Source organism: Leptodactylus fuscus, chromosome 2, assembly GCF_031893055.1.
Source record: "Leptodactylus fuscus isolate aLepFus1 chromosome 2, aLepFus1.hap2, whole genome shotgun sequence".
Lineage (NCBI taxonomy): Eukaryota > Metazoa > Chordata > Amphibia > Anura > Leptodactylidae > Leptodactylus > Leptodactylus fuscus.
In genome coordinates this window covers 230,514,282-230,658,460 of record NC_134266.1, presented here as the reverse complement: position 1 = coordinate 230,658,460, position 144,179 = coordinate 230,514,282, and the positions used below count along the sequence as shown (strand labels likewise).

At 44.4% G+C, this 144,179-nt stretch overlaps 5 protein-coding genes across 5 annotated transcripts; 1 reads left to right on the top strand and 4 right to left on the bottom strand.

Moving 5' to 3' along the window:
- The first annotated feature begins 53,060 nt into the window (after positions 1 to 53,060).
- On the top strand, positions 53,061 to 63,484 carry AAAS (aladin WD repeat nucleoporin). Its single transcript, XM_075265817.1, has 16 exons — positions 53,061 to 53,183; positions 53,726 to 53,853; positions 53,970 to 54,025; positions 54,815 to 54,906; positions 55,175 to 55,221; positions 55,326 to 55,424; positions 57,564 to 57,707; positions 58,373 to 58,493; positions 59,251 to 59,375; positions 59,606 to 59,666; positions 59,795 to 59,885; positions 60,230 to 60,323; positions 60,405 to 60,472; positions 60,753 to 60,834; positions 62,180 to 62,264; positions 62,857 to 63,484. The coding sequence occupies exons 1-16, from the start codon at positions 53,061 to 53,063 to the stop codon at positions 62,998 to 63,000; spliced, it is 1,560 nt and encodes a 519-aa protein (XP_075121918.1). The 3' UTR covers positions 63,001 to 63,484.
- A 3,214-nt stretch (positions 63,485 to 66,698) lies between these two features.
- MYG1 (MYG1 exonuclease) lies at positions 66,699 to 76,539 on the bottom strand. Its single transcript, XM_075265778.1, has 7 exons — positions 76,308 to 76,539; positions 71,819 to 71,931; positions 71,573 to 71,732; positions 70,722 to 70,871; positions 69,568 to 69,690; positions 69,249 to 69,430; positions 66,699 to 66,958 (listed from the first exon to the last, which is right to left on the bottom strand). Exons 1-7 carry the CDS (start codon positions 76,527 to 76,529, stop codon positions 66,799 to 66,801), a joined length of 1,110 nt encoding a protein of 369 aa, XP_075121879.1. The 5' UTR covers positions 76,530 to 76,539; the 3' UTR covers positions 66,699 to 66,798.
- A 5,338-nt stretch (positions 76,540 to 81,877) lies between these two features.
- PFDN5 (prefoldin subunit 5) lies at positions 81,878 to 85,642 on the bottom strand. Its single transcript, XM_075262901.1, has 6 exons — positions 85,531 to 85,642; positions 83,956 to 84,058; positions 83,834 to 83,865; positions 83,346 to 83,420; positions 83,106 to 83,211; positions 81,878 to 82,216 (listed from the first exon to the last, which is right to left on the bottom strand). The coding sequence occupies exons 1-6, from the start codon at positions 85,600 to 85,602 to the stop codon at positions 82,146 to 82,148; spliced, it is 459 nt and encodes a 152-aa protein (XP_075119002.1). The 5' UTR covers positions 85,603 to 85,642; the 3' UTR covers positions 81,878 to 82,145.
- Positions 85,643 to 88,977: 3,335 nt separating this feature from the next.
- On the bottom strand, positions 88,978 to 120,656 carry ESPL1 (extra spindle pole bodies like 1, separase). Its single transcript, XM_075265787.1, has 30 exons — positions 120,576 to 120,656; positions 118,804 to 119,883; positions 116,718 to 116,822; positions 115,994 to 116,114; positions 114,770 to 114,906; positions 113,383 to 113,576; positions 112,933 to 113,175; positions 112,239 to 112,383; positions 111,123 to 111,276; positions 110,585 to 110,724; positions 110,285 to 110,419; positions 109,325 to 109,444; positions 109,037 to 109,208; positions 105,485 to 105,613; positions 105,225 to 105,381; positions 104,038 to 104,147; positions 102,716 to 103,704; positions 102,223 to 102,601; positions 101,024 to 101,194; positions 100,713 to 100,926; positions 100,310 to 100,491; positions 100,107 to 100,234; positions 97,061 to 97,183; positions 95,015 to 95,170; positions 93,870 to 94,040; positions 92,535 to 92,639; positions 92,165 to 92,280; positions 91,204 to 91,287; positions 90,949 to 91,113; positions 88,978 to 89,179 (listed from the first exon to the last, which is right to left on the bottom strand). The coding sequence occupies exons 1-30, from the start codon at positions 120,654 to 120,656 to the stop codon at positions 88,978 to 88,980; spliced, it is 6,408 nt and encodes a 2,135-aa protein (XP_075121888.1).
- A 12,951-nt stretch (positions 120,657 to 133,607) lies between these two features.
- SLC61A1 (solute carrier family 61 member 1) lies at positions 133,608 to 136,698 on the bottom strand. Its single transcript, XM_075265776.1, has 2 exons — positions 136,617 to 136,698; positions 133,608 to 135,225 (listed from the first exon to the last, which is right to left on the bottom strand). Exon 2 carries the CDS (start codon positions 135,188 to 135,190, stop codon positions 133,832 to 133,834), a length of 1,359 nt encoding a protein of 452 aa, XP_075121877.1. The 5' UTR covers positions 135,191 to 135,225; positions 136,617 to 136,698; the 3' UTR covers positions 133,608 to 133,831.
- Positions 136,699 to 144,179: the final 7,481 nt, after the last annotated feature.

Sequence of the window (144,179 nt, the reverse complement as noted above, 5' to 3'; positions counted from 1 at the left end):
CAAGTCTATTTCTGTCCCTGGTTGATATACTGCTCCCCCAGCAGGCCACACCGAAAAAGATGGCTGAAGCAACCACAGAGTTGAAAAAGGCCCTAAGGCCTTTTTAATATTTCTACTTGCAATGAATGGCAATACATAAGCTAAACACTTTATGGGGAATTATCATGTTCATTATATTATGTAAGAATAACTCTTTGTAATATATATACATATGTAGACACTTACCGTATATACTCGAGTATAAGCCGAGTTTTTCAGCCCAGTTTTAGGGCTGAAAAAGTCTGCCTCGGCTTATATTCGGGTCATTACGGTAATACCATAATTACAGACCCAGCATACAGACACGGAGGCGGGTGCCGGGCCGCAGCATCTCCACACTCCTGGCAGAAGTACCGGGGCCTTCTAGCAGAAGTACCGTAAGTACTTCTTTAGTTTGAAATAACAGCATCGCCATGGCGATGCTGCGGGGCCCGGCACCCGCCCCGGTGTCTGGATGCCGGGCTGTAACTACGGTAGCTGCGTAGTCTGTAGCTATAATGGCGACCACTCTGCTCCAGAGCGGTCGCCATTAGAATCGGCACCTCCACTGTAACTCTTACAGTGGTAATGGCGGAGTTACAGTGGAGATGCCCTTAACTGCGGGGAAGCGGCAGGCGCCGCCATTCCCCTGGAGAGAGGAGAGATGTGGCACTGAAGCGCTGAGGGAGATCCCCGGCCGCCGGAGCTGAAGGGGGGATCCCCGGCAGGAGCACGTACCTGAAGGAAGAGCGCAGACCTGAAGACCTCGGCTGTTGGATTTGAAGGGAAACAAAGGCCAGCAGAAGCACTGAGGGGAAATCCAGGCAGCCGAGTCTGCCAGGGATTCCCCTCATCGCTTTTGCAGGTGACCGAACACAGTTCCCCTTCAGCTCCGGCAGCCGTAAATTCCCCTCAGCGTCTCTGTAAAGGCTCCCCGGCTGCAGTGCTTTTCTTTTGCAGGCTGCTCTATGCAGCCTGCAAAAGAAATGACGATTTTTGCAATGTATTGCAATGCATTAGCATTGTAATGCATTGCATTAGTGATCAGACCCCCTGGGGTTCAAGACCCCTAGAGGGTCTAATAAATGCAAAAAAAAAAAAATTAAGTAAAAAAAATAAAGTATAAAAAATTCAAATCACCCCCCCCTTTCCCTAGAACACATATAAAAGTAATGGTGTGAAACACATACACGTTAGGTATCCCTGTGTCCGAAAACAACCGCTCTACCAGTCTATAAAAATATTTTTCCTGTACGGTACACGCCGTAGCTAGAAAAAAAAGTTGTCTAACTGCCCCTTCCCTGAGACTGTTTTTTTTCCCCCCCACTTGGAATTCAGTCTGACTATAGCCAGGCTAAATTTGGGTATCTGCAGTGCTCCTGTTCCGTTGGGAAGGGGTTACTAGGAGCACTGCAGATCCCCTATATTCAGCCAGGCTGAATTCCAAGTGGGGGAAAAAAAAACAATCCTCAAGCTCAGGGAAGGGGCAGACAGACAACCAAAACACCCCCTCCCCTTCCCCAGCAATTACTGCACCCAAAAACTCTGACCATTTTAATTTTTGAAATCTTCCAGTAGCTGCTGCATATTCCCCCCTAGGCTTATACTCGAGTCAATAAGTTTTCCCAGTTTTTTGTGCTAAAATTAGGGGGGTCGCTTATACTCGGGTCGGCTTATACTCGAGTATATACGGTAATCTCCAAATTTGTCTCTAAGATCTAATCTTGGAAACCAACTATCAACACACGATCAATTTTAAGGTTTGATTACATCATGTTCTTACTTAAATCAATGAGAGTTTGGGCCCCTTCACACGTAGTTTACGCTCCGTGTATTCTGTCTACGCGCCGTGTATTCTGTCCATTTTACACGTGTAAAAATATGCGTGTCAAAAAGACATACGCAAAAAGACGCGCGTTATACGAAAAAAACATTGAACTCAATGGCTAACTACATTTTACACGTGTATTTTTACACGTTTAAAATGGACAGAATACACGGAGCGTGGACAGAATACACGGAGCATAAACTCCGTGTGAAGTGGCCCTTTCAGTATTTTATGAGACAGGGATTGTGAGTGAAAGGTTTTGGTTGGAATAGCTGGTCCTTAGTTATAAAGTGCCATTATTCCCAAATCAGGAGTCCCAACAAGACGGACCACACACGGCTTAATTCTGAGTATAAACATACTAATTCTAACCAGAAATCTCCAGCCTTCACTAATATCCTACACTGTGGCCAAAGGCAAGTCCTTTTGAAAGGTGAACATCTGTCAATAACAAGAAAATGACTGTAAAAAGATTAAAATATAGTCTTGATGAATAAATATTGTATATCCATATAATGCTATGAGTGATAATATACTTTACTAGTTTAGCCTCCTGGCAGAGATCTGTAATTCCTGGACAATCCCTTTAATTTCGCAGGGATTGTATTTGTACTAGGGACTAAAGTAGCTAACCAATGAAATGTTATTTGTATAGGTAGATTGTTCTACCTTACCTAGGCACCTTTGACCTGTTCCAGGTTATATTATATACGCGGGTATATTCTGATATATGCTTATCGTCTCTACTGTCTTTGTGTGTGTTGTGTTTTATAATAATTTTGTAGTGTAATTTCCATACAGCATGTTATAGAGCAGGAGATGAGCAGATTGATACATAGTTTTGCTGCAAAAAATTTAGGCCTGGTTCACATCAGCACATGGGTTTCTGTTCAGGGAGTCCATTTAGGGACTACCCCCCACCCCCACCCCCCCCGAATGGAAACCTAAACCACATGATAAATCGGTTACCTAAGGAAACCCGTGGACCCCATAGGCTATAATGGGGTCCATGTAGTTTCCACTCGGCTTCCACACGACAAGTGCAGAGAAAAAAGTGCTGCTTGCAGGACTTTTCTCTCCACATTTTTCATGCAGAGAGGGGAATGGAACGGCCTGAATGTAGATGTGAACCGGGCCTTAGTATAATCCATATTTTACTTACTTATATCTTTTGCTTTTTCTAGATATAGAAACAGTCACCTAGTCACAAGAGGTGGTGCTATCACTAAATAGGGCGACCTCCATGACTAGATGACTGTCCCTAAGCATAGAAATAGCAAAGGTAAAAAAGAGTAAATGACAAGTTATACTAAATATTTCCCCCGAAACTATATATCAATCTGCTCAGCTTCTCCTGCTTTGTAACATCCAGATGACATTTTCCATATGACTGGTTTCCTTTAATAACCCAACAATTCCCCTTCATTACCCCTATACAATCCATACTGTATGGAAATAATCCAACCTGCTTCAGAACATTACAAAGCTAACATGGCTACCTATATCAGAAACAGAATTCTAACATGAATACCTTGAAAATGTCCCAATTGGAATATTGAAATTCCCCAAAATTCTAGAATTTAGTGCAAGTCTACCAATTCCCCTCAGGTGTTTCATTCATTCTCACTGATACAGATGTATAATCCAGCACCTAGCCGTGCTGTCTGCCCTTACAAACATCTGTGAAATAATGGGCCATGCTCTAAGCAAGCACATATGGAATGGTGTAAGGCACAATGCTGCCACTGGACTCTGGAGCAGTGGGATCATGTTTGATGGAGTGACGAATAAGTCTTCTATATCTGGCAGTCTGATGGACATGTCTGGGTTTGGCAAATGCCAGGAGAACATAACCTGCCGGATGGCATTGTGCCAGCTGTAAAGTTTGGTGGAGGAAGGATAATGTTATGGGGTTGTTTTTCATGGGTTGTCCCAGACCCCTTAGTTCCAGTGAAGGGAAATATTAATGTTTCAGCATAGCAAGACATTTTTAGACAATTGCTTGCTGCCAACTTTGTGGGAAGGACCTTTTCTGTTCCAGCATGACTGTGCCCCAGAACACAAAGAACAGTCTATAAAGGCATGGTTGGGTGAGTTTGGTGGGAGCCTCAGTGACCTCACAAATACTCTTTTGGATGAATGAACAAAAATTCCCACAAACGTCCAAATTCTGAAATCTTTTAGAAAGACTTCTCGGAAGAGTGGAAACTGTTTTAGCTGCCAAGAGGGGACCACCTCCATATTATTGTTTGAGTACTTTTGTTCATATAATGATCATCTGAACCTCAACTGTCCAACCAAATTACTCCATTAACATGTATATTTAGCTTATGAGAACATATATGACATTTTAGTGGAGGAAGGAGAGATATGCAATTGTCAAACCCCTCTGGTACCTTGATGGTCTCTTGACATATCTGGAGTATCCTTAGTTGACTCTATGTTGTGCTATTCCTGATAAAAATTTATGAACAATTTGACAACAGAGTGTTACCATGCCCATTGTCAAAGGGGTGTATCCCTACACAGTCTGATATTGTTAATAATTCACTTGCCAATATTTTCTTAGGCTAAGGGCTCGTTCCCATGATGTAACGCGGCGCTCATTCTGACACGTATACATGTGTCAGAGTCAGTGCGTCAAAACAGAATCCCATTGACTTCAATGGGTTCTGTCTTACGCGCGCTACACATTGAAATCAATGGGAGGCTTTTGAACCCATTGATTTCATTGTGTTACGCGCGTTAAACGGAACCCATTGAAGTCAATGGAATTCTGTTTTGAAGCGCTGACTCTGACACGTGCATACATGTCAGAATGAGCGCTGGGTTACATTGTAGGAACGAGCCCTAAGGCTCCACGTATCGGGGTGCAGAGGAAAAGCATTGCGTTTTTTTCCTGCACCGAGTTTCACAGAAAGTCTGAAGAGATTGGCAGCCCTTGAAGGGCCTAGCGAAAAGGGCAGAGACTATGGGGTTTTTGGTTCTGCCCTAGAAAGGGTTAAATCAGACACCGCCATTTGTTATGGTTTATCACCTCACCTTTCCTTCACCCCGATGCCTTCCGGCCTTTTTCGCGCCTTGGACGGAGGGGGAGAGTAGGCGGAGTTAGGGCGTTACTGGGGGCGGTGCCTTGAGTTTAAATAATGGGTACGTGGGCGTGGCCTGTACCTTCAGCCCGTGCATCGGCGAGAGAAACTTCGTTACCTGCGGCATGGCGGTCAACTTGGAGCGTCTACTCCTGGAGAAGCTACGTGACGAGGGCGACGGTTGGCTGGAAGACCTCCTGCGGAAGGCTCGGGTCCGGACATCGGGGGAGCGCAGCGGTCGGCAAGAGACGTCGGGAGCGGAGGAGCAGAGGAGGCCGCGCCGGGAGGCTCGTCCGCCGAGGAGGCTGAGCCCGAGTCCACTGCGTGTAGGTAAGCGCCGTTCGGCTGTGCTGCCTGCGCAGAGTCCTGGGGTTCCGGTGGTTGCGGTGGATGGCTCCTTGTCGACCCGGGCTCCCTCTGTGGCACAGGAGGCTGTGGCGGAGGGGGTTGTGGCGCGCGAAAGGGCCGGAGGTCCAGAGATGCTGATGGACGGAAGTTTGTCTGCGCAGAGTGCGGAGGTCGTGCCCGGGTCTAGTGTTCCTAAGCGAGCCGGTGACACGCTAGGCTTGCCTGGGCGAGCCGGCACGGAAGTTGGGAGTGGGCTGGCTGTGCCGGTCAGCCCTCTCCTGTTTGAAGAGGTGAGACCTCGGTCCCCGTCTGTCCCCCCCAAGGGGCCTGTAGGCGACAGTAGGACCATCGCGGGTACCGCTGCAGGCGCCCTTAGGGATGAAGGTTCCTTCAGGGCTGTTGGGTATGTTGTGGGTGGGGGTGGGGGGGAGATGTTGCCTATCGTCATGTACCAGGATTCTGTACATGTCAGTCCTAACACTGTGTCACGTTCATTGTCTGTTAGTGATGTTTTGCTGCCTCCTTTTTCGGCGGTTTCTGCTCTGGGTGGGGGGCCCCTGTTAGTGCTGTTGTCCGTGACCCCCCGTCTTTTCATGTGTCGTCTCAATGTACAACAGTTGTGCCGTCTGCGGCGGCTTTGAATGCTTTGTCCGGCCACGTTCCTGCCTCTGGCCCTTCTGTTTTGGCAGGTTCTCGGCGAGGAAGGAGTGACGACCGGGGTCGTGGGGACCGTTCTCCTTCGAGAGGTTCACGTCGCGGCAAAGGGGCAGTGGAGTCTCGGAGGCGCTCTGTATCCAGGCATCGTTCTTCGTACAGCCGACGCCAGCGGGGTTCCCATTCCAGGAGGAGTCCTTCTCGTTCTTCTTCACCAAGGCGTCGTCGTGGATCCGGAAGGGAGTCGTCCAGGGCCTCATCCCGTCGCCCCTCTAGATGTTCCAGAGGTTCGTCCTGTCGGCGGGTCAAGTCTCGGTCTCCAGCTGCTTCTCGCGGATCCGTCCCATCATCTTCTCGTCATCCTTCTCCGGGGACGTCGCATGTTCCTACGGAACAGCCCGCTCCGGCGTCATCTGTTTCGGTTCCGGCCCCATTGGAAACAGGGGCTAAGACTGCTGGTGAGTTGCAATCTTGGTCTGCCTTGCAATCTATGTCTTCTTCTGGTGATTTTGCTGATGTGTTGCGGAAGTTGTTGGCTAACACGGAGACTGCTGGGGGACCCCAGGGTTTGCCGACTAGCGCTGTGAATCCTGTCCCTTCGTCTGCGTGTTTGCCTCAGGGTCTTACGTTTAGGGATTCGATCTTTTGCGGTGTGGCCCCCTTGGGGACTCATGTCCGGGCGGACACACGGGAAAAGATCGTAAAAAATGAATACATAGACATTTGGTCCCTCCTCTCACCGGACAGTGTTACGGTGGATAAGGAGCGGACATTTGAGAGGGGCTCCGATCGTAAGCCGAAGGTTGCCAAGACTTTTGGCAACTGGTTGCAGGCGTTCGCGGTCCTCTCTCATATTTTGTGTCAGCATAATCCGGCATCGGGTCCGGATTTGTTTACGTATATGGATACAATCTATAGCGCGCATAAGCTGCACGGAGGTGCAGCTTGGTGGCGCTATGACGAAGAGTTTAGGCGTCGCCTAGCTCTTACTCCAGCCGTCGGTTGGGCCACAAAGGCTACCGACGTGTGGATTCAATTAATTCTCGCGCAGCGTCCGCAACGTCCATTTCCTTCGGGACCCGCGGGTGGGGGTTCGTCCCAAGGGTCGGTTGCACATAGAGCCACAGGTTCTTGCTGGCTCTATAACGAGGGTCACTGTCGATTCTTCTCAGCTTGCAAGTTTCGACATGACTGCTCCATTTGTGGTGGGTCCCATCCAGCGCTTAAGTGTTCCCGTCGTGGCAAGCAGGTATCCAAAGTGGGTACTGCCGGCGGCGGCGAGAACGCCGGTGAAAAAGGGAGTCATGCTGCCTTGGTTAAATCTCTACCCCAGGAAGCGGGAGGCAGGTCTGTTAATTGATGGTTTTGGGGAAGGTTTTTTTATACCGTTCCAAGAGGTTACTTCTTCTTTCCTATGTTCTAACTTGAAGTCTGTTCAGGAACTCCCGTCTGTGGCGTTGGAAAAGGTGATGAAGGAGGTGGAATGTGGCAGGATGGTTGGGCCATTTGATGCCCTTCCTTATGCTAATTTTCGTGTTTCTCCCTTGGGTTTGGTTCCCAAGAAGGAGCCTGGCAAATTCCGCCTTATTCATCATTTGTCTTTTCCTCGTGGTGAATCGGTGAATGACGGTATACCTAAAGGTGATGTGACTGTTTCGTATACGTCTTTTGATAGGGCAGTGGATTTGGTCCGGAGGGCTGGGCCGGGCGCCCTCTTGGCCAAATCGGACATTGAGTCCGCTTTTCGTTTGCTCCCAATCCACCCTGATTGCTTCCACCTCCTCGGATGCAGTTTGGGTGGTAAGTTCTTTGTTGACACGTGTTTACCTATGGGATGTTCGATATCTTGTTATTTGTTCGAGGTTTTTAGTTCCTTTCTCGAGTGGGTAGTGCGTTATGAGACGGGTTATTCGTCTATAATTCACTACTTAGACGATTTTTTGTTTGTTGGTCCACCGGATTCGCCTGTTTGTAGCTATCTCCTCCATTCCTTTAAGGAATTGATGAGGCGTTTTGGTGTTCCGTTGTCAGTTGGAAAAACGGTCGGCCCTCTCACCTCGTTGTCGTTCCTGGGGATTGAGATAGATTCGGTGGAAATGGTCTTCCGTCTGCCCGCGGACAAATTGTCACGTTTGCAGACGGCGGTTCGGGATGCTGCCAGGGCTACGAAAGTTACTCTGCATCAGTTGCAGGTCCTGCTGGGTCTGCTGAATTTTGCTTGTAGGGTAATTCCCATGGGCAGGTCCTTTTGCCGCCGTTTGTCTCTGGCTACTCGGGGTGTGCAGATGCCCCATCATTTTATACGCATCACTGAGCCCCTTCGGGAGGATTTATCTGTGTGGCAGCTTTTTCTTTGTTCCTTTAATGGTTCGGCTATTTGTCTGTCTTCAGAGGTATCTAGTGATGAACTCTGTTTGTTCACAGATGCTGCTGGTGGAGATGGTTTTGCAGCCGTCTTCGGCAACAGTTGGTGTAGGGGCTCTTGGCCTTCGTCCTGGATTGATTCCGGCCTTGTCAGGAATCTGACCTTGCTTGAATTGTTTCCGGTGGTGGTAGCGGTTGAGATTTGGGGGAAACGCTTCAGCAATTGTAAGGTTTGTTTTTGGACGGACAATATGTCCGTCGTGCAATGTGTTAATGGTCAGTCCTCTTCTTCTTCGCAGGTGTTGGCGTTAATTCGTCATTTAGTGTTGCGTTGCCTCCAGGCTAACATTTGGTTTAGGGCTCGTCATGTTCCTGGTTCTAATAACTTGATTGCTGACGCGTTGTCCCGTTCCAATTTTCAGGAATTTCGCTTGCTTCATCCGTCGGCGGAGGAGGTCGGGGTGGAGTGCCCGGATTACTTATGGAGGCTGATAGAGCTTGCTTGATTGGTTTGTTACAGGGTTCAGTTTCTTCTTCGACTTGGAGCAGCCACCGAAAGGCGTGGGAGGAGTGGCTTTCCTTCTCTGGCGGTTTGTTACCCGCAGAGGATGGTCCTCTTCTCTCGGTCACCTTGGATTATCTGAGCCGGCTGCGCCAGAGTGGTGTTTCGGCTGTGATGGCGAAACGGGGTTTGGCTGGCATCGCCTTTATGTTGAAGCTGCATGGTCGGTCGGATGTTACTAAATATTTCGTTGTGAAGCAGATTTTAAAGGGTTGGTCTAAGGAGGTGGTGAGTCGGGACTCTAGACGTCCTGTGTCTCTGCATTTGTTGGAGCGTTTGATGGGGGTTTTGGAAGTGGTTTGTCGTGATCATTATGAATTGTTGTTGTTTAGGGCCGCTTTTTCTCTTGCTTTTTACGGGGCTTTGCGGATTGGTGAGCTCGTGCCAGCGAATGGGAGGACGGTTGGGGGTTTGGCTGCTGCTGATGTGTTGCTTACTGTTGATGCTGTTCGCGTTTGTGTGCGTAGGTCCAAGACAGATCAGTTTGGGAGAGGGACGTGGTTGACTTTGAAGGTGGTGGGTTCGGTGTCTTGTCCCTTTAAGTGTGTGCAAGAGTTTTTGCATGTGCGAGTGGCTGGTGACTGTTTTCTTCTCCATAGGTCTGGCTTGTCTTTGACTAGATTTCAGTTTTCTTCGGTTTTTAAATCTTGTTTGGTGAACTTGGGTTTGAATCCTTCTGAGTTTGGTACCCATTCCTTCAGGATTGGGGCGGCGACTGTCGCTGATGCGTGTGGTTTGGATGGTGATGGTGTGAAGCGTTTGGGGAGGTGGCGTTCTGAGTGTTATCGTTCTTATATTCGTCCTGATTTGTTGACTGATTAAATTGTTTGATTTTTCTTTCTTTTGTATTTTAGGTGACCGCGTGGTTCCAGTCGTTTTGGTCGGGCATTCTTACATTTATTGGGCGCGGCGTCGTGCGGCTGTGCGCCCTGGTGGTCTTTCTTTGGGGTTGTCCGGTGTTGATGTTTTGTGGTCAGGTACGAGGGGTTTGAGGTGGTTGGACGTGCTTCCCAAGGTGTCTTCGATTAGTGGGGCTATTACAGGTGAGGCCATTTTGCTCGTACACGCTGGGGGTAATGACTTAGGTAAGGTCAAGTTGGGGGATTTGATCGCGGTGATTAAGCAGGATTTTTTGCGTTTCTCACAATTTTTTGCAAAGGTTGTTTTGATCTGGTCCGAGGTGGTGCCTCGCCGTTATTGGAGGGGTGCTCGGGACATGGCGGCGCTGGAGAGAGCGCGTAGATTGTTGAATTTGAGGGTTTCTAGGCATGTTAGGTCCCTGGGCGGGGTGGCAGTGCGCCATACAGAACTGGAGGGCGACAATAGCCGTCTGCTCCTCGAGGACGGTGTTCATCTGAATTCTATAGGCCTTGATATTTTCTTGACTGGATTGCAGGAGGGTGTGGAGAAGGCTCTTGTTTTGTTGGGTGGGATTGGTCCCAGGCAAGTGTAGGCTTACATTGCCTGCTCCTGTGGCGGAAGGTCCATGCCCCGCGGCGGGGCGGAGTTTGCCCACACTGTCGCTGTCCAACAGTGGGCAACCTCTGGGAGAGTCGTAATTGAAGAAGGCGGGGCATGAAAGGGGTTTTTTGTTTGTGTATTTTAAGTTTAAATTGTTAAATTATAAATAAATCGCTGTGGCCAATCCCAGCCTTAACCACACATTTGTCTAATTGTCGTTAGTTTATGTGGTGTCTGAGGAGATGTGCTTAAACAACCGGTTAACAATTCCCAATAGTCTGGCAGCCCTTGAAGGGCCTAGCGAAAAGGGCAGAGACTATGGGGTTTTTGGTTCTGCCCTAGAAAGGGTTAAATCAGACACCGCCATTTGTTATGGTTTATCACCTCACCTTTCCTTCACCCCGATGCCTTCCGGCCTTTTTCGCGCCTTGGACGGAGGGGGAGAGTAGGCGGAGTTAGGGCGTTACTGGGGGCGGTGCCTTGAGTTTAAATAATGGGTACGTGGGCGTGGCCTGTACCTTCAGCCCGTGCATCGGCGAGAGAAACTCCCTCCCACCCTACCCATGCGGTTTTTTGGTTTTTATGTGTTGTTATGTTTGTTTTCTTCTGGTTTTTTCTCTCTTTTAGTTGTCACAGCGTGGCGGAAGGTCCATGCCCCGCGGCGGGGCGGAGTTTGCCCACACTGTCGCTGTCCAACAGTGGGCAACCTCTGGGAGAGTCGTAATTGAAGAAGGCGGGGCATGAAAGGGGTTTTTTGTTTGTGTATTTTAAGTTTAAATTGTTAAATTATAAATAAATCGCTGTGGCCAATCCCAGCCTTAACCACACATTTGTCTAATTGTCGTTAGTTTATGTGGTGTCTGAGGAGATGTGCTTAAACAACCGGTTAACAATTCCCAATAGTCTTCCTCTGCAGACTTTCTGCGTCAATTATACCTATAGGGAAACCGCTGGCTTTTCCGTAGGTAGAATTAACATACTGCCATTTTCAAAAACGCAATGATTGTGGAAATTTCAGCATTTCTGCTCTAGATATTTTTCTGCAAAGTGTGGATAAGATTCTGCAAAAATGTTTAAGTTCGAATTAAATTTAAATATGGTTATGTTCTTGGGAAAATTTTTGGAAAAAAATCTAGGAGGAAGAACAGAGTACATGACACAATGGTGTTAAAAAGAGATTCTCCAAAATTGGGAGCACATTTACTTTTAGACCTTATTCACATTACAGTGAAAAATGCCCATGTCATGACTGTTTTTAAAAGAATTAGTGTGAATGGGTGTATTCACGTGTCTGGTTTTTTGACAGACTGTTTTAGATATCAAAAATGCTCTATCTTTGTCTGTTTTGATGGATACAAATGTCAATACTCCCATAGATTTCGGAATCTAGGGCTGCCTTAAAGGGGCTGTCGCATTATAGACACTGATCCACTATCCATAGGATAGATGATAAATGTCCATTTGTCGGGTTCCCCAGTGGTCCAGAGGACAGGGGACCGAAAGTCCCTCTAAGACCTCTTTGAGAATTGAGTGCCAATGTGTTTGTGTGACCAGCGCTAGATTCACTTTGATGGGTCAGCAGGCCTGCCAGAGATTACTGCCGGAAGCATCATCAAAGTGAATAAAATAGATGAAAAATCCTGCATAGAGGACTTTCTCCTCTGCTGGTTTCACTTTTAGGTAAAGGCCCACCGTTACGGAAACGCAGCTTTTTTTGTTGCTGATTTTGTTGCTATTTTTTGAGTGAAAACCAAGAACGGCTACAAAAGAAATGAAGAATATATATGAAGATCTTATACTTCTACCTTTTGCTCAATCCACTTCTTGCTTTGGCTCAAAAAAACACAAAAAAGCTGTGTTTCTGCAACATGGGGCTTCAACCTTAAAGCAGTGGACACCCAATGAATCCCATTATAGTCAATGGGGTCCATTGGGCTTCATGTGTAACCACTATTGCAGCTGATGGACCAGAACAATAAACATAGTGTAAGGAAACTGAAAGAGGGACAAATCACTAGAAGACACTGCTGACTGTCACTTATCTGATGGCAGAACAAAGCCTCAGGCAGGTTGCAATCAGGATGCCCCCATACATACGGTATATTGCTGGGGGATTTTGTTATACCTACTATATGTTTTGCAATACAGAATATTTCTGATACTTTTTGATACTTCTGAACTAAATGTGGCAGATTTATTAAGACTGATGTTTTACATGCCAGTCTTCATATAGGCCAGGAATGGTGCAGGTTACGACTGATTTATAAAGGGGTTCCACCTGTATACATATCACTAGCACTGGGGTTGCTGAGCGGAGATCTATGCCAGTTAGGAACTGGTGCAGATTTCCCTTATAAATCATTGCAGTAAACTGGTATGAGATATAATACATATGTCAGGCCAAGGCGCCCCTATACAATGTGGTGAGTGAAGCACAGAACAGGGGTTGCGGCACATGTTTGGTGCAAATAAGGGTCTTGTGCCAAATGTGCACCATGATATCATCCCTCTATACCAGAAAACTGGAGCAAAGGGATTGATATATTCCCCCCAATGTATATATTGTCACAATACCCTATAGAGTAAGAACTGAGCAACTGACATTGATACAAATGAATGCAGGGAAAAGAAACATATACATAGAAGACTTCCACTCTGTATCCTGCTATGATATATATAATTACAACAGTGTCAGCTATTTTCTGCTTTTTTGGATAAAAGACTTACTATCCATTTCAATTGCTATTTTTTTTAATCAAGGTAACCCCGCAGTATGGGGTCCTTCTCCCATATTCCATGCTGAGCTGTATTTTCACTGCCTGGGTGGCTGGATGCCTCGGCTAACTAACTCACCTTATTCTTGGTTTTGTTCCTGTGCAAACTTGGCCTGCAGACAAGCCGGGAGTCTTTGGCAGGCATCTCCAAGGGCTGTGGTTGTTCTGAAGTTTACCACCACGTGGCGCCATGATCTGTACAGTGCTCGGAGGGACTAGCCAAGCCACCTCCAGATGGAGAATCCGTGATTCTGCTCATTCTGAAATCTATATGTAAACTATGTTCTCAAATCTGTGAATACTGGCATATGGGTTATAGCTTTTCTAGGAAATTTTAGATGACTTTTTCTCATTTTTATGCTACACAGAAGAGACGGATACAGCACATTACACTGCAGAACAGTAAAGCCAGCTAGCTCCCCTGCTGGCCTAATGGACGTCCCACATGATAGGAACATCATCATAAGCCTCCTCCTGTGGCCTCCGGCACAAGAGTCGTGTTAGGGGTGCTGGCCTTGGCTTCATCTGTGCAATGTCCATCCATTGATGTAGACTTGTGATGACGCCCCTGTCCCATGGGACGACAAGCCAAGAGGGGAGCTGGTCGGCCTAATTGTTCTACAGAACAAGTCCACCCAAAAGCCGTCTTACTTGCATCTGGAATCAGCAAGGTTATTTTTCTTCATTAGTCAGAATTGGCCAGCAGAGAGATTACTATCGTCTTTGTCAAACAGCATAACAGATAGCAGTTTGGTTTGCTAAATGCTGATGACAGGTTCCTTTTAAAGCATTGTTGCTATACAATGACAATGACAAACATTTGTAATGCGCTTTTCTTACGAAGATTCAAAGTGCAGTGAGTATTATGGAGTAGAGGACTCAGTGGTTGCCATACAGGCGCTAATCCCCAACACTCACAAGGGTAAGCTGTTTGTATGAGAGCCAATTGACCTATCAGTGTATTTTGGCATATGGGAGGAAACCGAAGTACCTGGAGAAAACCCACGCAAACATGGGGAGAACATACAAACTCCTTACAGATATTGCCCTTACTCGGATTTTAACCTAAGGCAACAGTGCTAACCACTTAATCACTGAGTCACTGTGCTTCCTGTACAATGGACATTCATCCCAACGAATGTCATTTGTATTTAGGAGAGTCTGTCACCAGGACCCAGCATGTCAACCCAGCCGCACAGATAGATAGGTTAGGATCACCTGAATTAAACAAGGTCTTCCCCATGTGAATAGCGCCTCTGTTGCTGAGATTTTGCTGCTTTTGTCAATATGCAGATGAGCTTTTAGGAGCAACAATGGTATTGCCTTGCTTCAACGAGGTATGCAGCAATGTTCTCATTCCTCCAAAGCACTTAAAAATGGCAATATCCTGGGAACATTGGCACCAACTATGTGGGCGTTCACACTACCGTTGGTGTCCGCTCAGCAGTTTCTCGTGGCTATTGTTTGTACAAGATTTTAGCAACGGACACTAGCTGTTCCTTTTGTAATTACCATTCATTTCAATGGGATTTTATCATCTTGTGTCCTTTAGTGTCCGTTTACAACCAAGTATTTTTTTTCAAGTGGACAAAAAAATCCTACATGCAGTAAGTGTCCGTTTTCTTTTTAACATTGAGGTCATTGTGGGCAACGGACATATAACGGACAGTAACTGATAGCCATTAGTTACTGTCCATTTGTGTCCGTTATGATAGGTGTCCTTTTTTTTTTAAACAGACACCTTCTGAGTGGACACCAATGGTAGTGTGAACCCTACCTTACAAGGGGAAAACACTGTTTGTAACTAGCCCATAACCTATCTATCTGCAGGGCTGGGTTGATATTCTGGGATCTAGTCCCAGACTCTCTTTAAGTTGTGAAATAACTGTGAGACATTATTTCATACTATACATACTATACTATAGCCGAATATGTTGGCGCTATATAAATAAAATTTATTATTATTATTATTATTATTTACTTCATTGCAAAGAAAAAGTTAGTTCACACGGCAGAAAACTTTTCCGGCGTGTGGTTTTTTGGCACGGCTAGTGATGCGGTGCAGCGGCATTCCGAATGAATGGGCATAAACTGGAGCGTGTCTTGAGCCGCGGACACCGCGGCTGACTCAGCCACGGGATTCACAGCAAGATAGAGCATCTTGTTTCTTTATTCTGCTAGGTAGCTAGCGGAAAAAACAAAGCGAGCAGCTCCCATTCAAGTGAATGGGAGCCTTTTTTGCAGGTGGATTTTGAGGCGGACTCCTAACCTCCACCAGATAGATAGTTAGATAAATAAATAGATAGATAGATAGGTAGGAGATAGATAGATAGATCAAACAAACAAATAAAAAAATAATCTAATACTCATCTCACCCCAGCCCCCTGTTGTTCTCTCTTGTTTCTGCTCAAAAGCTTCAGGGAGCAGCATGCTGTGATTGTTCCGGCATCTCAGCAGCTCGCTGGGACGCCATATAATGAGCGTGTTATTGGTGTTGAAAATCCACCTGCTCCGGCGTTTCGACAGCTGTCAAGTTGGCCTGTCGCTAAATATGTTCCTCACACTGTGCACGGGATTGTTCCAGCATCTCAGCAGCTCGCTGGGATGCCAAATAATGAGCGTGTTGTTGGCGTTGGTGATCTGCATGCTCCGGCGTTTTGGCAGCTCTCAAGCTGGCCTGTTGCTGAATTCGTTCCTTGGACTGTGCCTGTGATTGTTCCAGCATCTCAGCAGCTGACTGGGAAGCCATATAATGAGTGTGTTGTTGGTGTTGATGATCTGCATGTTCCAGTGTTTTGGCAACTCTCAAGCTGGCTTGCCGCTGAACTTGTTCATGGCACTGTGCCCGTGATTATTGCGGCATCTCAGCAGCTCGCTGGGACACCATGTAATGAGCGTGTTGCTGGCGTTGATTATCCACCTGCTCCAGCGTTTTGGCAGCTTTCAAGTTGGCCTGGCACTGAAGTTGTTCTTCGCAGCGTGCCTGTAATTGTTCCGGCATCTCATCAGCTCACTGGGAAGCCATATAATGAGCGTGTTGTTGGCGTTGATAATCCGCCTGCTCCAGCATTTTGACAGCTCTCAAGTTGGCCTGGCACTGAAGTTGTTCTTCACAGCGTGCCTGTAATTGTTTCAGCATCTCAGCAGCTCACTGGGAAGATATATAATGAGCGTGTTGTTGGCGTTGATAATCCACCTGCTCCAGCATTTTGGAAGCTCTCAAGTTGGCCTGGCACTGAAGTTGTTCTTCGCGACGTGCCTGTAATTGTTCCGGCATCTCAGCAGCTCGCTGCGACGCCATATAATGCATGTGTTGTTGGCGTCAATGATCCCCCTCAGCTCCGCTTGGCTTCCTTCATATCTTTCGTTTGCGACAAATTAGATTTTCTTTTTCCTGGTATGTTTAAAATTGACAAACTTTGTCTGCACTGCCTGGAGCAGATCAGATAATATTCAAATATGTGTACACAAACCACTGACTGAGGGTTAGCGTGTGTTTACACAGAGAGATAACAGCCCTGGCTGAGATAAGGCTGCTGCAGTAGTGTAATATAGTATGTGACCATAAATTCATATCAGTTGCAAAGCCATGTCATTTACCAGGATAAAAAGTAGCCTATATTTTAATCGAGGTTACAATCTATCTATGTGCTGAATTTCATTCAAATCCGTTCAGCGGAGACAAAATCTTTAACCCTTAGATACTATCATCAAGATTTCTCACATAAGTACTATCAAGTTGTCTGTGGGATTCCTCTATTGTCCCCCTTTTTTAATTTAAAAAAAATTCTCTATTTGCGCTTAGACTTCCTACATACATATAGAAACCTTACAATATAATTTGCTTTGGCTTTGCATTCTAAAAAGCAAAAATTTTATAAAAAGTCAATTCTGGCTATGTCATTTAGGCCGAGAAGGACCAGGCTGTATATTCATTATGGTGCAGAGTTCAACAGTTTCTAATCTATAAGTGGAAACACAATAATGAATGAATTAAATGAGTTAATTAGTTATGCAGCAAGTCCATAATCATTAAAAAAAAAAAAAAAAAGTTCCATACTTATTATCATGTGTCTCTGAGGCACCAGCAGGTCGTCATGTCATCATAACTAACAAAGCACTGATGAACAAATCTCTACCAGATCAACTCCACACGCTCTGTTTCTATTGGTTGAAAGGTGTGTGTGTGGAGCTTCTGATCAGATACTAGAATATGGAATTGGAACAAAGATTGGAAGGTGTATGATAGACACCATGATAGTACTTAAGGGTTAATGGAGCCCCTACTTACCTTGTGCCATTTAGAAGAGTGGTATATTTTATGTGGCCAAAACACTTTTAGGGCCCTCTCATGGTCCAGGGCCAGGTATTGACTTCTATTGCTGAATTGCTCATTCTGGGCTTATGAGTCCAGTGGGCGGTCCTAATCTATAGCTACACATCTATGACTTTATATACAGGGAGAGCTCACTAAGTAGCACTGCCTACCGGACCCTTAAGCATAGAAAAAGCAGGAGTTTACAAAACAATGCACAAATTATACTAACTATATATTGATCTGCTCATCTCTGTCTGCTCTATGGTTCCTATAGACCAGGGGTGCCCAATACGTCGATCGCGATCTACTGGTCGATCGCAAAGGACGTATGGGTCGATCGCGGGATGCAGCCAGGGATCCCCGGTGTCTGCTTGTTCACAGTGCAGGCTGAGAGCCGACTCGCCGCTGTCTCACACTCCGCGCCGGCCCCGCCCACAAGCCTGGCCCGGCCCCACAAGTGGCAGATTCCCTTTAAGCACAGGCCTTTTATAGGGTGACATTTGATCATTTCATGTATACCTACGGTAGCTTCCTTTCAGCTAGCGCTGTGTATACTTGGGGCACAGTCAGTCGTTGTCTTATTATTCATATGCCTATAACATCCTTCCAGCTCTCATAGAAACAGTCATCCAAGACCCTTTGGGAAATACAAATCACGATCTGACTGGCTGCAATGTGCCCCTCCTTCACTTTACTTGACACTGGTGTCCATAAATCTCCTTCAGTATTATTTAGTTTTGGCCAGGATACAGCAATAAGGAAATTTGTGGGAAAGTCAGCCATTTAGGAAGTTATGTGTCCACTCACTAACTCTGTTATCCAAAAATATTACATTCCTATTCCTGCTAGTCATACACAAAACCTTGAAGAAGGTCACTTTTACTTGCTGGAGTCATGAGATTATTTGGGGCTTGGTGATCTAATGTTGGCAGCTTCATCTGCTCGCTGGTAAGTGGGATTTAGCCGTTCATTCATAGCGGTCATTTTTTTTTGGCGTTTTCCTTTGTAGTGTGTGGCCTGGTTTAGTAGTTAGATGTGAGTCATGTGTCCAAATCTAGGAGGCTAAAAAGTAATAACCGGGACAGGGATTATTTTGTAGCACTCATAGAGATTGCCACCCTGCTTCTACCACATATGGTAAAGTAGGGTAATAGGCGCGAATCAGTCAATGTCAATTTGGGGGGTTTAGAATTTTTCCGTGAAACATTATTTAAGGTGGTTGTGTAGGATATAGAGATAACTGGAGCAGAAACGTTCATATGAAACCATACTCATCTGTTTAATCCTCTGTCCCTCCAGCACCACCACTTCACTTGTCCCCACTAGTCTGTTTTTAGGCTACGTTCAAATCTGCATTCAGGTTTCCATTTTTCTCCTCATTTTTTAAGTGGATTTGGGGACAACCAACTGACGCTAGGTTCCGACCTGCTTTGGGGTTTCCCTTCTTTGGGTCAAAAAACCCCAAAAACGGAAACCCAATCTGCTAAGAAAACCATTCCCCAAGGGTTTCTATCTGAAAAATGCTTGCAGAATTTTTCTTTTTGCATTTTTCAAGCGGAATGGGGGACGGAATCCCCAAATGGTCATCAAGCGCAGGTGTGACCACAGCCTTGTCTTGCAGTAATGACATCACATTATATTGACATCACTGGTCTTAGTGTTAGATGATAGCATCACCGATATGGCCAGTGTATTATCAACTCCCTTTGATTTTTTTTTTTTTTTTAATGCCCAATAATCCTTTTAAATTTATGGCCTCTTTGGGCAAAACCAGTAGAAAGTATTTCATTTTTCTGCAGAGCCCCCATGAGCATAATGAAACATTACATATGAAATATTACTTGCAGCTATACTCAATAAGGTATCCTTGTAATTTCTAGTTATAGTGGGTCCTCCGCAGCAAAACACACTCCAGCCGCTCTCTCTCCTGGCTCGTAGATGAGAGTCCTAATTCCTTTAAACCAGATAACCCCCTTAAAAATAGTGTAATATTAAGTGATATAAGAAAATCATAAATTATTCAAAAAATATCTCTGGAATATTTTTTAAATGACATGTAAAACTTCCTTGCAGGGAACGAGTTAAGTTCTCCAAAGGCACAAAAATAGCTCTGTGTGGGGAAGCTGGTTTATAAAAATGAATCAGAGACAGAGGCAGAAGAAAATAAAACGAAATCTAAACTGGTTTTGGAAGTCATAGCAGACGCCTCCCTTGGTCAGAATGGAATATGAAACCAGCGATAATGCAACATTAGAGGCTTACCGCAGGAAGGGGAAAAATGTATCTGAAATGTACGGAAATGGCATGACACAAGAAAAGGGGAACGGAGAATTAGAAATGATCTCTAATGGGTGTCCTAATGGGTTCATAGGTAGCAGCAGCAAATGGCTCAAGGTCAAACACATTGACTTAATTTTGGGTTTTACAACGTGATAAGCTTTCCAGGATATTTCCATGTCGGATGCGGTGTTTAAAGAATACGGCCCTCTTCACCCAATCTATCTTGGTAACGTGACCTTAATAAGCTAATATATCACAATATGGAGTACATTAATAAGTGGGAGACAGGCTGGATAGAAAACCATATAGCCAAACAAGACTTTTCCTAAATGTCTCAGTCCAGTGAATATAAGCAGAACTTTCTATTCGTACTACGTCTACAACAGCTGCCATTATGATGTATTTCTGCGGGAGCACCAAAGGGATTGTCATGTTGAATTTTTGCAGTTAGTTCCTTTACAGGTGCATGTAATCCATGTTAACAGGGGCATCACCATATGGTAGACGTCACACCCAGGCCCTGTTTTCCTGAGATACATCAAAGGAAGACATAAGATATAACTCACACATCATACAGATTTTGTACTAGGGCTCAGGTGCTTTAGGCAAAGCTTCCATATCTATAGTTGGTATATCCACTTGGTTCACAGCTCTTTTGACCTGACTGTATATTGATCACATATAGTGTTGGCCAAAAGTATTGGCACCCCTGCAATTCTGTCAGATAATACTCGTTTTCTTCCAGAAAATGATTGCAAGCACAAACTCTTTGGTATTAATATCTTCATTTATTTTGCTTGCAATGAAAAAACACAAAAGAGAATGAAAAAAAAGTCAAATCATTTTACACAAAACTCCAAGAATGGGCCGGACAAAAGTATTGGCCCCCTCAGCCTAATACTTGGTAGCACAACCTTTAGACAAAATAACTGCGAACAACCGCTTCCGGTAACCATCAATGAGTTTCTTACAAGGCTCTGCTGGAATGTTAGACCATTCTTCTTTGGCAGACTGCTCCAGGTCCCTGAGATGTGAAGGGGGCCTTCTCCAAACTGCCACCAAGAGATCTCTCCACAGGCGTTCTATGGGATTCAGGTCTGGACTCATTGCTGGCCACTTTAGAAGTCTCCAGTGCTTTCTCTCAAACCATTTTCTAGTGCTTTTTGAAGTGTGTTTTGGGTCATTGTCCTGCTGGAAGACCCATGACCTCTGAGGGAGACCCAGCTTTCTCACACTGGGCCCTACATTATGCTGAAAAATTTGTTGGTAGTCTTCAGACTTCATAATGCCATGCACACGATCAAGCAGTCCAGTGCCAGAGGCAGCAAAGCAACCCCAAAACATCAGGGAACCTCCGCCATGTTTGACTGTAGGGACCGTGTTCTTTTCTTTGAAGGCCTCTTTTTTTTCCTGTAAACTCTGTTAATGCCTTTTCCCAAAAAGCTCTACTTTTGTCTCATCTGACCAGAGAACATTCTTCCAAAACGTTTTTGGCTTTCTCAGGTAAGTTTTGGCCAACTCCAGCCTGGCTTTTTTATGTCTCTGGGTAAGAAGTGGGGTCTTCCTGGTTATCCTACCATACAGTCCCTTTTCATTCAGACGCCGACTGATAGTACAGGTTGACACTGTTGTACCCACAGACTGCAGGTCAGCTTGAACTTGTTTGGATGTTAGTCGAGGTTCTTTATCCGCCATCCGCACAATCTTGCGTTGAAATCTCTCGTCAATTTTTCTTTTCCGTCCACATCTAGGGAGGTTAGCCACAGTGCCATGGGCTTTAAACTTCTTGATGACAATTCACACGGTAGACACAGGAACATTCAGGTCTTTGTAGATGGACTTGTAGCCTTGAGATTACTCATGCCTCCTCACAATTTTGCTTCTCAAGTCCTCAGACAGTTCTTTGGTCTTCTTTCTTTTCTCCATGCTCAATGTGGTACACACAAGGACACAGGGCAGAGGTTGAGTCAACTTTAATCCATTTCCACTGGCTGCAAGTGTGATTTAGTTATTGCCACCACCTGTTAGGTGCCTCAGGTAAGTAACAGGTGCTGTTAATTACACAAATTAGAAAAGCATTACATGATTTTTTAAACAGTACCAATACTATTGTCCACCCCCTTTTTTATGTTTGTTGTGGAATTATATCCAATTTGGCTTTTTAACAATTCTTTTTGTGGTTTTCCATTGAAGACAAATTAAATGAAGATAATAATACCAAAGAATTTGTGATTGCAATCATTTTCTGGAAGAAAATGAGTATTATCTGACAGAATTGCAGGGGTGCCAATACTTTTGGCCAACACTGTAAGGATTGTGATACCCTTAAAGGATGTGACCATGTAAATCTTCAACCATGCCATAAATACTGTAGAAAGAGAAGAAGATGTTGCCAACTTGGTTATGCATAGTTGGCTGATGTCTCCAATGTGCTGCAACAGTCCTTATTTTTTCAGGAACGGTCCCAGCAAATATACAGTATTTATATATATTTTGGCCCAAAAAGCAGCCCAATTTACTATAATTCCACCAAAGAATTGAGATCCCTATATTACCAACATGAATGTAAGTATGGCATATTGAAAGTTCTTAATTTTAATGATGTTGGAGGGATACTTAAAAGAATACTTCTAATATTATTTTATATTGAAATAGAAATGTACATTTCAGTAAGTATATGTTCACATCATCGCCTCCTTGCCTCTAGATCCGCATGTCTTGCTTGCACCATCTTTCCATTGCTTAGGAGTAATGAAAAGTAGTGTGACCCTTAGCTTGAAGCTCTTGGGCCCCAATGGTAATTCTGTAATGCGGCCCTTATTTACCTTGTGGCATTTAGAATATGGGTATATTTTATGTGGTAGAGGAAACTTTGGGGCCCCAGTGGGTCCAGAGCCTGGTAAGAAATGCTCATGCTACACTCTATAGCTACTCGGCTGGACCCAAGGACAAAGTAACTTCTCATATTTGGTGGTGCTGTTATCGATAGTATTTCTCAGGACTTGTATATACATGAGCAAATTTTGCTGTTATCTGGCTTACAAAGAAAGAGTTGCATGCCATGGTAGTAATCGTAAATGATACATCTGGCCTTGACTTAAGGTCCTATTAGATGGACAGACATTATGGAGAACCCTAGGAATGCTTGTTGCTGATAATTCCCCTGTGTAACAGAGCTGCCGATCAGATGACCAACAAGCCAATGCTCACTGGTCATCTGATGGCATCTTTTAAGCAGGCTAACAGATGCCAATTGTCGGGAGCGCATCGCCCTATGTACTCAGATATGAGCTAGTGATACCCATGTAGTTGAAAAGTGAGGGACAACTGCAGCAGAGATCGCCCCTGTGTAATAAGGCCCCTTCAGTTTCTCGTTGATCGGCACTCGGCCTTAATATATCTGGCTGTCTAATACAGACTTTAAATGGGTTTTCTGGTCCCAAATCGATTTTTCTCACTGGTAACTTTTCCTATTACTTGAATAACAGGGCCTGCACACGTTCCCTGTCCACTCCTACAGCTTTGAGAGCCCAGACACTGCCAGAACAGCTGATCTGTGTGGATTTTGGGTGTCGGACATCCATAGATCACATACTACCCTGTGGGTAGGTCATCAGTATGAGAAATCGATTTGTGGCTGGGCAACCGCTTTAAATACTTTGTTAAACTTAAAAGACAGACTGAAATGACATAGACAGATGGTGGATGGATCGACGGATGGATATGTTGTCATACGGCGACTGCTTGTATATATATATATATATATATATATATATATATATATAATATATATATATATATATATATATATATATATACACAGTGCCTACAAGTAGTATTCAACCCCCTGCAGATTTAGCAGGTTTACACATTCAGAATTAACTTGGCATTGTGACATTTGGACTGTAGATCAGCCTGGAAGTGTGAAATGCACTGCAGCAAAAAAGAATGTTATTTCTTTGTTTAATTTTTTTTAAATTGTGAAAAGTTTATTCAGAGGGTCATTTATTATTCAACCCCTCAAACCACCAGAATTCTGTTTGGTTCCCCTAAAATATTAAGAATTTGTTCAGGCACAAAGAATGAGCTTCACATGTTTGGATTAATTATCTCTTTTTCAAGCCTTTTCTGACTATTTAAGACCCTCCCCAGACTTGTGAACAGCACTCATACATGGTCAACATGGGAAATACAAAGGAGCATTCCAAGGCCATCAGAGACAAGATTGTGGAGGGTCACAAGGCTGGCAAGAGGTACAAAACCCTTTCCAAGGAGTTGGGCCTACCTGTCTCCACTGTTGGGAGCATCATCCGGAAGTGGAAGGCTTATGGAACTACTGTTAGCCTTCCACGGCCTGGACAGCCTTTGAAAGTTTCCGCCCGTGCCGAGGCCAGGCTTGTCCGAAGAGTCAAGGCTAACCCAAGGACAACAAGGAAGGAGCTCCGGGAAGATCTCATGGCAGTGGGGACATTGGTTTCAGTCAATACCATAAGTAACGTACTCCACCGCAATGGTCTCCGTTCCAGACGAGCCCATAAGGTACCTTTACTTTCAAAGCGTCATGTCAAGGCTCGTCTACAGTTTGCTCATGATTACTTGGAGGACTCTGAGACAGACTGGTTCAAGGTTCTCTGGTCTGATGAGACCAAGATCGAGATCTTTGGTGACAACCACACACGTGACGTTTGGAGACTGGATGGCACTGCATACGACCCCAAGAATACCATCCCTACAGTCAAGCATGGTGGTGGCAGCATCATGCTGTGGGGCTGCTTCTCAGCCAAGGGGCCTGGCCATCTGGTCCGCATCCATGGGAAGATGGATAGCACGGCCTACCTGGAGATTTTGGCCAAGAACCTCCGCTCCTCCATCAAGGATCTTAAGATGGGTCGTCATTTCATCTTCCAACAAGACAATGACCCAAAGCACACAGCCAAGAAAACCAAGGCCTGGTTCAAGAGGGAAAAAATCAAGGTGTTGCAGTGGCCTAGTCAGTCTCCTGACCTTAACCCAATTGAAAACTTGTGGAAGGAGCTCAAGATTAAAGTCCACATGAGGCACCCAAAGAACCTAGATAACTTGGAGAAGATCTGCATGGAGGAGTGGGCCAAGGTAACTCCAGAGACCTGTGCCGGCCTGATCAGGTCTTATAAAAGACGATTATTAGCTGTAATTGCAAACAAGGGTTATTCCACAAAATATTAAACCTAGGGGTTGAATAATAATTGACCCACACTTTTATGTTTAAAATGTATTAAAATTTAACTGAGCAACATAACTTTTTGGTTTGTAAGATTTATGCATCTGTTAATAAATCCTGCTCTTGTTTGAAGTTTGAAGGCTCTAACTTATTTGCATCTTATCAAACCTGCTAAATCTGCAGGGGGTTGAATACTACTTGTAGGCACTGTATATATAATTTCTCTTCACACTGTACACTGCTGACTTTAGGCACAACTCATCCAGCTGTTACTTACAGAAGTACTCCGATGACTCTGCTATAGTCGGCCTTATCACTGATTGCGACGATAGGGAATACAGAGACTTAAACCGGGATTTTGTTGAATGGTGCTAGCTGAACCCCCTCAAGATTAATGCTGGGAAGACCAAGGAGATGGTGGTGGACTTTAGTAAACGGAGAGGTGCTCCGACCCCGGTGGAGAGCCAAGGAACATGTATTGAGATAGTCAGGACCTATAAGTACCTGGGCGTGATCCTCAACAATAAACTAGACTGGGCTGATCACCTGGAGGCGCTGCACAGAAAGGGCCACAGCAGGCTCTACCTGCTCAGGAGGCTGAGGGCCTTCAGAGTCCAGGGGACACTTCTTAGGGCCTTCTTCAGCTCTGTGGTTGCTTCAGCCATCTTTTTCGGTGTGGCCTGCTGAGGGAGCAGTATATCAACCAGGGACAGAAATAGACTTGACAGGCTGATCAGAAGGCCCAGCTCTGTCCTGGGGAGCCCCCTGGACCCAATGCAGGTGGTGGGTGACAGAAGGATACTGTCTGTGGTGACCTCCATGTGGGAGAATAAATCCCACCCCATGTATGAGACCCTGATGGGACTTGGCAGCACTGTAAGTGACCGACTGCTTCACCCCAAGTGTGAGAAGGAGCGCTATCGCAAGTCCTTCCTTCCAACCGTGATCAGGCTGTATAATCTACATCAGACCAAGCGAAGATCACTCCAGAAAGAGAACTAATGATTATGACGATGACTATGAAGTCTTCCTTCTTTCTCTTCTGTTTTTCCTTAGCTGCTATGGACTCCTAGTATATCTTCTCTTCTCAGCATATGTGTGCCTACGTCTGTAATATATTACTGTGTATTATCCTGTATCTGTATTACTATGCTGCTGTAACATGCTGAAATTTCCCCAATGTGGGACTATTAAAGGATTATGTTATCATATATATATATTGCCTACTTCATTTTCTTATATTTTTAGATGCTGTTCACACTTGGGGTATAGGATGATCTTGGGGTTTCCAGTAAATATTTGGCATATTTGACAACAAGAACAAGTGATTATGAAGATAATCTTGTTTCCCTTAGTCCTAACAGCGGCACAATGTGGGGGTATTTCTGCCCCTGTGTGCTGGTAGGACAGGCGGATTTTTAATTAGCCAATCAAAAGCGTGGCTGGCCCTATAAGAGGGCACAAGAACCTCCCCTCTGCGTGTCAATACAAAAGTACCTCCATATTTATACACAGTTTTATACATAAGATATGATTCCCAGGGTGGGAAATCTTGTGCCGCTGTTAGGACTAAGGGAAACAAGATTATCTTCATAATCACTTGTTCCCTGTCGTCCGTACCAGCGGCACAATGTGGGGATATAGCAAGTAGGCCCAAAGATGGGCGGGATTATTCCATGACAGAGCTCAAAATGGTTTGGGCAAAGGCAGAGGAATCGGACACCCGGTCCCTCAGGCGGTAATGCCGAATGAACGTGGACTCAGATGCCCAGGAGGCAGCTGCACAAATCTGATCCAAGGACAACGCACTCCTCTCAGCCTGAGAGGTGGACACTGCCCTGGTCGAGTGGGCATGAAGAAAAGATGGGACCGGACGCCCTTGGGCGGTATAGGCGACTTTTATGGTATCGGAGACCCAGCGGGATATCGTGGCCTTGGCGGCCTTGGCGCCTTTATTCTTCCCCGTATAACTGATTAACAGGTTTTCGGCCTGCCTGAAAGGGCGAGTACGCTGCAGATAAATTTGCAGACATCTGATAACATCCAGCCTGTGCCATCTTTCCTCTTCAGCTGAAGAGGGGAAGGGAAAAAATGCTGGAAGAGAAATAGTTTGGTTCCTATTTGCAGCGGATGGAATCTTGGGACGAAATCCAGGGAGGAACCTAAGCTGCACATGGTCCGGAAAAAATATAGTATATGGCTCCTCGGCAGACAAGGCTTGTAGCTCACTAACTCTTTTGGCAGTTGTAACTGCCAATAGTAGAGCCATTTTGCCAGTCAGTAACTTAAGTGAGACTTCTTCCAGGGGTTCGAATGGTTGGTCGCAAAGAGCGTTCAGGACCGGAATCAGGTCCCATTGGTGGACAGGGGTGTTCACCACCGGTCTCAGCCTAGTTGCCCCTTTAATAAAGGTGCTCACTAAAGGATCCTGAGACAAACGCCTCCCCAGATAGGCGGACAGGGCCGCTACGTGTACTTTGAGTGTGGCCGCAGCCAGACCTCTGTCTAGTCCGTCTTGAAGGAAGTCCAGGATCGCCTCAGTCGGGGGACCAGTGGAGTCCACTTGATGCTGCAGACACCAGGCATTAAAGATGTTACTAATTCGACGGTAATTCCTGTTAGTCGAATCCGCTCTGGCGCTGGATAGGGTCTTCAAGACGGCTTGTGACAGTCCTCTATTCCTCAATAGGGACTGGTCAACCTCCAGGCTGTCAGGTTGAGTCTCCTCAGATCCTGGCATCTCAGCTCTCCTTGGGTTACCAGATCTGGGAGAGGGGGAAGCCTCCAATATATGCCCTGACTCATTAGTATGAGCTGAGCAAACCAAGCCCTTTTTGGCCAGAACGGGATTATGGCTATTCCCGAGGCTTGGTCCTGTCTTATTTTGATCAATACCTTCGGTATGATTGGAATTGGAGGGAATATGTAAAACAGCCTGAACCTCCATGGGATGGACAGGGCATCCACTGCCAAGGGATTGTCCTCCTGGTATAGGGAGCAGAAGGTCCCTACCTTGGCATTGAGTCGGGTAGCCATTAGATTGACCTCCGGGAGACCCCATCTCTGGACGATCTGTTGAAAAACGTCTGGATTGAGAGACCATTCTCCTGATACGGTAATACCCCGACTCAGATGATCCGCTACTATGTTCAGGGAGCCCTTTATGTGAACAGCGGATAACTGGGCTAGGTTCTTCTCTGCCCAGGCAAATATAAGATTCGTCTCTCTCAGTAAGGTTGGTGACCTGGTGCCCCCTTGTTTGTTTATGTAAACTACCACCGTCATGTTGTCTGACCTGATCTTGACAGACTTGCCTCTCAACTCCGGGGCAAAGTGCACTAGGGCCAAGTACACAGCTCTGAGTTCCTTGAGATTGGAAGATCCCAGCTCCGGACATCTCCATCGTCCTTGTACAGTCCTGTCCTGGCAATGGGCTCCCCATCCCCACTGGGATGCATCTGTTGTCAACAGGGTCCACAATGTTGGGACCGTGGACCTTCCGTCTTTCAGGTGTATCCACCATCTGAGGGAAAGACGGGTAGCGGGAGAAAGGCAGATCTTCTTGTGCAGTCCCCGTGGAGACCTGTTCCAGGTTGTCAACACTTCCATCTGCAGGGGACGCAAATGCCATAAAGCCCAAGGGACTGCTCTGGCCGAGGATGACATTAGGCCGAGGACCCTCATGGCGGTGCGGATAGTTACCCGCCGGGTGTGTAATAGAAACCGTGCACCGGCCTGGATCCTTTCTTTCCTTGGGCTGGAGAGGAAGATCTGCATCGTTTCTGAATCCACTATGAACCCGAGGAACTTCCTCCGTGTGGAAGGAACGATTTCGGACTTCTCCCAGTTGATGATCCATCCTAACTCTTGTAGGAAACTGATGGCAAGGTTGAGCTGCTGGAGGAGAGCAGCAGGAGACTGAGCTTTCAGAAGCCAGTCGTCTAGGTAAGGAACGATGAAGAGGCCCTGTAGTCTGAGGGCCGCAGCAACCGGAGCGATCACCTTGGTAAATACCAGGGGGGCGGATGTGATGCCGAACGGCAGAGCTGTGAATTGAAAGTGCTCCCTGTGGCCGGCCATAGAAACGGCAATCCTGAGAAATTTCCTGTGGGAGTGAGCAATAGGGACATGAAGGTAGGCGTCCTTCAGGTCGAGGGTAACCATCACGTCTCCTGGCTGGAGAAAAGCAGACACGGAATCCACGGTTTCCATACGGAATGACCTCTTCTTGATAAAGCGATTGAGATACCTCAGGTCTATTATCATTCTCCAGCCCCCGGTGACTTTGGGGACCAGAAAGACGGGGGAGTAAACTCCCAGACCGAGATCTGAGGCTGGGACCTTCTCCAGGGCGCCTTTGATGACATACTCGGCGACCAAGGCCTCTAAACTGGCCTGTTGGGAAGGTGGAAGGGTTCTGGTGACAACAAACCGATCTGGAGGTGGAAGGTGGAATTTGATAAGATAACCGTGCTGTATAATTCTTAGCACCCATGGATCTTGAATATGGGTGACCCAAGCTCTGAAAAAAACTGAAAGACGTCCTCCCACAGGAAGGGGGGCCACAGGGAGCTGCCCCGCGTCAAAATTCCGGCTTCCTCTTGGTGTCCTCCCTGGAAGCACCACGTCCGGAACCTCTAGGACGATATCTGGGACGCCTTTGCTGGGTTGGGCGTCTATAATTAGAGGCGGAACCTCTGCCTCTAGAGGGGGCACGTCTGCCCCTGGCAGCTTGAGGTAAGGACTTCCCCTTACCTTCAGCTAATCCCTCTATGATAGTATCCAAGCCCTGCCCAAATACTCTTCCTGGCTCAAAAGGGAGCGCGCAAAGAGCAGCCTTGGATGCAAAGTCTGCACGCCAAGGCTTTAGCCACAGGGGTCTGCGGGCCGCAGTGGACAACGCCATCGACTTGGCTGAAATTCTCAACTGATGGCGAGAGGATTCTGCCAAAAAATCTGCGGCCCTATGAATATTCTTCATGGAAGCCAAGATGTCATCCCTGTCCACACCGGAATCAATATCCCGCTCCAAGGTGGCTAGGCGGTTACGAAGAAAATCGCCCACAGTGGTAGAGGCTATGGCTACTGAGGCTTGGGCAGAGGAAGCAGAATAAACCTTCTTTAGGGTGGCGTCAGCCCTGCGATCCAAAGGATCCTGAAGATTTGATCCATCTTCAAGGGGCACCAGGGTTCTACGAGACAACTTCGCCACGGCTAGATCCACCTTCGGGGGAGGCCCCCAGGAATCCCACTGAGTTGAATCCATAGGGAACAGGTGCTTAAAGATCCTGGATAATGAATGTCCTTTTTCTGGCTGCTTCCACTGCTGCACCATGAGGTCGGTCAGCGTGGCGTCCGCATGGAAGGCAATATGTCCCCCAGAGGCAGACGTGGAGGCTTCCCCGTCAACATCTCGGCCCACTGTAGACCGGATGGACTTCAGCAGCCTGCCTGTTTGTTCATAGTGGAACACAGGTCTGCTGGAAACTACAGAGTCGTCCTCGGAGGAAACATCCTCTGCCACCCGTAGATGTTCCAGGGGAGGGAGGGACGAGGAACGATGCTCTGTGCATGGTCTCTTGGCGAGCTGAGACAAGGTAGACTGTATGCCTTTGAGGGAATCATCCTGCAAAAATAAAGAGAGAGTACAAGCAAGGGAATTATCCTTACCCAAGCGATGCCCAACTCACCATCTCCTTGACCCAGGCCATCATATCTCTAGGAGAAGGCTCCTCAGGTGGGGGGCCTCTGCAACCACGACAACGGGCCCACTCCTAGCCTAAAAATAATAGGCGGGTTATAGGGCCGGTAGTACCCCAAAGGGATAACCTCTTAAGCCGCTACCTACCATCAGGGAGCGGTGTGTCACAGTCAAAACAGGAAAGGTGTTTCCTTTTGGCAGTAGATTTCCTCCTATAATCCCCAGGGGGGGTAGTAGAGGAAGACATATCCTACAGAGAGACCATAGACCATGCAAAATTGTCACCAACATATTCTACCAAATATCAAAAGAAGGGGTAGATCTTACCGTGTCCTAGCCGGACAGCAAGGTGACAAGAAACTGAAGGTTTGGTTTGGAGGCAAAAGGAGACTTGAAGCAACAACCTCTGATGCACAGCCTTCCGCCTTAGAAAGGAGAAGGTAACTAATAACCGGCCGGCCTGACCTTTAACCCGGCCGGCCGGAAATGGGAGGGGCCATAATCACATGTACCCTCCAGGAAGAAAAAAAGGTTACCCCCCCTCTCTTCATACAGCCCCAGCAGGGGGGCCTACCCCCTCAATTCCTGGCCCGGACGTGCGTGCAGGCTAGATTCTGCAATAAGCAGAAAGCCGGAGTAAACATCCTTCGCCGGCGCCAGGAGCTTCAATGGCGCCGCTATACTTCCGGGCACAACCGGAAGTGTGCGCCCGGCAAATGCGGACGCAGGAAACTCTCCGCCGGGAACCTAGTTCCGGCAGAGCACGTCCGCGAGCGACAGCGAGAGAGCCCCGCGGCAGAGTGCCGGCCAACTCACCAGCACGAGATGTGCTGACAGGTGAGCCAGAGGGAGAAGGAGGGGAGGGAGGGAGGGAGGGAGGTAGGAGGGAAGGAAAGGAGCCACGCAGGCTAAAAAAAAAAAAAACTTTTTTTCCCCAGACAGGGGAAGGAACCTTCAATCAAGAAGGTCAGAAACTGAAAAAAGAAGAATTATGCTCCAAAGGTAGGTAACCCATAGAGCCTAAAATAAGAGGACACAAGTCCTCCCCACCTGTCCTTGACCACACAGGACAGAAAAAAACACGCAGAGGGGAGGTTCTTGTGCCCTCTTATAGGGCCAGCCACGCTTTTGATTGGCTAATTAAAAATCCGCCTGTCCTACCAGCACACAGGGGCAGAAATACCCCCACATTGTGCCGCTGGTACGGACGACAGGGAACAGCATATTCTATACTATTTTTTTGCCATTAAAAATAACAGCCCTTGATGGAGTCCATTACAGTCAGAGAGGACTACATAGGGAACTATAGTAAATAGAAACCATATTGGACAGAACTTTACACCCACATTGTGCCCTATGACAGCTGATCCATTACCCTGACCTTGTCGCGATACTGGGGCTTCCCTCTAAGTATGGGATATGAGTTTTATTCTACTTCATGCATTACAAAGGTAACAAAGCAACCAACCACATGTATACCTTTGATGCACTGACCAGGACTCTATCAATCTATATGGCGGAATCTCTATCTAAACCTGTATACAGCATCACTTAGGCAACAGAGTTTATACCTTCATCTACATTTGTTTTATTGTGAGGCCTTTCAACATGAAAGCAACATGAAGTCTGTAAAAGGACATTTACATAAAGGGCCTCAGGCTGCTCAAACTGTAGTCACATTCCTTGTGCTATAGATACAAGTGCAAACAATCGCTATGTAGATGGGAGATAAGGCCTAGTACTAACAGAAACGGTGATACAACAAGACCTACTAGAAGAGCGTATGTGCTGGTGGCTCCTGAGAATTCATGGAGTTTGGAGTACTGAAGCTCAGCCCCAATTTACAGTGGACAAAGCTGCCTCCTGGCTCTGTCCACTATATAGTTCTGGCACATGTTGGTCCCTGGTTGTTGGGGTGCCACCAATCTGATATATATGGCCTATCCTAAGAATGGATTATCAATATAAAATTCTGAATGAATAGCACACTGACCTTTTCATTTCTATGGCCCCATGAACATGATTTTCACAGGTCTGTGAGCCTGGACTGGTTCCTATTCCTGTCCATTTAGTACTTTGGGCTCATCCATTCAAGTGTATGGGTTTATGGTAAGCAAGGGAGTCACATGGATGCCATCCATATGCCACCCATTCTGTTACCAATGGACCCATCCCTGTACATTGTTGAGTGCATTACCTGCTGTGACCTACAAGGTGTATCCATGCAGAAGTGACGTGTATAGTATGTAGTTGACAGGTGAGAATCAGTGAAATGAAGAGTGAATTGTTGTGTCATCTGTGATAAGAAAAACAACCTGAACATGTCCGGACCGCATGAAGGAGAAAGTCTCTTATATGGTGGAAGACAAAGGGCTGAAGCGACAATCTGTGTGGCTCTCTTGAAGAGCTTGTGTGTATTTTGGTAGCTCCAGAAGCTGTGGGAGCCCCCCTTCTTACCCCGGGGGCACGCCTCCTCTCACTCTCTTTCCTCCCAACAAGGGTTTTGTGGCTGGTCCTTCTGTCGCCAGTTAATTAAATTGTTTCCTCTGTGGTGAAGTAGCACATCCAGTGGACACGTTCTGTATATACAGCCCCGCTCTGCCAAGTATTCTAGGACACATGCCTAGGAAACCATGGGCAAACTGGCAATCTCTGAGCATTCTTACCCTATAGATACAGACAAACATATATACACACAACAAGTGATAATCCAATAATGTATCTACAGTACATAACTGTGCATGCTGGATCATTGCTGGACTTTACGTAGCACAGATACACAACATGTCTGAGAATATGCTCAAGATCCAGAAAATGTCAGACTATACACGGGTCAACCAGAACCTGGAGTGAGCAGGAGGAGTCCATTACACAACACTCACATGATGGGAACCCTGGCGCTTTGCTAATGTTGTAGTAATATGCTGAATGCTGTTCTATCCAAGGCAGTCATTTTCCTGTATGTAGTTACATTCTTACAGTACTATTTATGAGAAAGAGGAAAATCTAAAAGAGTGAGATTATTTAGAAATTCTCTATACGGATGGAATTTATTTCATCTGGCGTTTGCTTTTGTTTTTGGGATATGGCACCGTTTAACTGTTATCAGTTTATTGGGAGGATGGGGGTGAAACAAACACATCAACGTGCCATTTTTTTCTATTAACTGCATTCACTATGTGGTGCAAAGAACATAAACAACATTATGCTGAGGGTTGTCACTCAGTAGCAGCGATGGTGCCGACCATACCAGTCAGAGACAGGGACACATAACTGTAGCCCTGAAACTGTAGCAAACAGGTTTATTTAAAAAACAATAAAAATGCAAAAATAATAAATCTTTACAACAGGCACAAAAAGAGCAAAATAAAATACATCCTTAACTTCAGGCAAAAGAATGTCAAACAAAATCCTGCTCGTCTGAGCACTAACTAAACAAGAAGAGAGAGCACAATACAGTCTCAGCAGACTCACAGTGTCAGGACAGACCCAGGCACCTCCTCTCACTCCCATACTCTGTCCTGAGACTCTGCAGCCTTTTATGGCCAAGTAATGAGTCAAGGACCTACAGCGGTGCAGAGATCTATTTAAGATCCGGCCTGGACCACACATAAATTAGAAATCTGGGGGAAATATACTGGTACTCCAGCACTCTGCCTGTCACCTTGTCACATAAGATATATATATATATACACTCACCGGCCACTTTATTAGGTACACCATGCTAGTAACGGGTTGGACCCCCTTTTGCCTTCAGAACTGCCTCAATTCTTCGTGGCATAGATTCAACAAGGTGCTGGAAGTAGAGATGAGCGAACAGTGTTCTATCGAACACATGTTCGATCGGATATCAGGGTGTTCGCCATGTTCGAATCGAATCGAACACCACGTGGTAAAGTGCGCCAAAATTCGATTCCCCTCCCACCTTCCCTGGCGCCTTTTTTGCACCAATAACAGCGCAGGGGAGGTGGGACAGGAACTACGACACTGGGGGCATTGAAAAAAATTGGAAAAAGTCATTGGCTGCCGAAATCAGGTGACCTCCATTTTAGACGAATAGTGGATTTCAAATCCGGGTCATATGAGAATGTGAACTTTGTGACTATGAGACAGGGATAGCTGTACAGGCAGGGATAGCTAGGGATAACCTTTATTTAGGGGGGAATGTTATTAAAAATAACTTTTTGGGGCTCTATCGGGTGTGTAATTGTGATTTTTGTGAGATAAACTTTTTCCCATAGGGATGCATTGGCCAGCGCTGATTGGCCGAATTCCGTACTCTGGCCAATCAGTGCTGGCCAATGCATTCTATTAGCTTGATGAAGCAGAGTGTGCACAAGGGTTCAAGCGCACCCTCGGCTCTGATGTAGCAGAGCCGAGGCTGCACAAGGGTTCAAGCGCACCCTCGGCTCTGATGTAGGAGAGCCGAGGGTGCACTTGAACCCTTGTGCACCCTCAGCTCTGCTACATCAGAGCCGAGGGTGCGCTTGAACCCTTGTGCACACTCTGCTTCATCAAGCTAATAGAATGCATTGGCCAGCGCTGATTGGCCAATGTATTCTATTAGCCTGATGAAGTAGAGCTGAATGTGTGTGCTAAGCACACACATTCAGCTCTACTTCATCGGGCTAATAGAATGCATTGGCCAGCGCTGATTGGCCAGAGTACGGAACTCGACCAATCAGCGCTGGCTCTGCTGGAGGAGGCGGAGTCTAAGATCGCTCCACACCAGTCTCCATTCAGGTCCGACCTTAGACTCCGCCTCCTCCAGCAGAGCCAGCGCTGATTGGCCGAATTCCGTACTCTGGCCAATCAGCACTGGCTAATGCATTGTATTGGCTTGATGAAGCAGTGCTGAATGTGTGTGCTTAGCACACACATTCAGCTCTACTTCATCGGGCTAATAGAATGCATTGGCCAGCGCTGATTGGCCGAATTCCGTACTCTGGCCAATCAACACTGGCTAATGCATTGTATTGGCTTGATGAAGCAGTGCTGAATGTGTGTGCTTAGCACACACATTCAGCTCTACTTCATCGGGCTAATAGAATGCATTGGCCAATCAGCGCTGGCCAATGCATTCTATTAGCGTGAACTGAGTTTGCACAGGGGTTCTAGTGCACCCTCGGCTCTGCTACATCAGATTGCTACATCTGATGTAGCAGTGCCGAGTGTGCATCAGATGTGTAGTTGAGCAAAACTGACTCAGCACTGCTAAGTCTGCATTCGCATAGGAATGCATTGGCCAGCCTTCGGCCAATCAGCGCTGGCTCTGCCGGAGGAGGCGGAGTCTAAGGTCGGACCTGAATGGAGACTGGTGTGGAGCTATCTTAGACTCCGCCTCCTCCAGCAGAGCCAGCGCTGATTGGTCGAGTTCCGTACTCTGGCCAATCAGCACTGGCCAATGCATTTCTATGGGGAAAAGTTAGCTTGCGAAAATCGCAAACTGACAGGGATTTCCATGAAATAAAGTGACTTTTATGCCCCCAGACATGCTTCCCCTGCTGTCCCAGTGTCATTCCAGGGTGTTGGTATCATTTCCTGGGGTGTCATAGTGGACTTGGTGACCCTCCAGACACGAATTTGGGTTTCCCCCTTAACGAGTTTATGTTCCCCATAGACTATAATGGGGTTCGAAACCCATTCGAACACTCGAACAGTGAGCGGCTGTTCGAATCGAATTTCGAACCTCGAACATTTTAGTGTTCGCTCATCTCTAGCTGGAAGCATTCCTCAGAGATTTTGGTCCATATTGACATGATGGCATCACACAGTTGCCGCAGATTTGTCGGCTGCACATCCATGATGCGAATCTCCCGTTCCACCACATCCCAAAGATGCTCTATTGGATTGAGATCTGGTGACTGTGGAGGCCATTGGAGTACAGTGAACTCATTGTCATGTTCAAGAAACCAGTCTGAGATGATTCCAGCTTTATGACATGGCGCATTATCCTGCTGAAAGTAGCCATCAGATGTTGGGTACATTGTGGTCATAAAGGGATGGACATGGTCAGCAACAATACTCAGGTAGGCTTTGGCATTGCAACGATGCTCAATTGGTACCAAGGGGCCCTAAGAGTGCCAAGAAAATATTCCCCACACCATGACACCACCACCACCAGCCTGAACCGTTGATACAAGGCAGGATGGATCCATGCTTTCATGTTGTTGACGCCAAATTCTGACCCTACCATACGAATGTCGCAGCAGAAATCGAGACTCATCAGACCAGGCAACGTTTTTCCAATCTTCAATTGTCCAATTTCGATGAGCTTGTGCAAATTGTAGCCTCAGTTTCCTGTTCTTAGCTGAAAGGAGTGGCACCCAGTGTGGTCTTCTGCTGCTGTAGCCCATCTGCCTCAAAGTTCGACGTACTGTGCGTTCAGAGATACTCTTCTGGCTACCTTGGTTGTAACGGGTGGCTATTTGAGTCACTGTTGCCTTTCTATCAGCTCGAACCAGTCTGGCCATTCTCCTCTGACCTCTGGCATCAACAACGCATTTCTGCCCACAGAACTGCCGCTCACTGGATGTTTTTTCTTTTTCGGACCATTCTCTGTAAACCCTAGAGATGGTTGTGCGTGAAAATCCCAGTAGATCAGCAGTTTCTGAAATACTCAGACCAGCCCTTCTGGCACCAACAACCATGCCACGTTCAAAGGCACTCAAATCACCTTTCTTCCCCATACTGATGCTCGGTTTGAACTGCAGGAGATTGTCTTGACCATGTCTACATGCCTAAATGCACTGAGTTGCCACCATGTGATTGGCTGATTAGAAATTAAGTGTTAACGAGCAGTTGGACAGGTGTACCTAATAAAGTGGCCGGTGAGTGTATATATATATATATATATATATATATATATATATATATATATATACACTGTATATATATTTATCTGTGTTTCCATAATAAAGGAACTTATAATTTTGAAAATAATCTTTTTGTGTCACTTTATTCATTGACCCAAAATATATTTACTTTTCCATATTTGTGTCAATCTGGACTTCATACAAGGCTAATAAGGCTGGATGAATTAAAAACAACGTTTACGCTTTTTTATATTTACAGTACTCAGCGTTTGGGATAAATATGGCACTCATTTTATTGTGTGGGACATTAAAGATGTGGCAATGGCAATTTGTCATTTTTATTTTTTTTTATGGAACTAAAAGACAGTGTGACCTATAAAAGGTGATATTTTTTTCTTAGATCTTTTTGTTTATTGTGAAAACTTTTTTTTTTTTTTTTGAAAGTCCCAATGGGGACTTAAACATACAATCTGATCATACTTATTAATACACTTTGATAATGCCATTTACGGATAATGGATATGTGGCACACTATTAAAGCAGGGCCTATTAGGCATCTATACAAAGTAAGACCTGGAGGTCATTATTGGGTCCTTAGCGACCGCTCGGCATATTATGATGGGTAATGAGCTGAGAGGGAGTCACCTCCCACCCTTTAACCACTTAGATATCATGCTAAGCATTGATAGCAGCATCTCAGCAGTTAAAGGGGTTGTCCCATCACAAGGATCCTATCTATACTGCTTGTTAATGTGGATGTAAGACTTTTCCTAAATACATTGCTTCAGCAAAACTGCTTTGTTTGTCCATTATCTTACTTTATTCAATTCATTGTTGACAAAGCCCTTGACTCATCTGCTCAAAAGTCACGTGATGTATATGCTGCTCTCAGGGGGGAGGGAGGAGGGGCTAAGTGCAGGGAGCGAGCCTGTGTATCTAGCTATTCCTGTGTCTACACCACGTGACCTAGGTCCTGATCTCAGATAGGGGAGAGGAGCTGCTTTCATTTCTGAACTGTCTTCTGTTCTCCGAGTTATCAGGCTAGCTAACTCATTTGTGTTCATTATGGCAGAGACAGGCAGTCTCTGTATGTAACACAAAATGGAGTTGCTGCTGCCTGTACTTCATAGTCTAATATGGGTGGGCGGAGCTACACACAAATTTGGGGGCGGGGCGAAACGGCAGGTTGCATGTGAAACCCCACCCACCAAATGATGCAAGAAAACAGGAAGAAAGAAGATTTTACAGCAGTGAAGACTGCTGAGTATGCAATGTGGGAATACCCCTTTAAGAAGGAACTTTCCTATCCTCTAAACTATAGAATGCTGTATACCATTAGAAAGCTTCTGCTCCTCTGAATCAATGCACTCTGAAGAGGGGGTTCTCAACTACCCAGTGATGATGCTTGGCAGTAAAAGCATCCCACCTGACAATACAGTGATAACAGTACCCGAAACTGATGCAACTGACATATTAGTGATGAGACTCAAAAGACACATAATTGGATTCTGCGAAGCAGCAACTTTATAATGGTCCAGTTAGCAGGAGATTAACCAATGTCTTCTCCGCTGCAACCATAGTAGTTACGCCCCTGTGTCACTGGGAAATTATCATAACAATATGTGAATGATCATAATAATTCTTTAGTGTAAATTGAAGAAATTATCAACAAACTTTCAGAAGATCAGTAGATGTTCTTGATTCTTTTCTGGAGGTATTGCCTAACTAGAATGAATACACAACTGAATTCTTAGAAAAAGTACAAACACATCAGAATCCGTAGAGTGGAATCTATAACACGATGCAACAGAACTGGAGTTGGTGGAGGTGGTGAAAGGACCCAGAGGATGATTTCCAAGACTAAACCATGGTGGAAAACCAAAAACACCTGGTTGATCCATCAATGTCTAGTCATCAGCCACCTAAAAAGTCCAACTCCATTATGGAGTCATATCTTCACAAGGTAATTGGAAACTAAAGCCATGCTTTAAAGACTGCCTGAACCCAGCATTTTAATATTGTGCAAGATGTTATAGTTAATTTTCCATTTTTAGGAAACTCTAGTGGATATTTCCATTTTCCAGTAATACTACTTGTACTTCGGAAAGTGTAGGAGGATCAAGTGACTGTGGTCTTGATCTTCAGGTCATGGCTGGAAGATGGGAAGACTCAATGAGTAGATATGAAAAAATATGGATGTCTTCCCAGCATTTGTATCCATTATCAGTAACCTTCAAAGACATAATGGGGACTATAAAGTTATTATTGTGGCCAAACGTCAATATAAGTAAATTCCCATCACCGTCATTAAAAAAGTAATCCCAACCATAGAACACAAACATAAGAAACATAAGTAGATATGAAAATAAACTAACCACAGTAAAACTATAAAGATTTCTGACAAAGCATAGTGGGGGAGTAACATGAAATGTAAACACAGGGCAAAAGTCATCTATAAAGTCAGACCACAATACAACTCACAAAAGAAAAAGTCATATCCTGTGGTAGAAGAAGTAAGAAAAGTGGTCATGATGGCCATTAAAAGTGCTACAGAGGGCCCCTTCCTTGAGTTACAAGTTTGTTTGATAACTGTCATGGTAGGCTCTGTATAGTTGAGAACAGGCATATAACTAAAAGCTTAGGCCTAGTTCACACGGTGTTGGTGACAGTGTATTTTGGTCCTGATTTTGACGTGGGAAGCCGCATCAGAATAGGACCAAAATGCGCCTGCTGTGACTGTCGCGGCTTCCCACTCCGGAAGGCTCCCTAAGGCCCACCTTCTGCACCTCCTCGAGTTACACTCCATGTTGAGAACATGGCTATGGGTCAACAACTATATTAAGCCCAAAGCAAATTTTGGATAGTTTAGTTTACAGACTATATTATTTGTACTCTTCCCATTTAGGATATTTTAGAAGATGAGAGCAGAAAAGTCAACTCTATTATTAGGACTAATGGCCACTCCATTTGGCTCTATGTATTCTTGTCAAGTTGTCTATTAAACCCCCCTCTATTATCTAGAGTGGTTATGCAAAATCTATATTATCCAGCCCGTTGCCTTGTGGTGTCAATGTCCTGCCGTAGATGTTTTTATTTTTGCGCTAAATAAAGGATATTCTACTTTGGTGAGTGCCGCCCTCAATTTTTACTTGCAGGGAATTATTACACAGCCCAATATTCAGGGCCATTATCAGCACTCCTAGGAACACTTGTCTAATAGATCTGCCGATCAGTTGCCTAAATGACACCTGAAATGAATGTATGAATGCCTGAATGCATGAAGAGGCACATTCTTCCACGACACCACAGATATGGAGACCGGTGTTAATATGCTGTTCTTCACAAGTCAACCTCATTGAGTCTACCACCTCTCCCAAGTGTATTCAACTGTCATCACTGTGTTACAGAGCACATCACAGTGATAAGCAATATACCGTATATACTCGAGTATAAGCCGAATTTTTCAGCACAGTTTTTGTCATCTATGTTATCAATGTATAGAATCTCCCATAAAATAGTGCAAGAAAAAATTAATTAAAAAAAATAAAAGTTCTAAATCCCTCCTTTCCCTAGAATACATACAAAAGTAGAAAATTACTGTGAAATACATACACATTAGGTATCCCTGTGTCTGAAAGTGCCCAGTCTACTGAATATAGGGTATCTGCAGTGCTCCTGTTCCGTCGGGATGGGGTAAATAGGAGCACTGCAGATACCCTACATTCAGCCAGACTGAATTCCAAGTGGGGAAAAAAAAACAGTCCTCAAGCTCAGGGAAGGGGCAGACAGACAACCAAAACACCCCCTCCCCTTTCCCAGAACCTAGCAACTACTGCACCCAAAAACTCCAACCATTTTAATTTTTGAAATTTTCCAGTAGCTGCTGCATTCCCCCCCCCCCTAGGCTTATACTCGAGTCAATAAGTTTTCCCAGTGTTTTGTGGTAAAATTAGGGGCCTCGGCTTATATTCGGGTCAGCTTATACTCGAGTATATACGGTACCTTTATTATGTATGTTACTTTTGTAGATTTGGAGAAAAACAACATTAAATTCTTATGCAAATTAAGCAGTTGGTGCACTGGAGGTGGGCCTTCAGCTCCTTAGAGCACTGCTCTTGCTGCTCAGACTCCTACCATCTTATTCCTGCACCACCCTGTGCAGTGAGAGTTGACACCAGCAATCCTACTTGAGCATTGCTCCCAGTGCATAAGTTATTTTTTTTCCAAATCTACAAAAGTGCTCAACGATCTTTTCTAGAGTTCCGCTGAAGCCACTGATTGGCCTTAACAGTCACGTGAACGCTGAGGACAATCAGCGAAGGGCATGCAATGTCAAGACCTGTGACATAACGCGTTTATTCCAGAGGCCTGCTGAGGCTTTATCGGAACTCAGGAAGAGACTGCCAGAGCAAAAGATCCAGGATGCGCTGGGAGGACACTGCAGCATCAGGGACAGTTGAGTATGTTTTTTTTTTTTTTTTTAATTTTGCAGTCCCTGGCTAATTTAAAAGTTATATTTTGCCTGGACAATCCCTTTAAATATTGCACAGTGATGTCTCAGTGTCATAACAATATCAACAATGATAGCAGAAAACAGAAATAATACGTGATGTCATAGCATAATGCGATGTAAGGGATGTGTCCTTAGTCTAACTTTATTCTCTTTTCATTCTTTTGAGTTTTGACCCTGGCAGTAGGGTGCATGCATGCGTGAACATATTGCAAACTGATGCTCTACTGTTGTGGAACTACAGCTCCCAGCATGGTCTGCCAGCAATGTTTAGCCACATAATGCACTGTATGATGACAGCCCTTCTAAAGTGACTGTTCATGGTCTATATTCAGTGGACGCCGCATACAGTAGTATTTGTCAGAAGAGCTCCTAAAATGTGTACTTCAGGGACCTCTAGTGTTCTCTTTTGAATGTACCACCCTTACTTTCTTATGGACATCTGCCATGTAAGATCAATTACAAAAAAAAAAAATGAAAACCTAATATTCTTATCCAGATTTTCAGAATAAATTTAATCCTGCAAATTAATTTTCTGTTCTACTTGTTTCACATAGGGAGACAATATCACTCAAGTATCCTACCCCAAGAGGGTGCTGTATATACAAAATGGCAGGAAAGAAACACAATGGCCCAGATTTACTAATAAACAGCGTAAACTTACACTAGGTTCACACCTGTGCTCAGGTTTCCATGCTTTGGGTCTGCATGAGGACCAGAAAAACGGAAACCCAGTCGCTTATCCTCTTCCGGACCGTCCATAGACTACAGTATATACACTGCTCAAAAAAATAAAGGGAACACTCAATTAACACATCCTAGATCTGAATGAATGAAATATTCTCATTGAATACTTTGTTCTGTACAAAGCTGAATGTGATGACAACAAAATCACACAAAAATCATCAATGGAAATCAAATTTATTAAGCAACGGAGGTCTGGATTTGGAGTCACCCCCAAAATTAAAGTGGAAAAACACACTACAGGCTGATCCAACTTTGATTTAATGTCCTTAAAACATGTCAAAAGGAGGCTCAGTAGTGTGTGTGGCCTCCGCAGCCACCCCGACATCCTGTCGCAGCATTCCGCTCCAGATTAGGCGCAAATGAATGGGCCTAATTGGGAGGGAGTCTCACGCCGCGGATGCCGCAGCGATCCCAGCCAAAGGCTAAGCCATACCCACCAGTATGGCACATATGCTTGATAAATCTATCTAATGGAAATAATATATCTCTAAATATCACAAATACCAGAATAATAGCACAAATGGCGTAATACATTATCCCACGTATATATCTTGTATGTAGCTGTAGAGAAGGGAGCCGCTGACAAACAGTCATTCAATAGAGAAGGCAAAGACAATTTTCTTGCCATCACTGCCTTCCCCAGCACTATGCATACAGACATGTAAACAGCCTTGATGCTTGACCAAGCACCCACTGGAAATGATGGCTGTTTCTGTATAGGTATAATTGCAGCAGAAAGTCTGCAGAGGAAAACTCGGTGGTCTGTCTGTAAAAAGCGCTGCAGGAAAAACGTCCATTTCTACAGTGGCTGAGCTTAGTGTCACTGGGGGTCATGTATCCTGCCTCTATGGGATATCTGCCTCTAGTATGGGGAGGTCATTTCTAGGTGACTCATAGAAATTACCCTAAAAGTAGAAGAATTCTGCAGCCATAAGACCTTCTATCACTCACATGTTTCTCCTCCACCACCTTTCAAACCAGCATCTTGGTCTCCTAAAAAATACAGAAAGAAAAAACACACAATAAGATGTGATGAGACCGGGATCATCAGCCGCTCTACAGTATGAACCACTGTGCAGGGGCGCACCTCTAATGAGGCGAAGTGAGGCGGCCGTCTTAGGCGGCACTATCCGGAGGGGCAGCATGAAGGAGCACTGCTCTACGTGCGTCCTGTCAGGTCACATCGCTCTGCAAGTAAAGTCACCTGACGTGACGCATACAGCCTAGGCTGCCCTCCTACTCCTAGGCTGTCCTGGGCCCACTGACTTTGTGAGCCACCATTAATATATGCTGTTTCTTTAACTAGATCAGAGTTTTAAACTAAAAGCACACAGGAAAAGCCTTTAAAAAGACTTTTCATCTCTTACCTTTATCTTGAAGGTCCCAACCGCTGTTTTTGAATTTTTCTTCATTCTTCATTGTGCTCAGAGAGCACAGCGGGTGTTCTCCCTGTGCTCTCTGAGCACAGCGTGGTCATCCATTCCAGCGCCGCCTTTCTTCAGCTCCATCGGCCATTCTCCTATTCCTACAGGAGACCACCACAAAATAGCCGACAAAACAGCCAACTGCACATGTCAGTCGGCCATTTTGTGGTGGTCTTCTGTTTGGACCTTGATCTGTGGCTCTTCCTTCTCCTCTTCCTTTTCCTCCCTATTGGAGACATAACAGAGAACCTGTCAGACATCGGTCTAATGGTGGAAATATAGTACTGTATGCATGCAGTGAGCTCCCCCTAGTGGTGGCTGAATATATAGCATGTATTCAATAAGCTATATACTGTTTACATATGTACAATTTAAGGGTCAGTTCACACGTGAACTGCCCGCGCGGGTTTTGACACCGAGAGAGACGCGGTGAGCCGTGTCTCTCTCTTGTCAAAACCCACCTGCCGCGACCATCGCGGTCGCGGCTTTCCCCTCCGCTGTCGGCTCAAATGAATGAGCCGACATAGGAGGGAGCTGCTGGGGGCGGCTGGGGGCGGCTGAGCCCGCGCGGCTTCCGCCTGAAGAAAGGGCATATCGTTTCTTTTCTCCGCTAGTGGCAGCCCGCCGCTAGCGGAAAAAAAAAGCCCGGTGGTCTACATAGACCACCATTGTAAAGGGGCGGATTTTGACATCAGATTTCGCTTCAAAATCCGCCCCTTTGCCTATGTGTGAACTAGCCCTTAGAAATCCTTCCATAACAAAAACCCCTCCTCCATGCCATAAACTTATATACCGTATATTTCGGACTATAAGACGCACTTTTTTTCCCCAAAATTTTTGGGGAAAAGAAGGGTGCGTCTTATAGTCTGAAGGTGGCGCCTGGCATCCGCTGTAATAGAGAGACGGAAGCCGGCAAGTGATAGACGCCATTACAGGTGCCGGGGCCTGAGACATCGCTGCGCTCCTCTGCCCTGCAGGGCAGGGCTTCATGCAGGGCAAAGGATCGTAGCGATGTCTCAGGCCCCGGCGTCTATCCCTCCTCTCTAGTACAGCGGATGCCGGGTCAGTATCAGCGGCCCCTTTTCCCCCGGGGCCGGTCCCCACCGGCCCCGTACCTGTAGAGTTGCAGGCCGGCTCCTGCGCGGCGATATCGCAGGAGCCGACCTGTTCGGGTGACAGCCGGGAGCCTAATGAGGCTCCCCGGCCTGTCACGGCTATATTAGTATTGCGGCTGGTCTCTATGACCAGCCGTAATACTAATAGACAGAATGTCCAATAGACGGCAATACAGTTGTATTGCCGTCTATGGGACTTGCGATCAAGTGACCGCAGGTTCAAGCCCCCGGGGGGGGGAATAAAATAGTAAAAAAAAAAAAAAGCTTTAAAAATATGAAATAAATAAAAGTTCTAAATCACCTCCTGTTTTTTTTTTCAATACAAGGTGATCTAAGCAATAGATATCCCCCAAAATGGTATAACTAAAAATTACAGCTGGCCCCGCAAAAAAAACGCTCTATGCGTCCCCGTACAGCTGCAGGGTCACCTGTCAATGTGGCCTTGCAGCTGTTGCAAAACTACAACTCCCATATATTAAATATTTTACCAGTTTTTGCTTCAAAATTTTTTTTCCCTATTTTCCTCCTCTAAAACCTAGGTGCGTCTTATAGTCCGAAAAATACGGTAAGTGTGTCTAGGTTTGATTTTCAGGATACTTTTGGAAAATACCACCCTGTGTTGCAATAAAACAATTTATTTCAAGTTAGCATCATTAATAACAAGTCTCCCTCACATCTATACGTGAACCTACAGGATCCTCCACTCTAATGGAAAAAAAAGCTTAAAGAGATATACTAAGTCCTAAAAATAACACCTACTGCCCCTCAATATCTGGTCTGTCCATGTGTTTAGTTTACATCACAAGCAGGATTCATGTGTCGTTACAATGTACTTCTTCTCATACAGTAAAGATGGTAGTTGTTCACTCAGTGTAAAGTAATGGCCCCCAGAACTACCCCACCTCTCAGTACATAGAGGACCCTAAGGGTGCATTCACACTACGTTTCCTGAAGCTTATTCTAAACGTAAAACACGTTCAGAATCAGCGGCGTATAAAGCAGCTCCATTCATTTCTATGGGAGCCGGCATACGAGCGCTCCCCATAGAAATGAATGGGCTGCTTCTTTCACTGCGAGCAGTCCCATTGAAGTGAATGGGAAGTGCCCGCGTGTACGGCAAGCTCTGCTCATGCCGAGCCGTACATGTGGGCACTTCCCATTCACTTCAATGGAACTGCTCGCAGTGAAAGAAGCAGCCTATTCATTTCTATGGAGAGCGCTCGCATGCCGGCTCCCATAGAAATGAATGGAGCCAGGGTCGGACTGGCCCGCCGGAGCACCGGGGAATCCCCCGGTGGGCCCCAGGCCCCGACTATATATTGCTGCACGTTTTAAGAAAAAACCTTGGCAGGAGAAGCACTGGTCAGGGGCCCGATCGGGATGTCAGGGGCTGGTTCGGGCCCCTGTCAAGTGCATTTGCATTGATAAACTGAGCGCTGCTAGTGGGTGGCAGGGGCTGGATCAGTAAGCTCGGGGCCCCAGGCTGCTGGCAGCGCTGTAATGAATAAAGAAGCACGGCTGCTGCAGTTTCCCAGGGCCCCGACACTTACACAGCGGGGCCTCCTGCCAATGCAATCTGAGGAAGCGATCTCTCTGCAAGCCGGGACTTTCCCCCCTCCCCCTCCTCTTCAGAGTGAGTCATCGCTTACATCGGCCCGTGTGGGGACAGAGGAGTCTGCTGCTGCTGCTGCTTCACAAATGTGAGTATATTTTTTTCTTTTTTTTTTTGGTAAAATGTAATATTTAATATGTATATGTGTACATTTGTTTAACCCTTAAGTGCTATCATGGTGTCTATCATACACCACTATCACACACACATCATTATGATAGACACCATGATAGTACTTAAGGGTTAAAGCATGTGTCTTGTATACTGTGTGAGGACTGTATGTTTGTATACAGGTATGTGTGTGTATATACAGTATGCTATAATAATGTGTGAGTGTATGTATATATGTTAGTATATATGGTATATGAATGTATATAAATGTGTATATGCTATATATATATATATATATATATATATATATATATATATATAGATATAGATAGATATATGTGTGTATGTGTGTGAGTATATATGAATGTATATGTGTGTGTGTGAGTGAGTATATATGAATGTATATGTATGAGTGTGTAGGTAAATGTTGCAGTTTTTGGAAATCGCAGCACTTATACCTACGGAAACACCTACAGTGTCCCTATAGGTAGAATGGAAGCAGAAAGTCCACAGAGGAAACCTCTGTGGAGTTTCTGCAAAAAGCGCTGCAGGAAAACTGACTTGTTGCCGCCGGGGGTTTTCCCACAGCGCTTTTTTGCTGTGGGACGCTGTGCTAGGTCTTATCCTTATAGTATAATGTACAGTATATTGAGATGTTAAGGAGGAGCTCTTACCACCTGGGGTACATGCGGTTTTATATACCGCTAGAAAGCTGACAGTGCGCTGAATTCAGTGCAGCTTTCCCATTCTGTGCCCCCGGTGAAGAGCTATATGTCCCGGTACCGTAGCTCTTCAATGTCAGAAGGGCGTTTCTCACAGTCAGTCAGGAACGTCCTTCTTCCCAGCAGCGCCTATTGTGCTGTACTATGAGATCGGGGAGGAACGCCCCCTCCCCTCCTGATAATGTTCGTCCATAGACGTGTACTGGGGGGAGGTAGCATTCCTCACCGCTCAACGTCATCACTAGGCGGTAAGCAAAGCCCCCTCACACAGTACAACGCAATAGACGCTACTGTGAGGAAGGGCGTTACTGATTGACTGTCCCTTCTGACAGTGAAGAGCTGCGGTACCGGCACCGATATCTCTTCACCCGGGGCACAGAACGTGAAAGCTGCACTGAATTCAGCGCACTGTCGGCTTTCTAGCAGTGTATTAAACCGCATGTGCCCCAAATGGTGAAAGGTCCTCTTTAAGGATTGGTGCAACAGAGAGACGCAGTGTTTTTCATTGAGCTTTTGTCCCCAGCGCCCCGTTATCCTCCTGCCTGTGTCTGTTCAGTCTCATGGCCTTATTTCTGGAAATCCTGTATCTAATTGGTTTCAGTGGTCCCATGAGGTTCAGGACTCCCAGCAAGGAGGCGCCGGCACGAGACTGAATGGACACTGGCGGCAGACAATGGAGCAATGGGGACAGGTGAAGGCACTTTTTATTTTTTTATTTTACACCTCCCGCCAGGCAAATGGGTTGATCCAATTCCTGGACAAATCTTTAAAGGATTTATTCAACTTTATAATATTGATGGTCTGTCCTTAGGATAGGCCATCAATATTACATCTGTGATGATACAACAGCCAGGACCTCTGCAGATCAGCTATTCCAGGACAGCGCGGCTATAGGTAATGGTAACATTTCTAGGAGCCGCGCTGTTCACTTTACATACAGAGTGTAGCAGTAGGTTTAGGTAGTAAGCTGTTGTACATTGTATGGCAGATGAGCAGCATGGCTCCCGAGATGGTATTACCTTTAGCTGCCCTGTCTCGGTATCGCTGGTCTGCAGGGTCCTGGTGGTGGGCCCCTAGAAACAATTCCACTGGTGGGCCCTAGACACCCCAGTCCGACCCTGAATGGAGCTGCTTTATACGCCACTGATTCTGAACGTGTTTTACGTTCAGAATAAGCTTCAGGAAACGTAGTGTGAATGCACCCTAATACTGTAGCCCAGGAGTATTCGGGTGTGTCCCAGGATAGATACCCGAAGGCTGACTTGGCCCAGAGAATGTTGAGTCTGAATCTGGTGGAGAAAGAGACATGAAGAAGTCATGCGTTTTGTTTTTTTTAATAGGTCGTTACTGCTGGAGTTACTCCAGCAGGCAACGGGCCCTATTTACTTGCCGATCCTGGCTGGGCCGGGATCGCTAAGTGACACCACAGGCCCCGCAAAGACTATCATTATACTCGGGGGTCTTTGCAGACCCCCGAGTATAATGATCGGAGGCCTGGGAGAGGTAAGAAACATAAAAAACACTGTTACTTACCTCTCCACGATCTGGGCAGGCCTCAGCTCAGGCCTAGTTGTTTGACGTCTCTGACGTCCCATGACCCCGGCCTGCATCCCAGATCATATGACGTCCGACTCCATTGAAGAAGGCCGACAGCAGATGCCGACAGCATAGGAGGCGGGGACAGGTAAGAAACAGTAGTTTTTTATGTTTTTATTCCCCCGGGTCTCCGATTATTATACTCTGGGGTCTGAAAAGACGCACCCAGGAATGAATGAAAGCAGCCGGCGCGCAGGGGGTTAAGCGTGGTATTCGAAACTGCCGTTTCTAATACTATTCGCTCATCTCTAAGAACTACAAATCCGATATATTATATCAGAGGAGATTAATTATGATATATATCTTTAGAATTATTTTTTTGGTAGGTACTCCTTACATCAACTCCATTCTAGCTGTCTCACTACAGGACTGACTAGAATGGAGTTGCTGCAGGTAGGTTCATGGTCTCGGTGTATTCTGTAGTTGCTATTGGTAGGTTCATGGTCTCGGAGTATTCTGTAATTACTATAGGTAGGTTCATGGTCTTGGTGTATTCTGTAGAAGTGGGTCAATATATGGTCTATGGCTAACAATAAGCTCCGCCTACAGCAATATTAATAAAACAAACAGGACATTTAAAAAATATATATTTTATTGAAATAAAAAATCATGTCAAGCTTGTGATTAACCCATTCTTGGGTAATCAGTAATTCAATCACTTAGATGGAATCACTGAATGCAGGAGGTCTGGGGAGTCAGTGGCGAATGCTGCATACCATTTCTCCCCAGGCACACTGGGTGCACTGCGGTGGGCACGTTATATTAATGACTATGGGGGGAGCACACAGACAGCCGGCTATACAAATAAAGTACAGCAGTCCTAATGTTCCTTAGGGCTGCACCTGCTGTACAGAGACAGTATAGTGACCCTAACATTTGTTAGCCCTGGTTCACATCTGCGTTCGGTATTCCGTCTAGGAAGTCCGCTTGGGGACCCCCCGAATGGAATAGTGAACGCATTAAAAAGCAGTGAGCAATGAAAGCACACGGACCTCATAGACTATAATGGGGTCCGTGTGTTTTCCACGCGGTATCCGCACAAATCACGTGGAGAGAAAAGTACTGTACACAGCACTTTTCTCTCTGCATGTTTTGTGTGGACACCACACGGAAAACACATGGACCCCATTATAGTTTATGGGGTCCGTGTGGTTTCTTAGCTAACTGTTTTTTAATGCGTTCGTTGTTCTGTTCGGGGGGTCCCCAAGCGGACTTCCTAAATGGAATACCGAACGCAGATGTGAACCAGGCCTTAGAGTTGCCAACTCATGCACTAGAAAGGGTTAATTAGTCATAACTTGATCACAACTAAACCTAAGTGCAGGGGTTAGTCAGGGGCAGCCCCCTCAGCCCAACACATAGGCGGCAACAACCCAGGGGCCCACTTACATTAAGGTAGTACCCCAGGGAGCCGCACACCACACAGCAGCACCCCTCAGACCCCCCCACCACATGCACACAGGTAGAAGTATCCAAGGGACCACCACCAGCACCCCCTCAAACACACAGGTAGCAACCCAGGGATCCCCAACATGGACAAATGGCAGCGCCCTGGGACCACCTCCAAAACCCCCTCCCACACAGTATATAGTCCAAAACACCATGCAGCCCTATGTAAACACATCACTCCCTTCCCTCAACCTCCTCCAACATGCAGTCCTATGTAAAACAATCCTATAACAGCCCTTCCATCATACAGTCCCACACTACAGTCCTCACTGCTTTCATTCCCAATGTACACGAGCTCTGCTACACACAGCACCGAGCTGTCACACAGAGACCCCGCCCTCCTCGGCGAGGCTCCGCCCCTTCCTGTGACATCTTCCCTACTAGCAGTAACTCCTTTCTAGACACGACCGATTCGTCAGCCTGGCGGCGCGGGGATTCTGAACGGTAAAGGCTAAATATACTATACTCGGTAAGGACCAGGGCGAGCTCAGGTCATGTGACCGGGAGGGCGTGGCTGTGCTTGTAAAAATATGCTTCTGTATGGAGAAAAGTTGTGTCACTGCAGTGGAGGAACATGGAGAGATATGGAGTGCAGGGTTTATTATGTGGGGGAGAGATGTGGGGTGCAGGGTGTACTGTGTAGAGGAGAGAGATATGGAGTGCAGGGTGTACTGTGTAGAGGAGAGAGATGTGGAGTGCAGGGTGTACTGTGTAGAGGAGAGAGATGTGGGGTGCAGGGTGTACTGTGTGTAGAGGAGAGAGATGTGGGGTGCAGGGTGTACTGTGTAGAGGAGAGAGATGTGGGGTGCAGGGTGTACTGTGTGTAGAGGAGAGAGATGTGGGGTGCAGGGTGTACTGTGTGTGGGGAGAGAGATGTGGGGTGCAGGGTGTACTGTGTGTGGGGAGAGAGATGTGGGGTGCAGGGTGTACTGTGTAGAGGAGAGAGATGTGGGGTGCAGGGTGTACTGTGTAGAGGAGAGAGATGTGGGGTGCAGGGTGTACTGTGTGTGGGGAGAGAGATGTGGGGTGCAGGGTGTACTGTGTGTGGGGAGAGAGATGTGGGGTGCAGGGTGTACTGTGTGTGGGGAGAGAGATGTGGGGTGCAGGGTGTACTGTGTGTGGGGAGAGAGATGTGGGGTGCAGGGTGTACTGTGTGTGGGGAGAGAGATGTGGGGTGCAGGGTGTACTGTGTGTGGGGAGAGAGATGTGGGGTGCAGGGTGTACTGTGTGTGGGGAGAGAGATGTGGGGTGCAGGGTGTACTGTGTGTGGGGAGAGAGATGTGGGGTGCAGGGTGTACTGTGTGTGGGGAGAGAGATGTGGGGTGCAGGGTGTACTGTGTGTGGGGAGAGAGATGTGGGGTGCAGGGTGTACTGTGTGTGGGGAGAGAGATGTGGGGTGCAGGGTGTACTGTGTGTGGGGAGAGAGATGTGGGGTGCAGGGTGTACTGTGTGTGGGGAGAGAGATGTGGGGTGCAGGGTGTACTGTGTGTGGGGAGAGAGATGTGGGGTGCAGGGTGTACTGTGTGTGGGGAGAGAGATGTGGGGTGCAGGGTGTACTGTGTGTGGGGAGAGAGATGTGGGGTGCAGGGTGTACTGTGTGTGGGGAGAGAGATGTGGGGTGCAGGGTGTACTGTGTGTGGGGAGAGAGATGTGGGGTGCAGGGTGTACTGTGTGTGGGGAGAGAGATGTGGGGTGCAGGGTGTACTGTGTGTGGGGAGAGAGATGTGGGGTGCAGGGTGTACTGTGTGTGGGGAGAGAGATGTGGGGTGCAGGGTGTACTGTGTGTGGGGAGAGAGATGTGGGGTGCAGGGTGTACTGTGTGTGGGGAGAGAGATGTGGGGTGCAGGGTGTACTGTGTGTGGGGAGAGAGATGTGGGGTGCAGGGTGTACTGTGTAGAGGAGAGAGATGTGGGGTACATGGGGCAGGATTTAGGGGATGGCAAGCTGTGGTTCAGGCTCGGTGAATTTGGTAAGCTGTGGGGCTGAGCTGTAGCGGATACCATAGGGGATACCTTTGTGAGATGTATTACTAGAGCGTCTGGAGGTGTACGAGAGGATCATGTAGAATAGAGGAATCTTCTATATCTGTGTTAGGTTTGCATGAAAGACACAAAGACAGAGGCTAAGACCCCATGTAACAGGCTTCAGCAAAAAAGAATTGCGGCTGAAATGCATTGCAGTTTTTCCCGCAGTGCTTTTCACAGAAAGTCTGCAGAGTTTTCCTCTGTGGTCTTTCTGCTTCAATAATACCTATAGGGAAGCTGTGCAGTGTGCCCTGCTTATTCTCTGAGGAGAGCTCTGCTCATCACTGTCTGAACTCTATACTTTATCATGTGTTTCCTTCTCTCACACACAGATCTAGATGTGCTCCTTGGACCTGTTCCCTCCACCTCTGCCTCGTGGCGATGTCACGCTGTATGAGTATAACAATACAATGATGCCCTGGCAGGGTGATGAAAGCCCTCCTCCGGCCTTTCACACTGCGGTAAGATATCTGGTCGAATTTCACTAGTACAGATTAAAGGGATCCTATCATTCAAACACAATTTTTTCTTGGTACCACGTCGGAATAGCCTTTAGAAAGGCTATTCGTCTCCTACCTTTCCTTGTCTTCTCCGTGCCGCCATTCACCTACAATCCCAGTTTCTCTCGGTATGTAAATGAGCTCTCTTGCAGCACTGGGGGCGGTCCCCAGCGCTCTAACAGCACTGGAGGTGTCCCCAATGCTGCCAGAGAGCTCTCCAGCGCCGCCTCCATCTTCTTCTGCAACGAGGTCTTCACTGCGTCTTCTTCCGGCGGTGTCTTCTTATTTCTAGGCCTAGGGCAAGCAGACTGTGCATGCCCACGGCCACAAGAAAAATGGCCGCTTCCACAGTATTGTAAGCAGCCATTTTCTCATGGCCAGCGAGAAAATTGCTCAGAATATTATGAGAAAACATTTTACATACATGATAAACTTGCACAGGAATTGTAAGCTTGCAGTTTGCTTTCATTCTGCCAACCAACCTGGTCTTTATCTCCTTGCAGATGGTTAACGTTCCTGAACTTATAATACCTCTGGACGCCTTGAAGGCTCCTGGACGAATGGAGCTGAGCAGTAAAGCAGCATTTATACATCACAAGGAGACAGTGTGGAAACGCTGCTTAAATGCATGGTGTGTTCCTTCTCATTCTTTTTCTTGTGCCAGCCTATAGTATATATTGTTACATGTGAATAATACTCATACAGTGGTCAATGTAGATGGACTAGAACCTCTGTTTTTCTCCCTAGGCATCAAATGGGACTTGCTGGACTTCTGGAGGAAATATCAAACTCTGAAGAAGAGGGTAATGCCTGTCTGCCAAGTGCTAAAACTATTATAAAGTGTACATGATACTCAGTGGCGTAACTAGGAATGTTGGGGCCTCATGGCGAATTTTCAACATGCTCCCCCGAATGACGCCCGCCGAAGACCCCGACCAACCCCCCCCCCCTTGCATTCCTGCGCTCTCTATTATGCCCCATAGTGGCCCCTGCACACACTATTATGCCCCATAGTGGCCCCTGTACATAGTATTATGCCCCATAGTGGCCCCTGTACATAGTATTATGACCCATAGTGGCCCCTGTATACAGTATTATGCCCCATGGTGGTCCCTGCACACAGTACTATGCCACATAGTGACCCCTACACACAGTATTATGAACCACTGTGGCCCTGGTCATGTGACGTCAGGGAGAGTCACAGAAGCCTGCCCGGAGAGGTAAGTAATACGATTTTTTATGTTTCCTTACCTCTCCTGGGCCTCTGATCATTATACTCGGGGGTCTGAAAAGACCCCGAGTATAATAATGACGTTTGTGGGCCCCGTGGTGTCACTTAATGATCCTAGCCCCTGCCAGGATCGGTAAGTAAATAGGGCCCGTTACCAGCTGGAGTAACTCCGGCTGGTGACAGCCTATTAAGAAAAGAAAAAGGCGGTAGCGGCTGTCGCTGGGCCCCTAATATCCCAGGCCCTGTGGTAGCTGCTACCCCCACAGTTACACCACTGCTGATACTATTGATAAAATAGATACAGTTGTTTAACATTCTGGCCAGCAGATATTATCTCATTTGTGATCCTTTTTCCTTACAGTACCCCCATTACTATGTCACGTGTCGCGCTGTTCTCTTGCTGCATGTCGATGGGTTTCTTCTTTCCATGGGTCACTTTTTCCGCACCTTTTAGTAAGTTTTATATGTTATATATATATATATGTGAATGAGTGTATGGGCTAGCAGGGAATATTGGTGCAAAGTGTATCAGCCTTTTGCAATACAAGGGGTTTTAACAGCTCAAGAACAGAGGGCAGTGCAGTTGTCTCTGCCATAAACAATATTATATAGCGTAAATGCCTGATTTTCATCCAGTCCTAAAAATGGGGGTCTCTGTAAGATGTAGAAACAGTCAAGTGCGCTCTCATTAGTGCTGATATTAGTAAGTTTGTGCCCACAGATGAAGAGCGAGGACCTCACTGCGGAGTTCTCTCAGGCTTGTGACTGGTGAGTAGCTGCTAGTTCTCTTACAGTCTATTAATGCCTACTAGTGGGCCACGCCATGAAGTGGGATATTTAAGCTGCTTTTCTCTTTTGTGTTACTCTACCAGGACTGGCTGTTCTCTCCGTGCTTTTGCTTGGCACCCTCACACAAGCAAATTTGCCCTGGCACTTGTAGATGACTCCATCCGAATATATACCACAGGAAGGTAAAAATCATGTTGGCAGTGTGAGCATTTTTCTTTGAAGAACAGAATGTGACTGCGGAGACTTAAAGGCATGCGGGTAGATAGCTTTTTAACCCTCTCCCCTTCCAATACTATGTTCACACTAGCATTCGGGTTTCCGTTCTTCAGGTCTGCTTAAAAAGTAGATACCTGCGGAAACCCATAGACCCCATAGAACATACATTTGAAGGACTTTTCTCCCTGCCTACTTTTAGTGAAATGGGTTACGGAGTCCCCGAACTCTACTGTGAACCTAGTGTAAGCAGTTTCCTGACCATCTTCTGTTTCTAAGCATCTGCTGAATTGCTTGTAGTTTATAATCCTCCTTGGCCTTCTGTAAAGAGTCTCCCTGATCACCAACTACTTGAGGGGCTTGTGCCTGTACACTACCAGTATAAACAAGCAGACATAACGTGTAAAGTATAAGGGAAGGACAATGTAGCAGCCTGACCTACTAGACTACCTCAGACTCCCATTAGATATTGCAGGTATCAGTGTCAATAAAATTGAGGGGTTACACAAGATTTGGAGACCTGTCTTTAAAGAGGACTTTCACCATCTCCACCAATTCAAGGTCTTACCCTCTGTTAGTAGGCTCCACTGATTCCAGCGCAGTTGGAATTTCTCTCTAGTCTCCACCGTTCCTGAGCAATTAGTTTTGGTATCTGATGTGCTATTTAAGCTCTGTAGTGTCAGGCAGGGGGTACAAGTCAGAGCTCAGAATTGCACCCCATGTCTGCTCCTACATGACACTGCCGTCCTGACAGTACAGAGACTAAATACTGTAGCATATCAGGCACTAAAACAAAAGGTATTGATTGCTTGGGAACGGTGGGGACTAGAGAGAAAATTCTAACTGTGCCAGGAGCAGTGGCTATTAAATGATGTAAAGAGCTGGAATTGTTGGAGGTGGTTAATAGTCCTCTTTCCAATACGAAGCACAGCCCAGAGAATCTACAGTATTGTGTTTGGTATTCAATTCAAGTGGCTGCTATGATCTCTTAAAAAAGCTGATCTGTGGGTGTCCCTAGTGTTGGTTTCTCTCCCCATAAGAGTTTGATCTATTGTTCTAGATCAGGGGTGCTCACACTTTTTCAGCATGTGAGCTACTTTATTATCTGACCAAGGGGTAAGATCTACTACCCACTTCTTGTGGGCGGAGCTGGGGCGGGCCTGTCGGCGGGGTCGGGCAGAGCGTGAGAGCAGGAGACTAGCCCCGCCTGCAAGTGTCCGGAGATGACTCTCAGCCTGCACTGTGAACAAGCCGCACCCCGGCTCCATCCATCCCTAAGAGCGGGGATCGTGTCATCCCCCGGAGCTGCTGCTGCCCGGCCTGCAAGTGTCCGGAGTGCTTGTTCACAGCGCAGGCTGAGAATCATCTCTGGACACTTGCAGGCGGGGCCTGCAGACACCAGGGAACCACTGGTTGCAACCCGCGATTGACCCATACGTCCTACGCGATCGACATATTGGGCACCCCTGTTCTAGATAATTCTACTTCCTTCCATCCTTACCTGCACTGGTCTGGCTATCACCCTTGTTGCTCTGTTTGTATACAGAGTGGCTGCAGCGGTGACAACATGTTGACCATCTCTCTGCAGCTAAACACCGCTCTTAGCATATTGAGACATCCTCTTTAGCAGGGTATTCTGGGCATACAAGTTACCCCAGGGTCCACAGGATAAGGGAGTAACTTACTGATTGGTGGGGACTGATCATGAGAAGTGGGGGGTTGAAAATATGCATCCCTCTCTATTCATATCAGCACAACTGCTGGAGATAAATGAAATACAGTGCTTGTCTACCTGATCCCATGGCATGGGATTTCCGACCACAGCTAAATGCCCATGTTCTCATGAATGATGGAAGTTCTAGCAATAAGACCCCACTACTCTATTCTATGGATAGGGTGTAACCTGTTGTGATTGGAATACCCCTTTAAGCTGGAGTCACAAATCATAGCTGTGCCCTGAAAAGGAACCATTACTGCTGAAAATAAATGACAGAGAAAATAAGCAAGAATATAAATCGGATGTACATTTTCTATTTTTGTGAAGATGGTGGTAATGTGTCATTTACTCCATGCAAGTATAATAATTTATATTACTCCTCCTGTTCTAGCCCCACGATACCCACATTAAAACACCGTCTGCAGAAGGATGTGGCAAGCATGGCATGGAAGCCTTTGTGTGCATCTATCTTGGCTGTGGCATGTCAGAGCTGTGTCCTGGTCTGGCACATTGACCCCACATCTCTGTCCACAAGGTAATACATGTTACTACACTGACAAATGTTTCATCTGTATGATCAGTTGATATTATTGAGTAGGTGTAGTCATCCACACATTTCCTCTGCACTGACCACTAGGGGAGAATTGTGGTATTACATTGCATCCAAAGTGACATATTAATAGGATTTTCCAGGACTTCCATATTGATGGGTCATCCGTATGTGATCTGTGGGGGTCTGACAACAGGGACCCCCACAGATCACCTATTTGAAGAGGATATGGCAGTTGAGAGCGCTGGGGCTCCTTCACTGCACTGATGATGTCACAATTATCAGTGACCTGGTATACTAGTGGCTCAGTCCCATTGAGATAAATGGGGCTAAGCTACAATATCAGATACCGCCCCTACGTCATGTATGATGTTGTGCTTTTGGTATTTGGTAAAGAGGCTGCAGTTCTCACCTAAAAGACTACAGTCTCTTTATCCAGCCGAAGATCCCCCTACTAATCCCATATTAATGAGCTATCCCAAGCATAGGTAAGTCCCAGAAAACCCCTTTAAGATTAGCTGATTTAAAAGCACCAATGCAACATTAGAATTATGAAGATGGAGACATGGTTGCTGTGTTACATAAATGATTTATGATCTCTGTAAAGTCTTTTTCCCATTATTGGTTGTTTTTATGTTGGATATTGACAGACCTTCATCAGGCTGCGCTCAAATCCTTACACATCCTGGTCACAGTCCAGTCACTAGTGTTGCTTGGTCTCCTAAAGGTGGAGTTCTGCTCTCTGCATCCCCTGTGGACACTGCCATGTTGGTGAGTAATTCTGGTAATGGACAGGCTCATTTTACTATCCTGAAGACTTGTGTGTAAGTAATGCTATATGTGAACAGAGAGTACTGAGCTACTTCAGCTTAAAGAGGTTTTCATGAATAAATGAAAAACTCCATAGGGACTGAGGGCGGTGTAAAATAAAAAAAAAAAAAAAAAAAAAAGTGATACCTACCCCCGATCCTCCATTCTTGCAAAGTGTTCCCCATTCCTTCCAATGCATGGACTGCTTGGGCCAGAAGTGCAGAGGCTCAGGTGATACTGCAGCCAGTCACTGGTCTTAATGGTTATATGTTGGGTGATACCGGTGACATCACTGCTGATATGTCATCAGTATCCATCATGTGACCGCTGAGGACAGTAATTGACCACAGTGGTAACCTGAACCTAGCTAAGTAAGTGTCATTGCTGGATGGAATGGGGGATGAGAGTGATCCCAAAATAGAGTAGGTGGGTATCATTTTTTTTATTTTACACCATACTTAGTCCCTACAGAGTTTTTAGCCAGGAAAACCCCCTTGAATGAAGCATGAAGTATGCTCAACATCTATGGGAATGACAGAATATGGGCTCTCCATGGACACTGAATGGAATAAGACTGCGCAAGCGGGATCACTGCTCCAGTCAGATTTCTCCTTTCTGTGTCCACTCTAGTGCTGAATCTACTCCTGTTCTCTCATCTTTGTGGTGTGTACCAATATTAATGATATTTTAGAATTATTATATTATTTTATGTGTTCAGGTGTGGGATGTGTCTACAGAGAGCTGTGTACCACTACAGAGAGTAGGTGGGGGCGGTGTCACTTTCCTGTCTTGGTCTCCAGATGGCAGCAAGGTGCTGTCTGCCACTCCATCTGCTGTGTTCAGGTAACCTTGCAATACCATAGAGCAGGGATAGGGAACCTATCAGCTGCTGTGAAACTACAACTCCCAGCATGCTCCATTCACTTCCAGGGGAGTTCCAAGAACAGCAGAGCAAGTATGCATGCTGGGAGTTGTAGTTTTGCAACAGCTGGAGAGCCGTACGTTCCCTACCCCTGCCATAGAGTGATGTGCCCATTGAATGTTGTCATTATTACAATGTTGGTATCTTCTAGGGTATGGGAGACACACATGTGGACTTGTGAGCGCTGGCCAACACTCAACGGCCGTTGTCAGGTTTGTTTGAAGGACCTCCATTTCTATCTATTGTCATCATGTCTAGTTTGCCATGCCTGATAAATAAAAAAAATAAATATATATAATTTATTTATTTATTCATTTATTTATTATATTCTACCACTCAGACTGGATGTTGGAGCCCAGATGGCAGTCGTCTACTGTTTGCTGTGAAGGGAGAGTCTGTGATATACAGCCTAACATTCTCTGTATTAGACGGTAAATGCCTAATATAATAACTGTATCTGTAATGTATCTGCTTTACCATTCTTAATAGGGTTTACCAGTTACAACTGATTTTGGCCTTGTATAGCTGCTACATACAGGGTAGCTTTCTCTGTTAAGTATTATATGTGGGTATAGAAGAGAACCTCATAGGCGCAGTCACCTTGGCTGTATGATGGCAATCGCAGACCCTCTTACTCGAGTTAGGTGTGGGTTACGGCGGTGGCCATGCCATAATTGTCTGAGATCAGAAATCCCTTTTCGTGGTGTTCTTATTATTAGATTTTATAATTCAGTGACCTGTTTAGTTGTTAATTCTCATGTCCCATACTAAATAGGAGAGACACAAGTTTCTGTTGGTGGAAGTGAACGTGCAACGCCAGTGGCTGACGTGTCTGAAGTCATCTTTGAGAGAGAAGAGGGGGAAGTCAGGTGTGTAAGAAGGACAAAAGACTTGTGTAACATGTATATTACAAAATATATGTTGTTTTATGACATCATTATATATTGTAGAGTTGGAGGAGAAATACAATCTATGGCCTGGGACCCGAGTGGAGAGAGGCTGGCCGTGCTGCTTAGAGGTGGGATTCCTTGATTTATAGTCTAGTACTTGGTCCTCATTCACACTCATTTTGCAATATCGCCCTGATTATTACAGATGCAGATTCTTTGGTTTTGTCTGTATTGTTATTTCAGCCATATCTTTCCATCTTGGTCCGCCACATATTCATGTCCATGACCCATATGAAAGGTTTTATTTACTGTGGGTAGGACACTAATAAAGAGAGGAATAGCTTATGCTTTGTACTGAAATAACTGTAATATGACAATAAGATGGCGTTCTTGTATTCCTCTTTTTAGAGAACCCAAATGATGCGACGAGTGAAGCAGTAATTGCCGTCTACCGCACTAAGAACAACCCAAAGTTTGAGCTCCTTCCTTGGTAACTCCTAAATATATATTATTTTATATTAACATGTCTTTTGTGTAAAGTATCAGGTCTGAGTATATAAAAGGAACTACACTTAACCCCTTCCCGACATCCATCATATATGTACAGCGGATGTCGGGACTTTAAAGCAAGGAGTACACATCCTCATGTGTTGTGCAGCAAATATTTCAATGTTTCCCTATGGTGTTGCATTGTGACAAGTGACTGCAGTGCGACAGTTGCAAGTAATCGAAACCATGGTCACACAAGTCATACACAACTTTTTTTTTTTTTTTTGTCTACCATGGATTTCTATGAAAGTTGCTTGCGAGTCAGCCACATGTGACACGTCTGCAACTTGACTGTATTATTACAGCAAAGTCGGGATGAACACTGCACCCGTTCAGGAGCTGAGCTCCATAGCCATAGTATCTAAGTATTGCCAGGAGGTCTGCAGAATATAGAGCTGAATGGTCACTTCAGATAGCTGTAGCTTCAGTTTTATGTATAAACTGATTTTTATTAAAGATTTTTGAAATGCGTAAAATACAAACACAAATCAACAAACCGAGCAATGAGGAAGGCTCACGGGCATACAAAAAGAATACGGCCAAGGGGGGAGACCCCTTAGCCAGAACAGCAGAGCAGCATATACACATTGCCTAGGCAAAATGAACAAGGAAACCGGTCAGGTTAAACTGACGTCAGACAACTAATACAGAGTGGGGAGGGGGGGGGGAGAGGCTCAAACCTGAAGAAATCAGGAGAGTCCTCCGCAACCAAGGCTTCCATCCTCCGGATAAAATATCTTCAGTTTTATATCACCTAGAAAATGCTTCTAGTATCACATGAAAGCTGAGATTCACAGCGTTCACATGCTGCCATGAATTGCTACATATAAAGCTCAGATTTCTAATTCTGTTTTTAACTACTGATATCTCAGCATTTTTGGAGGTTGTATAGAGCTGGAGGTACAGTCATTTGAAGTTACCATCCCCCTTTGGCAAATCCTACAGCTCTACATACTGGTGATACAAATGTATATGGATTTTCACTGGTAACAGCTCAGTCAGAATGTTGGAGGCGGTTTTCTATTAAAAAGAAGTTCTATAGGTTGGTTAAGTATATTACACAAATGTTCTCCAAACAACCCCTGACGCAAAACTTTGTCTTGCTTGTAGAGCAGCATTTGAGTCGTTGAGTGTTTTTTTTTTTTTCCTAAAATACTATCGCCCACTGCTGTATCTGGATATAGATTTCAAAGGTTTCTTTTTGTGCCAACTATCTTACCCAGGGGATGGCAATGCCATGAGCTTATATTGATTTATCTTACTACTTACATGTGTTTTTTTTCTAGTGGCTTCATTCCAAGCAGAGTGGGAGAAGATCCACAGCTCATGCAGTTTCACCCATGTTTCCAGAAGGGGGCATTACTTTCCGTGGTAAAGTATTTGTTTTTCTTACCATATATTGAGTGTAAGGCTATATTCACCTGACGGTGATGCCAGTCCACTGTGACAAAAAGTGCTAACTTGATGTAAACCTCACAATACTAATCTGACTTGTGATACTGTACTAATACAACGAGGGAATCCAAATTCCTTCTCCTGAGAACTCTTCCATCTATTCCCTGTCTACAAGAAAAGAGTCGAACTGTGTATAGTGTCAGGAACTTCACATTTGGGGTATTTGTTACTCCACACTATGCACCCATAGCACAGGTGGGATTGTGAGAAATAGTTTTCTGCAATATTCTGCATGCATCCTTTAAAATATTGCCTTTAGGCCCCTGGTACCTTGCTATACTATAGTGAACTACATTGCATACTATATTATGCAGGTATACTTTTCTATAAGCATTGTTTCTAGAATAAAATGAACTACCTCATGTAGGTAATGTACAGTATCATAAGGACAACCCATACAGCCTTGTACTACTGTACTATGTGCTGTACTGGATTGTGCTGTTGTATACTACTATACATTGTCCATGCTTGTTTGCTAAAATCGTTCCAATTTGGTTTTCTTCCATAGCTCTGGAGTTCTGGCCGCCTCTCCCATGTTCCTTTTTACTTTGTGAATGCACAGTTTCCTCGCTTCATGCCCAAGACTGGCAGCATTGTATCTGGAGACACTAGTAATACTACCGCCATACGGTCACTCTTCTCAGAGACATAAACCGGACATAATGGGTTGTTCATGTGAACTACTTCCTATTAAAACCATTCATCTTTACACTACTCTGGTTCTAATAGACAGTAATATTATCCAGATCTTGCATATACATGAAGTGGTATATAAATACTTACTTCACATACAATCCAGAATAAGAGGAGATGCTGTTTCTTTAGGGGACTGGTGAGTGGATTGGATTTCTTGATTCTAATGCTCTTTTCTCATACATACATACATACATACATACATACATACATACATACATACAGTGGAAATGCACTTATTCAGTAGCAACCTTGTAATATACAAACTTGCAGCTTGGATATCTGCACATGGCGGCTGCTTTTCCAAGACATGGAAGATCATTCATCCCTGTTCTGACATCTTCAGGATGATGCCACATATACAGATTGCTCTTATGTGATTCCATGATAAATCCTTCTATTTACTTGAAGTACTGCTTGTATTTTCTCCATGATTAAAATCCTTTGTGGTACTTTTTGTTAGTGTTTTACTTCTCATGTGTATTCTCAGATTGAATTACAGTGCGATACACTTTATTATGGAAAGGGGATTTTTTTTTATTTATGCCACTAAACTGCTGTAACAGCGATATATAGGCTCTGGAGAGATCTTGCTGGACAGTCTTTTGTGTGCCACCAATAGTACAGCTTACCCTACATCTATTCTGCCTCATAGGTAAATAATGAATTGCATTTCTTGGTCAGGGCTGTGCCAACGCCGCTCCCTTTAACATGCCGTATGCCTCCATTGACAGTCTGGCCCAGATATCAGCCTCACATTTTGTCTGCCCACGTGCAGATCTCATGATCTCTGTCCAGTGAGATCTCCTACACTTGCTGGTATTGTAACCTATGTCTCACAGATTACGTTTGCTGTAGATGATGAATACATTGGACAAGTTTCCAGTATCCTAAAAAAAAAAAAAAAAAACCTTTGCACCTAGTTCATATAAGAATAAAATGATGATTTTTGTTACAATTGAGCTGTAAAGCAGGAACGAAAGACATCATTGGAAAGTGTAGAAAGTTGTTTTACAAGGTACTGTCATCAGTTTATTAGCAATTTTCCTACTGACAGACTCCCTTTCACTATACAATCTTCTACCATGTCTCCTCATAAGTTGTGTGTAGAGCAGTGTATTCCTGAACCCCTAGCTAGAACGACAGTATCTTGTAATATACACTCACCGGCCACTTTATTAGGTACACCATGCTAGTAACGGGTTGGACCCCCTTTTGCCTTCAGAACTGCCTCAATTCTTCGTGGCATAGATTCAACAAGGTGCTGGAAGCATTCCTCAGAGATTTTGGTCCATATTGACATGATGGCATCACACAGTTGCCGCAGATTTGTCGGCTGCACATCCATGATGCGAATCTCCCGTTCCACCACATCCCAAAGATGCTCTATTGGATTGAGATCTGGTGACTGTGGAGGCCATTGGAGTACAGTGAACTCATTGTCATGTTCAAGAAACCAGTCTGAGATGATTCCAGCTTTATGACATGGCGCATTATCCTGCTGAAAGTAGCCATCAGATGTTGGGTACATTGTGGTCATAAAGGGATGGACATGGTCAGCAACAATACTCAGGTAGGCTTTGGCGTTGCAACAATGCTCAATTGGTACCAAGGGGCCCAAAGAGTGCCAAGAAAATATTCCCCACACCACCACCACCAGCCTGAACCGTTGATACAAGGCAGGATGGATCCATGCTTTCATGTTGTTGACGCCAAATTCTGACCCTACCATCCAAATGTCGCAGCAGAAATCGAGACTCATCAGACCAGGCAACGTTTTTCCAATCTTCAATTGTCCAATTTCGATGAGCTTGTGCAAATTGTAGCCTCAGTTTCCTGTTCTTAGCTGAAAGGAGTGGCACCCGGTGTGGTCTTCTGCTGCTGTAGCCCATCTGCCTCAAAGTTTGACGTACTGTGCGTTCAGAGATGCTCTTCTGGCTACCTTGGTTGTAACGGGTGGCTATTTGAGTCACTGTTGCCTTTCTATCAGCTCGAACCAGTCTGGCCATTCTCCTCTGACCTCTGGCATCAACAACGCATTTCCGCCCACAGAACTGCCGCTCACTGGATGTTTTTTCTTTTTCGGACCATTCTCTGTAAACCCTAGAGATGGTTGTGCGTGAAAATCCCAGTAGATCAGCAGTTTCTGAAATACTCAGACCAGCCCTTCTGGCACCAACAACCATGCCACGTTCAAAGGCACTCAAATCACCTTTCTTCCCCATACTGATGCTCGGTTTGAACTGCAGGAGATTGTCTTGACCATGTCTACATGCCTAAATGCACTGAGTTGCCGCCATGTGATTGGCTGATTAGAAATTAAGTGTTAACGAGCAGTTGGACAGGTGTACCTAATAAAGTGGCTGGTGAGTGTAGTTGCCAGCATGTTGGCCATCCCGACTCCTGCAACTATTGGTAAATACTTGATGGCATAAAATACCTCAAATACAGCAACCAATGAAGCATTGCAAATATATTATATATATATTTTTTGTATGGTCAAACTTTTAGCTGTTGTACAAACGGGTGCAGGATTAATATCCTCAGGTTTCATTCATCTAATACATTGTATTTGGACAAATAATACTAGGACACATTTGGCAAACACCTTATTACGAAGCTATGCCTATGCTTTACTTAAGAGAGCCCTTCATTTTGACAATCTGGTCAATATTCTGCTGGCTCACCTTGTGCGTATCCCCAGATGTTGTGATGTCTAGCACTCAGTCTTACGTAACTTTGCTTATCAGGTTACAGCTACAAATCTAGCAACCTTCTGCATGTAACAGCACATATGTTGAGTTAGGCCTCAGGTACACAACCAAGTGTGCAGGCCAAGGCGATTTTTTTTTTTTTTTAAATGGAAGGCAATTGGATGTTATAAGTATGATTTCAAGAGGGGGATAGGACCTGCTCTAGATTTGGAAAAAGGCACCAGAGCCCTGTTCAGCCGGCACCCTCAGTTGTGTGCATATAGCCTTTAGCCACATTCACATGACCAACTTTCACCTGTGAAAAACTCAGTCTGTGTGATCACTGGATTTACCAGCCTGAACATCATGGTGGGAGAGGAGATTTCTAGCAGCATAGATAAGTATTATGCTAGGAGTCCCTCTGCTGCTTTCACAGGTAAAACTTGGTTGGACTCGAGCTGTTGTCCCATATTCACACAATTAGGAGAAAGCTGAAACAGATGTGAAGGGATGGGGAGTGTTCATTGCAGGGAGACCAGGGCACTGAACATAAAGCAAGCTCCATGTTCATGACGAGATCTATAATCTGGTTTTCATGGTCATACTTACATGGCTCTACCTGTCACCTATATAGATCCATTTACAGAGGCCATAAGATAGTGATGCAATGTATATTACAAGGTTCAAGTGCAAGATCATTAACTAAATATATAAATCTTTACATTGTCTTATTGTTCTTGAACTCTTGGGATGACAGTGGTTGCGTGGCGTGTGTGAGCAAGTGACATCCTCCCATGTGGTTGCAACATAATGTGGCATTAATGGATGGTAAGATAAGTGACAAATCATCACAGTAATGGCTAGTCCATTACTTGGCAGCATCAGTGTGTGCCTCAAGTTGTGCACGTGTGTCATAAGTATACACAGATGGGTGGCAATAAATAACTGGTACTACAGACAGACATTGAATACAAAAATATTTACTGATGTCACATGGTATAAATACAAGTTGTCAGATTCTCCGTTCTGCACTTTGCCATAGCCTTAGATCCAAAGTAATAGCTCTAGGACGTCAGTGCTTTCCGTGCCATTTCCAGAGCTCCTCCCTGTGTCTCGTTTCCACCAATGAAGCCACTGGCATGAACGAAGATACAACCAGGAATGCCACTGACTGAGGAGAGGTCATCTGCCCGAAGCCCACGCCAGTCCTCTGGTAGAGAAAGCCTAGACACAAGAATATGAAAGGTATTAATATCAATTATTCTGACCAGAAAAAAAAATAATCATCTCTAGCAGGCACTAGTTAGAGGGCTAAACACTGATGGCTATCCATACATGAAGATCTGACCCCCATAGATCAGCTGAACGATGAAGTTACTGATCTCCAATGAGTGCAGCATACACTACATAGATCTGATAATCCACATCAGTGGCTGTTCTCTACTGGACGGGATGGGTCCACAGTGAGTAAGAGCAAGGAGATGGGAAATGTAGTTTGTCCACAGATTCAATGCATGTAAATAACAGTGATACAAGGAGTCTCAAGTAAAATAAAGCCAACTAAAGTCTGCACAAGGGAATGTACGTTTGCACTTGACAAAGGACCTATGGGTCTGAAACGCGTTGTGCCATATCTACTGATTGTTCTTCAATAAAGAAGGTTCTCTGAATTATCTGGGTGAGCACTGATCCTTTTTGTGGCTGAGAGAACCAAAACAAAGCATGGATGACAAACAGATGTTGCATGGATCAAAATGGAAACACACAAGAACATACATTCAAGTTGTTTTTTTCTTTTCTGCTTACAGCTCTAAAAACAGATTGTTTATGTGAAAACACCCTTAGGGCTAGTTCACACGGGGACATGAACGCTGATTTTGACAGCGGATTTCGTGGCCAAATCAGCGTCCATACAATGTATCCCTATGTGAACTGCTCGCTTTTTTTTTCTCTGCTAGCTCGCTAGCAGAAAAAGAAGCGACATGACCTATCTTTCGGGCGGAAGCCGCTCGTGATGAGCCGCAGCTTCCGCCCAGCCGCAGCGCCCTCCATGTCGGCTCATTCATTTGAGCCGACAGCGGAGGTGAAAGCCGTGACCGCGATGGTCGCGGCGGGAGCAGTTCACATAGTGTGGACATTGTATGGACGCTGATTTGGCCGCGAAATCCGCTGTCAAAATCGGCGTCCATGTCCCCGTGTGAACTAGCCCTTAGAGCGGCTTTACATCTGCGCCAGGTCTCCGGTTTCGCCAATCTGTCTGGTTTCAGTCTTCTGCCCCGCATGAATGGGTTTGCAAAGTTACCACCCGTGTGCATCTTCTGCCTGTCCACAGGGAAAGCCTTTTTTTATATATATTTTTTTTTAACCGTACACAAAGTCCTGCATGTCCGACTTTGTGGCCAGAAAAAGATGGTTTCCCCATGGACAGGCAGAAGACGCACGTGGGGCAGAAAACGGAAATGGGCCGGATTGGCTGAACTAAAGACTGGGCGCAGATGTGAACCCGCCATTAGGTTGAGGCCCCACACTGCGGAAAAGCTACTTTTTTTGTTGCAGGTTTTGTTGCTTTTTTTTGAGCCAAAGCCATGCGTGGATTGAGAAGACGTTAGACGTATAGGAGATTCCTTTATATTTTCTATTCTTTTCTAGCCACTCCTGGCTTTATCTAAAAAAAAAAAAAATTTAAAAAATCTGCAACAGAAAAAAAAAAAAGCTGCTTCTCTACTACCTGAATGTTTAGCCTTACTAGTTATTTCCAATCTCATGTTTACAAGTGATTTCCACTCCATAAACATTTTTTTTTTAGGATCATTGAAGTTTTCATTTCTTCCTTTCACTACTAGGGATGATGAGAGATACTTTTTCACATAAATAAGTTAAACCTGATTTTTTTTTTTTTTATTATTATTATTATTAAAAGTATATACCCATCTTATTCTGAAAGCAGACACTCTTTAGATGTGGCAATGGTTTACAGTCAAGATTTATTACATAGGAGTGTGTTGATTCCTATGATCTACTATTACAATGAGAATTAGATCAGATCCTCTACACTAGCATTCAGGTTTCTGTTCTTAGGGTCCGAAAAATAGAAACCCTATCAGCTTAAAAAGGGTTACCCACAGAAACCAGAGACTATAATGGGGTCTGCCGCTTTTCCGCTTGAAATTGACAGAGAGATGAAGTTACTGATCTCCAGTGAGTGCAAATTTTAAGCAGAATGGGAGACGGAAACCACCAAACGGTCACACAATGCTAGTGTGACTGTAGCCTTACTTTGTGATATATAAAAGAAAGGCAATGAGTATTTTTATTGCATTAGTATTATAAAAAAAAAAAAAAAACAAAACAAAAAAAAAAACACCCAAAAACTAACACTAAACCCACCTTGTGACCCTACATATACAAAGATGCTTTTATATAATAGCTGTATATGCAATTCCTACATATACACGTGAAGGGCTGCAGTATATATAGCTACGGTAAGGTTACGAGAAGCTATGCCTTTACTTACCGATTCTGAAAAGTGTTGGGACCTGTGGGGACACATTGTACCCTCCACTTAGCGCTCTGATCGGGATAGATGACATATTTTATTTGTTTCTCTAGATTTATTTCCTTTTCCACCTGGAATAAGTGCTCCTTCCAAGGACATCCACCCTGGGCCAAGATGACCACTTCTCCACTGTCATCCACCTGTACAAGACACAGTAGTTAATACTGCACATTACTGCCCCTAGAGGCCAACTTCTGACAAGCACAAACACTTGATATCGCCAAAGAATGAACTCTCATTCCAAACTCTGCAATGGAATACTAAGTGGCTACTAAACCTCGAATCGCTGTCTGATGGCTTCCTCCACCAAAGATCGAGCCGGCAGCCAGGATCGGTGGTAAAAGTCCAAGCGCGACACGAACTCGGTCCCTGCCAGTTCCATTGCTTTCTTAAATCCAGCCTACAAAAGGAAATTTATTTGTGAGCTTCAAGTGGCAGAAAACACTGAACAGCAAAAAAACACACAAAAAAAACCCCGAAATCCGTTCATCTATTCCAAAGTTATAAGCCCTTTTACTGTTAATGAAAATTAGGGTATGCTATCCAAGTGGGTGGTAACACTGCATGACATACAGCACACAGAGACCCTGCCCCAGAGAAACCACAGTGTATGTCATTGGGGGTTTCACACTTGGTGGCAGGTTTTGGGTTTTCTTAAAAGGAATGGTTCCTCATTCACATAGATTACACCGGAGCAAACAGTTGAGGAACAGAAAGTCAGGAAATAGTGACAATATACTCATGAACTGAAACTATTACAATGGCAAACATAGTAGCTGCTGTGGGGTACAGCAAGTAGTTGGGTCCACAGCCCCAAAGATGTGTGTTGTATTGATGACTATGGAAGGGGAGAATGCAAAATATAATTCAAAACGGAGATCACCGTTTGCATTATTTCCACACTTAATACAACAATGTATATTTTAGCTCTTCCCTATGATGTCACCGTGTACATTATGCCTTAAAGGGTCCCTATCAGCAAAATTATGCTAATAGAGCCCCACATATGCATGAATAGCCTTTAAAAAGGCTATTCAGGCACCGTAAATGTTATATTAAACCCCGGTCCCATTTTTAAATAAAAGCATTAAAACATATATGCAAATCGATAAACGATGCGACGCCAGCTTCGGGCACGCCTGCCTCTTCTGTCTTCTTGTAGTAACGCCCTCTGGTTCCGTTTCTTCTGGCTTCATCTCTTCAAATCCCGCGCCTGCGTAGTAGCGCTTCCCTCCGCAGCGCTACTGCGCAGGCTCACTCGCCATTTAACTTAATGGCAGTTCGCGAGTGAGCCTGCACAGTTGCGCTCTGGAGGGGCATATGTGGTGCTCTATTAGCATAATTTTGCTGATAGAGCCCCTTTAACTGTGACATCATTGTTGTCTAATATCATTGACCCCCTATATCAATGACCCATGGTAGGCTTATTACCTCTGTGTCCTGATCAGGTTCATTCCAGCGTGGGTTAAGGTGTCCAACTCGGGAGCTCAGGGTGGTGGTAATGTTGTATCTCTGCTCCCCATCAAACTGTGAAATCCCATTGTCTATAGCATCGATTTCTTCAACAAAATTCTCATACATCTGGAAAAATAGAAATATCATAGTTTTACATCAGTAGACCACCATACACCATCAATAATTTTAGCCTGAAAACCCCCGAATGAATGGGCCTAAACAGGAGCGTGTCTCAAGTCACAGCAAGATAGGTCATCTTGCTTCTTTTTTCCATGGAAAAAAAGCAAGCAGCTCCCACTGAAGTCAACGGGAGCCATTTTTACAGGCGAATTTTGAGACAGGTTCCGCGTCAAAATCCGCCTGCAAAAAACTTGGTGTGAACATACTGAGGTATTGGGGCTGATGACCACGTATTTTGGTCCTGCTTTTGACGTGGGAAGCGTGTCAGAATCAGGACCAAAATGCGCCTGCCGCGGCTAGCCACAACTGTCGCGGCTTCCCGCTCCAGAGTAGACCTAAATGAATGGGCCTAGTCTGGAGGGATTGCCTTGACGCGCTGCAGCATCCACCTCAAGAAAGGGCAGCTCGCTTCTTTTTTCCACGAGCAGGAACAAACTGCTCACGGAAGAAAGATTGCTAGCGGTCTACATAGACATCCATTGTGGGGAGGGGCGGATTTTGAGGTGGATTCTGCGCCAAAATCCACCCCCTCTTGTCCTGCGTGAACTAGCCCTAAGGGTACCAAAAAATGGGAGATTTATGAACAAGTGCCATTTTGTTTTTTTCCAGTTTGTTACATCTTGTCCTACTAATTTAGTATCACTTGCCTTGTCATATAAAACTGGTATAATAGGGTCCTCCTCATCAGTTCCTAGAAGAGTGGCTAGTATCTGTGCACCAAAGTGAGCGTACACCAGGCCAGCGCTGCTCAGCTTAGTAACCCACGGCTTGTCAGGATATAAACTGTTCATGGTTTCACAGAACGACCTACAAGATATCAGAGCATCTAGAGGTAACTAAGGTGACAAAGGGACAAAAACATTGTAGAGTTAAAAAGATAGATGTAGTTTCACCTCTGATGGTGGTCATAACGGTTTCGGGAAGGATCATATTCTCCGCCCACATCGACAACAACATCACAATGGGATAAAAGCTGCGGGTCCCGGGTTCTAACAATCTCTGCATCCTAATGAAGGACAACATAATAAACCCTTTATGTGTTATATATACGGCACAATTAACATTTCACACACTTGTGTTGGAGAAGAGGACAGGGAGGTCCTGAAAGAAGCAATTTCTATTATCAAGGCACTGACCTATTACATACAGTTCTACGTCACAATGCATCCTATAGCCCTTCAGGGTTGCCCTCTTAGGTTCGGTTCACACTACAGTATTTGTCGATTTTGGGGTGGATTTTACCCCAATTCTGCCTCCTGTCATTGTCAATGGGGCGCAAAGATCACAGCATGACAAGCACCCTGTTTGAGCTTGCTCCAAATTTATCAATACCTAAAAATCAGCTCCAAATTCTGCCTCAAACCAGCCTTCATTTCCATGGCAGTCAGATGCTGAATGTTTCCTCTGTTTGATTTTTTAGTTTTTTTCAGCTAATGGAAAAAATAACCACCAGGATTGTGCAGAATTTGCAAATTCTGTGGCAGCATTTGGTCAATCAGAAAAATTTCCTTATAAAGCCACTTTTCATGAATGAATAATAATAATCATATTAATATTATAAACGTGAAAGTTTGTGAGTTTGGATGTTTGTGGGTTTGTGTGTTTGGATGTTTGTTCCTCAATCACGCAAAACCCGCTCGACCGACTTGGCTGAAATTTTCCACAAACATAGTTAATACACCCAATTGCGCAATAGGCTACTTTTCGTCACATAGCACACATACGTTTGTGCCAGGACCCCCACAAAACCCAAACTCACACCACCATCTCTGCAATCTCACACACTTTGGACCATAGCAAGCTACAAAATTCATATTGCCCTCTACAGCCTCGCCCCTAACCCCACACAATCACATTCACATATACTTTACCACTTTGCCCCTCACCTTAACGATACTCCAGGAGGCTCTCTTTAGCGCTCCGGAGCAGCCATGTTTGTCGACCCCCACCGCTCTGACAATCCGCGACACCGCCCACCCATGTCAATACCCCTAGGCGGTCTAATAAATGCAAAAAAAAAAGTTTAAAAAAAAGTGTAAAACATATAAAAACAAATAAAAAGGATTAAAAATTCAAATCACCCCCCTTTCCCTAGAACACATATAAAAGTAGTTAAAAACTGTGAAACACATACATGTTAGTGTATCCCCGCGTCCGAAATCGCCCGCTCTACAAAGCTATACAAATATTTTTCCTGTTCGGTAAACGCCGTAGCGGGAAAAATGGTCAAAAGTGCCAAACCGCCGTTTTTTCACTCTTTTGATTCTGATAAAAATTTGAATAAAAACTGATCAAAGCAATAACATTTCCCGAAATGGTAGAACTACAAAGTACACCCGACCCCGCAAAAAAAGACGCCCTATACATCCCCATACACGCACGTATAAAAAAAGTTATGGCTGTCGGAATATGACGACTTTTCAAAAAAAAAATGTTTTAACACAGTTTTGGATTTTTTTAAGGGGTCAAAATGTAACTAAAACCATATAAATTTGGTATCCCTGGAATCGTAACGAAACACAGAATACAGGGGACATGTCATTTTGGTTGCACAGTGAACGCCATAAAACCAAAGCCCCTAAGAAAGTCGCAGAAATGCATTTTTTCTTCAAATCCACCCCATTCAGAATTTTTTCCCTGCTTCCCAGTACATTATATAGAATAAATAATGGTGGCATCATGAAGAAAAATTTGTCCCAAGAAAAATTAAGACCTCATATGGCTCTGGGAGCGGAGAAATAAAAAAGTTATGGGGTTTAGAAGGAGGGGAGTCAAAAATGAAAAACCAAAATCAAAAAATGCCATCGACGGGAAAGGGTTAACTTCAAATACTTCTGTCCCAAAGTCACTATGTAAAGTTTCTCACAACACCGTATAGCAGCTCAAATACAAATTAACTTCAACACAAAAGTCTCACGTATTCTCTGAATTACAGCAAAAACAAGATAAAGTTACATTTCATATCCCATACCTTATACACAGTACGAAAACCTTACCCCCGCCTGTATATACCCACTTCTACAATCACAGCAGACGAAGTCGCGGGTACCAGCTAATAATAATATTATTATTATATTAACCTAAAATCGATTGCCTATCTTAAAAAGGTTGTCCAGGAAATACAGATTTTTGTCAAAAGGTCAGGGAAGGTGGTAAAAACAACCCCATACCCACCTGTCCCAGGCCCCCTCTGCCGCAGTCCAGTCCAGCAGAACCTGGGGGCTTTTTCTAGCAGAAGCCCTCATGCAACAAGCCCATGGACAAGCCCATGGACACCACTGGACTGGACAACAGCCTGGGACACCAGAGCGCAGGCAAAAATCTATATTTCCTAGATAACCCCTTTAAAGATATGCCAACATTTTCAAGATGACCTGTCACATGTAATATGTTGTCCTTACATACAGTGGCATATTCATGTCCACCCTCAGTCAGTCTATCGGACTGACAGCGACAAGCATTGTATTCTGCCATCTCCATCAGTACCATAGGTTATGCGTGTTCCATCACCGCTCCATTCAAACAACTGGGGTTGGCCAGTGAGAAGGACTAAGGTGTTCAGGACCCCCATTCTGCTGGGATAATCAGAGATCCAATGGGTAATAAATGCTCCATTTACCTTCCTTTCCCTGGTCACGTGACCAGTCCCATCCCTCCTCTCCAGCTCATGTCCAATGGGGGTTGGCTTTACTATACTCAACCAGTTCCGACAACAAAGGTAATTTACCTATGAAGTCCATGGTCAGAATCAGAATGGATCCCCCAGAGAAAGGAAGGTACACTTAACTCCCTGGTCAATCCCTTTAAGGCTGGATTCACACCAGCGCTCGCACTACGTTCGGGGATTGTGTTCTCAAATCCGCTTGAAAAATGCAGAGAAAAAAGTCCTACAAGCAGTGCTCATCTCTGCGTTTTTCGGGTGGACCTCATTATTAATGGGCCCGTGGATTTCCATGAGTAACCGCTTTTTAAGTGGAATAGGTTTGGGGTTTTGGCATACCTCCCAACCGTCCTGATTTCTGCGGGACATTCACGATTCCGGTGACGTGTCCCGCGGTCCCGGTTGGAGGGAGGTATGTCCCGATTTCAACTCAGATCTGCGTCCAGAGGACGCAGATCTGAGTTGAACACATACGCGGCTGAAGCAAGGAGCTGACACAGGTCAGCTCCTCGCTTCGCCGCTGAACGCCGCCTACTGGCTTGTAGACGCAATGTGATTACGTCACATCACGTCTACAACTGTGCGCCAGTGAGAGAGAGGCGCGCAGAGTGCAGCGGGGGAACGAGGAGAAGGTGAGTGTACTGTAAGTGGAGGTGGAACGTGTAACTGGGGGCAGATGAAGGAGAGGACGGCATGAATCTGGGGGCAGAGATGGAGGGGACATGAATCTGGGGGCAGAGATGGAGGGGACATGAATCTGGGGGCAGAGATGGAGGGGACATGAATCTGGGGGCAGAGATGGAGGGGACATGAATCTGGGGGCAGAGATGGAGGGGACATGAATCTGGGGGCAGAGATGGAGGGGACATGAATCTGGGGGCAGAGATGGAGGGGACATGAATCTGGGGGCAGAGATGGAGGGGACATGAATCTGGGGGCAGAGATGGAGGGGACATGAATCTGGGGGCAGAGATGGAGGGGACATGAATCTGGGGGCAGAGATGGAGGGGACATGAATCTGGGGGCAGAGATGGAGGGGACATGGCAGATGAAGGGTGTATATGAAACTGGGGGAGAGATAGAGGGGGGACAATTTACGGGTGACTGTAGGAGGATTATACGGTGTGCGGGAACATGAAAAATTAATGAGAATGGGTGGAGTCAACACAAAAGTGGGCGGGGCTAAATTTGCTGCAGTGCGCTATGCGCACCGCACATTTTAACCCTCTTTCAGTTCTTCAAAAGTTGGGAGGTATGGTTTTGGGTCCCGAACAATGAAAACCCAAGTGCTTGTGTGAACCTAGAGCAAGCCCTGGCAAATCTTTCCTTTCAATATATTTTTATATGGCGTTTTCAAGTCCCACCTTGACCCCTGGTGAGCTACGCCATCTATACTGTATAGTAATTCAGTAGCTGTGGTATACACCAATATGGTGTACACCGCACCAAGTGGCCTTCATATGCTACTAGACATGAACCCTGGATATTATATACTAGGAAACTTCCCACTGTAACTAAACCTATAGCACAAAACACTAAAGCATACAGTGTTCACTTCAATAAACTTTATTGACAAATACCCGTAGCATGCATTTACCCCCCAGAACTATGTAATACAATGCAGCACATGGCGCTCAGCCCTGCCCGTCCTGTATAACGCGGTGACACCCGCTGCCCTAGGCGGCTAGGCTCCCATGTCAGTTATGTCACGCCTGTCTTACTCTATAGGGCTCCAGCGTCCGCAGCAGGTAACACGCCAGCGCTTCATCGCAGTGGAAGGTCCCGTTGTGGGTACCGATTTTCGGCGCCATAAGTCGTTCCTCCCGCCGAGGCCTCTTTGGGTCTTCAGGCATCAAGAGTGGAGGGAAACCGCCTGCGGAGGTGGAGAAGCTGGCGCGGCAGAGCAGATGGAGGGTGCGGGACTGCAGGGCCCTCCACACCATGTGGAACCAAATAGACCGAGGAACGGAAAGGATAAAAGTGCGGACCCAATACTTCCGGGAGCCGTGGCGGCCATGGAGAGTAAGGGAGTTTGCCCATAGTAGGGAGCTATAGTGTGAGGATGGCTCCTGCGCAGAGGGATATTAAACTAGTTCTATTAACTCATCCCTGCAAGACTGAGGTTGTAGTTAGAACTGTAGGGGTATATTCACATGTGCCAGAAATGCTAGTGGCTGTCCAATACTCCTGTGATTTGCAGAGATTAATGCAATCGCCATGGTTATCCAAAATACAAACCACAAATAAATTGATTCCCGCCTAACCCTAGTTCACCATTCAGGTGTTGTGTCCTCCATTTTATCTGATCAGGCTAAAATAGGCTCAGGTAACCAACGCATCAAATTTTGATGATGTCACTAGTCATTCCCATCAGGTGATTGCCGAGCCAGTGATTGGTCACTCAAGCCTCTGCACCTTTGGACATGGAATGGAGAACCAGAGGTAGGAGAGTCTCTTTGATCATGGAAAAACACCCATGGTTAAGGGCCCACGTTGTGGAAATGCAGCATTTTTTTGTTGCAGATTTTGCTGCGTTTGGTTGAGCCAAAGTCAGGAGTGGATTTAACGGAAGGGAAATGTCTAAGAGCTTCCTTTATGTTTTCCATTCATTTTCAACACACTGCTGACTTTGGTCTAAAAAAACTGCAGCAAAATCTGTAATAAAAAACGCTGGGTTTACGCAACCTGGGGCTTCAGACTTAAAGGATAAGGCCCCACGTTGCGGAAACGCAGTTTTTTGTTGCAGATTTTGTTACGGTTTTTTGAGCCAAGGCTAAGTATGAGTGCAAAAGGAATAGAAGATATAAAGGAAACTCTTACATGTCTACCTTCTACTCAATCCTCAAAAAAACACAGCAAAATCTGCAACAAAATAAAGCTATATGGGGCTTCAGTTGAAAGACAACCTTTCACCAGCTCCACTGACTCCAGTTTATAACGTGTTTTAGGCACGACTCCACCGTTGGCATTTTTCTCTAGCCCCACCATTTTGTTTTTATAGCTGCTGTTCTGATTATTACATACTTATCCAATTCACTCAGATAACCCTTAAGGTCAGGTTAGCCTTCAGCAGAATCAGCAGCAGCGAACCTGCTGCCAATTACTGTAGCAGTGAGGTAGACGGGATTTTAATAAATCCCATCCATATGCCATAGTAAAAACACAATGAAAAGTGTTTTGCGCTGTGGATTTGGAGCCTGAAACGTCAATTATTGCAACAGATTGCAAACTGATCTAGCCGCAGGGATTAAACTAGCAGCAAAAAACAGTATGACCCACATCGGACTGCAAAGTGTGACCTTAAGGCTAAGGGTGCCCTAACACAGAGTTACGCTCCGTGCATTTTGTCCATTTTACACGTGTAAAATACACGTGTGAAATGTAGTTAGCCATTGAGTTCAATGGCTTTTTTTTTTTTTTTTTAATGCGCGTCTTTTTGCACACGTAATTTTGCGCGTGCAAAAAGACGCACGTTAAAAAATAAGCCCTTTAAAAAAAAAAAAAAAAAAGTGACGCATTTTTCGCCTCCCATTCACTTCTATTGCTTTTCTCAGGCGGAATCTGCCTGAAGGTCATGTCGCTTCTTTTTTTCTGCAAGCGGCAAAAAACTGCTAGCAGAGAAAAAAAGGCTAGCAGTCTCCATAGACCACCATTGTATGGAGGTGGATTTTGAGGCGAAATCCGCGTTCAAAATCTGCCTCATTGCCCTAAGGCCCCATACTGTGGAATGCAGCTTTTTTTTGTTGCAGATTTTGTTGTGTTTTTTTGAGCCAAAGCCAAGAATGGCTACAAAAGGAATGGGAACCAGAGAAACATAAAGGTAGAATTTATAGTTACTGCTTTCTGCTCTATCCACTCTGGGCTTTGGCTCAATAAAGTCCAGCAAAAAAAGCTGTGTTTCCGCAACATGGGGCCTCAGCCTAAAGAGGTATTCTCATCACATGATATGCCATAAATTACAGCTGAATTATAACATGAATTTATTAAGTCAAAAAGGCTTTATTGGCATGACCGATTATACATTTGGCATTGCCAAAGCAAAAAGAGTGGTTGGGGGTGGGCGTGGAGTAGGTGGTTTGGAGGTACAGTAGTCCTTGGGGTCTCCTCTTTCTTGTTTGGGACATGTGGGTATCGGCGGGTGCAGGGTGGGTGATTAGGTGGGGTGATGAAGGGGTATAATAATTCTTGGGGTCTCATTTTCCCCTCATTTGGTGGCAGCTGGACACGTATTGGGCAGTGATCTCCACAGTAGACTCCTCTTCTCCCAGTAGGGTGTAGAGTTTCCTCTTCTCGTCTGGGATGTGGACTGAGAGTCTTTGGAATTAGATGGCCCTCACTGCTGAGTATTTGGTGCAGTGTAGCAGTAAATGGGCCTCATCTTCTAGGACCACTTTGTCGCAGTGTTGGCACAGTGTGTTCTCCCGTGGCTTGTACGACTGCCTGTGCCGCCCCGTTTCAATCTCTAGGCTGTGGGTGCTCAGTCTGTACAATCTCATGGTCTGTCTGTGTTTGTGGTGGGGTATTTTTTTCCAGGTAGGTGGCCATGGTGTAGTTCCTTTGCAGTGACTGGTATATGGTGAATTTCTTGGAGTTATTTATTTAGTTTCTCCATTCTTCGATGTACTGCTCTTTGCTTTTCTCTATGGCCCCCTTTATTTGGGCCTTGGTCATTGTCTGTTGTTGGTTCTGGTTTGGCGGTTGTCTATTGTTTGGTTGGGGAGTGCCGGGTTTGTTCACAGTTCTGTGGCTTAGCCAGGCTTGGTGGTGGTAGGAGTCAGGGTTGCTGCCCTGAATGAGCACCTGGAATACTAGTGCCCTCCATCGTGAGCCATAGGGGGAGCCTGCCTAGTGCCGCCCAGCAAGCCATGTTGGAGGTGCTGCGATGGACATGGAGCCGGTATTTGCAGAACTCCAGATGAAAGGTCTCTGTTGGGCTAAAGTCCCATTTTGGCTGGTCTGGGTAGGTGGCTGGGCCCCAAACTTCGCTGCCATAGAGAAGGCTCTATAACAGGGGTGCCTAATACATCGATCGCAGGATCGGTGTCTGCTTGTTGACAGCGTAGGCTGAGAATTATCTCCGGACACTGGCAGGCTGGGGCCTTGCACTCGTTCGCAGTCAGGGCTGCGGCGGCCCCGCCTGCCATTGTCCGGAGATGATTCTCAGCCTGCTTTGTGAATAAGCAGACACCGGAGAGCTGTCCCCTGCTCTCACGCTCCGCCCAGCCCACAGGCCCCGGCCCGCCCGCCCCCTCCCCTGGCCCGCCCCGTCTCTGCTCCCAGCCTCACCCCTGCCCACAAGAAGTGGGTAGTAGATCTTATCCCTTGGTCAGTTTCTAAAGTAGCTCACATGCTCAAAAAGCGTGAGCACCCCTGATCTATAAGATAGAGCCCGTTTTGTTCTGGAGGACTCTGCACAATACAGCATGGCTGCCACTTAATTCAAAAGTGATTATATTACTTCATATCATGAGTCTAACCAAAGGAAGGTGTCTGTATTAACAGTGGAAATCCAATCCAACACTTTACGGTGAGGCTGTGTGTCGCAAAAGCGCTGCATTTTACAGTACCTGCAAAGTAGATGGGACTCTGGGCTTATCCCACCCACACATTGCAGAGAAAAATCTAAGGGTTGGTTCACACTAGTGCTTGTATTTCGTCCAGGAGTCCGCATGGACACCGCCCCGGACGGAATACAATCGCAATTGGAAGCGATGTGCTGTAAAAGCACACGGACCCCATAAACTATAATGGGGTCTGGGTGCTTGCCACGCACGATTGATTCTGCTCAGTCCACTCTTGGCTTTGGCTCAAAAAACCACAGCAAAATCTTCAACAAAAAATGCAGCATTTCCACAACGTGGGGCTACAGCTTACAGTTATATCTTGGGCATTATGAAAGCTAGAACAGGATTCTGGTGTCTCTCTCTGAATCAGCTCATATGTTCTAATTGGTTATATCTCCAGAAATCATACATGTGGAACTGAGAATCTCATCTTTCATATGACACCAGAACCACTGTTCCAAGTCTTATGTCCCATATGTAACTGGGTAAAATGAATTCCCATTTCCCCAAGCTTGCCTGCATTACACCGGAGCCTGTATATCTAGTGAGAAAGCAGTGAGATTTCTGCTGATAATACAGAAAAAAAGGTTTTTTTGGGGTTTTTTTTTTTCCAGGAGCTCACACAAAGGCTACATGCATCCACTTATTAATGTCACAAATGCTCCCAGAAAGTCAGCGGTAGTTTGGCTATACAGAGAAAAAAAAAAAAAAAAAAAAAAAAGCTGCGTTTCTGCAACGTGGAGCCTCAGCAAGCTAGAAATTTGATGGACAGGATCCTAGGAGCCCTAAGAGTATTTAATTTTTTTTTTTAAGCCAAATTTAAAGTAATGATTCAAACTGAGACCCAAAACAAATCTTGGACCCGAGCCACCTGAGCCGAATCTTCCACCAATTTCTAGTTGTAAACTTTGCTTACATGAGAAAGATGAATTCCCGCCATATTACTTTGGTCTTTAGAAATATTCACACTTATTTTAAGCAGAACATCATGACATTAGGATTCGAGGAAGAAGTGTCATGGCCAGTGTGATTTCCTAAACTGTTACCTTGTACTTCTTACATTAAATTACACTTACATGATAACCACAAATCTCTGTGTATTGTCCGTTTCCAAATAGGGACCAGTCAAAACCAGTGGCTATTACTAGGTACCTCACTGCAATACACAAATTCACATTAGCAAAGACACTACTTTTCTGACCCAAAAGGAGACGTCAGCATAGCCTTGGAGATATCTTACAAATCATTTCTCATGATCAGTACACTTTTACAGCAGAAGCTGAATACGACTTAAGGGTGCATTCACACTACTGATACGCTGCCTGATTCTGAACGTTAAAACACGTTCAGAATCAGCACGTATAAAGCAGATCCCATTCATTTCAATGGGAGCCAGCATACGAGCGCTCCCCATTGAAATGAATGGGCTGCTTTTTTCACTACGAGCGCTCCCATTGAAGTGAATGGGAAGTGCTCGCGTGTACGGCTCGGAATGAGCAGAGCTAGCCGTACACGCGAGCACTTTCCATTCACTTCAATGGGAGCGCTCGTAGTGAAAAAAGCAGCCCATTCATTTCTATGGGGAGCGCTCGTATGCCGGCTCCCATTGAAATGAATGGGATCTGCTTTATACGCCGCTGATTCTGAACGTGTTTTACGTTCAGAATCAGGCAGCGTATCAGTAGTGTGAATGCACCCTAAGGCCAAATAAAAACAGGACTCTTCCATTCAGTTTGGATGCCTTTATCTCTTTCAGATACAAAATAAAAATAAAACAAGAAAAGAATAATAAATTAACCCCTTGGCTGAGGAAGCAGTAGAACTGTCACACACAGTCTTTGAGGCGTCGCTCGGCTGGTGTCGGTAGTAGTAGTGAAGGGGTTTACTGCATTGGCAGGTATGGCCAGGGATACTAGAGATCATCCTTCACTGCAGGAAGATGTTGCAGCATCTGCGGTGAAGAGATTCAGTGGGGGGCGCTCTCTGTAGACTGGATTAGGCCTTAGATGTCCCAGCCTGAGCCGCCGTCAACTGCTGGATTTTTATACTCATCATCTCCATCACCGCTGCAGAGAAAAATAAGGGGAATTAAAAGCAGCACTGCACATAGGAATCCGTATTTATATAGTACTGAGTTATATATTCCCCAAACCCCTTATTCACTATGTATACATTCAATATTTGAACCATAAAGATTATCTGCATTAATCCCATATATAATAAGAATGAGTAACTCTGTAGCTCTACAACCTATTAGGTCATGTTCACACTACTATTATTAAGGTCTGTTGAGGTCATTAGTCTTAGGGTGACAGCAACGGACATTAACTGCCCCCCTTCAAAGGGGAAGTAAAACAAAACACGACAGAAGAAACTTCATACTTTTAACATTTCAATCTGCATCTGTTATTTAATGTCTATTGCGCTCATCGTTTGACGGATGAGGAATACACATAAAATAACAGTAGTGTGAACCTAGCCTTACAACATAATTGTAAGTTTTATATATAACACATTAAAGAACACAGAAACTATGTTGTTATGCCTAGTGCAGGGCCCGTGCCTGATACAAGTACCCTCTTTGGTATTCTCAAAATATGTCATGATCCCTAATGTCCGGTAATTAGGCATTAGGGCACAGATAAATGGGAGTCTGGCGTCCCTGACCAGCTATATGAAGTAGATCCAATGTTTGTGCAGACCTGACGGAATCACATTTAGGAGTTACAAGGCCTCTTCACACCTCAGGTAAGACATCGCCAATAACCTAAGTATACGTCAGCAATACTCTAGTTTTGGAAGACCCCTATAATATGTCTTCAATAAGCTACTGGCCAGCTTTACCACATCATATACGAAGCCCCTTTTTGTAAAGGGGGGGGGGGGGAATCCCATACATTCTTGAACTACAGACTGAGCACGTCACTAACAGTGCAATGTAAAACATGGCATCACCTTGTTTCATGGCATGTTTTTCCTGTAGAGCAGGCTGAATTTTCTCAATTTGCTTCGTAAGGAACTCAATCTTCCTCTTGAAGAAATCTTTGGCATCATCTGCAGTCTAGACAAAAATAAGACATTAGAACTAGATATGACAACCCAAAATGGAAGCAAGAATCTCTGCATGGCCTTGTGCAGTTAGAAACAGGCCGCTATAGCCACAGCTACAGAGGGGGAATAATAAAAGCCACTTACCTTGTCCACATAATATCCAGTACCCACATCTATCAGCACATTGGATACGTCGCTGAGTGTACCAGGCACATACATCTGCAGGGAGGTGGAGTTAAGAACTGTATACCATAGATAAATACAGCTCCAGGAATCTTACATGGTATATTACCACTGCAGAGTATCCGACAGGCTTATCTGCATACAGTGCAGGGGAAGGGCGCTTTAGGGGCACCCGCAGACTTTAGGTAGGGCACTTCTGTCACGTATGACCTTATAGGGAAAGTTGTTAGAGTTGTGCGGATACCACACGTCTGGAGTTATAAAAGGTTATTAGGACTTTTATCCCTTGTCATACACTGACAGCTCACAGTAGTGGAGGGGAGGTGAGAGGAGTCCTCAAGCAAATTTCCCCAATAGAAACCCGAACGCTTATGTGAACCGAGCCTAACGTAGTAAAAAACTGCACATTCCCTCCCCCCATGTGTTATTAGTCACTTCTTAAAGGATACAGAACTTGTCAGAGGAACAAGTATTTGTTTCCCTGTCCAATATAAAAAAAAAACCAGCACGTTACGGAATATAAAGGAACAGGAATAACCAATGAGAGGCGCTAGAGAGTACGGGCACTTACCTTCATTGCTCTTATGTAACACGTTCAGGCATTCCTTGGCCTCTACATACTTGGTCTGCACCACCTTCAGCTGAGCAATGGAGGACGACAGGAACTCAACCTCCTGCAATGCAAAAACAAGATCGATCTGGTAAGTATTAAAGGGGATGGACCAAGACACTGAAGACTCCGCTTATCTAATATGATGACCCATCCTAAAAACATTGGATTTATTATTCATGGTTAGCGCAGCATTATCCACCAGAAATATTCATGGAGTATAATGGTCATTATGAGAATATTACTTTACCCCATAGAGGGCCGGGATATCCCCAGCAGCCCCAGACTACAAGATTACTGACATACAAGTTATTTCATGTAGTTTCAATGGTGAGCAATGGCAACCGGTGGAATGAGAGAGGACTGCAGAGAACACATTGTGCCAAGTTACAGACTGAGAGGAGGCGCATCATATACCTCCATGCCCAGCCATCTCACCTTGTATCCTGAATATTGTAAGCCCTTACATAGATCACCATTACATTCACACATTCCATTATCTGCACCTTGGTGCGTGTATATTACCATAGGCCATCAATATCAGATCGGTGGGGGGGGGGGGGTCAGACTTCTGGCACCTCTGCTGCTCAGCTGTTTGGAAGGGTAATGGTTACCTCCTTCTGCCTACTTAGTATAGGTTACTGCAGTCTGTCCTGCTCACACTGATGGAATCATGCTGCAGTACTGCAGGGTAAACCCGTATTCACACCACAGAGTTTGACCTGTGAGATTTAGTCTATGTGCGTGCCGAATTTACCAGCTTGATTATTAATCTGGGAGAGAGACTTGTAGCAATACAGTTGTATATGATGCCTGGCAGCCATATACCGTCTTGTACTAGGATCAGTATGGGACAGTATGTCGCTGGCAGGCTCATAGATAACTTCAGTGCTAGGAGGCCGTCTGCCCCCACATTGTTCAGGCCACCAGACACAGGGTAGGAATGAGCCCCAAATACAGATTTATCATTGGAGCCAGGGGTTTCAAGTTACAACCCTGCCATAACCCCTTTGTATGGGATTGCCTTATAGAGACAACCCTTGTTCGTGTGACCTATAGACGCTATATATGGATTCCCTAGAATTTTTTTTTAAGGGGTAACTTCTAACAGTTCTCTTTGGTTAACCAGGGGAATGGGGTAACGGTGTAGAATAGAGGCCACTGTACACCAGTTATATAGCTCATCTGTAAACCTACACTAGGGGGGCGCTACCTGGGATTAACCCCTTGGTAGTGACTTTAGATCAGTGGTGACAGATGACAAGTATTCCTCACCATACTGCCTGTACCCTGCTAGTACACAACTACAAGTCCCAGCATGCCAGGCTGCAGATCACAATGCACTGTGTACGGCTGTACTACACATGGACATCAGGGGCTGCTCCTCTACATGGTGGGGGGTCCTCCAGGACCAGCCGGCGGTGGAGAACTAGTAGTGTCAGCATACAGCCCTCTACACACAGCACTGCGTTACCGGACCGGATCCGCATTGAGGACGCGCTCAGGCGCCATTTCCCTCAGGATCAGTCACATTACCTGGTCCAGCTGACTTTTCAAGCCTTCGAGCTGCTGCAGAGACAGGTCCGTGATGTTCACAGTCTGCGCCATCTTGGAGGAGGAAGAGCTCCTCCTTGTGGCACTCACGGCAGTTAGCGGACATCTCGCGAGATTGCGCGCCATCCCGCCTGTCCTGGAGTCCCGGCCTCTCTCCATGGGAACGGCTTCCGTTTATAAGGCGCCGGCGCCGGAAGTTCAGACTGTGCGGTTACTATAGTCCTGGGCTATGGGTACACAGGGCGTCACCACTGCGGGAATTCAATAGTGGGATTTAAATTATAATTCCACTGGATTATTAATAATGACCTAATATTAATAGGTTTAGCAGAGCAATGGCTGCGGTTATTCCTTGCATTACATAAATTGCCATGATGCGGTTTAGGGTGCAGTCAGACTGCAGGTAAAATGTGCTGGAAAAATATACATGCGGTTTTGTACAGTTTCTTAATATGACAGGCGAAACACATTTAGCTAACATTTCACCTATTAAGAAACTGCACCGTGTGAATGCTGCCTAACAACCCATAGCAGCACACTTCGCATTGCTTTTTTTTATTTTTATGGAGTACATGAATGAGACCTCTCACCCAGTTTGTGGCCCCTGTACATTACAGTGGATTCGGGTTTGTGGCTCCTGTACATTACAGTAGAGTCGGATTTGTGGCTCCTGTACATTACAGTGGATTCGGGCTTGTGGCCCCTGTACATTACAGTGGATTCGGGTTTGTGGCTCCTGTACATTACAGTAGAGTCGGATTTGTGGCTCCTGTACATTACAGTGGATTCGGGCTTGTGGCCCCTGTACATTAGTGATTCGGGTTTGTGGCTCCTGTACATTAGTGATTTGGGTTTGTGGCCCCTGTACATTGCAGTGGATTCGGGTTTGTGACCCCTGTACGTTACAGTGGAGTCGAATTTGTGGCCCCTGTACGTTACAGTGGATTCGGGTTTGTCGCCTCAGTACGTTACAGTGGATTCAGGTTTGTGGCCCCTGTACGTTACAGTGAATTCGGGTTTGTGGCCCCTTTACATTACAGTGGATTTGGGTTTGCGGCCCCTGTACATGACAGTGGGTTCAGGTTTGTGGCCCCTGTACATTACAGTAGATTAGTCTCTGTAGGGTTTGTGAAAGCCCGATGTTATGTTTTGGCTGCAGCAAAACGTCCAAAATGGGATTTATTTATTTTTTCTGCAGATCTGCTGCAATGACTGTAGCTCTTCCATAATGTTCCACTTTGCATTGCAAAGATTCACAACCCGTAGGTGAGACCCGCAGCTATAGTTGACATTCCCCTAAGTAATGGCCCCTTTACCTACCCATCACCCCCTGCATCATAATGCTTTGTGTGGCCCTGCTGAGAGCCAGCAGCGAGCACAGATTACATCATTACTCACCAGTCTTGGCACCCCAGACCCACTAGCCATTCTCTCAGCTCTGCTGGTAAGGCAGGGGAGAGGAGAGTGGCAAGTATTGTAAATATAAAGTCTGGACTCACCTCCATGCCTGCCGTATTGATAGAAGCCCTTACAGCAAGTATTCAGTGGGCCCGGCCCCCCTGCCCAGTTTGCTGGCACTGGCCATGAACCTCTGGTGAGACCATGGTGGCTAATTTGCTATATGTTCATCCCCTATATGAGCAGCTGTATGATCATGCAGTGCTGGACTCCTGGGTCCAGATCTGACCAAGGACACAGCTGCAAGGAGTTTGTATGGTCTCCTCGTGTTTGCATGGGTTTCCTCTCGTACTCTGCATACTGATAGCAAATTTAGGTTGCGAGACCTGTATGGGACAGCGACTGACAATGTCTATAAAGCGCTGTCAAATATGTTGGCACTACAGTATATAAGAGGAATACATTTACAGTAGTAGCTATACAGTCACTAATTGTATAGCAAATCCAGACATATTTACACTCATAGGGTTACGTAGACTGAAAAAAATAACAGACAAAACTCCAAAAGGAGAATAGCTTATAGTGATCAGAAAAAAATAAATAAAAATCAGCTGAGCTAAGTCCTATTAGTGCAGTTTAGAATACATTGGTTTCTGTGGGTAATATGATCCATTCTTACTTGCCATGTAGTGTCCATAGTACAGCATATGACCACTGAAGCCATTGTCAGTGACATAGTGGTAGCTTGTGCCAACAAAGATGGCCTCTCCATACGGCACAGCAAGCACAGGATCCGAACCAAAGAAATTTTGAGGGAGAATCCACCTGCAAAAAATACTCCATGTGACCTCCTTACCCATCAATCAGTGCTCTGACAAGAGGACATGTGTTGTACCAAGTAAGGGTGGGTTCACACCTGTGCCTGGTCTCCGCTTTGCAGGTTTCAGTCTTCTGCCCGAGAAACTGGACAGGAGACAGAAGCCGGCAGTCAGTTTTCAAATAATAATTTGCAAAGTGACCGGCCGTAAGCGTCTTCTATCTCTCCGCGGAAAAACAGATATGCAAATGAACCTCTTCATGCACCCTGAGAGTTCCCCATGCCATTGTGCAGCCCCCTGCGTCATACCTTTGTAACGCCCCCTCCTTTGCTTGTGCTCCTGTGATGCCCTCCTCCTCAATAGGTGTATCCGCCTCCATTCTCTATAGTCTCGATCCTGTGCTTTGAAATCTTGGGCCTGTGCAGTAACACTACCTTCTGAGCGCTACTGCACATGTCCGAGCGCCATTTTCTTGTGCACTTTCTTCCATTGTCCACAAGAAAATGGTGCTATTGAGGAGGAGGGCATCACAGGAGCACAAGCAAAGGAGGGGGCGTTACAAAGGTATGACGCAGGGGGGTGCACGATGGCATGGGGAACGCCCAGGGTGCACGGAGAGGTTCATTTGCATATCTGTTTATAAAGGCTATTTAGGCAATCACTATATAAAAATCACGGTTTCCCAATGATAGAGCCCCTTTAATACACTTTCTATAGGTGTGTAACAAGCCTAGGCCAGGAGCAGCGTCCACTCTACGCAAACTAAAAACAAGGCATAAGAAACAAACAGAAGACAACGTCTTTATTATGCAAGTTTCTATATTTCCCTGAACATGCTCATGTATTAGAAATATTTTCTCAAACTTTCACTTCTAAAATTTAAGCACATAAATAGGTTTCGACATAAAACAGTTCCAATGAAACTGCAGAATGTGAAGAAGTCACTATTTTTGCACAAAGTAATAAATATCAGAACTTTAATATACACGTTATTGACTAGAAGAGACCACGCACGTGGCTTGTGGTGTAACAGAACATTACATAAAACCAGCGGACAAGTCAGACTCGTGCGCATCTCCTCATTGTCCGCACAGCACACACTGGCAGATTACATTTATTTGATCTAAAAATAGCATTTATATAGTTTACACTGTCAGCGCTATAAACAGATTTCTATACAATGCATTGAATGCTACATAAGACTTGGCGCACGTCATTGTAGGGACACAGGTACACCGTACGCCACAGGAGCTGCGCCAATGATGTACTTTAGCTTGGGAGCCTGGCGAGACTCGCATAAGTATTTCAGAAGTGAGGCGCCGGGCCCGGCCTTCAGCCATCCCTGCAGGAAAGCCACGGTGTAGCGGTCAATCTCTCGGTCTGTGACATCCCACAAGTTCCCGACTACCAGGGGGCTGTGTATAAAAAAATAAATAAATGTAGATACACAACTGCAACTGTAGGCATAGCCATAAAGTATGTTACAAGGGTTTACCAATGGATAAGCACTATAACAATGAGCTAGCGGGATTTCTGAGCATAATGCAAAGTAAATCCTGACAGGACTCCTAAAAGAGAGAGCGAGTCCTGCTTCCCCTGCCCACACAAAGTGACCGTATACAATGATAGTAAGAACACGGTCACTAGCTGTATATGGGTGGGATAATCCAGACTGCTTCTTGTAGGAGTCCTGTCAGGATTTACTGTGTTTTACTTAGTAATTCTGCACGAAACCATGAAAACCCACATGTGACAGAGCTCAGCTTCTCACTGCCATATCCTGCTCTCATACAGGGCCGCAGAAATCACATGACAGGTTCATATACTGTTACTATTGCTATAGTATTATGTACGGCAGGTGTCTAACCTGCTCTGAGCTAGTTTTATCCTGCACAGGGGATCAGCCATAACCCAAATGAATGGGGTGATGTTGAGTTCCTTGCACCATGGGAGGATGAATATTCCCCAGCCCAGGGGGAAAAAAAACCCCTCAAGGAGCTAAAGCACTAAGTTGCTTTTATGACCTCGGATTAACTGCATTAAATGCATAGTGTCTTAAATGGATTCAATCATTAAAATGCTATTTTTTTTCTCCCTAAGACAGAGGAATAGCCTTAAAAAAAGCTATTCTTCTCCTACCTTTAAAAGTCTTCTCCACACCGCCATTCGGTAGAAATCCCGGTTTTCTTCTGTATGCAAATGAGTTCTCTCGCAGCACTGGGGGCAGTCCCCTGCACTCAAACAGCACTGGGGGCATCCCCAAGGCTGCAAGAGAAATCTCCAGCGCCACCTTTATCTTCACCTGGAACGGCCTCTTTTAGGCACGCGCAGTTGGCTCTGCCATCAGGCCTCGGGCAGAGCCAACTGTGCATGCCTGTGGCAGTTTTCCTGTGGCAGCGCTGGAGAGTTCTCTTGGAGCATTGGGGACGCCCCCAGTGCTGCAAGAGAACTCATTTCCATACAGAAGAAAACCAGGATTTCTACCGAACAGCGGCGCAGAGAAGACATCTAAAAGGTAGGAGAAGTATAGCCTTTCTTAAGGCTATTCCTACATCTTAGGGAGAAAAAAAATAGCATTTTATGATTGAATCCCTTTAATAGTAACTGTGAATCAACTATTCAATCTTTGAGGTGCATAACATCATACGGTGTTGGGGATTATCTGGGGTACACCCAATGCAGCCTTATCAGGGACGGGTGGGATATCCACAGTATTGCCAGACTATATCAATGATTTGTATCCTAGAATTGGAGCATGAATTTATTTCCAGGGGTTAGAGCACCATTAGGCTAGGGCTACATTGTGATGTGATGACACTGTGACTTTGATTTAATGAATCCTTATTAACAGTCACGTTTTGGATTCCAAGAACTGATAGAACTTATCTAGCACTGCAGGCCATTCATTTATAGGATTTCTGGGGGTCCCTGTAGATGTATATGTAACCGCTTAACTTAATGAGGATTCAAGCAATAGAAATGGCTAAGATGGGCAAACATCTTTAACACTAAACAGTTAAAATCCTGATATGTTCCCGGTATTCGGGTTAATACTTTACCCAATACCGCTGTTATGCAAAATCTAATGTACCACTTACTGAAGTGAACCATGGCCATGTATTATAAAGTTTATTCAGCTACAGGCATACAGTACTTATTCATTACCCATAGACTTCTGACTTACCATCCAGCCATTAAGTATTTTAAGACTATGCCAGCTCCTTCCAGGTCTCCTCGAACTGCCAAGGCAGCACTGCTACATCCGAACAATAACACTACTGCATTACAGTCCAGTCGCTGCAGTGTCTGAGCATCCAAAAAGTGCGCACCTGCTCCATGTCCCACGTAACTGTAAGGAGGGGACAAAGTAGTTCAAGGCTTGACTTGTCTTATTAGTATCACAAGTTATACAAAAGCAGCTTCAACATCCCAAACTTACATATAGAGATCCTGCTTAGTCAGGGCAGACTGGAGCTCCTCAGATTTTGGAGCTGATCTGATCACTCCTTTCCATCCAGGTTCACTGCAAAACAAGTCACAATCCTCATATACAACTGCACTTCACAATGTGTGTCTGGAGTGGTGCACGGTGTGGCCTGCAACAAACTGATCAGTAAGTATGTTCACAAGGTGGATTCTACCGCAAAATCAGAACCAATTTCCACCCTCAATCTGCCTCCTATTTTTAATATGAAGTAGAGATCAAAACAGGACAAAAAGAAAAAATATATATAAAGCATCCTGCTTGATCTTGCTGCAGATTTCACAGCGTTGCGAATACACTCATTCATCTGAGTGTAATCTGCAAAGTGTGTGGTTTAAAAAAAAAAAAAAAAGCAGGTATGTAGCAATAGCCTTTAGAAAGGCTATTCATCTCTTATCTTTATTTTGCAGGTCTGTGCCGCGGTTTTTCAATTTATCTTCTTTTGTTCATTTTGCTAATTGTGCTCAGAGCACAGCGTTGTCATCCATTCCAGCAACGCTAGTCTTCTGTTCCTGACGCGTCTCCTCTTCTTACACGAGGCCACCACAAAATGGACGACGGAACATGCGCACTTGGCTCTGTCCAACCCGACGGAGGAGACGAGTCAGGAACAGAAGACTGAGGCAGCACTGAAATTGATGACGACGCTGTGCTCTGAGCATAATTAGCATAATGAAGGAAAGAAAAAAAAAATCAAAAACCTCAGCGCGAACCTGCAAAATAAAGGTAAGAGATGAATAGCCTTAATAAATTCTATTCCTACATGCGTTTAGTTTAAAAACGTATTTTTTTTTTTTTTTAATGAGACTCCCTTTAAGGGGTTAAACACATCTAACAATTGACTTCTGGCTATAACAAGTAGTTGTTTGTGGTGACTAGTCAGAGGGATGGAGCACATCACTGGGAAAACACTTACTTCTTGAACCAGTCCCTGAAGCGCTCCTCTGTTCCAGGTAGGTTGGAGTGCGGGTTGAGAACATAAAAGGTTTTTTTAGAATCAACTCCATGAACAAGCGTCTTCTGAGGCTGGTGCTGCGGGAAGAACAAAGACAGCTGAACAGAGGCAACGGCGCCCAACCAAAACCCACTGGCCCTCATCAAGGTCTACGTTGCCAACTTAGATTTTATAGGAGCCACAAATATGTTCTAGCAATAAAATGAAGCGTGACTGAAGGCAAGCAGGGCAGGCTGAAGACATTTTGTTCTTAAAGTGCTGCCAATGTGTGTGACACTGGGGTGCACTGCCAGTTCTCCAAATTTTATGCAGTCTAAACAATAAGATCTACCTTCTTCAGAAGTCCATAGTTGAGCAGAAACTGCAGGGATGGAAGGCGAGTCACTGATCTGGTCAGCAGGCATGGCAAACTTTCCCAAGGCAACTTCTGAAGGTGCTATAGAGGGTTACGCAAGAGGTTAAAATGATTAGCAATAGTTATTAATGACATACATACCGGTATACTGTAACATGAAACCACTTTCCTTAAAGTGATATACCCATCTTAGCCTTTCCTGGCTGAGATAGGAATACTCATGTGATGGGAATTACAAGAACAGCAGCTGACCTGGCTATAGCTGGGGCTACAAGCCACTTATTCATATGTCAATGGCATCAGAATACACCTTTAGGCTGAGGCCCCACTTTGCAGAAATGCATCTCTTTTTTTGAGCCAAGGATAGAAGTGAATTGAGCAGAAGGGAGAAGTATAAAAGCTTACTTTATATTTCCTAGTCCTTTTGAGCCCATCCTTGGCTTTGACTCAAACAGTAGTAAAATCTGCAACAAAATAGGAGGTGGGGATGTCCGGCTCCAAAACTGATATTCATACTGGTGACTTATCTACAAGATAGATCATCAGTATGTAATCTATGGAGGTGTCTGATACCCCGGACCCCACACAGACCAGCTGTTCTAACAGCCTCCAGGTGCTCAAAGCTGGTAGTGGAAGGCGGCATGTGCAGCATTGCTCCTATTCATGTAATAGTAACAGCATAGAAGCCCCCTCCATTGTATAGCAGTGGTATCGATGAACTTCAGCGCCGTTCCTATTAGGGGGCTCCTGGGTTTGAACCCCAACAGATCCCATCTTGTGGATAGGTCATCAGTATAAAAATTTGATTTGATCCCGGAAAACCCCATTCAGGGCAGTTCAGGTAAAATTTAGAGTCACCACTAGTCACAAATTATTTTCCCATCTTTACTATTAAATGATGAGATATGCCATCAGGCTTTAGTTACGTATATACTCGAGTATAAGCCTAATTTTTCAGCACAGTTTTTGTGCTGTATAGCATTCGGCCAATCAACGCTGGTTCTGAATCGTATATTTACTGCGAATAGCTAGTAGTATTCGATCGAGTACGAATATTTCGAATACCGTAGTATTCGATCGAATACCTACTCGATCGAATACTACTCGCTCATCTCTAAAAACTACCCATGGAATTGTTCTGATCATGTGACCTGGGGTCAGACCCCCGCCCCCCAGTTCAACTTGAACAAATGTATATAGCAAGCCAATAGAAGGGGGACAGAGAGTGACTGCTACTTCTAAATTCACATACTGAGGATGCCTGTTCTGGGTTAAAATACTAAGATATCAGGATGAAATGCTGCCGCTTACCTTATCCAATATTAGAACTAGATGTCCCTCTGTATGTTGGGTCTTCAGTTTCAGCCTATCCACAGCTTTCTGAAGAAGCTCCTCAGCTTGTTCAGTCTTTGAGGTACAAAATCCTTCAACCAAGGAATGGATGTGCTGTGGGGTTAACTGCTGGCTGCCTCCTAAAACTGCCTGCAAACAAACAGCATGCATAGAGCATCCTTTACTTGATGCTAATGGTACAGAAATAAAGCTTAGTAAGTATACATTGTATACAATTCTCCACTATACTGGTGTTATTTCCTTAGCGTTATCATTGCCCTAAGTGAATGAGAACATGCTAGTTTACATTCAGAGGTAGAATGCCTGTATATATCTGGACCTGCTATCAGATGAGAAGTGTAAACTGTTGTATCCGGGGAAAGCAACCCTCTCTGCGACCTAAACGTCAGAGACCCCAGTCTGACATATTGTAGCCAAACACTAGAGATACACCTACCATTGGTCTAGACCGCTCTATGTCAGTGCATTCCTGGAGCGATCAGACCGTTCAGGAGCTAGGCACATGGCAGATTCAGCCTGGGACACGCATGGGCGGTTTTCAATCGATAATGTGATAAACCTGGTGCCCGTTTAACAGAGTATAGTCTAGGTTTGTACTCTGTGAAACTTAACCGGTCCCTAACAGTCCCATTTAATAATACTTTAATTTATGTGGCTGCTTCAGATTTGATAAAACTCACTAAAGTTTCTGTCACTAGATGTCACCTTTCTAGCCAGTTTGCAGTTCACAGTTGCTAGTCAAGATCTATTCATAGATAGATTAGATAAGCTACACAGGATCACTTGTGCTTCTCTGAGCTATTGTACAGTTACTCATTGCAGAATGGCAGAGCATTATAATTAACGGTGGGGGGAAGGGACAATGACTGCTCTTTAGTGTTCATGACCACAACCACTGAAGACAAATTTAAAATGTGTTTCATCCATAATGTGTTTATTATCAGCAGAAAACTGATAGAACCGTGTATGAAGGCTTATGCGGTCACAGAACAGACTGCCCAGCAAGACCCTGCACACATTTCAACTTTTCGTGAAACCTTGGGTACCTCCTTAAAGGCTCTTTTAGACAGAACAATAGTCACATAATTGTAATAAGAAGTCACCTTTAGAAGTGCAGGTTCTGTTCTCCTCCAGCCACACAGTGACAGCGCCTTAGACAGTGCTTTAGCTTCCTCTTCTAGCGTGGACATGGAACAAGGTGGAGACAGCAGACTCTTCCAACATCCTAGAACCTGGTCCTCTAATGACTGTATTAAGGCCTAAAAGAGCAGAATTCTAATATAGTATCTTTTTGTGTACACTCACAGCTTGCCTTCCATAGAGTATACATAGGAATATAGATGAGCATATTTGCCTGATATTCTGCTTTTCTTCCCCCCTTTCCACCAAATGTACTACCTTTAAAATTTGGTTAGGTCAATCGGAAATATGATTCAATATTGTCCTCTCTTCTTTTTCCACTCACTACCCTACCATACTGCGGTGCTACTACTGTTACACCTTACCCTTGTTATACGGTTTTATATTTCTAAACTGTTGCTATAAATTTCTTGTTTGTATTCTTAAAAAATATTTTCAATAAAAATAAATTTGAAAAAAAAAAAAAAAAGAGCAGAATTAATGCAAGATCAAAACCTACATACATCTCCATGCTAGAATAAATTACATGGATCTCAATGGATTCCTGTCAGAGACTATATTATTTAGAATAATGAATTCACCCGTCTTTAAGAAGTGTTTTTTCTAGGACTGATACTGATCAATTTTAAAATGTTTTTGTGCGATATACGAGGTCCCCATTGACCGGACTGTGGATCACATTGTACTGGGCCGGCCCAGTCATTGAGGCCTCTGTGAGCTACTAGGTTCCAGCTGATGCTCTTATGCTGCGTGTAATCTGTAGCATAGAAGCAATGGCCGATACCTAGTAAGTGGCCACAGAACCAAATTCTGAGATTGATCTGCTGGTGTATCCTACACTAGCAGATCACTTTCCACCTACCTGGTCACAAATGCAGCTCCCCGGACCGGGTCTTGCATCTTCTATTCTGCTCCCGAACCTTTGCTATGGTGCCGCTGGGACCAGGGAGCAGAATAGAAGATGCCCACATCCTGAAGTGCAAGGACAGATCCTGGGAGCTACATTAATAACCAGGTAAGTAAAATGGAAATGGAAATAGTAACAGTATGACAGGGGAACAATTAGGCCATTATTACAGCCATAGTGCCCCCCACAGTTAATAACAGGTCACTCCCAGGCACAGGTAATGTTATTAACTTTATGGGATAGTATTACTATAACCGTGCACTTAGTAGCCCCCCCCCCCCCCCCCCACACACACACACACACACACAGGTATTACTACCTATGGGGGGCCCTATTACAGTAATAGTGCCCCCTAAGTGAGGGTCCCCGCCCTACCCATAATTTTAATAAGAAAAGCTGACCATACCACCAATACGTTATGCATGACACGGAGAGAGATCTCCCTTAATAAAGTATAGGTAAATGTAACCATTAAATAACACTTTATTGCGGTGCCCTGGGTGCACCATAACCTGCTTCCAGCTCATGGGTTATGCTTAGAGATGAGCGAACACTGTTCGGATCAGCCGATCTGAACAGCACGCACCCATAGAAATGAATGGAAGCACCTGGCACGTACACTTTGCCAGCGGCCGGTCGCCGTGCCCGGTGCTTCCATTCATTTGTATGGGTGTGTGCTGTTCGGATCGGCTGATCCGTACAGTGTTCGCTCAGCTCTAGTTATGCTTCCCTGGACCACTTTTGGCAGGTGAGAACCACAGTTTACAAGTAAACCCTATAAGACCTTCCATTTAGGAGATGTTCTGTCTCCAACCATCACAATTTGGCCCTTGTCAAACTCGCTCACATCCTTAGACTTTCCAGTATTTCCTACATCCAACACATCAGCTTCAAGGACAGACTGTGCATTAGCATCCTAATATATCCCATCCCCCGGCAGGCATCATTGTCTCAAGATAACCTAGGTTATTCACTTTATTGGTTTTAATTCAATGGCTGATCAGTGTATACTCCATATACTGCATTATAAAGTAGGGCGGAAAGATTGATTTCACGGTTCGGCTTATAATAACCTATGAAACTCCTCTAGTACTGTGTGTACCTTCATGCGGCTGTCCAAAGCGGTGCGTCCTTCCCACCATTCCTTTTTATCGGTCAGGTTGTTGACCGTTTTCTGCGCTTTCTGAATATCATCAAACTCTTGTAGTGCGGAGCTCAGAGGCAACTATTAAAAAACACAATAGGAATATACCATTAATACACAGAGGCAGGCAAGAACTTTTCTATTATGTCAATGAACGGACTTTCATACAAGTCTCTAAAAAGCAACCAAAAGTCCAAAGGAGGAAATGTGGTCCCAGCAATATAAACGCTGTAGCAGCTACTATAACGGATAAAGATTACATTGTTGATCAGTGGGGTCTGACCACTGAGATGCCCACCGATCTTGGTGGATGCAAATGCAACCGGGCTTCTATTTACTTCAATGGGAGCGCTGGAGATAGCCAAAGTGCAACTCTCGGGAGTATGTCAGCAGGAAATTCTGCATTTTACTCTTATGAAAATTATATAATTTAGGAGCGTTTCTTCTCCTGCTGGTGCTTTGCTTTCCCCTCTAGATAACCACTCCTTAATGAGGAGCTGGGCGGTTATTTGAAGTGGAAAGGGAGGTCCTGGCAGGAGAAGACAAATCCCCAAAGGCCCTTTTCAGCTAAGATGCATAAGAATAAACACAAATTCTCATGAAAATGGAGCTGCACAATGCAGAAGACAGACATCTCTAAAGTGTAGAATCCGTCCTACAAGGTACAGTCCTATGAAAAAGTTTGGGCACCCCTATTAATCTTAATCATTTTTTGTTCTAAATATTTTGGTGTTTGCAACAGCCATTTCAGTTTGATATATCTAATAACTGATGGACACAGTAATATTTCAGGATTGAAATGAGGTTTATTGTACTAACAGAAAATGTGCAATATGCATTAAACCAAAATTTGACCGGTGCAAAAGTATGGGCACCCTTATCATTTTATTGATTTGAATTCCCCTAACTACTTTTTACTGACTTACTGAAGCACAAAATTGGTTTTGTAACCTCAGTGAGCTTTGAACTTCATAGCCAGATGTATCCAATCATAAGAAAAGGTATTTAAGGTGGCCAATTGCAAGTTGATCTCCTATTTGAATCTCCTCTGAAGAGTGGCATCATGGGCTACTCAAAACAACTCTCAAATGATCTGAAAATAAAGATTGTTCAACATAGTTGTTCAGGGGAAGGATACAAAAAGTTGTCTCAGAGATTTAACCTGTCAGTTTCCACTGTGAGGAACATAGTAAGGAAATGGAAGACCACAGGGACAGTTCTTGTTAAGCCCAGAAGTGGCAGGCCAAGAAAAATATCAGAAAGGCAGAGAAGAAGAATGGTGAGAACAGTCAAGGACAATCCACAGACCACCTCCAAAGAGCTGCAGCATCATCTTGCTGCAGATGGTGTCACTGTGCATCGGTCAACAATACAGCGCACTTTGCACAAGGAGAAGCTGTATGGGAGAGTGATGAGAAAGAAGCCGTTTCTGCAAGCACGCCACAAACAGAGTCGCCTGAGGTATGCAAAAGCACATTTGGACAAGCCAGCTTCATTTTGGATGAAGGTCCTGTGGACTGATGAAACAAAGATTGAGTTGTTTGGTCATACAAAAAGGCGTTATGCATGGATCCAAAAAAACAGCATTCCTAGAAAAACACTTGCTACCCACTGTAAAATTTGGTGGAGGTTCCATCATGCTTTGGGGCTGTGTGGCCAATGCTGGCACCGGGAATCTTGTTAAAGTTGAGGGTCGCATGGATTCCACTCAGCATCCGCAGATTCTTGAGAATAATGTTCAAGAATCAGTGACGAAGTTGAAGTTACGCCAGGGATGGATATTTCAGCAAGACAATGATCCAAAACACCGCTCCAAATCGACTCAGGCATTCATGCAGAGGAACAATTACAATGTTCTGGAATGGCCATCCCAGTCCCCAGACCTGAATATCATTGAACATCTGTGGGATGATTGGAAGCAGGCTGTCCATGCTCGGCCACCATCACACCGAACTGAACTTGAATTGTTTTGTAAAGAGGAATGGTCCAAAATACCTTCATCCAGGATCAAGGAACTGATTAAAAGCTACATGAAGCGACTAGAGGCTGTTATCTTTGTAAAAGGAGGATCTACTAAATATTAATGTCACTTTTCTGTTGAGGTGCCCATACTTTTGCACCGGTCAAATTTTGGTTTAATGCATATTGCACATTTTCTGTTAGTACAATAAACCTCATTTCAATCCTGAAATATTACTGTGTCCATCAGTTATTAGATATATCAAACTGAAATGGCTGTTATAAACACCAAAATATTTAGAACTAAAAATGATTAAGATTAATAGGGGTGCCCAAACTTTTTCATAGGACTGTACTGTCAGTTTGACACCAATTTTTCTGATTAAACAATCCCTTTAAAGGTATATTTTATAGTAAATGGTTATTTAAAGGGATTTTCCCAGAATGATAACTTATTACTTGTCAACAGGATAGGTGATAAGTATATAATTGGTGAGGTCTGACCACTAGGATCCTTACTGAAAACGAGAACAGGGTAGTGCAGGGGTAGGGAACCTTTGGCTCTCCAGCTGCTGTGAAACTACAACTCCCAGCATGCTCCATTCACTTCCATGGGAGTTCCCAGAACAGCAGAGCCAGTATGCATGCTGGGAGTTGTAGTTTTGCAACAGCTGGAGAGCCGTACGTTCCCTACCCCTGGGGTAGTGTGTCCTTGAACGCATGTGCAATGCCTCTCTAAATCGCCCTATAGGATTGAAGAAGATAGCTGAGTATTAGAGTCTTCTACCTCAATTAGTTCCACAGAATACAGTGATTGATATTAGAAACAGGAATTTCTCTAGTCTAGCCAGGGGCGACAAAATGTTCGTGAAACTGCTGGGAGCCCCCTTGTTTTGTGCATAAAGCGGCACATGGGCAGGGTGTTGGGAAAGACCCCTTTAATGCATAGGCTACACACTTTATTTACTCTTCACAGGACCTAGAAAATTGTCCCAGTTATTATATAAAAATCATTATAGATTACAGTTCAGAAATTGGGACTTGCCTTCAGATGCGCTGTAGGTATTTGTACCGTAACTGGTGCATTTCCCCGCTCAAGCCTACACAGCAGTAGCGTGTCTCCGGGATTCCTGGTCTGGGAGTCGGCTAGAGTCAGCATGCACACCGCCGTGTCTGTAAAATGCAGGACCTTGGTCAGCAAATACATCACAGCATCCACAGTGCAATAAGGCTTAGTAAGACACATACTTGCTGGAATCTGTTGAATCTGCTCCTTGAATGAATGAGTCTGTAGGGACTGTTTCTCTTTTGGGAACTGGAAAAGAGCCTCAAGCTGTGAGAGATACTGAACCCTGTGGTCCTTATGATCCTCTAAAGACAGGCATTGCAATTTGTCAGTCAGGTCACCTAAGCCCTCCTTCTTCAGTTTCCTACGTGATCAAGAAAACATCCATGGATAAGAACTCCAAGATATACATTTATACTAAATTGCTAGGTGGGCGGTTTAGTGTCTCATACTGATCTGACAGGTCCCCTTTAAAGACTACTAAAACCACTAAAATATGGCCACATATAAATGAGAACTTTGCATTTTGTATTAAAGGGATCAGTTCCATTCTATTGAAGGGATCTTCCCACCTTCATATATTACCTTAACTTCCGATGAATGTCACTGAGCAACTGATGTCTCAGGGTGATGGAAAGGGATTCACTAACTAGAAGTGCAGTTATATATGGGTCTTGTCCTCCAGAGCAAAGAGCAAGAAGTCGGCATAGTCTGGAGTATAAAGCACAAGAAGGAAAATGGGCTACAGAATCCAAAGCCTCTCTGAGAAGAGACGAGACGGAGTCCAGATCAGCGATACCTGGTGTAGACAAGAATAAGTAATAATGCAGTCAGGTCATCTATATCCAGCGGGGAAAAAAAACAATAGTTTCCATTTTATGGAAGTTTTTACTTACTAAATGTATCGGGAAGAGAAGAAGAAAGTCCAGAAAAGCTGAAAATATTTGTATCAGTTTCTCGCTGCCTTGATCCAGAAGTCCAGCTCTGGAGATCCGATCCAACATCTCGCCTAAGGATTTCACAATCTGCTACTTTCTCCTTTTTGGAGGATTTCTGTCCTTTGTAACCTAAAGGGGTTTACATAATGTTAGCGGTGTAGGTCATGTGGCACATAGGAGATTAGACATTCCTTGCGACAATCTCTTATAATCCATCTCCATGTATGGCAGGTACCTTCTACATGAATAGATTATGTAATGGCCAGATACTCAATAATATACCCCACCACTTCGCACAGGTACACCATATGGTCCCAAGACTAAATCTTTAGCCAGACTTACACACAACATTTAGGTCATTATATTCTATGTACAGGGGTGGTAAAATAAATATTTTTGTACACATAGGTAAAGGAGCATGGTGGGAGACTGGTCTTTGATAGCTTTGGGAAAGGCCTTTGCTATAATAGCTTCTCTATAAAGTTACAACAAACCAACCATACATCTTACAATGAGTTTTTTCAAGTTCAACATTTCAAGTTTTGACCACTCAAAGCCAATGTCGTAAAAATTCAAGTTTCTTTACATAAAAGACAAGATATATCGAGCACAAGAGCTTAAGGGGGTGTTCATACAACAGCAGTATTCCATTGTGGCTTTCTGCTGTGGACTAAGCCCAGATGAATGGGCCTATTCAGAGGGGAGACTCAAGCTGTGAACTCTGCGGCTAAATCAGCAATCGCATCCGCAGCAAGATGCTTATTTTTTCAGTGTCCTGCTGCAACCTCTGCCTACCATTGAAAACAATGGGAGGCAGAATCTGAAAAAACCCTCTATATCTAAAAAAGCCAACAGCCCCTAAAGTACCTTTAAAAGGGTCTCAAACTTCTGTATCCTACTGCCACTCGCTGCCTGTATCCTTAGCAGTTAAAGGTTAAAGATGCCTAATGTCTGATTGGCACAAGCGCTTCAATACTTATACACCCCAAGCGGACAGCAAGCACAGTGCAGCGGGAGAAACCCTACACGCCAGCTGCATAATGGCATGCTGTCCATTTAGTAGTCCAAAACAGCCAGGCCAGTTCCCTCTAACTAAATAATAAAACTTTACAAAAAGACGACTACTAGAAACAGTCCAATCTTAAGTGGTGATTTACCTCTTGGTGGTTTTGGATCCTCTGTATCAGATGTGCGTAATTCATCAATACTGAGGTCTAGCAGCTCAGGTTCTTCCTTTATTGATCGCAAAATTTCCACAGGAGCGAGATCCATTTTCGCTTGAGGATGGCGTCTTTGTATGCTGGGAGAGCTGTTGTCTTTTGGAGCCTTTTTGGTACTTCCTCTTCCTTTCCTGGTTCGGCTCTTCGAGGACAAGTCATCTTCCTCAGACTCTGAAGCAGTAGGCAATGCGCAGCTCTTACTGCTGGCTCGTCCTCTAGTTCCAGGCTTCGCTCGCTCTGTTGGCTTTTTACTATTCCAAGTAGGATCATTATCGGTGTCATCTGGCATTTCCAAGTCACTGTCGCTGAAATCAACCTGAAAGAAGTGTAAAAGATATTCTCAATGCTAGTTCCTTGATGTTACATAGAGTATTACAATACTATAAATGATACAGAAGTAAAGCAGCTTGGAAGACATTTCTACACTCACCTTGATCACTGTTCTAGTCTTGCGTCGTCTTGGAGCCCTTGGCTCTAGTTCTGGCTGCGGAAACTCTTCATTATAGACTGTGACAGAACTCTTTTTGGTAGAAGTTGATATAACAGGCTTGGCTTGTGAGGTCAGACGGTCCTTTCGCAAAGGAGTTTGGGCCTTGGGAAGTACAGATGAAATAGAGGAATCTGATTGCTCCTGAGAAAATATATCAGAGAGATCTTCTGAAATCCTATGTGATCCTTTCCTTTTACTGGTAGGTGCACTAGAAGCGGTGATGTTGCTCTTGACACTAGTAATTTTTTTCCCTTTTTGCGGTGGCTTCCAACCCCATACTTGCATGAAGAGATCTGCAATACATCCACCATGTTTTGTCGCCAGCTTGTAAATAGAGTCCAGTGCTTTCACTAGTAAAAGACTCGCCATCCAGTGCTTGGGGAAACCAGTTGGACGAGAAGAAACAAAGCGTAAACCATCTTCTAACATCCCCTCAGGAAGATTAGGGGGAGGACTCGAAGACACTATATTCTCATACACTCGAGCAGTAAGCTCATCCGCAATTCCCAGATCTCCCTTCTTTGCACAGAGAAGCCCATTCAATACTTTAGAGAATCTCAGGGTTATGGATTGACAACGCTTCAGAGCTGAACGAAACAAGGCTCGGCTCTGGGGGTCATTCTCTGCTTGGGCGACCTGCCACCTTGTGCACAGCAGAGCTAGGACAAGATCAGAGCATAAGGGACACGTGCACTCCAGAGAATGGGACACAAACTGAGGAGGACTCTTCACAGCAGACACTGCAGACGTAGGAGATTCTGGATGTTTTGTTAAGTCTCTGGTTTCCACAAACTTGAACTGAACACCCTTCAAGAAGTCATCTGTTGGAGGACTGGGTGTAAACTCAGGAGTCTTCCCTTTTTTGTTTGACTGCTTCCCTTTGGAAAGTTTAATCTTTACTTCTTTTTGTTGTGATTTTGCAGAGAAATCTAAGAGAAAGAGATTGGATTCTCCATTAAAGGGCAAACAGTTTAACCATGTTGCTGTTAAAGAGTTTGTGCAGTCATACTTACCTGCCTGTAGGGAAAACCGCATGCTGAAGGGACCATTGCTGGCCCAACTTTCAGCATGGATTTATTACAGTAGGACCCATGCAAGATGCATGACAGGGTTTGGATGGTTGTATTAATCCCTCCCATTATGTAGCTGCATCTCATCATGCCAAATGTGAGAGGGCAGTAGAGTATGCCCGCACAACCCCCTTTAAAATAGTGTTGAAAATGTATAAAAACACCAGGTTATATGAACAAATGCTAACTTACCTGTGCATGACTCCATAAGAAAAACCACATACTGCAAATCGTCTTCACATTGCTGAGCGTCAGCACGTAAAGTCTCCAGTTCTGCCTTTCTCACCAAGAAATCTGCACAGCTGCAAAGAGAAAGATTTCCAAACATTTCAGAACGTCTACAGGGCAAAGCATGAGCGTGAAAACATTCTAGGAAAGTAATAGAATTTAATAAATGCAGCACACATCAAATCCTGCCTCTATGTTATGTTCCCATTTTTTTTTTTGTCCAGTAAAATAGGTGCCATAACTAGAGATGAGCGAACACTGTTTGGAACAGCCGTTCCGAACAGCGCACTCACAGCACTCTCCCATAGAAATGAATGGACGTAGCTGGCACACGGGGGAGGTTAAGCGGCCGGCCGCCGGCAAAGTCTGCGTGCCAGGTACTTCCATTCATTTCTATGGGAGCGTGCTGTTCGGATCGGCTGATCCGAACAGTGTTCGCTCATCTCTATAACATATACCCAATGGACCATGTTTACAATCAATGAGGTTCATCCTTTAACAGATCTGTTCATATCAGGCATCTCTATCAGTGTCAGTTCTAAACTTGAAAGGCAACAGATACCTTTTAAGGCCTTATGTGCACAAACATTTTTTTCTGTAGCACACAGACCGATGAATTCTTATGACCCCATACACACACGTGTTTTTCACACATTTGTGTGGGATCTGTTAACCCGGGACTCAAAACTCAGGGCTTATTTATCAACGTTTCCTTGAAAAACACAGACTGTGCATGAATTCATCAGATACTGTTACAGATGGTGTGAATTATAGTAAATAGGTCAGGCTAAAATGTCCCCATCCCTGCCAACCTTGTACCCACCATGCTCTACCCACTTTTTTTTAAAATGGCGATCAGGTTGGAAAGGGGACAAAGTGTTGTATTTTGTTGCAAACAGCACCACTTTTACACCAGAAAACTGGCATGACTAGTTTAGTGTATACAAAAAAAAATTAAAAATACACACACACATATATATATATATATATATATATATATATATATATATATATATATATATATACACACACACACATATATATATATATATAAGCACAGATATTCTTCAGATATAGTATAGGTTGGAAAGCACTACTGAGAACACGCTTGTGTATGAATGAAAGGTACGCAAGAGAGATGGATTACTTACTGCCGCATGCTATGAAGACTTTTAGCCAATCTTAGTCCCTCCAGGCAAAAAGACTTGGCCTCTGATACACTGCCGAGACGGCTCAGGGTGCTGATGAGATCCTGCGAGCAACTCAGCAGATCAGCAAGAACCTGCCACTTTTGGAGAAGGTTCTCTCCTGATAGGAAACAAAAATGATAGGTTTACTTTAGCTCATTAAAACAGAAGCAAATGTAATTAAGAGCTTATCCAGCCAGAAATGCAAGCCGCATTTACCATACCATTATCCACAAAGCGTGCTTCAGATGTGGCCTTTGGAGTAGACAGAACATCATTCCCAAGTAAAAGAAGGACAATGCTCCTAAGCAACTTGTGGGCTTCTGTCAGAGCAGTTTCTGAATTATGCCATCCTGCAAATAGAAAATCATATAACAGGGTGACCTCATACAACTCAGTCATCACATTAAAGGAGTTTTCAGGATTTGCGTACTTTGTTGCCATTTCCCACCCTCCCCTCCTCCTCCCCACCCCAGCCAATTGCACTGACGATTGATTCTTTTCTATTGGCAGATTGTGTTACGTTCTTCTTTTTGTTGTAAAACCAAATAAAACTTTTTTTTTTTTAATGTAAATGTGTTTTCAGAAATCAGAATGTTGATGTCTATTAAGCTATGTCATCAAAATCGTATTGGCAGGGAGTCCAACTCTCAGCACACATGCAGATCAGAAGTTTATACTGGTATTGTAGTCTTGCTCCATTCAGCGGTACTGCAGTTTTTAAGCAAACAGCATGCAAAGTGGCTGCCCCTTCAAACAACTGATCATAGAGTTTCTAAGAGTCCCTACCTCTCTCAAAAGAAAGTAATATTAAAGAGGGGAGGGAGGGTGTAGGCTAAAATATTGATGACCAATCCTAAAGATAAGTCATCAATATACAATCTCTTCAGGGTCCCACTCAATCAGCTGACAGCTTTGTTCTCTGTATTGTAGTGGGATATGATCTGCAGTACCTGATCTGACCACTACACAGAGAACAAAGTTGTCTGCCTCCCGTTCCATTCTCTGGAATTCTCAGCTGAAGCTAGGTTCACACCTGCGGTCAGCTGTCCGTTCTGTGGTTTCCGTCTTCTGCATGCCAGAAGACGAAAACAACAGACCGGGTCCGGCCGTGAGCGTTTTATGCTCTCCGCCGTGAAACCGGTTTTTTAAATCCGGACACAGAGTACTGCATGTCTGACTCTGTGTCCGGATTATAAAACCTGGTTTCGCGGCGGAGAGCATAAAACGCTCACCGCCGCTCACGGCCCGACATCTTTCTCACCCATTCAAATGAATGGGTCAGAAAGACTCCTGCAGGTTTCCGTACCCTTGCAGGAAACGGAAACCTGCAGAACGGAGTGCCGGGCGCTGATGTGAACGAGCCCTGAGAATAGCAGACTGATTGTGGGCGCTAGTTGTCAGACCCTCCATAATCTCTGATATTGATGACATAGCCGTAGGATAGGTCATTAAAGGGATTCTATCATTAAACTGCTATTTTTTTGTCCCTAACACTTTGGAATACCCATAAGAAAGCCTGTTCTCCTACCTTTAGATGTCTTCTCCGCACCGCCGTTCAGTAGAAATACTTGTTTTCTTCTGTATGCAAATGAGTTATCTCGCAGCATTGAGGGCATGCCCCAGCGCTGCGAGAGAACTCTCCAGCGGCGTCTCTATCTTGTCCTAGAACGGCCTCTCTCTGCGTCTTCTTCCAACGCTGGTTTGAAACTTCTAGGCATGCGCAGTCGGCTCTGCCGTCAGGCCTCGGACAGAGCCGATTGCGCATGCCCACGGCCATTTTCTTGTGGCTGCTTACCCCAGCTTACTGTGTAACCAGCCACAAGAAAATGGCTGTTTACACTAGTTTACTGTGTAAATGGCCACAGGAAAATTGCTGCGGGCATGCGCAATCGGCACTGTCTGAGGCCAGACAGCAGAGCCGACTGTGCATGCCTAGAAATTTGAAGCCAGGAGAGGCAGAAGAAGCAAGAAAAGGCCGTTCCAGGCGAAAATGGAGGCGGCACTGGAGATTTCTCTCGCAGCATTGGGGACGCCCCGAATGCTGTTTGAGCGCTGGGGACGACCCCAGTGCTGCGAGAGAACTCATTTGCATACAGAAGAAAACCCGGATTTCTACCGAACGGCGGTGTGGAGAAGACATCTAAAGGTAGGAGAAGAATAGCCTTTCTTAAGGCTATTCCTACATGTTAGGGACAAAAATAGCATTTTAATCATAGAATCCCTTTAATACTTTTAGTCAAAAATGTAAAACTTACAATCCAGCAAACCAATGGCTCAGAAAAACCAATAAAACTTAACACTTATTGTGCAGACAACATGAAAATATATTAAAAGACCACGGAAAAACAAACTTCCATCACCCACAGGAAAGAAGAAAAAGATCTTTTTCTTCTTTCCTGCAGGTCATGGAAGTTTGTTTTTCCGTGGTCTTAATATTTTTCATGTTGTCTACGCTATAAAAAAAGTTTTATTGAATTTCCTGAGTCATTGGTTTGCTGGATTTTAAGTTACAAATTTTTGACTGTTTTCCACGCCTCAAGCGAGGGGGTTTACTCCGTGCATCTGTAGCCACAGGAAGACTGTGTGCAGCCTTATATACAGGACATTGTAAGTGGGCTGTTGTGTGTTTTTTCGTTTTCATTTCATTAATATTTTTAGCCTGGAAGCCCCCTTCAATGCCCAGTTTTAAAGATGGCATATCATTATTACAAACCTTGAAGTAACCTTTACAGAGCACCTTTCATGTCATTGGGCACATGCGGTTTTATATAGTGCTAGAAAGAAGTTATGTGCCCCAGGGCAAAAGATATCAGTGCCATTATAACAGCAACAATATCTCCCCACTGTCAGAAGAGCGTTCCTGACAGTCTAGCTGGGCTGTGAGGAACAACCCTCCTGATAGTACTGTCTATAGCCCTTTACTGTCAGAGGGGCATTCCTGACCTACCAGCCATGCCGCTAAGCGGTGAGGAACGCCCCCCTGACCGTAGTTGCCTATAGACTAGTACTGGAGGGGTGTTCTTCACAACACAGCGTCAAGGCTGAGAGGTAAGGAACACCCCCTTTGACAGTACAGAGCTATGGACAAGTACTATCAGGAGAGGCGTTCCTCACAGCCCAGCTAGACTATCAGGAAAGCCCTTCTGACAGTGGGGAGATATCGATAGCGCAGTGTCAGCTTTCTAGCGGTATATAAAACCTCATGTGCCCGAAAACATGAAAAGTCCGCTATAAAGAAGATGCCTTGCCCTGAAATTGTTTTATTAAAGAATCTATTTCTCAGATACAGGGACCATATTGTCATTCTAAAACATGCCACCCCTCCTTCAGAGCTTAAAATAAGTAATCCTCATTTACAAAAACTAAAATAACCTCCTTCCTTTTGAAAACCTGAATTATGCCTTCAGTCAATGTAGTATGTCTTGGATACCATTAACTTTCTTATAACAAACAATTAAAAGAGTTGTTAAATTTTATTTTTTTTTTGGAAAATTATAGGTGCTACAGATGGGGTCAGTAAATTTTTTTTTTTTTTTAATAAAAAAGTTCTCATCTCTCGACTGGCCCTCGGTTTCTAATGATAGCTGATGTGTACAGGTATCAGCAGGGACTTCAACAAGTGGAACGTGGGGAAAAAAAAATGCGTGTGAAAGAGTGGAAATGAGTTTGTTGTTTGTTTTTTTTTATTTAATTCAATTTATTGGCCCCATTTGTAGCACTTGAAAATAGGACAACCCCCTTTAAATGTGTAATAAAACTGTAAATCATATTACCATGGGAACGGAGCTGCTTGTAGAGATCTGGAAGCAGAAGTGAAGGTGGAAGCCTAAGAAACAGTGAAAGCTCCTGCAAAATCTGAACTTTTAGCAGATACCAAGCCTTGGAAGACTTCTGCAGAGATGGATGTTGGAGAAGATTAACAAGGAGCTGTACTCCTTTATCAACCTACAATGCAGCAAGGAAAATCATAGTTCTTTATTCTCATTGGCATTTATTGGCGTTATATGCAGAGACACACTATACACTGTATGTATGGTGGATGACAATCACTAGTGAAGTACCTGGTTTGTCACCCGGCAAAGGCGACTCCGGAGTAGCTGACACCAACAGTCAGTCAACACGTAGATTTCAGAGGAAGTGTCAGAACGCTGCAGAGCGGCTTCTGCCTCCTGGAGAGTGACCTGGGAAAATACAATTGGCAAAATATGAAAAGTTAGGGTAAGGTAATACATTTGATTATAAGGATAACCACATATAGCTCTTCCTTTTTACAAGCCAGATATGTAACTGTATGCCTACTGGCTTCATATGTAATAAACATGGATCTTAGGCCGGTCCCCGCTTCCTGCCTGAGAAACTGGACAGGAGACTGAAACCGGCAGGCAGTTTTCAAACCCATTCATTTCAATGGGTTTGCAAAGTGTCTGCCCGTGAGAGTCTTCTGCTCTCCGTGGTGAAACCAGGTTTGTTTTTGTTTTTTTAAACTGGACACAAAGTCGGACATGCAGGACTTTGTGTCCGGTTTGGAAAAAAAACAAAACCAAAACACTGTTTTGCTGCGGAGAGCAGAAGACGCTCCCGGGCGGACACTGAATGCAGAGTTTCTGTCTCCTGTCGGCAGAAGACGGAAACCTCAAAACGGTGCTAGTGTGAACCCGCCCTCAGATAAAGTAACTGCTGAGAATAAAATACATGTTAACCATATAATATTACCATATGATATATATTCTAACGCACCGTCTCTCCTTCCTGCACATTTAGACAATATTTCCTGTATCGGGTGCTTTCTCCTGTACAGATGTAATATTCTTAAATGTAATACTATATACACAAATGAACAGGTTGATACACAAATATCAGAATAGAGATGTAGCAGGTAACATGTGGAATGATCTAAGACCAGAGCCGTTCATATAAAAAGGTACCAAATACCAGCATTGCCCTTGCATATTTATGGTTACAATGATGATTCATTACATTTTGTTTCCTATATTAGATCAGAGATGGAAGAATGGACTTACCTTTGCATACCCCGGACTCTCCAGATAAAACAGAAGTTTGGTTAAATGACACAGAGTTCCGGCCGCCCGGATGTTATCACCAAGGGAACTGCATAGATGTCTCACAAGCAGAAAGCTCTGTACGGCCTGTAAGGGCTGAGGAAAATAAAAGTGACAAGGTTATCATTGTACATTACGCAGCTGGCGGAGACAGTCTCAGGTAAAGCTCTGTTCAGGTCACATTTATAGCCTCAGTTAATGAAGGTGCCAGAACAAATGTCGCTGAAGATGTAAATGAAATTGCTAAAAATTAATGCTTACCTTTCCCATAAGTCGAAAGAGCGAGCCCAGCAGATGCAATGAGAACACAGTCTGTTCATTGCAACTGAGAGATGGAACTTCAGAGCCGGAAAGGAGGCCTTTCCACAGGTCAAGTGCTTCATCCAGGCCTTTCATGGGTCCTATTACCAAAAAGAAAAAAAAAAAATATTAAAAGAATTTAGTACAGCAGACTATGGATATAAATCGTCCAAAGTGCCCTATACATGAGCACTGCCACTCTGTATACTGTCCATGGGGCTGAAGGAAACAGTGGTGGACAGCTTTTAGCCATTTCCACTGGCCCCCTAGATAGAAACAGAGCAGTAAGGCACACGCTTCACCTCCACTCTATTCAAACCGCCTCCTTATCACTAATATGCATTGAGAATGAACAAAGAACTAAAAACCACTGATATGACTAGTGGTGGTCCGAGAGGTGGTGCCTCCAGGGATCAGATATTTATCATCACTCCTGTGAACAAGTGATTACTGTCTGACGGACAACCCCTTTAATAAAATGAAATAAGTAAATTTTAACCTGCTTCCCCAGCTAGTGTGAAACAAATGCCATCCCTGGCAGACTGGTCATCGTGAAGCTTATCTTCGTAGTTGAGGTCATTGGGTTCATATTCTATACCAGTCCACTGGCACTGGGCATCAAGCTTTTCTTTTCTTTGTTGCTCCTCCAAGCCCTGCACATTGAATAACATTAATAATTTCATCAAGATGAACGAACAGGGAATAATATACTGTACTACAGCAGAGCTCGGGTAGTAAAAAGTACATGACATTAATAGCCCTTACTCCAAGACCCCTTCTCCCATCCACAATGTAGCTACACTTTGTACTGAGTGAGCGATCTCCTATATAATATCCACAAGCCTTCATAAAGAATATGGCAAAATCTACAGCAGACAACAAGATCTGTAAATCTTCTTTCTCTGCCTCCCCTATTAATCCGATTCTCTGTCATTTGACCGACTGTGCTCTTCCCCATGTAAAAACAACTGGAGTCAATGATGTCACGGAACAAGTGATTACCGCTTTATACAATCAGTGTACTAGATACCAGTACCAGTTTATTATAAAGCTTTGGTCTGTAAGACCTTCAGCCATTGGATTGCAGGAGGACTAAGGTTAAGCACAAGATAAAAAGCGGCACTGTTGCAATGGAGAACTATGCTAAACTCCCTTAGCACAGTACTCAGTTGCGACAATGACTGTTTTTCTATAGTGCTTAACCTTCGTTCGCCAATGCAATGTCTGATGAAGGTCTTACAGACCGAAACGTTACACTTTGCTGCTTTATACAATGAGTATGCCGGAATCTCGTTTGGTGGAGTGAGCCCCTTCCTGTGCGCCTGATCATTTTTTATTTGACACAAGTGACATAGCATTATTGTATACAGGGATTCCCAAAAGTCAAAGTTAAGCCCAAGGACTTCTGGCACCCTGCGAATCTAATAATCGGAGCGCTGGAACACCCTCATCTGTATGAGTATGAGTGTTAATCCAGTGCAGTAAATGCATTGTGAAAAACTTTTCCTAAATAACGTTTAAATCCTACAAGGACTACTTAGAAATTTGTGGCCAGTTGGAGATTACTAAACCGGTATACTAGACACTAGGCTAGACCTTGAAAGGATTTACTCACCTCTCGCATGTTGGCTTCAAGAGTGCAGATATACTGCCATAGCAGTGCCTGGGCTTTTATATCCTGCAAATGCTTTTGGTTTTCTGACACCCGAGAAACAGAGTGAAGAAGTCTGAGGCAATCCTGCACAGCATCTAGAGCAGTACTAGCAAGAGGAATTGGAAAAAAAAAAAAAAAATTATAAATATATCTATCTCAAGTTCATAGTGAATGCATTTCATAAGAGGATTTGTTGAGTTTGCTGGAGCTGTTGTCTCCATACTACACACTAACTTATTCAGTCTAGGTTTCAAACTGATCTGTCACCAGTACCCTTGCCAGGACCCAGCTTTCTCTACGTGAATTGAGCATCACATTGCAAATTTGCAAAGCCGTTCCATTCATTTGAGGGACTGATAGATATTGCCAAGGAAAGAGTGTGGTCATCTCTGTCAATGCTATAGAGAATGAAACGGCACTTCTCTTAAGATTGATGGGGTTGCAGAGGTTGGAACTACACCGATCAGAAAGTTATGGCTAACTTGTGGATAGGTCATATATCACTATGGTGGCACAACCGCTTTAATATGTAGGTGGTATAATAGAGTTTGCCCATGAGCCTAATAAGAATCCTGTATTCTAGAAATACAATGTATACAATGCAGAGTGAACATCATTGATTATAAAGTCATGTGTAATATTACTGTCACTTTACCATTCAGTCTGTCCAGAGTAGTCGTGATAACAAAGAACCTGAGCAAGCTCAAGAAGGAAGGCTGGGCGATGATGGGCAAGGCTGCTGTCTTCAGCACAAAGTTCAAGGAGGTCACAGATTGCATTGTAACGCTCCTGCCCAGTGTCCCCATGGACAGACTTATATCCTCTCAGCTCTTCAGATAAGAGGGAAATCATCATTTCAGGTTCCATTGGATTGTCAGCAAGTCCATCCTTCAAAGTACTGTAAGCAATTAGGTTTTAAAAATCAGTATTACGAATCAATATAATTATGTCCCCAAAAATAGTGCATCTCTCATAACAACAAAGTATCAAAAGCACACAACTTTGATATTTGCCACATGCTTCACTTTTGCAAAGCAATTTGTTAAAATTGCAGCCCATTTTGCTTAATAAATCAATATCTAAATAGCGTTATCATCTAACTCACTGCAGACGTAGATCTTCATCTCCATTTCTTGCCCCATCAATTTTAAGTCTGACCCACTGGGCAACAGGTTCAGCCATTTGCTGAGACACTTGACAGCCCAATGCCCGTAACCAAAGAGTCACGGCTGCCAGACCAAGAGCGGTGTGTCCTGCCTTCCTGCAACTCTCTACATGCAGCTTAAAACAACGGTGCACCTGTGAAAACACAATATCATATAGAAAGATGAAGATTTATTAGTGGAATTACAATATTTCTATTCACTAGTAAATAGTTTTAACATATTACACCTGTAAGTAGTAAAGAAATAAGACCTATCACCTATTAAAGAATGTAGAGAGCTGGACTTGCTGGAGGTGGTGTCAGGTCCGCTCGGAAGGAGGTATATACCAGGCAAATGTCACATCTCGAGTGAGGCCTTTCAGGCAAACCACACCGCCCTGTCTAGTTAAGAGGGTCTAAAACTTAAAAGGGGTTGTCCAAGAGTATCAGTTCTTTTCTTGTGACCACCGAGGCCTCCGTTTGCCCTCCGCGGTTACATGTGGCTAGGACTTCTCCTGGCACAAGCACTGGTATGTGATGGACTGCCAAGTGCTGGCGGACACTGGAGCAGCAGGGTCAGGACAGTATGATTTTATTTTTTAAAGTTTCACCTTCCCTGGTCCCCTACCCAAGTACTGAGATACCTGGACAACCCCTTTAATACATACAAATATGTGCCTATTAAGCCAGAATTCAGGCACAGCCATCAGAGTACTCAGCCCCCAATTGCATTAAAATTGCTGCAGTCATGTTCATTTGCTTCATACACAGACTAGGTTTATTTTTTTATTCTTAAAATCAGCATTAGTTAGAATTTTGAATATTGGAAATAGGTGAAACCAAAACAGTCAATCTCAGCAGAAAAGAGAACCCTCCTATCTACCCCTTCCCTCCAGACGTATCACAGAACAGAATAAAATAGTCAAAGCAGTACATGAACAGACAAGACACGTTAAAAAGAATAATCTGTTTTTCACACTATGCCCCAGAGGGCACAACATCTCTACACTCAGACGACACATAAAACTCAACTGTGTACTACATTAGGTCAGGATGAATTTATATCCTGTCCATCACTATGGTTTGAGGGCAGGTCCAGGATACCCACCCACGGCCCTAGTCATAATGTAGGTTACTCAATCTATTTAAACCAGTGTTCCCAAACCCCTTCAGACTCAAGATGGTAAAAAAAATCCCTGCCAAATCAATTTTACCAAGAGACAAAATAGGTTTTAAGGGTGCAGATGATGTCTCATACTAGTATGCAATCTTCTTCCCAAATAGTGGTTTCTAAGGCATCCCTGTTAGGAGTTATTGATTTAAACCAATTGATAAAAGCAGAGTTTACCCTTTCAACAGCAAGCTCAGGATCGCCACCGGGCCCTGCTGTTGCAAGTCTCTCACATAGCGGGGACACCAGATCTGAGGCTTCTTTATATTTCCTCTGACTGTAGAACCAGTATGCCATATTATGTACACAGGAAGCTGTGAAAAAGGAACACATACATTGCTTTATCACCAAGAATAATCAGTGGTTGGTGAAATAGTGATATTACAGCAAAAGTGAAGGAGGTTTTCCATGGTCAGAATATAGATGACCCATCATTAGATTGAGGGGGGCCTGACTCCTGGCACCCCCACTGATCAGTTGTATGAAGAGGCCATGGGCTGTCATCTTTTATGGTATAGATCGGTCTATCAATCTGCATGTTGTCTACTTAGTAGCAGAAAGGAAGGAGATAAGGTTGGAATATCCTGAACTGCAGGTGCTAAGTAGACAACAAGTAGGTTGACAGAGTCCATCCACCAAAAGGCCCCCAAACCTTTCTTCTATATGGTTCAGATTATGAATAGGTTTCACTGAAAAACTACAGGTAGGTAAAAGTTATGTCATGGACTTCTACGGAGGGAAAATATAGTTCCCACCTCATGTTAAGGATGACAACATTACAATAGATTTAAAGAGCAATTTGGGGAGTTAAAGGGGTTGTCCAGGCAAAAAAATGACGCTTTCAATGTTTAAATCAAGTGGGGGCAGTGAATAAAAAAATAAAGACATACGCACCTGTCCCTGTTGCTCCGGTGTCCTGCCGCGCCTCCTGGGTCTTCTGCTCTGGCAGGTCTCTCCTGGAGTTGTGCTGAAGCCGCTGATTGGCCTCAGCAGTCACGTGACCGCTGACCACTGAGACAGTCACCGCAGATCCTCTTCCTAAAGCCTGCAGCAGTCACATGACCAATCAGTGGTTTGAGCACAACTCCAGAAGAGACCCGCCTTAGCAGAACCAGGAGGCGCGGGAGGACACCAGAGCAACGGGGACAGGCGAATAAGCTTTTTTTTTCCAGCCGATTTACACGTTAAAAGGGTTGTCAATTTTTGCCTGGACAACCCCTTTAAGCTGACATCATTGCCAAACATCTAGAAAAGCAAAGTGTCAGGCAATTTCTTGATTACTTGGTCTCTACTTTACACCTAAAAAGTGACACTTAGAAATGAAAATATGTCCCTGTCTAGAACAGCTGTGTAATTGTGTATAAACATACAGGACATTAGAAATGAAGGTCAGTAATAAACCTGTGATATTTAAGAATTCGGTGCTATCCTGAGCAGAAAGGCCCTGGACGGAGATCAGCATTCTGGACACTGCGTCTTTGCAGGCTCCCAACAATAACTGCAACTCATCGTCCTTTATATCCTGCAAAGAAAACCAAATTATATTTACACACTACTTGAGCACACAAGCTTCTAGTATGTAATTCCAGTTATTCATCTCAACATATATTTTAAAGGGAAAGTTTTATCTATAATTTGACTACATATTTATCAACAGGGTCGCTCAGTGGTTAGCACTGCAGCACTGGAGTCCTGGGTTCAAATCCCACCAGGAACAACATCCGCAAGGAGTGTGTATGTTCTCCCCGTGTTTGCGTGGATTTCCTTCCATTCTACAAAAACATACTTAGATGAAGAACAAAAAACTACATTGTGATCCCTATATGGGGCTCACAATCTACAAAAAAACAAAAACAAAGTGCACATACTATTTCTTATGGTTGCACCTTTGCATCTGCATTACGGACACAAAATATGGATTTCATGGTTCAAATAGAAATTTAGATAACCCCAGGGGTCAATGATGATCTGACTTTAGCTCACCAGAGTCGTTGGGCCCTGGGTTTTGCAGTCGTAATATGGTTCCTAATAATATAGCCATTCTGATAACCTGTGCAGCTTCAGCCCGTCCATATCTGCTAGAACACACCAATAAGTAAAGATAATAACTGAACATAACTGGTACCTTGTAGTTTTGAAGAAACGAGCAGGCAACGTTTGTAAATTGCTGGAGGCCAGAAAACTGCTGCTGTTTTATGGATCGGAGTTGGAGAGTCCCATCTTTAGGAACCTAAGAGGAAAAAAATAAAAAGTATACAAATATAGTTCTGTGCTATGAATACAGATGAAGTGCTCATCAGTCTGTTATATTCATGCCATTAAAGGGGACTTTCCAAGCTTCAGAACTGATGAATTATCCTTAGGATAGGTCATCAATTAAAATTTGGCAGGGGTCAGACACCCAGGCCGCAGTCAGTCAGATGTTTGAAGAGGCTGCAGTGACGCAGCTTCATTAGTCCTTACCAAGCACAGCAACATATATCTGTACAGCAGCTGTGCTTGGTATCGCAACTCAGCCCATTCATTTGAACGGTAGAGCTTGACCACATGTTCTGCAAGGTTCCTGAGTGTTGGACCCTACAGATCTTCACTTGATGGCTACAGAACCTCTGTAAGCTGAGGCAGCAAGTTATAAAAAGCTATTAATTCTTAAGCCAAAGCCAGGAGTGGATGTAGTAGAAGGGAAAAGTGTAAGTCCTTCCTTTATATTACAACTTTATTTTGCATGGCTCTGCCCACCAAATATGCTGCACAATATGTGTGTGTATGTGTATATATATATATATATATATATATATATATATATATATATATATATATATATATTTTTTTTTTTATATGAAAACAAAAAAAAAAAAGCAAAGCTTCTCCAGTCTGTTGCCTGAACACTAAATGGAGTGGAACACAAGCACTCTATTTGGGACCTGTAGGGGTCACAGTTACATGCACTGCAACCTGTTCCCTACTTCATACTATCCTATCAAAATAAAGTTAACAAAAAGCATGAGACATATTGCAAAGACTGACAGCAGATCAAGCTACAGCGGCTTCATGCAAAAACAAAGGCCTGTACATCCAAAACCGCTATTTTAATTTTTTTTAAATACTTAAGGCTATTTGCTTTATTTCTCCTTTTATATGCATTGGAGATATAGTTCCTGCAAAGGTGTACATGGCCTTTAATGAAGACCTATGACATCTTTAAAGGGATTATCCAGCTTCCATGCAAATACATCTACAGCAGTACTAAATCCTCACTGTTCCTTTGTGCACCATTTGCTTTATTTCACTTGCTGTTTCTTGTATCTCTGTTATTTACATGCAGTGAATCTGTAGACAAACTACATTTCCCATGATTCATCTGCAGGCTCTCCCTCTGCTTCTTCCCTGCCATGAAATCACTTCCACATCCTAGGTCATGTGCTTCCAAGACGTTTCATTTTTGCGAGCTCACTAATCCTCTGCCATGTGAGTGTCAAATGAAACAGTAGCATATAACCTGAAATGTCGGAGTGATGTATTACATGTGATTTCATTGCAGGGGAGAGTGGAGAAGGGAGAGAGAGAGCAGGCAGATGAATCATGGGAAATGTAGTTTGTCTACAGAGTGACTATATGTAAATAACAGTGATACAAGGAGCAGCAAGTAAAATAAAGTCAAGCAAAGAGTGCACAAGGGATCAAACCCATGATGCATTAAGTACAACGTTAGCAGTAGAGGCTGTACTATATCTACATGTTGTGGGGCAGTGTAATAACTCTTCTCTCTATATTCTCCTACATAACCCAACACTACAAGTATATAATTTGGGCTTACATGAGCTCCTTCATTATAGATGCATGACAAGAACTATCCGGAACCAGCCCAGAAAACCCAGCTCCAGCTGAAACAAACGCTCATATAAGGAAAGTTAAGTTCAAGTCTCTGGCAAAGCCTTATAAGTCCAAAAAAAGCAACATTTACCTCCCTGACCCTCCACCACTTTCAGATAGCCACAAGTCTCTACTTCCTGGCTCATTGTAAGATACCAGAAAGTGTCTGAAGTATACAAGCTATTATAGCTATATACAATGTTTGCTGTATAAAATTTATCATTCCTCATAAAGAAGTTATTGTATGAGCCAGTGATTAAAGTTGTATACAGAGTCAGAAGAAGCATAGTGATAACAGATGGAACAATTGCGCACTTCTACTCTCATTCAATACATACCAAGGAAACTTGTCTGTCCAAAAGACTGAAATGCGATTCAAGAAACTTGGCCAGACTAAGAACGGCATTGGATCCCTGCTTAACAGAATCTGAAGCATGCTTGAGGCGGCCATCCAAACATGAAACTGTAAACTGACAGCATTCACTGAGGGCCTGGCATTGCCAACCATCGCCAATGGAGCAGGAAGTATTAATAGTCTCTGCCATCTGCACCAAACGCTTCCCAATCTCAAATGACTTCCTCCACTCGTGAATTTCCACGGAAAAGCTTATTAGCGCTAGTGCAGCCTGGCAGCACCCATTGGGGTCCTTCAGGCATGTAACTGCTTGCTGGATGACCTCTTTGGCTTGGTGGAAGCAGCCACTCTTACAAAGCACACGAATCCTTTCTTGTGTCATTTCTACCAGTGAGCGAGTCCATGAATGAGTTAATTTTCCGTATGTCAGTAAAGGTTTCATCAACAGATTCTCGAGACATTCACTAAGGAAACACGCATCAGATTGGCTACAAGATTTCCCTTTAGCATCAAAGGCTAATGTTGCATACTTGGCATGGCGAGATACAGTAATAGGAGAGTCAGCGTGTGCACTAGACATTTCCACCAACATGAGGAACCGCAGTGCATGTAATCTAAGACCCAGAGTCTCCCGATTATATGGGCTAGCACTCTGCTTCTGTTCACATTCCGCTGCCACCTTCCACAAACTCTGAAAGCTGCTTTTCGCAACTGCTGCAAAGTCCCCGCCATTTTGTTGCTCTGATGGGCAACCACTGAGGTAGAGAAAAAGGAGATCTGAGAGCTGGGTGCAGGCCTCATATGAAGATTCATGTGTCGAGACATTTTTTAGAAGGTGAAACAATATCTTCTCTAAATAGAAAGGAGTTCTCTGTGAGCTGGACACACAAAAGCCCCGACTTGCCAATTCTACTAGGGGCACCAAGCTTTGTAAATGTTCTCCATTGCAGGTGGACTCTGCGGCCCAGTGGTTACAGGCACGCAGAAGACGATCACAGACAAAGCGCTGATCTGATAGCTGGTCTGGACGTGATGGCTCACAAGGAACATCTGAAATACATGACTGAAAGACAAGACGTAGATTGGTATTAACATCTATATCTATCTATATACTGTACGATAGAGAGGAACAAATGAACAAGATTGATAAAGGTAATACATATACATAGCTGTAAGCACAATTTTATCAGACACAGGCCTCCAACACCCAAAAAGTAGTCTCCAACTGTTACAAAACTACAATGCCCAGAATGCCCTGACAGCCATAAACTAGAGACTCTCTCAGCGTAGCCACACACTTTAGGTCAGATTATGAAACGTGTACATGATAATGAACGTGTATATGATGGAGTTAAAAAACAAAATCTGGCCATTCTGGATTTTAAGCCGCATAAATCCATTCTGAGGCCCAGTTCACATCTGTGTATGGGTTTCTGTTCTAGGAGTCCACTTGGGGCCTCCCCCCGAATGGAAACCTAATCGGCATAAAAAAGTGGTTACTGTAGGAAACCTGCAGACCCCATAGACTATAATGGGGTCTATGTGGTTTCTGCATGTAAAATGCGGAGAGAAAAGTGCTGCGTGCAGGAATTCTCTCCCCATTTTTCATGCGAAGAGGGGAACGGAATGGCCTGAATGCAGATGTGAATCGGGCCTGAGCGGATGATGAGCTCATGTATGTTTGTAAAGCTGAAAGGCTATGGCTGGCTAGTAGTAGGCTTTATAGCTTTATAACTGTGGTTTTGATTTCTTTACCTCCAGTTCAGTTTGTAGTTTCTCTACCCCTTCTACTGATGAGGTCAGCTTCACTAAGTCTGCAGCTTTAAACGCCTTCATTTATCCTCTGAATAGTTACCTGTAAAAAAAATAAAAAAACAAACGTCAACTAGATTGAAAACCAAACACAGGCTGACACCTTCATAAGAGGATCTTAGGCAATCGACTGATAAAAACTTGCTGCGAGCAACATCCTGATCTGTCGTAGGTGTTTCAGGAAACGGCTATCATGGGCAACTAACATACACAAGGGGATCATCGGAGGTTGCACTTCAAAAGAAAATCTAGCAGGAAAACATCAAATTCCTTTGTGGGCACCTCCATGCCTTTTATCTGGCACTTTAGTAAGTTATACCTGCTAGAATGATGGGGTTCTAACAACTGGGAAGCCCCACTAACCAACCTCAGGAGACATCAAGTGAAAAGACTACATTTCCCATGATGCATCTCCCTGCTCTGCCCTCCAATGAAATCACAGGTAATAAATCCCTCCCACATCTGAGGTCACATGATGCTGTGATGTCTCCCTCCCTCCACGGGCAGCAAACAGTGAAAGCAGGGAGAAGCTTCATGGGAAATGTTCTTTCACATATTCACTGCACATAAATAACAGAGTAAAGCCAAGAAAAGGGAAGTGAGTATTTAGCACTGCTCTGAATGAATATTTGTAGATCATTTTTGGAAGCTGGATAATCCCTTAAGGCTAAGGCTCTATGTTGTGGAAATGCCGCATTTTGTTACAGATTTGCTGCAGTTTTGGAGCCAAAGTCAGGAGTGGATTTAACAGAAGGGAAAGTCTAAGAACTTCCTTTACATTCCCCTTTCCTTTTCAAGCCACTCCTGACTTTTGCTCAACAGACAATGCTGCGTTTCTGCAACGTTGGGCCTCAACCTTAAAGTGGCTCTCCAGAAAACATCCCGAACCCAGGTGCAGCTATAGTGGTTGTAAAAACAAACAAACAAAAATATCACACCCCTCTATCCCTGGTGCTCCATTTTACAGCCCTGCTCTCTCCACTTCATTTCCAGGACACATTAGAAGTGGTGCGGCCTATATGACGACTAAGGACAATCTGTGGACTCAATGTTCAATAGTGAGGAACTGTGACATATCCGAGTGACATCACCGCTCCCTCACCAGTGACCACTGAGGCCAGTGATTGGCCTCACCCGTCATATGAGCCTCTCATTTTACCGTCTGGTGAGTCCTGGGACAAGAATGCCCCTGATTTTGGTAGGATTCCTAAAGAATCCATTTAATAAACAGTAGTTTTCAGTAATTCAATTAAAAAAAGAAAACATTTTTGGTGACACCTATTTAAAGATCAAGGTACTATATGGGAATCTGAGTAGTATAGAGGGATGCAGTTTAGGGATTCTGGTGTGCTGACGTAGGGTCCCAACCCGTAGTAATCATGCAGAAAGGAACGTCACACTTAGGATGTGCTAGCGAACTAGCACATCCTAAGTGTGACGTGCCGTTCTGCATATGGTAATCTGAACTATGAATAGGGCTGGCAGGTTTTTTTTTTCTTTTCTTTTAAATGTAGATTGTGAGCCCCACATAGAGCTCACAATGTACATTTTTTCCTATCAGTATGTCTTTGGAATATGGGATGGAAATCCATGCAAACACGGGGAGAACATACAAACCCCCCCTGCAGATGGTTTTTTGCCGTTGGCGGGATTTGAACACCAGGACTCCAGCGCTGCAAGGCTGCAGTGCTAACCACTGAGCCCCCGTGTGGCCCCCCTAGGGCTGGCGGTTTAGTGTCCCAAATAGCCCTGTTGTGATGCCATCCGTGTCCACTTACCTTACTGCTCTCAGCACTAGAACAATACTTTAATGAAGCTGGAGGAGTACACCCTGGCGTCAGTGCGTGCGCTCTAGACCTCAGACAGATGTTCCTGAGTTCACTAAAAAGCTGCACAGGGGCTAGAAGGACCAAAGAGTCAAATGAGTCTCATCTCTAAGTAAATATAATGGTAATGGGTTGTTTTTTTGGGAGGGTTTTTAATGCGGCCACGAACAGCTTTACAACAGGTCTATTTGGGACACTACCAGTGACGTCCCGTTTGTGCGAGGGGACCGCTGCAGCCAATCACAGATGGCGGGGGAGGTGCGCACTGGTTTGTTATGATTATGGCCCCACTAGCAGCAATATAAATAGTGAAATAACCCCTTTAAAGAGGATCTTTCCTGTCCTCAGAGCTGTGCGGTATTACATAGTGTACTGTCATCTTTCCCAGTATGCACCCCGGTGCTAGAGATATTGGTGCCATTAGTTTCGACATCCATATCTTTCCAATGGCCCGCGTCTCTGACCGATATCTCCAGCACTGGGGGGCATACAAGGAAAACAGACAGTAAACTGAAAATGTCCCGTGTCATATTATAGCGCACATATTGGAGGATGAGATGTCCTCTTTAGAAGAAATGGGGTCACAGACCAAGTCCATAACCTGTATCTGAGAGGCAATGAGGTGACTTTTGTACCAAACATAATGTGTCATTTACTAAACACTAAAAATGTGTCACCACACACATAGGCGGCCATGAGGGCTTACTATAGTGATAGATGGCACCAGCCTAAACACAGGGTACATGCTGGTCCATCATATAACCCACAAGCACAGGGCACAGCAGTGTGTACACATATACAACACACTGACAGTTACACACACTGCGACAATGGCACAACAAATCCCTCCCAGCTCCGGCCATGGCCTGGCACTCCCCGCCTCTCGGGCACAGCCATACCGGTCAGCAGGCTCCGCTCTCCGCAGTACACCGGTCCGTACTCACTTCCGCCCCCGGATCCCGCCTGCACTAATTTCAAATCTCGCTCCACAACCAACCAGAGAGCGTCATCATGTGCGACAGCCCCGGGGCACGCCGGGAATTGTAGTCTCTGAGAGCAGATGATTGAACGGTGATCTGGCTGGAGAGGGTGTCACAGAATTTGTTGACTGAGCTGTGTGTATGTTCAGTGTGGTTTAGAGGATCTGTAAGGGATGGGTTAGCAGCAGATGTGGTGGTGATGCTTGAAATGTTGTGTAGGGAAACCTGGACTTATCTGGTAGTATTTCTGCAGGGACAACCACTGATTTGCCTAAACACCACCCTAGGTTGGGATCTCAAGGGACAAACACATTGCAGAATTTCCATCATGTTAGGAAATAACGCAGTATTCATTAGGCCTGGTTCACATGTGCATTCAGTATTACATTCAAGGAGTCTGCCTGGGGATGCCCCGAATAGAATACCGAACACATTAAAAAGTGGTGAGCAGTGAAAAAACATGGACCCCATAGACTATAATGGGGTCTGTGTATTTTCTGCATGGTGTCCACACAAATCATGTGGAGAGAAAAGTACTTCAAGAATTGCTTTTGTCTCCGCATGACTTGTGCGGAAAACATACGGACCCCATTATAGTCTATGGGGTCCGTGTGCTTTCATTGTTCAACGCTTTTTAATGCATTTGGTATTCCATTCGAGGGTCCCCAAGCAGACTCCCCAAACAAGATATCGAACACAGATGTGAATCAGGCCTTATAGTAATAGTGCGGCAGATTCCGGTAAAGGATTACTTATATGTGGAAAAACAGATGATGTATGGATGAAAAAAATTGAAAACAAAAAACTGCTGAAAACAGACAATGGCACAAGGAATAGCAGAATGTCTGCACATATGAAAAATGGAAACAGATATGTGAATAAAGGCTAAATCTTGCTGTATGCAAATTACCACAGAAGAGTCATGTGGGCGGTGACAATATCAGGAAGAGTCCCAGAGTCAAAGCTTCATCCTGTACATCAGCTTTCTTCTAATCTGGTCCCCAGATATGTGCAATGTGAATAGATGTATAGTGCCTGGCTTTCTTGTACTGTGTATGCGTCAGGACTAGAGATGAGTGAACACTATTTCAAATAGCACGCTCCCATAGAAATGAATGGACGTAGCCAGCACACAGGGGGTTAAGCGGCCGGCCGCCAGCTGCTTCCATTTATTTCTATGGGAGCGTGCTATTCGAAACGGCTGTTTCGAATAGCGTTCGCTCATCTCTAGTCAGGACTGCACAGTAAACAGACTAGGGAAGGCAAACACAATGGTAACAAGTTGTGCCACTGTGTGTCCATCTCATGACCATGATTTTTATCAGCTAATAGTAAACAAAGAATGACAACTAGCAGAGATCTACCGCATTTCTCCGAAATTAGACAGGGTCTTATATTATTTTTTGCTACAAAAGATAGGTTAGGGCTTATTTCCAGGGGATGTCTTATTTTTTTTCCCATGAACAACAATCTACTTACCAGACCCCCTTACACCCAAAAAATTTAGAGTTGGCAAGTGGTAATGGTGGATGGGCTCTCATACACAGATCTGTGTCACAACTGCCTCAGACCCCTTGCCAATGCTGCAGCGTTTCACTGCTGCCAAGTGTATCAGGTGGCTCCCCCTGGTGACTGGAGGCTGCCACAACGTAATCATGCCAGTGGGACTACCCATCTGTGTGTGAAAAACCAGCACTACTGGTAGTCAACCCTTATCGCTGTGGCGAACTCTCTCACTAGCACCATCTTGTGCATATAGCTCCCTTAAAATCAATGTGTGATTCTCTTGGGGGTGCCATTCTTTTTGGGGTGGCTGCTTTCTTTGATGAAAGGTCTACTGGATCGGTTATGCTGTATTCTATTTTTTTTTTTTTTTACATGTATAGCTGTCTGGACACTTTTTTTTTTTTTTTTTAAATAAACTGAAGCTAAGGCTTATTTTCGGAGTAGGGCTTATATTTCAAGCAGTCTCCAAAATTCCTGAAAAAACATGCTAGGGCTTATTTTCAGAGAAACACGATAGAAAACTGAGGAGTTGATACAGAAATTACATGGGAAAATTGTACAACTTTTCATTATACAAACAATAACATTTATTTTCAGAAACTGAATAACTACTTTTAGGCCCTGTTCGTTTGGCAGAATCTTCTACTGATTTTCAGGCGGATTTCACATTAAAATCAGCGTCTGACTCCACCCTGGTTCTGCATCCCATTGTTTTCATTGGGAGGTAAAGATCACAATAGGATGTTGAAAAGATAAACATCCTGCTAAATCTCGTTGCGGTTTCCACAACTTGCAACTCCCCGCTGCCTAGGCCCATTCATCTGCAGCACTCTGCCACAAGGAGACGAAGGTCATCAAATGAAGAGGAATCTGAGGAAGGGGTCTGCCTGAAATTCTTCATTTTTGAACGTTCGAACAGGGTCTAACATAGACTGTATGGACAAAAGTATCGGCCCAGCCGCACATAACACCTACAGAAGCTTTTATTACATCCCAATCTAAATCCATAGGGTGTAAAGAGAACCTGTCACATCTCCCGGGGGGAATTTTATCCAATAATTACATTTCCCATAATATAACTATTCTGGAGTATCTTTTCTTATAACTCCGTTTTGTTACTTCTGCACATTATGATACTGGAGACACTGATTTTAGTAGTAGTAGACTGCGTAGGGGCACATCCCATTGGTAACACCATTGCGGTTAACTACTCACACATATGTAGAAGGAAAAATAAAGGAACAAGACAACACCTAGTAATAAGAAGAGATTCTCCAGAAATATTACGGGGAAGGCGGTTATTTGCTAAAACAGACATCATGGAAAGTGACAGAACCTCTTTAAAATGGAGTTGGTCCCCACTTCATCCAAAACAGCTTCCACTCTTCTGGGAAGGCTTACTACAAGATTTTGGAGGGTGTCTATGAGATATGTGGTACCCTAAAGCATTAGGGCTCGTTTACACGGGGCAAGAGGGGGCATATTTTGGTGCAGAATAACCGTCATAATCTGCCCCCTCACAATAGAGGTCTATGTAGACCGCTAGCTTTCTTTTTTCCGCTAGCAGCATGTTGCCTCTAGCGTAAAAAAGAAACGAGCTGCAGGCGGACACCGTGGCTGATTCAACGGCGGTGTCTGCCTCGCGACAGCACCCTCCGGACTAGGCCCATTCATTTGGGCCTAATGCGGAGTGGAAAGCCGCAACGGGATGCCATGCACTGCACCGCTGCGACGGAATATGACACGCGGAATCCTCGTGTGAACTAGGTTTTAAAGTTTCCGTTCACTGAAGCAAAGACAAAAAAAAAAAGAAAAACGACCCCCCTCCCCCCTTTCAGCTAGGACAATGCAGTCAGACAGCTAACATTCTCCTGGCATTATTTACCAAACCCAGACTTGTTAGATAGATAAGTATCATTTGTCACTCCACAGAATATTCCTAGTGCTACAGTGTCGGCCACCATGGTTTCCACCACTCCATCCGATGGTTGACATTGTGCATGGAGATGTAAGGCTTGCATGCAGCTGCTCATACATGGAAACCCATGCCATGAAGCTCCTGGAATTTTTGTGTTGATGTTAATGGCAGAAGACACTTTGTACTCTGCAGTTAGTGAGTTAGCAGAACATTGGTGACTTTTCTGAACTATGCCTCAGCCCCGCTCTGTACCTTCACATAGTCAGCCTGCACGGAGTTGCTGTGATTCCTAAATAATTCCACTTTTCTATCCACAGTCACAGTGGATGGTGAAATATCTAAGAAGAAATACATTTTATAAACTGACTCGTTGCAGCATTGACATCCTATTACAGGCCCACATTGGAACTCATTGAGTTTTTAGTACGACCCATTCTATCACAGATGTCTGTAAGGTCAGACTGCATACCTATGTGCTGGATTTATACCCCTGTGGCAATAGGACTGAATTCAATGATGAAGAGGCGCGCTCCTATAATTTTGGTTATATTGTGTATCTGATTCAAGCACCCGTCACTGCTAAAGGAGGCATCCACATTTTTAGGCCTGTGTTCACACCTAACATAATAAAATGGCATGACTACTACAACCTAGTTGCTACCAGTTTCACATGGCTGACATTTTTGTGACCTTTGCAGAATGGACAGCCATTGTGGCCATGTCAGTACAGTCCTGTGATTTTACTTTTTACCTTGCAGTCAGATTTTCAGAACAGTCCATGTTATCCTTTATGTCTTCAATGTTTCCCAGCCCTCGATCTGGAAAAAAGATGTTAGTTTTTCTATATCCTACATGTAGGTACAGGAAATGTCCACTTTCTGTTGATTTGTGTTACATTACAATTTAATAAGAATGGCATTTTTAATAACGTGAAATGACATTAGTATAAATCATTTCTATAGGATTTATCCGTACATGGTAGACTTCGGGTGTGGAAATAAAAATAATAAATTCCTAGGCAAATAAGAAAGTGATTGAATTGCCTTTTCATGTAGTCACTGGTATCGTTCAGGGTTATGAGTGGTCCCTTTCAGTATTCATTCGCCTTTGTGGATTACTCTTCTAACCTATGTATCTCAAATTCCACATCCACAATTGCTTTCCCAAATCTGGACGAGGATCAAAGTCATTTTGTGGATAATCCAATTATTTGGAATAAATTATGAGTGTTATTAAATCGTTTCCTAGTGGTTAGACTACTGGTATTGACAGGCTGCCAATAGAGTGGTATGTACATTCCATGGAGGATCTGGCCCCTATCTCATTACAAATCAAGACGTCTTTGAGAAGGGTGCGCTCCCGTCTTTTGTGAAATAAGAGAACAAAGTTGTTTCTGCTACTTGTGAAGAATCTACAGTTTTCAACTATATTTATAGACCTGGATTTGACATTAAGCATATCTGTCCGGTGGATGCTCTGAAGATTTACGTGGTATTTGCATGAACTTCTTGCTTAAAAGTAGCCCTTTGCTATTCCTACAAGTTTCTTAATACTTGACTAAAACTAGACAACCCCTTTAATCGGTGTTTCACTTACAAGTGTATGGCCTTTGTTGATAACTAACCCCATCAAGCATGAAATGAACTCAGAACTGCTGATAAAATTAAGAAAGTCAGCGCTGTATCAGACATTGTTGAACTTTTCATTATACAAACTATAACATTTGTTTCTCGACACTTGTCTGAAAATGGACAATCCCTTTAAGTATAGGCTATTTCTCAATACTGGTTCTGCAGTAACTGCAAAAATTGCTCAGTGTCTCACTTATGGTGGTGAAACACAATGTACCTGGATGTGGCTAGAGCCGCATCCAGCCCTGGCCTTCACTACTTTTACTTTGGCGTGAGTGAAAAGCCGATTAATTTCAGCTGTCTTTAATAACTGGCCACAAAGTATCAGCGAGAGTGAACAGCCTGTACTTGGATGTAACTGGAGTGGGTATCAGTGATTGACTTACACCAGTGTGAAAGCATTGGATGCAGCTATAGCTATAGTATAAGAGGTGGCGGTTATGGGCAGCACATCCTCCTGTCCTGCTAATAATCACTGCAGCTGAATGGCGGAGGAATAATCACAGTAACAAGCTCTCCTCATCCATTCACTTTGTATTACCGTGTCCCAGGATCCCCTTCAGCCCTCTTCACCACACCAAGGGTCACCACTGAGGCCTATGATAGGTCCTCAAGGGCCACGAAAACCTCACAGGCCAGTTGTGACTCTGGGACATGTGACGTCAGATGGGAGTACTGAAGAGGATGCTGAGGACCGCAGAGCCCAGGAGAGGTGAGTATAAGTGTGAGTTATTTTTCCTCGCCTCCCCTTATTACACTACAGGGTCTGATGAGGCCCTTCTGTCCACGGTGCCAGAGGCATAAGTTGAAGCACCTATACCCCAATGTAAAATCTGTAATGAATTATGCTAGGTTCACACCCGAGTTCAGGTTTCCGCTCTTGGGGTCCCGAAAAGCAGAAAACCACTCCACTTAGAAAGTGGTTACCCACAGATCCCATAGACCAGTGATGGCTAACCTTTTAAGCTTCGTGTCTCAATTTATAAAAAAAACAACAACAAAAAAACTAGCTTAACTTGGGTGGCGTGTCCCATCTAGAAATATCCATAATTTTGTGATATTTGTAGGTCTAGTAAAAAAAAAAAAAATTTTTTATTTATATTATATAATTCTGACCCATCACACAGTACAGGACCCCCTTTTACTGGCCCATCATATGCTATAGGACCCCCTTTTACTGGCCCATGACACAGTACAGAACCCCTTTTACTGGCCCATCACATGCTATAGGACCCCCCTTTTTAGTTCATTTTCTGCCCTTTACCACCCCCCACAGCATATGATCCCTCTAATTATGGCCATCACAGTTTATAACAAGTTTTATACCCTTCCACATGGTATATGACACTTTTTTTTTTAGTCCACTCATAGTATATGACCCCTTGTTATCTCCCCACCCCCACACAGAGTAGTGGGCGATACTTTTTACTCACGTGTCCACGCTCCAGACCTGTCCGCCCTCCACTGCCGCCCATGCTGAAGAAGGCTGGGACTCTGTACGTAGTGTCCCAGCGTTCTTCAGTGTCACGACGTCAGTATAGCGCCACCTAGAGGAGACAGTGGAGGGCGGCCAGGACAGGAGCGTGGACAAGTAAGTAAAAAGTATCAGCAGCTGCTTATTTCAGTAACACAATAAGTAGATGCCGATGTGTGTCACCTGTGATATACGTGTCATAGGTTCCCCATCACTGTCATAGACTATAACTGGGTCTCGCTTGCAGGACTTTTCTCTCTGCATCTTTTGAGTGGATTTAGGAACGGAAACCCCAGGTGGAGAGCAGATGCAGGTGTGAACCTAGCCTTATTTTATTTTTATCGGTGGGACTTGGTTGTTTGTTGCGTCAGTGGTTGAGGTCTCACTGGCCTATATTACACATTACCTATACTCCCTGCGTTTTGTGATGTGCTTTACTTCTCTGTTTTAGGCAAACAGAGGTATTTCCAGGATATGAAAGGCAAATAAGTCAGGTTTTAACCCATTAACTTCCAGTCACGTGTGTTGCTAGCTTACAGTAACCCTAGATCCTCACATCTGTGTAAACACTAGATTGAGAATGAATATTTCACTGTGCCGGACACTGCAGGGCAAACAATGATGAATGACATTCTGCTCTGTCACATACTACAGCATGTGTTTTGCCGGCTACACCCAACTTACTCCGACATCATCGCCTGATCCTGGTATTCACCGCATGACCAGACACTTGAGTAGACATCAACCTATTCATTTATATAATAGTGTTAATTATAATGGTCAGTCAGTTGTGCATGTCAGCGACCTACAAAACATTATAAAAAGAGTTTGGTAATCTGGGGAGCCGCCTGATACTGCTGGTCTGGCTGTCAGGCAGTTTAATGACAGACTATTGATGTCTGACTAAAAGAACAGATTACATAGATGAGGTTGGATGAATATATGGGTCAATCCTACATTGCTACAGTGTTGATACAGAGGAAGGTAAAAACAAACAAAAAAAACCCCACAAGGCAAATGACAATCGCCCCATGTAATTTTTTTTCTTTCAAGAAAGACATGCAGGCTCTTTCTAAACTCATGCAATGACTCCACCACATCCCGTAGCAGTGAGTTTCATAGTCTCGGTGCTTACAGGAAAGAATCTGTCTATGATGCTGGTGAAATGTTCATTCCTATAAGTATACAGGATGTCCTCTTGTACTGTCCCTTCATGTATATTGTGATTAGATCTCCCTGTAGACATCTTTTTTCTAAATGGAATAACCCCAAGTTTACACCAGTCCTCCCATTCCTCTAATTGTCTTGGCCTATAATACAGAGTCCGCACCTATCAGAGGGTTCTTAAGTAGCCACATCTCACTGTACAATGAATTAGGCCTGGTTCACATCTGCTGTCGGAACGCATTGACAAGCGGTGAGCACTGAAAGCACATGGACCCCATAGACTATAATGGTGTCTGTGTATTTTCCGCACGCGGAGAGGAAAGTAGTTCATGAAGTACTTTGCTCTCCGCGTGACTTGTGCACAGACCACAAGGAAAACACATGGATCCCATTATAGACTATGGGGTCCATGTGCTTTCGTAAGCTCACCGCACAGAATACCGAACGCAGATGTGATCCAGACCTTCGGTTGAGGCCATCCTTTGTCTCAGAGCCACAATAATCCTCAGGTCATCAATTATTAAGCCTGGAGAAAAAAAAATAATGAAATAAAAAAAAAACAAAACAAAAAACCCTCACCAAATGCATCAATTATAGTGTAACTTGAATAACTAAAATTAATTCTATTTTTCCTTCTAGTGTTAATGTAAAATTTACCTAAACAACTGTCTGTCAGCTACTCTATACCTATAATAAACCTTGGTGAGAAACAATCTCTTGACTTGTAAATCCTGATACACAGGATATACAGCCTATTTCGAGTGTGTATGTAGCTGAAATACGGACTTCCCTTTGCAGCTTCTTAGTTTGCATTACCATATTGAGTGTCAGGTATGTGTTACATGATCGCTTCCTACCGTCTCTCGGATTGCATGCAAACGTCAGGAAGCGGGCTAATAAATTCTGGAGCGGTTATGAGAGCACTGAATGTGGTGGAACATCACAACCTTCTATTTCCTGCCACAGATCACGAGTCTGTGTGTACAGTAAACATTTGTGAAGCCTAAGGAGGAAACAATAGACAACATTGTCCGACAGAAAATGGTTTCTTACACTGGTTTGTCAAAGGCTTCTTGTAATATTACTTTTTTCTTGAAGGACGTGTGCAGGTGCTGGTAAACAACAGTAAAAATGTGGCCCAATTATTAACCTACCAAAATGTTTCTTCCTATGGCACAATGGCTCCTGAGCGCTCCATTGGAAACTTATAAAGCTGTAGGTTTAAACATAAAATGGCTTAAAGCGAAGGACACTGAGGAAAAAGGTTTGAGAAAACACATACTAAAATGGCACATGGGAATGAGAGAACAGCAACAGAAATGCAGAGTTAAACATAATGCAAACAAAAAATCCTCAGTGCATATTTGCAGCATTTCCTTCTACAAGGGTGGATGAGTGTAAATGAAATGTTATTCATTTTTATTGGACTGTAAATTGCTGTTTTCTTCTGCAACAAGTGGCCTTAGTCTATATGGGTTATCCAGAACTTTACAACTGGCTTCTTAAAGTACGGAGCACAGCCTGATCAATAACAAGGCTCTCCTCACTGGTTTTTAAAGGGGCTCTATCACCTAAATTCAGCAATATGCGATTAAAAAAAGCTATTCCAGCCCCACTACTCATTTAATAAAAGACACCCCCCCCCCGTTATTAAGTTTAACATAAAAAAACATATACTTACCATGCACGGTGGGCGTTTTGTGCACTCATCCATCGTTGACGCCCTCCTCCTTCTCCGTGAGACGTTCTCCTTCTTTTGCGATGTTCCTAAATTCGCTACACAAAAATGGCGCCAGAGCGTGCGCAGTAGAATGTCTCACGAAGAAGAAGACAAAGGAGGGCGTCAATGATGAATGCGTGCAAAATATGCCCACCGTGCATGGTAAGTATACGTTTTTTAGGTTAAACTTAATAATGGGGGTGTCTTTTATCAAATGAGTAGCAGGGCAGGAATAGCCTTTTTAAAGGTTATTCAGCAATATGTCTATCGCATATTGATGAATTTAGGTGATAGAGCCGTACCTGGCTAAACCCATCTTGACAACAAATATGATAAAACGTTATTGACAGTAAAAACCAAACAATGTTAGGCCCTTCTTCACATCTGCGTTCAGGTTGTCTACTTGTCCCGCCCCGGTCATATCTTCTCTTTTTTTTTAATGCAGATTGTGAGCCCCATATAGGGATCACAATGTACATTTTTCCCGATCAGTATGTCTTTGGAATATGGGATGTAAATCCATGCAAATAGGGGAGAACAAACTCCTTGCAGATGGGTTTTTGCCCTTGGCAGGATTTGGACCCAGGACTCCAGCGCTGCAAGGTTGCAGTGCTAACCACTGAGCCACCGTGTGGCCCCAGTCATGTCTTCTCTTGTAACATATCTATAGTTTGATATAATGGTCAGCACTATGACTTGGTTCCCATGCTGACTGCATTCACATCATACATAAAACACACAGAGCGAGACACATTATAAATGGTGTGCTTAGCACAGGTTTTAATGTATCTTGTAACAAAAGTCTATGATACCGCAATAGTCACTGTATATTACCCATCCTATGAAACAACGCTTCTGCTTCTTAAAGCTGAAAATGGTCACCATTATAGCACTGATTATAATGTGCCCCAATCTGTATAGAAATCACCTACATTTTAGATTTATCAGCGTTGTGTTCAGTCTTATTCACAGCAGATTCAGAGCTCAGATCCACTGGGCTCGGTCTCAGAACTTGGCATTCGTAGCTCAGAGTCATTTCTTACCATTGAGAAAAGTCCGACCACACTGAGAAGAGCGAGCAGCATTGTGACGGCACACAAACTGAACATATTTCTTGTACCGCTCTGGTAGTCACTGTCATGAAGAACAAGAAGACCCAGCCCAGCAATAAGGTGCAGGGGAACTCGGAACCAGTTCATTACCCCCGTTTGCTCCTTTTCTGGGATGAGTCGACGCCTTAGAAAACTCATCGCTGGGAAGTAGAGTCCACATGCTAGCTCGATGAGGAGAAAAGCGAGGAAGGACTCTGTTGGGCGTTCCTGCCCTGGTGCTGTAGAGAAAGTTAGCATGAAAAGGGAGAAGAAAACCATGAGCACAGACAGGCAGAGAATGTGCATGGGCTGCAGATGATATTTCTTTGAAGTAGCAAGACGGTAGAGGGATGAACCAGCTGCACTTGCTGCCATAAAACCAGAGAAGGCAATTCCAAGTGGAGTGTTATGAGGATCCAGTACAGGAGTCCAGAGGAATATGAAGATGTAAATCACACTCTCAAATAATGCTTGTATGGCACCTAAAAGCAATACACGGCGGTCCCTCAAAAGACATCTCAAGCCATCACCACAACTTCGGGTAAAGCCGCTGCTTTGTCCATGGTTCTCATCCCATTCCCGGATCACTAGGGCTACTGATAGACCTAGCAGTGGTACCGCTAGCACAGAAGGTGAAGCCGGCCCCAATCCTAGCCACTCTGCACAAGCATTTGCAGTTACTCCTGCAACAATAGCAATGGCACCATTCCAGGTTGCAACATGAGAGAAGGTGTGAGGGAGCCATTCTGCGGGGAAATCATGGTGCTCAGCATGTTCATGACCATACCAGGATTCAAAAGAGGAAAATAACAAGGAACTTGAGAACCCGCCCAGAACACGACTAGTCATGAGAACAAAATAGTCCTGAGATAGTTTGCACAGGTAACACCCTGCAAGGAGGAGGGAGAAGAGTATACATGATTTCCGACGACCAAGACGTCCAGTCAGTGGAGCACTCACCAAACCTGATAGCACAGTGGCCCCAAAGCCACACACATAGATGATGGCAATCTGTCCCTCCAGAAAGTGGTAGTGCTGGTACAGTTTGTATAGGTAGGGACCTTGCAACCAGTCTGCTGCCAACACTGGGAAATAGGCTCTGAAAAAGTCATGCTGAAAACGGCGGAAAGCCGGGTTACCTAGTGCATTGCTGGTGGGGGAAGTTTTTGAATGGCAAGCTGAGAACTCCAACACTGCCCAGAGAGCCAAAAGGCCAATGAGGACCAAATATGCCGTGACCAACATACTGTATCATCGAAATGGCATTCTGAGAGATGAAGCTGAAAGAGAAAGAGAGAACAACTTGTTAGTAAGATTCAGAAAATGACAAAAACATTACTAACCTAATAAATCCCCTGCAACACCACCAGGGCCTCCAGTGGCTACAGCAGCTCTGTTGTATTGCATGTTATTATGTCAGTAAATGAAGACCAGCACAGACCATGGTGACATTAGCGGGGGAATAACAGAAGTGTCGTTTTAGACCTTCCGTAGCTCCTCCTAGACACTTATGAATAAACAATGGGTGCTACCAATTAGAGGGGTGACCCTGCACAGCCTAACACTGCTCACTCAGTACTTAGTGTCATACTGTATAGGACACACCACTTAGACAAGAGAAATGGTGACATTCATATATTCGTTTAATAATATGTTTCCAGGAGGAATAACAGAGGGTTGGCACCACATTAAGTTCTAAACCAAGACGCTCCAGAATTGTTAGAGGGATGCAAGTATGAACTAAAACAGAGACATCGTGAGAGATGACAAATACTTTTTAGTGGGGGTGTAAAGCAGTCCTCATTGATGCCTGGCACCTTGTACATGCCTACACCCTTTTACTTGATATTTGGTGCAGACATATCTTCTTTTCTGACACAGTTTAAAAAAAAAATGGCTTCAATATCTAAATCTGCATGTACAAAAATGAATACCTGCGCCAGTTGGATGTGCATTTAGTAGTGGATTTTCTGCATGTAAATCCTGATCGCGTGCATGTACCTTAAAAGTGGGAGCTCCACAACAATAATCTCACAGGGCTGTATGAAATCAGAACAAGATACCTGTCTATCAAAAAGCCAAGGACTAACTTACTGATCAATGGGTGTCCTACTGCTGGTACCCTTTAGGGATTTTGAGAACTAGGGTGTTTTGTATCCCAGTTCTGACTGGAGTACTGGGTTATAAGTGTACGCCTCTCCATTGATTTGAATAGAGACTGTCGGGGACAGCCAAGGGAGTTACAGGGGCTGAATATCCCTTTAAGGCTAAGCTGAACACAGCTGATTATATATATATATATATATATATATATATATATATATATATATAATTTATTTTTTATTTTATTTTGTTTTCTGCAACATTTTTCATTGCGTTTTTGCCTGTAGCAAAAATGTTGGTGTTTAATATACACACACACACATATATATATATATATATATATATATATAATATATTTACAGAAGAGTCAACGATTTATTCCATATAGATAAAGATGGGGCCAAGCCAACACAAGCTAGACATCTACATGGACTACAAGACTATGAGGGATAGACTGGGACTTGTAGTTCCACACTCAGTGTAGACTTAGTGAAAGGGACAATACATAAACACGTGACGAGACATGAAATAAATGCATGTACGGATAATTTCATTCACAGATACCGACCCTCATCCGCTTCCTACTGCTTTTTCCTCCCGGGGTCCCCTTCTCCGCCGTCCGTCACTCTCATCGCTGCAATCACTTCCGCTTCCGGGAGACGCGCAGACCAGAGGCGCGGGGCTGAGAAGTCACGTGATGCTTCACTGGGCACGCGGCCGGGAGGTCACATGACCACAGCCGTGAGCGCGCAGCATGAATGATAATGCAGAGCACTGGGCTGTCACCTACAAACAGCAGAATGGCGGCGATGTCAGGAGTATTTTACACAGCACAGTAGTTCCTGCTCCTGCAGAAGCCATAAAGGAAGCCATGTTAGTTGTCACTGATTTATCAATCTCCAGAATATGGTTTCATGGTATTAGGGCATGTTCACATGTAGCCCCCATGGGTGTAGCTATAGTGGGTGCAATGACAGCAGGCCCTGGACTATGATGGGACCCTAAAGGTCCTCCTCTAAAATACAATGGACTACTGTTCTAAATGGCACATGGTAATTGGGGCCCCACTTTTGCTTCAAGTTACCCCTCTGCATGTTGTGTTTCAGGTGGGGATCGGAATAGCATCTGAAAACCCCAAATCACTTTACTATGGCAGCAGTTATCCAGTAGATGGAGGCAGAGTATTTACAGGTGAACCGTGAAAATAATGTGTGTTTAACCTGAACTATCAATAACTGCAGTGCACAACTACGGCAAATGCGAATATTAGACGTGGTCCTCCAATGTACCTCATCTGCTACAGAGATACAATTTGCCATATACTCTTAGGAGACTATTCTTGGCTTCAATACAATGGAAGTGTTGATAGACGCCCTTATAAGTCAAAAGAGTTCAAGGTTGCCACATAGTGTGAGGTCTTTATTAAGACTGGTGTTTTTTTATGCCAGTCTTCGGCCTTTTAAAGATGACTAGAGATGAGTGAGTAGTATTCGATCGAGTAGGTAATACGGTGTTACGAGGAAGCTGACTTTTTCTCATAGGAATGCATTGACCAGTGTTGATTGGCAAGTGTACAGCATTCGGCCAATCAACGCTGGTTCTGCTGTAGGCTCGTCTGTGAGGAGGCGGAGTCTAAGATCAGACCACAGCAGTCTCCATTGTGGTCCGATCTTAGACTCCGCATGCTCACAGACAAGCCTCCAGCAGAACCAGTGTTGATTGGCCGAATGCTGTATACTGGCCAATCAATGCTGGTCGATGCATTCCTATGAGAAAAAGTCAGCTCCCTTATAACAGCAAGCTGCCACTAGGGTTGAGCGATCGGGATCGGCATCTGAGATGTACTAGAGCTGTATGCTCAACCCTGCTACACCTGAGATCGGACCACAATGGAGACTGCTGTGCTCCGATCTTAGACTCCGCCTCCTCACAGACGAGCCTCCGGCAGAACCAGTGTTCATTGGCTGAATGCTGTACACTGTATAGCATTCGGCCAATCAACGCTGGTCAATGCATTTCTATGAGAAAAAGCCAGCTCCCGCATAACCGCAAGCTGCCAGCTCTCCTGACTAGCAAAGAAGAGCCTGCTGCAGAACCAGCGGTGATTGGCCGAATGCTATACAGTGTATATAGCATTTGACCAATCAATGCTGGTTCTGCAGGAGGAGTAAGTTCACATTAGTGCTTGCCTCCCGTCCGGAAGGAGTCCAAAGTCTATGGGGTCCTTGTGCTTTATCTGCACAGCGCTCCTCCTAAACACTCTCCTCCTGCTACTCGTGGACTTGGTGACTCTCCTTTAGTAGAATAGTGGTTTCCCCTGAAATGAGCATTTTTTCCCATAGACTGTAATGGGATTTGATATTCGATCCAGTAGTCGAATATTGAGGCTCTACTTGAAACGAATCTCGAATATTTCACTACTCACTCATCTCTAAAGATGACCTTTCATGTCCTCGGGTACATGTGGTTTTATATATATCGCTAGAAAGCCGACAGTGCGCTGAATTCAGGGATGCAGCAGTCCTGTGTAAAGTATAGAGGGGTATGTGCAGTAGACCTGTGTAAATTAAGGAGTGTATCAATCCTTTTTATTATTATTATTTATTTATATAGCACCATTAATTCCATGGTGCTTTACATTTGGGGGTTACATACAATACACAGAATATACAGGTAGATATAATACTAACAATGACCGACTGGCACAGTGGGGTAGAGGGCCCTGCCCGCGAGGGCTTACAATCTATGGAAAGTATAGAGGGGTATGTGCAGTAGTCCTGTGTAAATTAAGGAGTGTATCAATCCTTTGTAAAGTATAGAGGGATGTGTGCTGTAGTTTTCTGTAAAATATGGAGGGTGCAACAGTTTTGTGTTAAGCATAGAGGGCTACATACAGCAGTCCTGTGTAAAATATGGAGGGGTGCATCAGATCTATGTAAACTATCAAGAACATTAGTGTCAAGTACGGAATGTCCTAGCACGTAAAGGTGCGGCTGTCAGGTGTCAATTCACTCTACTCACTCAATCTTGCACTCACCCTTCACTCAGGCTGCAAATTGTACATTTATAGTTTATGAGTGGTCTGGACCTGGTTCCAGAAGTATATGCTTACCCACCAGTTACATTTTCCTATTTATATGATGCAGTATGTGTACTGGTTTCCTCTGAGTACTCTGGTTTCCTCCAACACTGATTGTATGATAAGCTTTGCAGAAAGTGTTGATGGCGATATAAAAGCCAGAGAGATAACCCCCGAGTCTCTGTATGGGTCCCGTACCTACTGTGCACCATTTAAAGCGTAACTAAACTTTTGAACTACTTTTGATTTTCTAGCAGTATTTTTGTCATTAATACAGTTTGTTATATTCTGTAGGAACAAATTTTGTCTCCTTTCTGTGACTCCTTTATTCTTTCCTTTGCTTCTGTATTGATAGTTGTTTCTACCTCTTACTGAATGTTACTGTGTATAGAGTACAGGCTTGGAGGGGCTGTGTAAAATGTAGAAAAAAATGGGTGTAGAGGAAGGTCACTACAAACACTTATATTTTGGACATTATAAAACGTACAAATATGGTGCTTTTGGTGTCATATGAAAGAGAAGATTGTCTTCTTTCATGGGAAACTAAGGTTTCAGTGCTTTCTAAACTTGGTTGAAAACACAGTCAGGATTGGGATTTTTATATCATGTATATTGTGCAGCTGCATATGGATATCCTAAACCCAACTATGTTTTCAACCAGTGATATCTGGAAATAATTTAGTTCTGTAATGTAGTAATGTAGTGCTGTAATAGGACAACTTAGAAGACAATCTCATCTTTCATATGACACGGAAAGCAAGTTTGTATCTTTTATAATGTCTAAGATGTAACTATTTGAAATGACCCCTCCCCCCTCATTTTCTCTACATTTTACATAGCCCCCTACTCCAGAACACTGTACACTGTAACATTCAGTGAGAGGCAAGAACAACTCTCATTACAGAAACAGGGGAAAGACTGAAAAAATGCCGGATTTCACAGAAAGGAGCCAAAATCTGTTAATAAAGTGTATTACAAAACTTATTCATGCACAAATAATACCAGAAAATCAAAAGTTGTCTGAAAGTTTAGCTACGCTTTTGAATAGTAGTAGAATATATGAGGCAGAGAAACATTTGGGCCCCCTCAGGGTCTAGGACTCAGTAGCAACTGTTACCTCTGCACCCCTTATTGCTAGACAAGTTCGGTTAGGTGTGTAAGAATAGTGTTTTTCTTTTGAGACATCACAAGGCCGGTCTTTATAGTGTTATTATATTTAGGGCTCGTTCACATCTGCGCCCGGTCTCCGTTCTGCAGGTTTCCGTTTCCTGCACAAAACAGAGGCAGGAGACGGAAACCTGCAGGACTCTTTCTCAGCCATTCATTTGAATGGGTTTGAAAGATGTCCGGCCGTGAACGGCAGTGAGCGTTTTATGCTCTCCGCCGCGAAACCGGTTTTTTAAAATCGGACACAGAGTCAGACATGCAGTACGCGGTGTCCAATTTTAAAAAAACGGTTTCGCGGCGGAGAGCATAAAACGCTCACTGCCGCTCACGACCAATCTGACAGCTTTCTATCTTCTGCATGCAGAAGATGGAAAGCTGAGAAGGGAGACCCGAACGCTAGTGTGACCCTAGCGTCAGGGAGCGCTTACACTACTCTACTTGAAGATCTAGTGCAGCAGGGACACTGCTAAACTATGGTCATAAAAATTTAAAGTCAGTTTGGGCTGTGTACACATCACACTTGGAGCCTACTTTTTAGATAAATTTGAAGGATCTCCCATAGTGTAGTGCTGACTACAAGCTGCATGTAACCCCCTGTATACTCATACAGTAGTATATATTGTTAATAGGCTCCTGCCAAAAACTATACGGTAAATGGAGCTCCATGGATTTACTGGGAGCTTTTCCTGGCAAAACGTAGACTCTTACCTTGATCCTTATACATTTAAAGCTTTACACATTAACCTTACTAATACTGTCTAGTACTTAGTGCAGAGTAAGACTAGACAATCTTTCAACAGGACCTTTCACCACTTTCACCAACTCTTCTTAGACACCCTTTGTAGGCTCCTCTCTACTCAGTCCAGCACAACTGGATTTTTTTCTCTAGTCCCCATAGTTTCTAAGCTATCACTGCTGTTAGTTTTGGTGCCTGATATGCTACTTAGACTCTGTATTGTCAGGTGGGCGGTGTCAGGCAGAAGCAGACAAAGGGGTGTGACTCAGAGCTCTAATCAGAGGCCGCCAGTGTCAGAGCTCAGAATCACACCTCTTGTCTGCTCCTGTCTGACACCGCCCACCTGACAGTACAGAGACTAAATAGCATATCACTCAACCAATATAACAGCATTGATTGCTCAGGAACAGTAGGGGCTACAGAAAAATTAACTGTGCCAGAATCTGTGGAGGGGTGTCTATTAAGTGATGTAAATAAGCTGGACCTGGCAAAGGTGGTGAAAGTTCCTCTTTAACTGCACCAGGTTTATCAAAGTGCCTAATTCTGACTGATAAATTTGGTACATGTCTAGCCTATCTTTACACCACCTACTGTATCTATTGGCTTAGTTTACACCAAAAACCACACCAAGTTCTTGGCATCATTTGTGCATTTTACGCCCCATCCCCTTTCCCAGTGGGTCAGATCCTTTTGTTACGTCCTGCCCCTTGTTGGACAAGTTGTGAAAACTGTCTAAAATGATTGATAAATGTGATACGGGGCTTTTACACCAAATGCACCAGAACTCTGGTATATATTCATGAACAAATCCGCCTCACTGTTTTAGTTTTGATCTCTGCCGGGCCAGTCATTACGTGATCGTAGTCTTCTTTGTCCTTGCAGTTGCTGAGGTCAGATCTGCGCTGAACACCATCCTTGCGCCCAAGGCAATTATAAGTGCTACCTCTATTATACTGATATAATACGGATGCCAATGTTTCCAGGTGTGGACGAGTCATTACCACCCCAGATGCTTCTGTGCTTTTTATCTTGGCTTCATGGCCCAGTGACAGCCCTTGTGTATGAGATTACTTGGAGTGGAATCCCCCGGGAGGGTGAGCATTTTGACACTGCTTTTGTCTCATTCGGATACCAGTTAAGTGAAATCATGGAAACATCTGGGTATGTACAGCAGAGGATCAACACTCTTTTTGAACTCGGTTCAGATACAGTGTTGACATGAGTGACAGATCAGCTGTCAGGGTCATACGTGTGCGTTCTGAACCTTCACTACCATATCACTGGGTACCGACAAGTCTGTAGGATGATTTGTATGTTACCTGTGTGTTCAAGGTGAGTTAAATGTATAGATGATGAAATAAACACTCCTCTTATGCAATGCTTTAGTTATTTGCTGCAGTAGTATGTTTTTCTAAAGCCTTTCTTGTATTCTCTATGCTCATTTAAGCATATAGTACACATTTACTTCAAGTCCATTTTTTACAGATGGGTGTCAAGACACCATCCAAGAGCAATACCTACATTTCAACACACAGTGACAAATGTTTTTTTTGGATAAACCAATGTTCAGGAACGATTGCAGAGATTGTGTTTTTCTAATTGTGTGTATTTTTTTTTTCCAGATACAAACATAACAGTTTACTACAAAGGAACGTGAAAGAAATATGGCAGTCACACAAGTCACCCATGAGTGTGACTATTGGAGTGAGGATGTTGTAATCGTACCTGGGCTTTATAGGGGCTGTGCCAAGTTTACAACTAACCCCCTTTGTATAAGATAAGGGATAAGTGGTAGATAGTTATGATCACAAGAATGGGGGTCCCTTGTAGCTCTGTCAGAACGGAACAGTGTTCAAGAGACTCTGCCACTCTAACTCCATGGATCTGTCGAAGATGGCCGAATGCTCTTCTAAGCTTCTCTTTGGCAGTTCCATGAGATGAATGGAGTATCATTGCCCCTGTTATAGTGGTACAGGGGACCCTAGTTGGACCACCACTCATCTACTACTTCCTAGACATACTGGAGATGGGGGTAAGATGTCTGTTTGGTGCCACCTCTTTAAGGCTGTCACTGGGTTCTTTTTATGGGCAGACAATCTGCCTGTGTAAAAGGACACTTATGGGTCCAACAGTCACATAGGGGAACGCCTGTTCTTATTAGTGTTGTACTGTGACATCACTTAGCTATGACCTCTATACTCTGATTTCACTTTGTGTATTAGCTTTGTACTATGCATTATATTCATATTAATAAGAATAACTTTATTTATATAGTGCCAACATATTCCGCAGCACTCTACAAATCAGAGGGTACATGGACAGACAGTATATGACATTACAAGGTGACAAAGAAGTAACCTATCAAACAATTGGAGTGAGGGTCCTGCTCACCATGTTTATTATCTGTGTGTGACATCGCTACATTTATTATACCTATTCTGTGACTATATCATATATGTTATTCCATTACTGTGTGCAATAACCCATTCCTCAGAATACACTGTATTAGTGATGTCACTGTGGGCACCATACCTACATAGTGACATCACAGTGTACACAGTATTAATTCCCTGTTAATAACAGATGTAGATCTCTTGTATCCATTGGTCCTCCTCCATACTTATAGAGGTTGTTCAGAATAAACTGTTTTTATATATATTAGGTCAGAGATGGGAAAAAAATAAACCATAGTCACTTGTCCCCGATGTTCCGGTGTCTCCCAGCATGGTCTAGTCTTGTTCTTGTGGTGTTTCTTGCAGCAGAACTTACCACCACCACACTGTGACATTTTGCAGACACGCACAGCTGGGAATATTGTCAGAAAAAAACACCGGTGCAGCAATACCGCGCAGGGAGACACCGGGGCACTGGGGACAGGGGAGTATGCCCAACACAAAGTAGCAGATAATTGTGAAATAGGAAAATGATATATGGTTTTCAGAATTTTAATCCATTAAAAATCTGAAAACTGTACTGTGCAAAAGTCTTCAACCCCCCTATATCAATACTTTGTAGAGCCACTTTTCACTGCAATTACAACTGCAGGTGTTTTGGGTTCTGTCTCCACCATATTTGCCCATCTAGAGACTGAGATTTATGCTCATTATTCTTTGCAAAATAGCTCAAGCTCAGCCAGATTGGATGGAGAC

What these genes read in the sequence shown, in the direction of transcription:
- PFDN5 (XM_075262901.1), bottom strand. Translation starts at nt 85,602, where the DNA reads ATGGCGCAGACTGTGAACATCACGGACCTGTCTCTGCAGCAGCTCGAA. An exon ending in TTGTTCCTCTGACAAGTTCT is followed by an intron (nt 83,421 to 83,833) that starts GTATCCTTTAAG and finishes ACCTCCCTGCAG; the next exon opens with ATGTATGTGCCTGGTACACT. An exon ending in CTGGATATTATGTGGACAAG is followed by an intron (nt 83,212 to 83,345) that starts GTAAGTGGCTTT and finishes ATTTTTGTCTAG; the next exon opens with ACTGCAGATGATGCCAAAGA.
- AAAS (XM_075265817.1), top strand. Translation starts at nt 53,061, where the DNA reads ATGTGCTCCTTGGACCTGTTCCCTCCACCTCTGCCTCGTGGCGATGTC. An exon ending in ATCAAACTCTGAAGAAGAGG is followed by an intron (nt 54,026 to 54,814) that starts GTAATGCCTGTC and finishes TTTTCCTTACAG; the next exon opens with TACCCCCATTACTATGTCAC. An exon ending in AGGGGGCATTACTTTCCGTG is followed by an intron (nt 62,265 to 62,856) that starts GTAAAGTATTTG and finishes TTTCTTCCATAG; the next exon opens with CTCTGGAGTTCTGGCCGCCT.
- MYG1 (XM_075265778.1), bottom strand. Translation starts at nt 76,529, where the DNA reads ATGGTGTGGAGGGCCCTGCAGTCCCGCACCCTCCATCTGCTCTGCCGC. An exon ending in CGTTATGACCACCATCAGAG is followed by an intron (nt 71,733 to 71,818) that starts GTGAAACTACAT and finishes GATATCTTGTAG; the next exon opens with GTCGTTCTGTGAAACCATGA. An exon ending in TACCAGTTTTATATGACAAG is followed by an intron (nt 70,872 to 71,572) that starts GCAAGTGATACT and finishes CTATTTTTCCAG; the next exon opens with ATGTATGAGAATTTTGTTGA.
- ESPL1 (XM_075265787.1), bottom strand. Translation starts at nt 120,656, where the DNA reads ATGAAGGCGTTTAAAGCTGCAGACTTAGTGAAGCTGACCTCATCAGTA. An exon ending in TGGACAGACAAGTTTCCTTG is followed by an intron (nt 116,823 to 118,803) that starts GTATGTATTGAA and finishes TTTTCCTCTTAG; the next exon opens with GTTCCTAAAGATGGGACTCT. An exon ending in GATGAAGATCTACGTCTGCA is followed by an intron (nt 113,176 to 113,382) that starts GTGAGTTAGATG and finishes AATTGCTTACAG; the next exon opens with TACTTTGAAGGATGGACTTG.
- SLC61A1 (XM_075265776.1), bottom strand. Translation starts at nt 135,190, where the DNA reads ATGTTGGTCACGGCATATTTGGTCCTCATTGGCCTTTTGGCTCTCTGG.